The 144,179-nt window shown below is 43.8% G+C and overlaps 1 protein-coding gene across 1 annotated transcript; it reads right to left on the bottom strand.

Moving 5' to 3' along the window:
• Nucleotides 1–31,351: 31,351 nt before the first annotated feature.
• Nucleotides 31,352–130,111, bottom strand: wscd1a (WSC domain containing 1a). Its single transcript, XM_078225940.1, has 8 exons — nucleotides 129,682–130,111; nucleotides 89,564–89,678; nucleotides 88,478–88,662; nucleotides 63,783–63,904; nucleotides 44,618–44,792; nucleotides 38,818–38,982; nucleotides 35,250–35,450; nucleotides 31,352–31,704 (listed from the first exon to the last, which is right to left on the bottom strand). The coding sequence occupies exons 1-8, from the start codon at nucleotides 130,109–130,111 to the stop codon at nucleotides 31,352–31,354; spliced, it is 1,746 nt and encodes a 581-aa protein (XP_078082066.1).
• Nucleotides 130,112–144,179: the final 14,068 nt, after the last annotated feature.

Raw genomic sequence — 144,179 nt, 5'->3', positions numbered from 1 at the left:
TTATGGGGGGAAAGCAGGATTAGGCTATTGAGTTGGACAATCAGCCATGATCATAATGAATGGCACAAGCTTGAAGGGCTGAATTGCCTCCTCCTGCTCCTATCATCTATGCTTCTATGTTTAATAAAAGTCATCGACCTCAAATGCTGGGATGAATGTTCCCATCGCTCCCCCCACGGGAAACGTAATGGGCGGGGTGGAGGGTGATGGGCAGGCCATGCAAATGTCTGTTGACCTCGGGCAGGATTTTCCGGTTTGGGGATGAGCGTGGCTGGAAAATCCTGCCCCGTTAATTCAGTTTCTCTCTCTACACAGTTGCTGCTGAGTTTTTTTTAACAGCCTTTTCTATTTCAGATTTCAAGCTGCCACAATATTCTGCTTTTCGATTTTAACATGTGAATTTCTTTCCATAGTTAATGTGTTAACCATTAAAAAATGGAGAGACGGATTCCTTTAAATTGAAGCAATAATGATAAAAGATTGTTGTGAAATGCTTCACTTGGCACAAATATAAAAGCTCAAACAAATTGATTTTGTCCTCACCTTGAAATCGCACAAATAATAGGACCAGAGCTTCCATATCATTGCAGTAAATGAAATTGTGGCAATTAATTTAACTGATTTGATTCCTATAAAATAAGGTGGCATTAAAAGGATTCTTTCTTGTAATAGAGTTAATCTAATGTCAAGGTCATTGGTTTCTTATGAGAAGTATGTTTCAGACAATTACAATGTTCCAGTTCCAGTGAAGTTGGACCTACAATTGCAGCTCGATCTAATGTCCCTTAACATTTGCCGATTTCTATGTAGGTATTCAAAATTGTGCTTTTTAATATAAAAATGGTGATGAGTGAGAGAGATATTGCAATTTTTTTCCACTCACTGTGAAATTTATAGCCTAACCTCAGCACTTTAGAGAAACATAGATATACCTTTAACTTTTGACAATAAGCTGAATTGTTAAATCGTATAGCTTGAAAGGAGGACCATTCAGCCCATCTTGTCTCTTTTTAAAGAGCTATCCCAATTATTCCTGCTCCTCTGCTCCCGCATTTCCCTAAAATGTGGTTTTCATTCAGTTGAGAATTCTGTATGCACAAATGTGTAACTTCTACTTTCTGCAATCTACCTGATCTATTGGTAAGGGCACATTGCATTCCCTATCAACACAGACATTACACACTCTGGACTGACCAGTTATGCAAAAGACAGTGACAGTCGCATTTCATTTCTACCTGCAGAGACATGCAGATATGAACTGACTGCGATGTCAGATCTCTGCGTTGAACTTTACAGACCCATCTGCGTTCAAAGCAGCTAACGGAGGTCAGTGTAAAATGCAGCACATTGTCCCCCAACTGAAGTGGATATATAACTCCTTAGAGTAACTAGCTGCAATGAGCACAATAATATTTCCTTCACATGATACATTGTTCCACAGCTTTTAGCAGCAGTGCCGATTCCTTGCATCCCTTTGCTACTGAAGAGCATTTAATCATAGAAGCTTACAGCATAGGTGGAGGCCATTTGGCCTGCCATACCTGTGCTGGCTCTTGGAAGGAGCAGTTGTGCTTTGTCTTGCTTCCCTGCTTTTTGTTCTCCAAATCCCTCAACATCAAGTCACTCTTAATTCAATTTTAAAATTACTTATGGGGATGAATTTTCCCGTTCCACCCGCCATGGAATCGGAGCGGGCGAGGGGTGACCATGGAAAGGTCCATTGACCTTGGGCGGGATTTTCCGGTTTCGGGGTGAGCGCGACCGGAAAAACCCACCCATGGAATCAGGACTGCTGCCTTTTCAGATGGAATGTTCAGATCTTGACAACTCTGAGTGAAACAAGTTCCCATCTTCCCTCCAGCTCTTTTGACCATGATTTTAACCCATTCGCCAAGGCAACATATCTGCCTTTCTGAGCACACAAAGTCCATTACAGTTCGCCTATCGCCGCAATAGGTCCATAGCAGACGTCATCTCCCTGGCCCTGCATTCAAAGCTGGAACACCTAGATAACAAAGACACATGTCAGATTCCTATTCATGGACTACATCTCGGCTTTCAACACCATTATTCCCATGAAACCCATCTCCAAACTTCGTGGCCTGGGGCTTGGCTCCTCCCTTTGCAACTGGATCCTAGACTTCCTAACCCACAGACCACAGTCAATAAGGATAGGCAACAACACCTCCTCCACGATCATCTTCAACACCGATGCTCCGCAAGGCTGTGTCCTCAGCCCCTTACTATACTCCTTATACACCTTTGACTGTGTGACCAAATTCCCCTCCAACTCAATATTCAAGTTTGCTGAAGACACGACCGTTGTGGGTCAGATCTCAAACAATGATGAGATGGAGTACAGGAAGGAGATAGAGAATCTGATGAACTGGTGCAATGACAATAATCTCTCCCGCAATGTCAACAAAATGAAGGAGATAGTCATCGATCTAAGGAAGTGTAGTGGAGAACATATCCCTGTTTACAGCAATGGGGACGAAGTAGAAAAGGTTGAGAGTTTCAGGCTTTTAGGTGTCCAGATCACCAACAGCCTGTCCTGGTCCCTCCAGGCCAACACTATAGTTAAGAAAGCCCACCAAAGCCTTTACTTTCTCAGGAGACTAAAGAAATTTGGCATGCCAGCTATGACTCTCACCAACTTCAACAACTGCACCATAGAAAACATCCTTTCCAGTTGTATTACAGCTTGGTATGGCTCCTGCTCTGTCCAAGACTGCAAAAAACTACAAAAGAGTCGTGAACGAAGCCCAATTCATCACTCAAACCAGCCTCTCATCCATTAACACTGTCCACACTTCCTGCTGCCTTGCAAAAGCAGGAGCATAATCAAGGATCCCGGACATACTCTCTTCCACTTTCTTCCATTGTGAATAAGATACAAAAGTCTGAGGTCATGTACCAACCGATTCAAAAACAGCTTCTTCCCTGTTGCCATCAGATTTTTGAATGGACCTACCTCACATTAAGATCTTTCTCTACACCCTAGCTATGACTGTAAAACTACTTTCTGCACTCTCTCCTTTTCTTCTCTATGTACGGTATGCTTTGTCTGTATAGCGCGCAAGAAACAATACTTTTCACTGTATACTAATACATGTGACAATAATAAATCAAATCAAATCAATGCAGTAAACACTGCATTGCTGATTACGTACATTTATTATCAGATCACTACTAACTAATTCAGAGATAACTCAAAGTAGTTGGGACTTCCTACTTTTTCATAGCTGTTACATTTTTGTTTCATTGAGTTTTGGAAGGTAAAACTATCCATGCATTGACAGGATTTCGATAGTTACTGGTTTGATACTGCTAGCCGCTGATACTGATGGGAGATTGGCAGATCGCAGTTACATTGTCATCTCAGGACAGCAGGCAGAATTTTCTAGACCTTCCCGCTAATGGGATCTTCTGGTCCCACCAACGGTGACCACCCCCCCACCACCCCACAGCGAGATCCCTGACTGTGACGCAAAACATCATAGACATCGATAGGGCCGGAAGATCTTCCGGGAGCTAATGGCGAACTGCCTCCAACACCATAAAACATAACACTGGGGGGTTGGGAGGAGGAGGGATGACTTACATTTATACGGCACTCCTAACTAGTAAAATATCTCAAGGCATGTCACAAAATTTGACACTGAGCCTTGGTGAGAAGATATCAAAACAGGTGACCAAAAAGATTGACTAAAAAGAGAGTTTTTGAGGAGTGTCTTAAAGGAGGAGAGGTCGAGAGATTTAAGGAGGGGGGCGGGGGAGTTCTAAAGCTTAAGAATAGGCAACTGAGGCAATGATGGCAAGGTTAAAATCAGGAATGTTCATCTGGCCAGGATTGAAGGAGCACAGAAATCTCAGAGGATGAGAGGACTTGGAAAAGTGGGGCTGCGTGCAGGAACATCAGTTGCATCAGAATGCCAATTCGATTTGAACATTAGCAGAGGCATCAGCATTCAACTAGCAAGTGCAATGATTAAAAATACGATTTTAAAAGTTCCCAAGCTGTTCAGCGGACCACCTAGGGGACATTTTAAACTTTGCTGCATGCTGCCTGCAGTTATGAAACCAAAGTGTTGCGAGAATAACTCTTGAATTCATTTTGCATTCAAATCCCACTCTGCGGTGATGAGAAATCAAAACTGTGTAATATAATTGGCTTGTTATTAACCGTCCGCAATACTTTCATCCCAGGGAACTGGTTTTTTTGAAGTGAGAAAGATATGGGAAAAATACAACCGTTATTTTGATATTTTTAAAAACTGAAATAAAAACTATTATGGAACTATTAATGAGTTATTTACAAAGTTATCCCTCGTGTGATATCCAACCTTAGGCTACTTCATCTGTGTAGTATTTTTATTAAATTGACGATTCATTAAGTTGATTGCCCTAACCTTGTGAGAGACAGAATTCTCAGCAACCATATGGCTGCAGATTTTATGTTTCATTATTTGGATAAAAAAATACTAAAAGAAAAGGTATTTCCGGCGCCTGTTCAAAATGGATGCTGGCAAAAGATCCTTCGCCTAAAAGTCTTTATGGTTGATAGGCCTTTTTGATATTTAAAGGCAAGGACTCCTGGGGAGATAGTGGTGCACTGGAATGTCACTGGACTACTTAGCCAGAGACCCAGGCTGATGCCCTTGGTTCATGTGTTCAAATCCCTCATAGAGCCATAGAATCCTGCAATGCAGAAGGAGGCCATTCGGCCCATCGCGTCTACACCGACCACAATCCCACCCAGGCCCTATCCCCATAATCCTATGCATTTACCCTAGCTAGTCCCCCAACACCAAGGGGCAATTTTGCATGACCAATCCACTTAACCCGCACATCTTTGGACTGTGGGAGGAAACTGGAGCACCCGGAGGAAACCCACACAGACACGGGGAGAATGTGCAAACTCCAAACAGACAGTGACCCAAACCAGGAATCAAACCCGGGACCCTGGCGCTGTGAGGCAGCAGTGTTACCCACTGTGCCACTGTGCCGCCCAGCAACTGGTGGAATTTCAATTCAATTAATAAAATCTGCAATTGAAAAGCTGTTGATTGTCTTAAAAACCCATCTGGTTCACCAACGTCCTTTAAGGAAGGAAATCTGCCACACTGGGCTGGGCTGGCCTACATGTGACTCCAGACCCACAGCAATGTGGTTGTCTCTTAACTGCCCTCTGAAATGGCCTAGTGACCACACAGTTCCAGGGTAAAGAAGGATGGGCCACACCCACTTCCTATGAAACAATAAAACTTTAAACAAATGTAACACAAATAATTTGCTTATAGGAAAAGGTCTTTGAAAACCCAATTTTCTATTTCTTACACTAGTAGAAGAAACATTTTTAATATCAATTTTTCCCCATCTGCTTGCCTCCTTCATTCTTGATGCAAGATTGCATGTTTTTGATGCCATCAGTAACTCACTCAAGAGGTCAGTATTAATTTACAATGACTTTATGAAAGACTGACATTTAGATAGCATCTTTCACTACCTCAGGACATCCCTTTAAAACCAATTAAGCACTTTTGAGATTTAGTCACTACGATAACGTAGGAAACCAGAAGGAAATAAGAATACTGGTCTGAACTATTTTTTTTCTCCTTCAGTTTATTTATTAGTGTCACAAGTAGGCTTACATTAACACTGCAATGAAGTTACTGTGAAAATCCCCCAGTCGCCACACTCCGGCGCCTGTTCGGGTACACTGAGGGAGAATTGAGCATGGCCAATGCACCTAACCAGCACGTCTTTCAGACTGTAGGAGGAAAGCCCCCGGAGGAAACCCACGCAGAGACGGGGAAGTGTGACAGCCATTTTGCACACATGTTCTTACAGCCATCAGTGGAAACAAGTGGCCAGAGGTTGTCAGTTTTTAAGGTGTTTGTTAATTGATAAATGTCAGCCAAATCAGGGAGAGGACTCAACTGGGAGTTATCTGGGATCCTTTACATCCACCCAAGAGGGCAGACAGAACTTTGGTTTAATTTATCAACCAAGTTACAGCATTTCTGACAGTGCAACATTCCTTCAGTACTGCTTTGATGTTTCAGCCTGGGTTATATGCTGGCCCTAATTCAGAGGTGAAAGTGCTATCGCAACCGTTAACACTTAAGGGAAATAATTCTTGAAGCAGACAGTTTATTACCAGGATGGAGGACATGCACACTCTAACAGAGAACAAAGGTCAAACAAACAGAACCAGATCAAGTGGTTATATGAACAATAAATTAGCTTACTTAACTGAATTTATTTAATCCCCAAGGCTCCATAATCTGTTATGAACTTTTATAATTTTTGATATAGGGCGGCACAGTGGCAAAGTGGTTAGCACTGCTGCCTCACAGCTCCAGGGACCCGGGTTTGATTCCTGCCTTGGCTCACTGTGCAGAGTCTGCACATTCTCTCTGTGTCTGCATGGGTTTCCTCCCACAGTCCAAAAGTCCCACAAGTGAGACTTCTTACTGTGCCCACCCCAGTTCAACGCCGGCATCTCCGCATCATGTACCCAAACAGGCACCAGAATGTGGTGACTAGGGGATTTTCACAGTAACCTCATTGCAGTGTTAGTGTAAGCCTACTTGTGACATTAATGTTTAAAGTTAAAGTTTATTTATTAATGTACTATGGATGTACAAGGTGAACAATTCTTTCAAATTGTGTTTAGGGTGTCTGTTTTATACATACCTCATACCTGGATAAAATGACATAAGCTCTGCAGACCCAACCAAACCTTCTTTTATTATTTTATGGAATGTGGGCATTACTGGGAAAGCCAGTATCTGTTGCCCTTGAGCTGAATGGCTCGCTAGGCCATTTCAGAGGGATCTGGGATTGCACGTAATGCAGGCTAGGTAGGGATAGCAGATTTCCTCCTCATTAGTGAACCCGTGTAGGCTTTTATGACAGCCCAAAATAGTTTAATGGTCACCACTACGGAGACTAGCTTTTCAATTCCAGATTTTATTAACAATTTAAATTCCATGATGGGATTTGAACTCGAGTCCCCAGAGCATTAGCCTGGGTCTCTGGATTACTCGTCCAGTGACAATACCGCTATGACACCATCTCCCCCCTGTTGACTGTGCTTTGCTTTCTGGACAGAGAAAGGGAAGTTCCATTTACAGTATACAAAATGAAAAAAAAAATCCAAAATGAAACTGTCATCCCTCCACTAACGTCACAAGTATTAGAAGTGAAGTTTAAGGTCCCTTCGAGCTTGTTAAACTCAGCTTGATGTGAGTTCTCACGTCAGAGTCAGCAAGAAGTCACGTTGCTTTCAAATCACTACCATAAGGTGGTGATGCTTCAAATATTTGGGCAATTTCACAGTTAAGTAGGTTATTCAAGACCAAATCCACTTTGTATCAAGGCAAAATGTCAGGTATAATTGACCCGTTACTCCACAAAACTGGGGGAAACCAGCACTCATGCAAATATAAAAAAGACAGGATTATAGAAAGACAAACAAACTTTTTGGTATTTGCAAAATGTTTATTTCTACATTATCGTACATGATTGAAAGCTGCTATACAAAAGTGCTTTGTACAAAAATAAATTCTGTTGATACAAAAGGATAAATGCAATGTTCATCATCTTCTTGCAGGAACTGTAACCTTCAGTGTGTTAAACTTATTAAAATACCAATGTTCAAACCATTCACATAATCAGATATTTCTTCATTTCATATAAGCAGTAACCTATTTCTGACCATTTTTCACATAAAAATATACAGTAACAATCCAAAATATTTCTGTCCTCGTGGGCCACAAAAAGTTGGTCTTCTATTTATCTAATTACTGTGAATGCACAAGAGTTCAAAGCAATGTTTTCTCTCATGATGAGAGTTATACATTTAACAGAAACTTGAGCACATTGAGTGTGGTATTGAGAGAGTTTTAAGAAGCATACCCCGTTCCCAATATCCTCCCGTTCTCTCCTGAAGCTGGTGGTCTTGTCAGGTACAGCTTCAAGGCCCCATCTGGCCTCCAGTACCATATCCAAGAGGCCCTACCCATGAGTGAGCAATTGACAGGAGACATCAGAACTGAGCCCCGCCATCCCATTCCCAGCTCATGTGACACTAACACTGGGGAGGGGGGGGCACGAATTTTCCCGTTCTGCCCACCATTGGAATCGTAGCGAGCGAGTAGCGGATCATGGAAAGGTCCGTTGACCTCTTGCGGGATTTTCAGGGTGAACGCAGCCGGAAAATCCCATCCTTGGTGTCAGCAATCAGGCTTGATGGCCATTGTCCCCATTTCCTACAAGTACTGGGATCAGTTCTAACACACCTTCTGTTGCTCCGACTGAACTCAGGTAGCTAAGCACAGATTTAAATTAGTAAGTTAGAGTTGGGATGAAATTGTATTGGGATAGATCTTTGTGCAGTAGTGCAAAGCAAGTGAGTCAGGAACTCATTTTACGTATTTCCATTGACTACCCAGTTACGACAGCCCCTGTTTTACACTGCATCACAAAGTCAATATCTACCCCCATCATAAGATATGAACCTACAAGATGGAAGTGAGAATGTGGCATTGAGATAGAGGATCAGCCATGATAACATAGAATGGTGGAGCAGGCTCGAAGGGCTAAATGGCCTACTCCTGCTCCTAGCTTTTATGTCTCTGTGTGAACCTGAACTGATTTTTTTCTGTAAGAAGGAAAATGCTGGGAATCTGAAATGAAAGCCATAAATGCACAGATCAGACAAGATCTCTCCAAAGAAACATCTCTATTTTGACATCTTCCTAGCATTTTCTGTTTTTATTTATGAGCCTGCTGTTTTTTGTAAATCCGAATCGTTACCCTGTTTAAAATGAGAGGTGGTGGGCGGGTCGCCAAAATTTAATATAATTACATTAACGTCTGTTAAAACAGCAGACAAAGATGGGGACATGTTAACTATTTGTGTACTAATATCACACTGTACACTAAAATCCCAATTGCCATTGGGGAATGAATTTTGAATTTATAAATTGTGAAACAAGACCTCGCAATATCACCATTTATTTTTGACTGTTTCTGTTACGTACGCTTTATGACTTTGGCCCCAAAAAGATAGTCCTTGGCGACATATCCAGACAAGAAACAGACATGAGAATGTAATGAAATGGAACCTCCTCTGTACCGCTCTAATTTTTTTTGGGGGGGGAGTGTGTGGATAATTTATTTAAATGCGTGACCCCTTTTACATTTTGCTGTGCATGCACAGTAATTGAAAGGGTTTGACTCGTGCATAGCCTGGTCAGGGACTTCTGGGTGCCTGCATTGCCATACAGTTTACAGGGAACACTGCTCTGTCCCCTTATATAATATCTCAATCTCACACTGGATTGAATCAGAGAGTTTGTGTGTGGTGGAGACCATAAGCAATTAAAGAGAAATGCTCCAAAAGTTGGAGTTGAAATTGGAATTTTATAGCTGTCTAACGTAAACAGAGACGAAGAATAATGGCTAGGATTTTCTGACCCCCTGCCTTGATGGGACCCATTGTGAGGGACGTGGTGGACCAGCCAAAAATCCATCTACTTTCCACAGAGCAGGAATTTATTCTCCCTGTGTCTGTGTGGGTTTCCCCCGAGTGCTCCGGTTTTCTCCCACACTCCAAAGGTGTGCGGATTAGGTGGATTGACAATGCTAAATTGCCCCTTGGTGTCAGGGGGACTAGCTGGGGTAAATATTGCGGGGATAGGGCCTGGATGGAATTGTGGTTGGTGCAGACTTGATGGGCCAAAATGGCCTCCTTCTGCACTGTAGGGATTCTATGGACAATCCTGACAGCAGGCAGGGCCAGAAAATCCCACCCGATGCATATTGTCCGGTCAAATTCTGGAAGAGACTCAATGACTGGGCGCAATTTTACCTGCTGTTCATGCCACGCTCCTGCTGCAGTGAGGTTGGAGAATTTGGCGACCAGCCAAATCTCCGTTCTCTGCGACGGGATGAGAAAATCTCACTGGCGCGAACGGGGGTAAGATTCTGGCCTCTGTCTTTGGTCTTGGTTTTCAGTTTTCCATCATTTCCCAAATTTCCAAAATTATATCATGTCAAAGCCCTGATATGCAGTAATTGTCACAAAGCTAATCAAAGCTGTCTGCCACATTACCAAATATGGTTTGCAGAACCTTGTACAACTTCAGAGGTAGTTGTAATGGTTACGACAAACTAAAATGGTGACAGCGATACCGAAAATGGGAATGGGTCAGTGAGTAAGTGGTGGACTGGCATTTTCAACTCACTAGTAACCTGCTACAATCGCATGGAGTCCTTAGGCTTCGCATTGATGTGAAACCACTTCTTACCTTAAAGTGTAAATTGGACACCGAGGCCTGTCTGAGATGACTCCCAGGAAAATGAAGGGAAACTCCCTTTTCAGGAAATGTTGGGTCAGGTAAGTCCGCTCTGCATTGAGTACACCTTGAAATGGGTAAAAAATCTATCCCCATAGAATCTTGATGGCAGAAGGAGGCCATTCAGCGCTTTGAGGCAGCAGTACTAAGCATCGTGCCACCCGCAATATCCTGCCAGCAATATGAAAATCCTGCGGCTCTTATACAATTGGACCCACACTTCACATCGGCAACTCAACATTGAGGGGCTATCTACAGCTTACAGACACACTCACCCAATAACGTCATCATTGTGCTCTGCATTCAAGAAACACATCTCCCATCAGATGAAACCAGGAGGTACAAGATAGATGGTTTTGACCTGATTTGTCACATGGCACACCACACACACGGCCATGTCACATCTTTCCAAACAACCACTGCCAATGCAGCCCATCTGTTCTCTACTGAATAGTCAAGGTTGGTGTCTCCTTTGTAACAAAACTTTGTAGCACAATCTGGGATTGACAGGTCCTACCAATCCTACCACACCCACCCGTCCATACTGCCAACATTAAAAGTTTCCACATGGACTGGGGTTACCAAGAGGTTAATGCAGAAGGTGAAACACTTGCCAACTGAACCTGACACTGTGAACTTGTCCTCATCCTGCGATCACAAACACAGTCTGGAACTATCAACTCTGTAGTTGGAAACATGACTATTCTCCTGATTTGTGTTGGGTCAGTACAGTATGCAGTAATCCATTTCCTGCATCATGCCAAATCCTGTCCAACTTTCCACACAGCCAGCCCAGTCCATCTCTGATCCATATTGGATCAACTACCGATCGTCACCGGCCCAAATAAGAAAGCAGTGGAACTGGCAAAAAGTCAATTGGTAGGAATGCAACAAGGTATTGGAACACGGTGTAATGATGGCACCCTCCCAAAATACCCTACAGAGCTTCTGCAGAGCTATCAACAAAGCAGCCACCATACCACGGGGATACCACCTTTATGTATATACCTTGCCTGGAAAGTCCATCCCTGCTTCTCTGCTTCAACAATACAAGTCCACCAGTGATGCAGATGTGGCAGACCATCTGTTTGAATTCCTGGACTGCGCTCGCTGGGCCAGATGGGAAGAGACAATCAAGAATCTGGACTTCACCTTCTCAAGTCGGAAATGTTGGCGAGTGTTATGCCATCTCAGAGCAGCCCAGCAACCATTAATGTCAAGCCATCCATCTGCAAATGCCAATCAGGTAGTTAGCCAGCTCTTTCACATGGGAAAGTCACCAATGGTACAAAAAGCAAGTGGAGATCCTTCCATAGGCAGCACACTTCCAGATCTGAACCCTTCACCACTCTGGAGTTGGACAAAGTACTACATGCCATCAAGCTGGGCACTGCTGCTGGTTAAGACAACATCCTCTCAGAGTTCCTAAAATAGTGTGGCCCATGGGCCTGCTCTTGCTTGGCCCAATCCTTTACGACAGTCAGATGTGAGGAAAACTGTCAAAACCCTGGCTCATATCTAAAGTCATCAGCCTCCCAATACGTAGCAAAAACTCAGAATTACCACCCAATTCCAGGGCAATACTCCTGCTATCAGTATCCTTCTAGGTGGTAGAGTGCCTAATCTTTCAGCAGATCAGACTAGAAGTGGAGAACATCCTTCAGATCAAGCAGGATTTCAACAAGGAAGAAGCAGCATGTGATCTGATCCTTGCATTAACTCCTTTCACTGAAAACATTTAAAGGAGTCTTAAATGGGTCAATTTCCCTTGACCTCACTGCAGTGTACAACACAATCTGGCACATTGGCTTATTCACAAAAATACCAAGCATTTCTCCCTCCTTTGGTTACTCACAGCATTGAACTGCTACTCCAGGACGGATCGTCCAGGGTGACTAAACTGGGCTTAAAAAAACTTCATCTAGCCATTGACAAGACTAGCAAGAGCCTAGAGGAACCAGACAAATTGCCTACACTTGGGGATCTGTTTTACCTCCAACTCTATTCAATTTGTACACCAACAACCTACCCCAACCCAGTCCCGGACATTTATCTATGTAGGTTTTTTTTTTATTCATTCGTGGGATATGAGCGTCACTGGCTGGCCAGCATTTATTGCCCATCCCTAGTTGCCCTTGTTCAGAGGGCAGTTGAGAGTCAACCATGTTGCTGTGGCTTTGGAGCCACATATCGGCCAGACCAGGTAAGGACGGCAGATTCCCTAAAGGATATTAGTGAACCAGATGGGTTTTTCCAACAATCGACAATGGTTTCATGGTCATTAGTAGATTCTTAATTCCAGGTTTTTAAAAAATTGAATTCCAATTCCACCATCTGCCGTGGTGGGATTCAAGCCCAGGTCCCGAGAATATTAGCTGAGTTTCAGGATAAATAGTCTAGCAATAATACCACTAGGCCATCACCTCCCCTCTGCTTTGGCAAACAATCTCTGGTGCATTGCATCTTCACAACAGCAGCAGGGGGAACTGAACAAAAAAGTAGATGGAAATTATCAACAGGTCAAGCAGCATTTGTGGAGAGAGATCATTAATATTTCAGGTGGCGATGACTTTTCATCAGAACTGAAGATAGGTTAAAAATAAAACTCTAAAGGTGGGATTTTCCAGCCCTTCATGCTGGTGGGATCTTCCAGACCCTCCGAAGGTGATCCCTCCCTCCCCCACACAGTGGGTTCCCCAGTGGTGAACCATACAAAGGAAGGTCCTGCCAACAGCCAATGGTGAGCCACCTCTGCCACTGGGAAAAAAACGGCACGGGGTGCCCGGAACATTCCGGCCTTCAGTTCTGATGAAAGGACTAAACTGAATATTTCCATCTTATTGTTTTGTTTGTTTTTATTTCTTAAAATTAAAGTCACTTTTACTCGTACCTCTGAAGTGAATCCGAGGTTGACTTTATCTTGGCAAAAACCAACACTGTCTTTTACTCAAAAAAGGACAACCATCTCTCCTTGTGGTTTCTTTTCCATCAATTATCTCCCATAAACTCTTCCTGAGATTCACTCTTACCAGGGTACACATCAATAGACACCATAGCACTTGGGTATTTTGTGCTTACATTTGTGCCCTGAAACATAGAACAGTACAGCATAGGAAGAGGCCGTTCGGCCCACAATGCTTTGCCGGACGTGACACCAAATTAAACAAATTCCTTTTGCCTACCCTTGGTCCATATCCCTCCATTCCTTGCATATTCATATTCATATTCATCTATAAGCCCCTTAAACGTCCCTATCGTATCTGCCTCCATCACTACCCCTGGCAACCTGTTCCAGATACCTACCACTCTCTGTGTAAAAAACATACTCTTCACATCTTCTTTGAACTTTCCCCCTCTCACTTTAAGTGCATGCGCCCGAGTATTAGATTTCAACTCTGGGAAAAAGATTCTGACTGTCAACGCTATCTATGCCTCTCATAATTTTATTAGAAGATGCTCTTAGTCTGCGTTTCCTCCTTTGGTATTCTACCATTCCAAAGCCAGCAAGATGGCAAGAGACTCTACATTTACCAGTTCTGAACTAGCCACAATAATCCCGATGAATTGGTCCCCATTTGCTGGATTAATATGAAAAACATGCAATCTTCTTGAAACAATATATTAAAGGTGTCACTTTCCCAATGCAAAAGTGCAAGGAGGGATTGTGTGTGGGGCAACCACCAATCAACATTAGAAAGTCATAGGCAAAGGCCTCAGGACACGCACACCTTGAATGTGTAAAAAAAAGGAAGCCATGCTAAATCTTTACAAAAATCTCTAGTTAGGGCTTATCTGGAATATTGTGTAGAATTCTGGGCATCAGACCTTAGGAAGGATGTCAAACCCTTGAAGTTGGTACATAGGAGCTTTACCAGGATGAAAAGGGAGATGAAGAATTTCAGTCAAATGGAGAGATGAAGAAGATGGGATTCTTCTCCTTCGATCAGATAAGATCTCATAGAGATATTCAAAATTATGAGGAGTTTTGATATAGAAAGGAAAGAGTAAGGAAAACTGTTTCCTAGGAAAATGGCTTGTAACCAAAGGGCGCAAATTTAAAATGTTTGGCAAACGAACCAGGGGGAAATGAGGAGAATTTTATTCACACAGAGTTCTGTTAAGGACTGGAAGGCACTGTCAGAAAGAGTAGTGGACTCAGATTCCATAGGAACTCTCAAAAGGCATCTACCTGAAGAGGTCTAATTTTCAGGGTTATTGTCATGGGATTACATTGGGCAGCTCATTCAAAGAGGCCAGCACAGGTGTGATGGTCCAAATGACCTCCTTCTGTGTTATAAGCTTTTATGAGTCAATGATTCTATAATTCTGGATTATATGAAAAATACTGCGTCATCTCTTAAATAAGCACAATATAAATAACATGGTCTGATTGACGTAGGTAGTAACCACACAATCACTTCAAAAGACCGGATAATGCCAATGCTAATATGACACCACCAGCAAATTGCAAAATATCTTAAATCTCACACCATAGAGGGGACAAAATTGTGCTTATGGAAATTTTACTCAGCCCCTCCGCAGAATGGCACAAGGGAACCATATGAGCTATGATGGTCTTGAATGTACTTGGTGCGATACTAATGCATTCATGTTCAACGTGTTTACAGGAGATTCTAGCGTCTGTTATTTTAGAAGGGCGAGATTAATTTATTTGCATTTAATTAAAGCTCTCATTAAAATATTGGACATGGAGTTTCATACAAATATAAAAATAGGCACATGCCAGCCAAGCACATATCAAGGTTCACAGTTAATTAGGTTGCTAATGCTCTTATTTTCAGACTGAGTCCATTTCATCCCCAGAGAATACTTCATAGGAAATGTTTCTGCTTTTTGGCATTATAAGCAACAAAGAAGATAGTGAGAGCTCACCATTGTGGTTCTATTTGTTCCTATGTTTGAGCTGGATAACAAGTAAGGAAAACATATTCTGTTTTTGTTTTTGGTTTGTTACTGAGATAGAGAAAGATGTCCAGGCACAGTGACATGCATCTTAGTCACAGGGCTATACAGTTCTGTCAAATGATATTTAACTCACAACATGTTATTGAGATAGCTGGAGCAGAGACTGTGAATTACTAAATTAATCATTGAAAACCAATGGGATGACAATTGTGCTGGTCCTTTTGATGGGCTGACCAGTTTTTCGCCTAAAGAGCGAGGAGGACAATTATCTCCTTCCCAATGGTGAGATGAGATGGGAACATCATACTGCTTCTCTGCTCTACTCAGACACAATATGATAGGTATTGACTGCTGACTGCTTCCCTGTAGGATGCAGCTCTGATTAACGGCTGTCACCTACCAGGCTGGTGCACGGCTTGATTCAATCTGTGAGACCTTCCAAAGCCACTTCGGGGTAGCAGCATCTTGCTTTGGAGAAGAAAGATGGGTTCCACAGCAGATTGGAGCGGAGAGTGTCAGATTCCAATGCAATAAATTGATCTACCGTAACTAATGATTCTGCAATATCTGAGGTGGGATACCAATATCACATACTAAAATGCTGGAAAATCTCAGCAGGTCTGGCAGCATCTGTAAGGAGAGAAAAGAGCTGATGTTTCAAGTCCAGATGACCCTTTGTCAAAGCGCTCTTTTCACTTCTTGCAGATGCTGCCAGACCTGCTGAGATTTTCCAGCATTTTCTGTTTCGGTTTTAGATTCCAGCATCCGCAGTGATTTGCTTTTATCCACATATTATTCACCCTAGCTCAAGGAGGGGAAAATCAATGACATTTGCCTTACTTAAACCAACACTTTAACTGTTTATACTGTGTGATGGGGAGGGGGAACTTTTGTTGAATCATCTTTACTTTGTTCCCTTTGTAGTCCAGAACTAGGGGACATAGTTTGATAATAAGGGGTAAACCTTTTAAAACTGAGGTGAGGAGAAATTTCTTCACCCAGAGAGTGGTGAACGTATGGAACACGCTACCACAGAAAGAAGCTGAGGTCAAAATGTTGTCTGATTTCAAGAAGAAATTAGATATAACTCTAGGGGCTAAAGGGATCAAGGGATATGGGGGGGGGGGGGGGGGGGGTGGTAATCAGGATATTGAATTCGATGATCAGTCACGATCAAAATGAATGGTGGAGCAGGCTCGAAGGGCCGAATGGCCTACTCCTGCTTCTAGTTTCTATGTTTCTAGTCAGCCATTTCTATTTTTTTTTAAACTCAGCTTTCTGTGTTGTTTCACCTGTGGTAGGGTAACGTGTTCCTTCAGGCCAAGTATTGTGAGAAACATCATTAACTTGGCAATCAACCTGCTCCTCTAATTGTTTTTCCTGTTGCAATCACTTTGATAATTGTCTCTCAACAGCCTCCCATGTTCTTCTAGATCGTGTTCATTTTCACCTGTGCTTGCTCTCTGCGGTTTTATCAATGTACCGCAGTTAATCAGAAGAAATCTATAATTTTAAAAGATTAACTGCTAAACAACAAGTATGACGTTACTTTATAACGCCTGAGCTCTGCTAATATCATATTTGCACACAGATAATTTTCCTACATGCATCTCATTAGCTCTGGTGCAAAGTTAATCTGCTATTCAGATGTGAATGATGTAATCTTGCCATATAAATTCTGTCACAACACACTTAAGTAACCATTACAACAGCAGAGCAGAATTGTGTGGGAATTAAGCTCCTTGACTGAAACAGCACAATAATTTAAATGAAGATAATTATTCCCCTCTGATAATAGTGGCGTAAATGCAATGTTGTAACTGCTGCAGCATTGCTTACTCCATGTGAGCTCTCTTATCTGCTTGTTTAGCTCAAATTATTTCAAGAGATGTTGGTGCTATAAGTACTCGCTTAAGAAAAAAAGAGGCATTTCTTTTTTTGTAGTCCAGACCTTTAGTTGACCAGGTTCAGTCCTCATAGAATAGAATCATAGAATTCCTACAGTGCAGGAGAGGCCATTTGACCCATCAAGTCTGTACCGAATCTCTGACAGAATATCTTACACAGGCCTTCTCCCCTACCCTATCCCTGTAACACCAAATATTTACCATGGCTAATCCATCCAACCTACACATCTTGGGACCATAAGGGGTAATTTAGCATGGCCAATCCACCTAAACTGCACAGCTTTGGACTGTGGGAGGAAACTGGAGTACCCAGAGGGGACTCACGCAGACTTGGAAGAATGCCACACAGATAATTACCCAAGGCTGGAATTGAACCTGTGCCCCTGGTGCTGTGAGGCAGCAGCGCTAACCACTGTGCCACCGTGCTGCCCTATTTGGAGCAACTCTTCAGAAAGTCATATATGCCCAGGTCTTGATGAAAAGTCAGTATAGTTGTTTGATGTACTGTATAAAGGGAAGTTGCCTGGTAATACGGCACTGTATCTATAAGAGAGTGTGGATATTGTTATTGTTGTGAAGGATCCACAGTCTACTCTTTCTTTTAGTATCTACCACAGATTGATGTGGAGATGCCGGTGTTGGACTTGGGTAGGCACAGTAAGAAGTTTCACAACACCTGATGTGAGTCACCTGATGAAGGAGCAGCACTCCGAAAGCTCGTGGTACCAAATAAACCTGTTGGACTTTAACCTGGTGTTGTGAGACTTCTTACTGTGCCTACCACAGATCGTTACAACTCAGCAAAGCAAGTGAATAATTGGTTTCCAGGCTTTCACTGATGATGCCAGACGAACTGGTTAAAAGCAATTCAAGGGCAACTCTGTACAAAGCATCAGGGACACTCAAACAACAGCTCGCTGCTAGAATGGAGGAGCTCCACTGAGAAAGGGATGAATTTCCGTGGGCTGCATTGACTTTTCTCATCTTTGGCTTCTGTTACATGTTCCTGAATTTTCTTTCTAACAGCTAAGGAACTCAACAAAGTGCAAGCCTTGAACAACTGCCTGCCCTTCTCCAGCCCCATACCACAGAAGGTATTAAAAATTGCCAAAATGAGATTATAAGATCTCACTTCAAAGTAATCAAATAGCAATCATGGGTAATCAGTGTATGGAGCAGGTTAAGATAAGATTTGAAACTGTTTTCTTTCAAAGAATTGCCTGGATTTCTTCCCTATTCACACAGGATTTGTTTTTAAATATTTAGCAATGTATTTTAAAAACATTAAACCCTGTTATCAAATTGCTACAAAAACTTAACACACTGTTTCTTCGCTGCTATTCTAACAGAGCATTATTCAATCAAACAAGTTAATACTAGACCGAGGAATCTAATATTACTGCAGTAATTGTTCAAACAACAACATTGCTGACTGGTTTCATGTCAAAATGATACAAAAGCAACAGATGAAAAGATAAGTGGCAATCACTTTTATGCATATTTGTATTTTTAACATGTTACTGGACTTGTTGAATGGGAACATAAGCTTGGAGGCAGGCAGGAAGCACTGAGGGATCAGAGGGGATGGGCGGCTTTGAAGGCGATGCTATTTTGAGATGTTCCCACAACTCCCTCTGGGGCAGCACGGTGGCACAGTGGTTAGCACTGCTGCCTCACAGCACCAGGGACCCAGGTTCGATTCCCAGCTTGGGTCTCTGTCTGTGCGGAGTCTGCACGTTCTCCCAGTGTCTGCATGGGTTTCCTCTGGGTGCTCTGGTTTCCTCCCACAGTCCAAAAGACGTGCTGGTTAGGTGCATTGGCTATGCTAAATTCTCCTTCAGTGTACCCGAACAGGCGCCGGAGTGTGGCAACTCGGGGATTTTCACAGTAACTTCACTGCAGTGTTAATGTACACCTACTTGTGACACCAATAAATAAACTTTTTTATAAAACTTCAAATTATCCTTGGGTTTCCTGCCACAGTCGGCCTGACGAACAGTGTCAGGTTGGAGGCCTGTCAGGCAAGACCTCGTACAGCACAGGACTCTCCAGTGCTACAGGACCCTGTTGCAGTCAACGCTGGGAAGGAATCCTCTCTCTCTCTCTCTCTCTCTCTCTCTCTCTCTCTCTCGAGGCAACCAAAATTCCCACCATGGTAGATTCACATGTACACTTACTTGATGTTAGCATTGAGCTAATGTTTAGTAACCAGGAACATGAAAGGAAGGCTCAGAAGAATGATAATTGCAATGATATGCATATAATAGTGAGAGAACGAGAAAGGCTACGATAGGGAGATTAGTTTTGGAGGCTTCTAGGAGAGGATCATGTGCCAAACACAGTAAATAGCAGGCATGGAGCATATTACAGTACAGAAGTGACAACTTGCTTCTCCCACATTAATGCAGACCATCAACACAATTCGTTATTTAAGACTCCGAATCAACTAGCCTAATTTCACCCCTTTGCTCAGAAAACATGGTAGCAAGTCTCACGGCACCAGGTTAAAGTCCAGCAGGTTTATTTGGTATCACGAGCTTTTGGAGCGCTGCTCCTTCATCGGGTGAGTATTGGCCTAGTATTTTAACAGCGGCATTAACTTGTTTGATTGATTAATGCTCCTGTTAGAATAGCAGCAAAGAAACAGTGTGTTGAGTTTTTGTAGCATCCACTCACCCTCGATGAGGGTACATCGCTCCAAAAGCTCGTGATACCAAATAAACCTGTTGGCTTTTAACCTGCTGTTGTGAGAGTTCTTACTGAGCCTACCCCAGTCCAACGCCAGCATCGCCACATCTCAGAAAACACGCAATTTCATTTTTCCTCGCTGAGATTTTTATGGCCCTATTTCATCAGACAACTGCAGTTAGAACTGATTGTGTGCTTCCCTCATGAATATTTAGGATAAATTGGCTCATATATATTTAAACTGTTTAGTTTTAGTGACCCAGCAACTATGATGTCCGAGTGATGAACCTCCGGCCAGGAAGCCTGACTGAAACCTCTTGATAGGCAGCTTTTTTAGAAATCTGTTAAGCTGCCATTATACAGTATGCCCTCAGGTGATACCTGTGCTGTAGTAAATGAAGTTCATATTTGATTAAACCCGATAAATAATGAAACTAATCCAACAATTAAAAATTCATCATGCGTAAATATACGGCAAGAGCACTAAAATGTATTGCAAATGAACAGGATCGCAGGGACAAAAGAATCAGCTTCACCTTTACCATTATTCTAACTTTTCTATTTTCTTTTGGGTACATTCTGGTCAGCTTGGCTTGTCCCCGTGTGCCACCCATAGCCAAGGCAGTGGTTAATTTGTTTGTGGGCATTTGTCAGTGCTTGGCAGAAGCTGTGTAATGAGGGGATGTGAGTGGGTGGTGGGGAAGCATAGAAACTAGAAGCAGGAGTGGGCCATTCGACCCTTCGAGCCTGCTCTGCCATTCATTTTGATCATGGCTGATCGTTAAATTCAATATCCTGATCTCGCCTTCCCACTACATCCCTTGATCGCTTTAGCCCCAAGAGCTATATCTAATTTATTCTTGAAATCACACAACGTTTTGGCATCAACTACTTTCTGTGGTAGTGAATTCCACACATTCACCACTCTCTGGGTGAAAGAATTTCTCCTCACCTCAGTTCTAAAAGGTTTGCCCCTTATCCTCAAACTATAACCCTAGTTCTGGACTCCCCCACCATCAGGAACATTCTTTCTGAATCTACCCTGTCTAATCCTGTTGGAATTTTATAAGTTTCTATGAGATCCCCTCTCACTCTTCTAAACTCCAATGAATATAATCCTAACCAATTTAGTCTCTCCTCATAAGTCAGACTTACCATCCCAGGAATCAGCCTGGTAAATCTTCCTGCACTCCCTCTAATGCAAGGACATCCTTCCTCAGACCAAAACTGCACACAATACGCCAGGTGTGGCCTCACCAATGCCCTATACAATTGCATTAAAACATTCCTATACTCAAATCCTCTCAATATGAAGGCCAACATAACATTTGCCTTCTTTACTGCCTGCTACACCTGCGCGCTTACTTTAGCGACTGATGCACAAAGACACCAAGGTCTCACTGAGTATCCACCTCTCATTTTACACCATTCAAGTAGTAATCTGCACATAAGCTCTGGCCTCTGAGTTTCCTTTCACTCACTTGGGAGATGCCTGGCTTTTTTCCCCACATACTAGTGCAGCCAAGAAAGAAAACCTGACACAGCCCAACTAGTTCTGCTACATCAACCACACATTTTTCATCAGCCAGGAACAGAGCTAGTCTAAAGTGGCAGTAGGTCTTTCCTCCTGGCAGAAGGGATCTCATTGTGAAATGAGGAGAAGGGGAACTACTTTGCAATTGCATGTTGCCAACTTGCCACATACATTCTCATAGGTCTTCCATGGAATTGGTCAGGGAGTCAGAGGATACAAAGGCAGAATGTTGTTGTACTCCATACTGCCAACAACACAGGAAGAGTAATGTGCCATTCAGCCCTTTGAGCTTGTTCAATTAAATCATGGCTGATTTCCATATAAACTCCATCTATCCAACATCCCCCTTGTCTGGCAATCAATCTTGTTTTGCAATTTTCAGTTGACCCAGCTTCAATACCTTTGGAGAAAGTTCCTTATTGCCACTATTTCTGGTGTAAAACCTAACCACCCTTGAATGGCTAGCTCTGATTTTAAAGGTTATGCCCCTTTCTCCACAAGAGAAAATAGTTTCCATTTACCTCATCAACTCCTTTAACCATCATAAGCAGCTCTTTAACCTTCTGTATTCAAGGGAATCAATGCTTAAGTTATGGTGGTTAGCACTGCTGCCTCACAGTGTCAAGGACTCAAGTTCAATTCTGGCCTTGGGTGACTGACTGTTTGGAGTTTGTACATTCTTCCTGTGTCTGCATGGGTTTCCTTCGGGTGCTCTGGTTTCCTCCCACAGTCCAACAATATGTGGGTTAGGTCAATTGGCCATAGTAAATTGCCCTCATTTTCCCAAATAGGTAGGTTAAATGGATTAACCATGGAATAGGGTGTGGTGGTGGTCTGGGGTAAGGTACTCTTGATGTGGAGATGCCGGCGTTGGACTGGGGTAAACACAGTAAGAAGTCTCACAACACCAGGTTAAAGTCCAAAAGGATATTTGGTAGCAAAAGCCACGAGCTTTCGGAGCGCTGCTCCTTCTTCAGGTAAGACTTTAAGACTTGGTTACCTGTAAAGACTCGCATTCCAACCATTATTTTGTAAATTGAGTTGTGTCTTTATATGCCCTGTTTGTGAACAGAACTCCCGCTTACCTGATGAAGGAGCAGCACTCCGAAAGCTAGTGGCTTTTGCTACCAAATAAACCTGTTGGACTTTAACCTGGTGTTGTGAGACTTCTTACTGTACGGTACTCTGCCAGAGAGGCCAAGAAGATTGGTACTCTGTCAGAGAGTTGGTGCTAACTTGATGGGCTGAATGGCCTCCTTCTGCACGGTAAGAATTCTATGATTCAAGTATCAGTTTGTTGAATCTGTGTTGCACCCCCTCCAAGGATATTGTTTCCTTTTTCAGATGTGGTGTCAAGAAATTAATGCAATATTTTAAATGTAGTCTGCTCAGAGCTTTACAGAGCAGTAGTATCATTTACAGAGCTTCAATGTGGGTCTTTGCCATTAAGCTCAAAGAAGAAAGCTGCCTGCTGTTATGATGAAAATTAACTTGCCCTGTTGACCTTTGAGGCCACAAAGTGGGAAAGTGTTCCAAATAAGCACATCAAATGGTCAATTAGTGAATAGCTGCAGTTAATAAACTGAGATTGTTTAATTCAGGGTTGGAGATCAGATGGGGGGGCGGTGGTGTGTTGCTGAGAGCGCAATACAACAGGGGGTGACATCTGTAACTGAGGAAAAGGATTCACAATGGGAAGGAAATAGCTGAGCTACGATAAACAGAATTTTCCCACCTATTCATGTCTAATAATTATAATAATTCTGTTTAAATCTTTACAGAAAAACTTAAATTTTCCAAGGAGTCTCACTTTCCAATCTGGGTGCTTTACACATTTGCCTGGAGTCCCCTTCTATATTATTTCAGGTCAATGTGGTGCATAGAATCCCTACAATACAGAAGGAGACCATTCAGCCCATCAAGTCAGCACCTGCCACAATCCCACGCAGGCCCTATGCTTGTAACCCCACATATTTACCTTGCTAATCCCCGAACACTAAGGGGCAATTTAGCATGGCCAATCAACATAACCCATACATCTTTGGGCTGTGGGAGGAAACCGGAGCACCCGGAGGAAACCCACACAGACACGGGGAGAATGTGCAAACTCCACACAGACAGAGACCTGAGGCCGGAACTGAACCCGGATCCCGGACGCTGTGAGGCAGTAGTGCTAACCCACTGTGCCACCGTGCCATCCCATTGTGGTTAATATCTTTATATCAGATATCAGTATCCTAAAGCATAATTTCAGTGCATTCATGTGAAAAATGGAAGATATTAAATGCACATATTAGTGTTATTTAAATTCTAATCAAAAAATGCCAATTCAAATTAAGTCCAATTATGGTAGAATAGAATAGATACTACACTTGATCTTAACCAAAGGGCCATGTACCTTGTTCCAAATATACTCACTTTTAGGTTCCAAGTACCTGTGGCCTCCTGGTTTGTAGTTCATTATTGTGAAATTATGATATATTTTGGTTTGTAATTAGATGAATTGTTTTAAATAAAAACATTGACGACTGCAAAAAAAAAGCTACCTGCTGCCGCTGCGTGTTGTTTGGTCAGTTTGGAACAGAGGTTTATTTTACTACAGTCATCATCAGTGAAACTGCATACTGAGACAATGCACTCCACCAAGTCATCTGACCAATAACTGAGAAGCCACAGAAAGTTAGAAGGGTTCAAATCCGTAACTGAAGCTGAACTTGAGCCCTTTGTTCAACATGCCCCAAAAAGTATTGGGCTGACAGATTTCTAACTCAAAGAAGTAGCTTCTTGTTGGAAGGAGTCTCACTCTCTCAAAATTGTGCAATTTTGGTGATCAGTGTTGATCTAATGTTGCACTAATGCTTTTAATCCTACCGAAATCGCTGGAATTATGAGCAAAATTCTTTAAGCGTCGGCCACTCATTGGACTTGCTCATTACTTTGCTTTCAATAATCCCTGATGGAATGGATGTTATGATGCTATAAAATAGTATTATCTTTTAATTCTTGTGTTGACATTTCAGTTGGTTTCCCCTGACCTCAATCCTGATTATGAGAATAATGTTTGCATTTTAAAAAGAAACACATTATAATCTGTACTTAATATTTATCTGGCAAACCCGGAATTTGCAACCATTGGTTTTTCTTTCGTTGCAGTTATGAAAATGTACACAAAATTACATGTGTATAAGAATGACAGCAAAACTGTCAAAACAAGAATATTTAATCATGTACAACTAATGCAGTGTAGGTGGTATAATACTATGTGGCCCTTGATGTTCATACCCAACATGGCTTTGATGCTGTATAAGTGTGGGGAGATGATGGCTGAGTGGTATTATCACTAGACTATTAATCCAGAAATTTAGCTGCTGTTCTGGGGACCCGAGTTCGAATCCCGCCACGGTAGATAGTTGAATTTGAATTCAATTCAAAAAAATCTGGAATTAAGAATCTACTGATGACTGTGAAACCATTGTCAATTGTTATAAAAACCCATCTGGCTCACTAATGTCCTTTAGGAAATCTGCTGTCCTTATCTGGTCTGGCCTACGTGTGACTCCAATGCCACAGCAATGTGGTTGACTCTCAACTGCCCTCTGAACAAGAGCAGCGAGAGATGGGCAATAAATGCTGGCCAGTGATGCCCATGTCCCACCAATGAATAAAAGAAAGGTGATCCATTTATATTAATACAGGATTTTTTTCTGCAAATAAATATTTGGCACTGAAAGCAAAATAGTGCGGATGCTGGATTCTGAAACAAAAACAGAAAATGCTGGAAAATCTCAGCAGGTTTGACAGTATCTGTGGAGAGAAAATAGACCCAACATTTCGAGTCTGGATGGCCCTTCATCAGAGCTAAGGGCAAAGGGAATCTAAAAAGATTTATACTTATGCGGGGTGAGGTTGTAAAAAGACAAAGCGAATATAAATGAAGATAAAGAAGGCCGAGAGAGGTGCTAAAAGTGTCCATTAAGAGGTCAGAATGTGTGAATCCATTTTTATCATCCTTCTTTCTCTCTTCCATTTTTTCCACTTCTCAATTGCCTTCACCATCTGTACCTCTGTTCTGCCATCCACACATTCTGATTTCTTAATGGACACTTTCAGCACCTCTCTCAGCCGTCTTTATCCTCATTTACATTCCCTTTGTCCTATTACAGAATCTTCCCCCACCCTCATAGCATAAATCTCTGCTGATTCTCTTTGCCCTTAGCTCTGACGAAGGCTCATCCAGACTTGGAACATTGGCTTTATTCTCTCTCCACAGACGCTGTCAGACCTGCTGAGATTTTCCAGCATTTTCTGTTTCCGTCTCAATTATTTGAGACTACTGACATAAGGAGTTTCTAAAGTATGTCACTTGGCAGTATTCCCCGAGCCTTTTTCTTTAAATGAAAATATATCCTGGTGGATGCAAAATACTCATTTTATTATTAATGGGTGAGGGTAATGTATTGTCGGAATAAAATCAATTGATTTCTAAACCATGATACTATTCCAGTAAGTGTTGCCATATTTCGAATTTTTAAAAAACTCTTTTTTAAATTTAATTTTTTGCTGTCATGACGGCAGTTAATCATAGAAAAACAAGGAAACCTTTCAATTAAAAGAAAAATGTGGAAGATCGCGTATTACATAGAAACCTTGGGGGGTGATATTCAATTTCAACATTGAAGCAAAGCGGGCCATTATGAATTGGCATCCTGCTTCACTGTCCTCCTGATGTTATTTTCTATGAACTGCTAATTTGCTGCCTGCCATTCCGCATTACTGCTTCTGCATTTCAACCACCTCATTTCTAATTTGAGTACTAGCTCACTTTGCTACTATCTGACTTGTATTAAAATAACTGACCTCAATAGCCTTTGCTGTTCAAGTAGATGATTGAATACATTTTTTTGTTGTAATTCATTCTCAGGCTGTGGGCATCGCTAGTAAAGTTAGCATTTATTGCTCATCCCTACTTGCCCTTTAGAAGGTTATAGTTGGTCTCTTACTTGAATCGCTGCAGTCCATGTGGGGAAGGTACCCCCATGGCGCTCTTGCGCAGGGATTCTGACTCGCTGACAAGGAAGGAACAGCAATACAAGTTAAGGTAATGTGTTCAGAAAGAATTATATTGGACTTGAAATGTTCACACTGTTTCTATCTCCACAGATGCTGCCAGACCTGCTGAGTTTCTCCAGAACTTTTTGTTTTTGTTTCAAGATAATTTGCAACTTGGAGAGGAACAAACCAGCCTCCCATCCATTGACTCTGTCTATATCGCCCGCTGCCTCAAAAAAGGAGCCAGCATAATTAAGGACCCCATGCATCCCGGACATTCTCTCTTCCACCTTCTTCCGTCAGAAAAAAGTCTGAGGTCACGTACCGACCGAGTCAAGAACAGCTTCTTCCCTGCTGCCATCAGACTTTTGAATGGACCTACCTTGCATTAAGTTGATCTTTCTCTACACCCTAGCTATGACTGTAACACTACATTTTGCACTTCCTCATTTCCTTCTCTATGTACGGTATACTTTGTCTGTATAGCGCGCAAGAAACAATACTTTTCACTGTATGCTAATACCTGACAATAATAAATCAAATCAAATCAAATAAAAAAAAAGGAACAAGGAAGTGGTGATGTTCCCATTCACTTCATGCATGGTGGCACAGTGGTTAGCACTGCTGCCTCACAGCACCAGGGAGCCAGGTTCAATTCCGGAATCATAGAATCCCTACAGTACAGAAGGCCCATCAAGTCTTCACCAACCACAATCCCACCCAGGCCCCATTCCTGTAACCCCACATATTTACCCTGCTAATCCCCCGACACTCGGGTTAATTTAGCTTGGCCAATCAACCTAACCCGCACATCTTTAGACTGTGGGAGGAAACCGGAGCACCTGGAGGAAACCCATGCAGAGACAGGGAAAATGTGCACGTTCCCCCTGTCTGCGTGGGTTTCCTCCGGGTGTTCCAGTTTCTTCCCACACTTCAAAAATGTGAGGGTTAGGTTGATTAGCCATGCTAAATTGTCCCTTAGTGTCGGGGGATTAGCGGGGTAAATACATGGGGTTATGGGGATAGGGCCTGGGTGGGATTGTTATCAGGCCAGGGTTGAATGGCCGAATGGCCTCCTTCTGCACTGTAGGGATTCTATTCAATGACCTGCTCAGCTTATTCTTCTAGATGAAAGAAGCTTTGGTTTGTCGGAGGATCCTTGGTGAGTTACTGCAGTGCATCTTATCGATGGTATGCTCTTCAGATTGCCAATGACGGATGTGGAGGGAGTGGATATTGAAAGTAAGGACTGGGCTGCTAATCATGTCATCCACACTGATGGTTATGTACATAAAATTTAAAAAACTGATATCGGGATCAGAAACTATGCTTATTTCACAAACCAAAACCTTCCGCTTGTGCTGTGTGGAACTAATTTAATATTTTTCACAGAATTTAATAGTGTTTATTTTGATGAGAAAAGAAACCTGAGCTTTTGTGTTACTCATAGAATCATAGAGTCCCTACAGTGCAAAAGGAGGCCATTCGGTCCATCAAGTCTGCATGACCACAATCCTACCTAGGCCAAATCTCCATAACCCTACATATTTACCCCGCTAATCCCTCTAACCTACGTATCCCAGGACACTAAGGGGAAATTTGGCATGGCCAATGCACCTATACCGCACATCTTTGGACAGTGGGAGGAAACTGGAGCACCCAGAGGAAACCCACGCAGACATGAGGAGAATGTGCAAAACTCCACACAGACAGTGACCCAAGCTGCGAATTGAACCCAGGTCCCTGGAGCTGGGAGGCAGCAGTGCTAACCACTGTGCCACCGTGCTGCCCAATGGGCCGAATTTCACCGTGCTCGGTAAAATCTTGAACTGGATGGGAACTTGTCCTCAACCTTCGTAAACCGCTTAGAACCACAATCAGCAAAGAGATGGCTCAAGGATGCTGGAGGGAAGAGCGATTCAACTATCTTTGGGATTATGATCTAGGCGGCCCTTTGCACTCTCCTGAAGTAATTGCTTATTTGAAGCAAATAAACTCAGAACCAGGATGGATGCCATGGGATGGATTTTTAACTTCCCAGGGGAAATTAAATGCATCCAATCTCACCATGTTGGTTTTCATCCTCGATGGCAAATTGAAAACCTATCCTTTCCTCAGAATGCAGGAGAATATGCGCTTTTCAGAAAGACCAGAGCTATATGGTTTCACCAGAATGTTTGTTTTGCAATTCCACTGTAGTGACTGTTTGGGCAATTGGGTTAACAAGTGTGAAGATTAATATTATTTACATTTATAATCATAAAATTCTATGACCATCAATATTATAATGACTCACTCACAATTTGGAATTTATGAAAGCAGAGTATATTAAAATATGCCTGGCCAGTTTCCACACATCATAAATGGTGTCACACTAATAGCCCCAGACAGCTAAACAAGAGTCCAGGCAATGCCAGCACAAGAAACTGTTTGCACCAATTCAACATGAGACCCATCCAACCACAATAACCAACCACTGCAATGCACTGTTACTCTTGGGTAGTCTTTTAAAGATTTTGAAAAACTTTCCCCTAATAGCTCAGTGAGTTAGCATCAAGTGAGTTTGTGACCAATATGGATGAAGGTCCTAAAGGTAAGTTAATCTTTTCAAAGTTTGCAGGTGATTTCATTGTTTTAATGTGAGTAAAGTGCCAACAGGATTGTCAACATCAGTAATGACAGCAACGTCCATTTATCCATCAACTTAGAATCATGGAGTTCCTATAATGCAGAAAGAGGCCATTTGGCCCATTGAGCCTACACTGACAACAATCCCATCCTACCCCTGTAATCCCACATATTTTTCTTGTTAATCCCCCTTGACACTAAGGGGCAATTGAGCATGGCCAGTCAACCTAACCAGCACAGCTTTTGACTGTGGGAGGAAACCAGAGGAAACCTAGTCGCCACACTCTGGTGCCTGTTCGGGTACACTGAGGGAGAATTTAGCTTGGCCATGCATCTAACCAGCATGTCTTTTGAACTGTGGAAGAAAACTGGAGCACCTGGAGGAAACCCATGCAGACACAATTGGACACCCAAGGCCAGAATTGAACCCGGGTCCCTGGCGCTGTGAGGCAGCAGTGCTAACCACTGTGCCACCGAAGAAAGCTAGTCATACGTCTAAAGGAGGCTTGTGCAGATGGAGACGAATGTAGAAAGGTGGAGAGATTTAAAGAGCGACCGTTTCAGAGTGTGGGCTTGAGAGGACTGAAGGATTTCCCATTGGTGGTAGGGTGGATCTAGTGGGGGACATACAGCAGATAAGATTTGGAAGAATAGGGAGCTGAATTAGAATGACGGGAACATTTCAATATTAACTTAAGAGTTTTGAGATCTTAGTGCTGAAGAATGGGAAGTGAAGAGAGAGCTGCAAGTAACAGAGGAGATGGGTGAATGGGGTCTTCAGACAGTAGAAGTCTGGGGGAGTTGGAGTCTATGGAGGATAAAACTTGAGATGTCAGTAAGGAGGATGCTGGAAAAAGCCAGTGCACATTTTTCTAATTTTTAAAAATATCATAGTATCTGTTAACAGTGAACAGAACATGTACAGAGCTCCATTTTGCCAATTGGAATCAGTTGCGCATTCAATGCCTTTGTAATTCCAGAGACTGGTGCCAGTCTGGTAAATTAAGTTTGGAGCCAACATCAGACGGGTACCAGCAAAGAAAAATACTGCTGCCTATATTTTCCACCAACTACTCAATTTAAGTACTTGCACCTAACCCATTAACTGTTGAAACATCGGAGTAAATCACTGGGATTATGACCACTTTAAGTCAGATAATGACGAGGAGTTCTACTTGACGCAATCCTGATAATAGCACTAAATCCAGGCATGCAGTGTTGGGGTCAACTTATTTATTCTCTTCAGAATGGTCACATGTTTGAATTATGCACTGAAACTGAAGAGGGAAATATACTAAAATGCTCAAATTGTTTTTCAATCGAAGGCCAAATATTTTTGAAAGGTCATTTATATGTTTGTTTTTAAGGCAAATGGTTGGGTTGGCGATGTGTGTGCAGATCCAGCTTAGGAGATGGATGGGGAAAGGGTGCAAAGAAAAATATGCTTAATATTAAAACAAATTTGGATTTTTAAAATATTACAGCCTAGAAATTAATCTTTGATATTAGTGTCCAAATGTTTAACATAATTGCATGATATTCGTCTGTCCACTACCTTAAATTAAAAGGTTTTATACCTCCATTAAAATAGCAAACAGAAGAACAACAGACAGATGCACTCTCATGGAAAACAGCTTGAAGGATTCACCCAGTGATTCTTATTTTGCTGGGATTTGTTAGTATTTTCACAGTAGAGCTTTTCAGTTAAAGCTTTTCAAGCAAATCTCCACTATTAACAGTCCTTAAAATACATAAATTAAACCGCAAACGAGAGGAGAAATGTTGATCTGATGCATTAGTAATGCAACGGTCAACGTTAGCACAATCACCTTCTGGGGATGTCTGAATGAATGGCTGAAACACGTTTCCACATTCCTCAGATAAAAATTAATTGTATGCTACTGTAAACAGGCCACAAATTCTTCCTGATTCCTGTCTCATTTTGTGGGGAAACATCCTGGAATGGAAAGAGTTAAAGGACATCTAACTGTGCTATAAAAATTCCAGAGGCGAATGGCAACAAGACTTGGGTCAGTGTACTTTGTGTCACGCAATCCAATTAAATAAGACACACTTTATCCTTCCCTCAGCATCCCTGTCCTCTGCAGCATGTGACTATTGATCTATCCTTGTTACGACGCCCTAATCTTTACCCTCTTTTTCTAATCTTCTGATGCTGTTCTCATCTTGACACTACCTCAGGAGCGCAGGCTTGAAGTGGTGATACACTGTTTACCTCTTTAGCTACATCATCTGGGCAAGTACTCCTCGGGTAGCCTGGTGAGATTTTTCATTTTGAGAGCCTCATCCACCATCCCTATATAGCTATTAATTACACTTTTCATTTCGAGTGTGAACGGATCAAAATCTTTCTGCCTTAGGCCAGATCGTTTGAAGTTTCCGTCTTTTTGAGTCTCGACACACAGCAGCCTGTCGTCTGACACAGTGATGTTCAGGAACTCCACCATACGCTTCAGCTGGGGTAAGAGATCCCTCTTCAAGTCTTCATAGTGCACCACCAGCACTCGGCTGCAGTATTTCAACCAATCCAAAGTGTGGGAGGCCCACCAGGAGGCATAGGTGTTTACAAATTCTGGCCATTCTGTAGAGAAAATGTTTGAACCTTGTTCAGTAATTTTGCATATCAGAACATAGAACCGCAGTTACTCCTCTATGGGTTTACTTAACCTTACACTGCAAAGCTATCATGATCTTCTGCTCATGGGCGAGTCTAGGACCAGAGGGCATAGTCTCAGAATAAAGAGATGCTAATTTAAAATCATAGAATCCCTACAGTGGTGTAGGAGTCCATTCAGCCCATCTAGTCTGCACCAACCACAATCCCATCCAGGCCTCTCCCCATAACCTCATGCATTTACCCTAGTTAGTCCCCCTGACAATTTAGCATGGGCAATCCACTTAACCCACACATCTTTGGACTGTGGGAGGAAACCAGAGCACCCGCAGGAAACCCACGCACACACGGAGAGAATGTGCAAACTCTGGGAATCGAACCCAGGTCCCCTAGCGCTGTGAGGCTAACCACTGTGCCGCCCCACTGAGATGAATAGGAATTTCTTCTCTCAGAGGGTTGTGAACCTTTGGAACTCCTTGCCATAGAGAGCTGTGGGGGCAATATTAAGCAATATATTTAAGGTTTAGATAGATAGATTTTTGATCAGGAAAGGAATCAAGGGTTACGCGGAAAGGATAGGAAAGTGGGCGTGAGGACTGTTGGATTAGCCATGATCTTATTGAAAGGCACTGCAGGCTTGAGGGGCCGAAATACCTACTCTTGTTTCTATTTCTTATGGTCTTAAAGTTTATTTATTAGTGTCACAAGTGGGCTTACATTAACCTTGCAATGAAGTTACGATGAAAATCCCCCAGTCACCACACTCCGGTGCCTGTTCGGGTTCACTGAGGGAGAATTTAGCAGGGCCAATCCACCTAACCAACATGCCTTTTGGATTGTGGGAGGAAACTGGAGCACCAAAGGAAACCCACGCAGACATGGGGAGAACGTGCAGACTCCGCACAGACAGTGACCCAAGTCGGGAATCGAACCTGCGTCCCTGGAGCTGTGAGGCAGCAGTGCTAACCACTTGAGGGAGTTGGTGCTGCTGATTCTGAACTGACAGGCAGGCAAGATTCAGTGGACAACACCACAACAAATGCTGAACTATAGCCTCAGTCGGGGTGGTTTTAAGCTTACTACAGCTGGCCTTGGCTCCCTGTTGCTAAGGAATGGGAAATTTCACCTGAGTTTCTGCCTGAGATATCAGCCATATCCCTGACAAATGCTAAGGTTCCACCCACTGTCTTATCTGCCAGCGAAAGATGCTTACTTTCATCTTTGCAGCATTGCCTTGCTATGTGCAATACCCCTTAATTCCTGGGGCTAGACTCCACAGGAGGACATAGCTTCCAGCTATCATTCTGCCTTCCTCTCTGGCCCCGAGTGTCAGGATCACTAGCACAGAAGGCTGGGGTCCTGTGTGAGTTCACGTATTCCCAAGATGTCCAGGATATCAAGAATATGGGGTGGCATACTGGTTAGCACTGCTGCCTCACAATGCCAGGGACCTGGGTTCAATTCCCGGCTTGGATCACTGCAGTGTCTGCACATTCTCCCTGTGTCTGTCTGGGTTTCTTCCGGGTGCTTCGGTTTCCTCCCACAGTCCGCAAGACATGCTGGTTTAGTGCATTGACCATGCTAAATTCTCCCTCAGTGTTCCTGAACAGGCGCCAGAATATGGCGACTAGGAGATTTTCACAGTAACTTCATTGCAGTGTTAATGTAATCCTACTTGTGACACTGATAAATAAACTAAACTAATACCTCAGCATTTTCCCTTTATCTCTGTGTGGGAGTTGGACATTACAGCTGAGGCAGGTCAGGAATTTGAAGTGGAAGTTTTGGATTTAAATTGGCCACTTTTCCAATGGAACAGTGGATCATCCCACACTCTCCTTCTGCCTTTCCAAAACTGGAACTTGCAGCTTGTAGTTTCTGTCCCAGTTCCACCAGGAACTGATTCATACACACAATATCCTTGCATTTTGCAGGTGTGCTTTACCTGGAGAAACAGAAGTCAAAGTGTGGTGGACATTGTCACCCCGGCTGTATTGATGATATCTGCATGGAAGAGGTGGGAGCAAGAAGCAGAATTTCCCAACATAAAGGAAAAAAGGGATGGAGACCGAAATTCCCTCTTAAAGGCATGGTTGCACAGCAATCTGCAATGCAAGGTGCAGTGAAGCAAACAGGATTCAGACGACCAGCACTGCCTTTAACAAATGTGGCCATGCAGCAATCTTAAAGGGATAAGCAGCACTGTGGAGAGGCTGCACGCAGCAAGTAAAACTGAACAGGAGGATTTATGGAGATCCATTGGAGAAGGTTCCAGCCCCACATTCTGGCCTGAAGGTTTGGGACGATGATTATCATTGTCCCACTGGCCAATATTTTTGACCTCCACAAGCTGCAGCTTGTCCAAAGCTCTGTCATTTGCACTGAGTCTCTACGCTGGCTCCTTTATTCCACACCCAAGCCCCCAACAACATCCTCCGTGTATCACATATCTCAAGAACAGCTTCTTCCCTGCTGCCATCAGACTTTTGAATGGACCGACCTCGCATTAAGTTGATCTTTCTCTACACCCTAGCTATGACTGTAACACTACATTTTGCACTCTCTCCTTTCCTTCCCTATGTATGGTATGCTCTGTCTGTATAGTGCGCAAGTAACAATACTTTTCACTGTATACTAATACATGTGACAATAATAAATCAAATCAAATCAAATATGAGAATCCTGTCTCCATCCATAAATCTCTCTATTTCCTTCCTACCTTATTTCTGCAATCATCTTCCATCTTGTGTCTCCTCATTCTCTCTGGTCATTTAACCCTGACTTCCTGTGTATCTGGAAGATACACTTCCTTCCTTTCACAATCAAAGGCACAATTTTCAGCCCACTCGATCTCCCTTACTACACCCGACAGAACTCTTTTTCATCTCTGCATCTTTTTTTAAGGTTTAAAGTTTTAAAGTTAAAGTTTATTTATTAGTCACAAGTAGACTTACATTAACACTGCAATGAAGTTACTGTGAAAATCCCTTCGTCGCCACACTCCGGCGCCTGTTTGGGTACACTGAGGGAGAATTTAGCATGGCCAATGCACCTAACCAGCATGTCCTTTGGACTCTTTTAAGACTCTGCATGAAAGGGGAGCCTGAAAATTAATTTATCTGGTTCTGACAGTCACTTTGTACCCATTCCCCTCTTCCTCTGTGAAGCACCTGACATCTTGGTTCCCGCATTAAAGGCGATATACAAATGCAAGTTATTGTCAGGACGGTCAGATTGACACCCCTCAGAATTTCCTTCACTCATTTCAGAAATTTCTTGGTTTTCACTCGATGCTTGAGAAGTCACCAAGTAGCAAGTCACGCGCAGAAACTGACCTGGAACCACTGCAAAGCACAGGACATCGTGAATGCTATCACAACACAAAGAAAACCCTCAAAACGACTTGGTGATCACTGACATAACAAGCACCAGGTCTGTAATGTTTAACAGCGCTGGATGTCATCTTCTATGCTCTTTTACGAAAATTGTTAGAACTGGACCTGCCATTTTACCTTTGCTCTTCCAGTGGCGTTCCGATGCATATCCCAGGTGACCAGCACGCTTTCTATTAAACTCTGCCATCAAAGCCTTGTAAGGGTTTCTGATTAACAAGATGGCTGCATCAAAAGTTTCTATTTCTCTTTTCCCACTCTCGTGAGTTTTTATACAGATAGTCCGGCCACTTTTCCAGTAGTCCTTTTCCCCTTTGAAACCTAACAATGATAAAGAAGTTAACAATTCCAATTGGGCATTGGACAGCATCATGACATACTCCTAAAATCTTATGCACAGTTTATTCAAATTGAAGCTAAAATTGTAATTTCTTTGGGAGACAGTGACATAGTGGTAATGTCACTGGCCTAGTAATCCAGAGGCCCAGGCTAATGTTCTGGGGAAAATGGCTTAAATCCTACTTGCGGCTGTTGAATTCAAGTAATAATGGGGAATTGAAAAGCTAGTTTCTGTTATGGTGACTGTGAAACCATTGTCCATTGTCACAGGATATAGATAGATTGCAGACTTGGGCAGATAAATGGCAGGTGGAGTTTAATCCAGACAAATGCAAGATGATGCATTTTGGAAGATCAAATTCAGGTGCGACTTATACAGTGATTGGCAGAACCCTTAGGAGCATTGACATACAGAGGGATCTAGGCATACAGATCCATGGGTCTCTTAAAGTAGCAACACAGATGGATAAGGTGGCATCTTATTTGGTCCAGACTAAAATGTGACTCCAGACCAACAGCAACGTGGTTGACTCTTAACTGCTCTCTGGAATAGCATGGTAAGTCACTCAGTTCAAGGGATGCTGGTCTTGCCAGTGACACCTAAATCCCATGAAAGAATTTTTAAAAATTGGTTCAGGGTTAATGCCACCATAACAGCTTCTTATATGTGACAGGTTACAAATATCTTTATGAATGAGATAATTTCAGTACTAAATCAATTTTGATTGCTAGGTAAGATCAATCCTGACTGGAATGCCGGAAACTTCCGACCTCAGCCGGGGCTGGGACTCTCCAGTCTCGCTGATTTGAATGGAGTGTTGGCTGAGCACCAAATTTTCCGTTCTCGCTGGCAGCCATGATGGGGTGAATGAGATCGGAGAATTCCACCCAATGTTCCACCCATGTGAAATGCCACATGCATCTAGATTCCACACATTTAAAAACAGAGCGGCAAGAAATAATTGTACCAAAGATAGTTAAAATCCCATTTCAAAAGAAGAAGAGATACTTAGCTTAAAAGGCATAAACACGTAATCTAGCTAATGAGTTCACATTGTTTTATTGGTACCTGAGTTAGATTCAATTTAAAATCGTATAGACATCTTTCCTGTAAATGATAAATAAGATGCCAAACATGTCTTATTGAACTGATGTGCTCAGGGATTGATTAAAACCTGTGTAGTCAGGTGAAACTACAAATAAAAGTGTTACATCTCCAATATTGAGGTTTCAGTTATCCAGGGTATACCTAAAACCCATAAAGCATTATTAAAGGAATATGAAGAAATAGGAGCAGAAGTTGGCCTTTCAGTCCTTTGAGCCTACTCTGTCTTTCAGTAAACCCATAGTTCATCTTCTGTTTCAATTCCACTTTCCCACACTATTCCTATATCCCATCATTCCCTTGGTAGCCAAAACCTATCAACCTCTGCTTTGAATATTATCAGTGACTGAGCATCCACACTCTTCCGGCATAGAGAATTCCAAGGACTTGCAACCCTGTGAGTGAAGAAATTTCTCTTCATCTCAGTCCTAATGGCTGATTCTTTATTGTAGGACCGCAACCAATCATCCCCCCACCCCAACCCCTTCCCCCCACCCCTGTCCCGGATGCCTGAACAGGGGAAAATACCTTCCCAACATCTATCCTTCTAAGCCACTTTAAGAAGTTTATATGTTTCAATTAGATTGCCTCTCATTCTTCGAAGCTTCAGGGAGCAGACCCATCCTGCTCAATTTCTCTTAAGAGGACAATTCCCACATTCCATAAAGTGAACCTTTACTGTTGTCCCTTTAAGGGAAGTATATCCTTTCTTGGATAAGGAGACCAACATTGTGAACAGCACTCCAGATATGTTCTCACCAAGGCCCTATAGGATTGTGAAAGATTCATTTAATCTTACACTCCAATCCCTTTGTAATAAAGGCTGGAATATCATTTGCTTTCCCAATTGCTGTGTCTGCACATTAACTTGCTGTAATTCATGTGCAAGAAGACTCAAGCCTCTGTGAATATTTCCCAGTCTCTCCACATTTAAAAATATATTCTGCTTTTTTATTTTCCTACCAAAATGGTAACTTCACACTTTTCCACAATTATATTCCATCTGCCATGTACTTCCCCACTCATTTAACCTGTCTACCCCTTTTCAGCCTCTTTGCATCCTCCTCATAGCTTACTATCCCAACTAGCTTGCCATTGATATAGATTGTAGGCAGCTAAGGCTCAAGCACTGATCTTAGTGCCACCCCACCAGTTACAATTTGCCAATATGAATATGACTTGATTATTCTTGTCCTTTAACCAATTCTTGATGCATGCTAATACGTTACTCCCCAATCCATTTAGCCCTGATTATGTGCAATAACCTCATGCATGGCATCTCATCAAATGTTTCTTTTTGGAAGGCCATTCATACTGCGTCCACTGGCTCTCCCTTATCTACTCAGCCAGCAATAAACTCAAAAAAGCTCCCAACAAATTGTGAAATACTTCCTTTTCAGAAATGCATGTTAACTCAATCCAATCAGAGGATACATTTTGAGTGCACCTTAATCCATGTAGATTTGTAAAAATATTTTCTAAGTGGGGTAAACGCAACCTTTTATCAGAGCCATTGGTGGGGCAATTCTCCCAGCCTACTGCGCTGCTCTAAATTCTCCCACAATGTACTCAAACAGGTGCTGGAGTGTGACGACAAGGAGATTTTCACAGTAACTTCATTGCATTATTAATGTAAGCCTACTTGTGACAATAATTAATAAACTTAAACTACTGTGCAAATCCCCTAGGCGCCACACTTCAATGCCTGTTCGGAGAATTTAGCATGGCCAATGCACCTAACCAGCACGTCTTTCAGACTGGGGGAGGAAACTGGAGCACGCGAAGGAAACCCACACAGATACGGGGAGAATGCGCAGACTCCGCACAGACAGTGAACAAAGTTGGGAATCAAACTCAGGTCCCTGGCTTGTGAGGTAACAGTGCTAACCACTGTGCCACCGTGCCACCCCAGAAAGGGCAGAGTAGCCAGAAAGTTCCACCCTAAAGTTCTCTAAAGCTACAAATTTACTATGTGGTCCATACAGATAGTTGTCTGAATAACAAGACAAAGAATGTTAATTGCATAATAATTGTGTTGAATTGCATGCAAATGGTAAGCATTAACTGAGCATTCTGTTGGGCCACCTACAAATAGTCACAAACTAAAATTATGAGTTTTTGGATTAGGAGGTGTATACTTGCAATGTGTAACTCTGTAAATAAATATAACACTGTGTAAAGATTGGCTCCAATTCTAACTTTTGATAACTGGCTTTCTGGAGTAGAACAAAGAATAACACATACCCTTATTATAAAGGGTCCCATCAAAATAATAGCTTCCAGTGTAGAATCCGGTGGCATGTTCTATCAAATGCCGTGCCCACGTATTCCCAGCTCCCGGAAAGCTGGAGAGAGCAACCATTACCTTCGTTTTCGTAGGCAGAAACTTCCTATCTGTACATCTGGTATCTAGAAAAGAAGCGGACTTATATTAAATACACTATAATTCCTGATTTTTTATTTCTGATATAGTTTCTTCTCGACAAGACCAGAAATCAATTGGATTGTACATTTTAGGTTTGAGAGAAAGAAAAAAAAACATTTAAGTTGAGTGCAACCTGAATGATTTGGTGGAAGATAAGCTTGAAAGAAAATTGTTCGGCAAATGGGCAGTGGAATAATTTGGTTCTATTTATTCCTATAAAAAATGCAATCCCATTCAAACATATTGCGCAGTTTCATATCCTGTCGATCTTGAGTGAAAAGGAAATGACAATATTATTCGTAGTTTTCTCTTTTGGTTAAAGATGTTTATTTTTAGTCTCTCAGGCAGTCCTTTGATGTTATTCCACTGTGGTATGCAATTGTAATGGATGGATTGATCAATGAAAACTTATTTCTCTTTGGGTCGAGCAAGGTTTTCTCTTGTGGAGCTTCCTGCAGTTTGTTTTTTGGAGTTTTCTCTCTGAACCTGGTTTGCAATTTGGATTTTCAGTTCTCAATCCTGCCACTTTGGGATTCAGGATGTAGGGTCAAAAGTAAAGTTACTGTTCATTCCTAGTGCTTTTTTTCCCTTTTGCTACCCTCTCCGATGATAAAATAATCAGCGTCCATCTCAGGCTAAACAAACAGCTCATTGTAAAAAGCAGATAATGTTCCCTCCTTATTCTCATCTATTTTTTCTATTTCTTTTTGCATTTCTGTAAATAGTATATTTTTGCTAATTATAATGAAGAACTAATTTGAGTGGAAACGTGATAGGGGGGCGATTCTAGTGCAGTGGGCCGGGCGGTGTCAGTGGAGGCCGTTTCGTGAGCTTCCCGCTGGGCGCCATGGCAAAGCTTCCCGGAAATCAGAAATCAGCATGGAGCTGAGTTCAATATTATAATCCGCATTTGCATATCATTAGCGAGCCTGGGATTGAAGTCTCCGGGCCTCCGTCTTCTGCCCTCTCACCCAGGGATGGTTCACCCAAGTGGGGCTTACAACTGCTCCCCACTCATGGGGAACAGGCAGCCCGATCTTGCTGGAGTGAAGAGAGGCCACGGAGGCCCCCCCCCCCCCCGCCCGCCCAGGACGTCAGGATGAAGGAATGGTGCCCCCAGGTAGTGCCAGCCTGGACCCCGGCACTCCCCAAGGGGCAAACTGGGGCCAGAAGGGGGAGGGCCTATTGGGTTTGGGGCCTATTGAGGGCAATCGGTAGGGGTGGGAGTGCTGCCCCCAGTGCTGCCGCTCTGCACAGGTATCAGTGGCAGAGAGCGGGAGTACGGCATGTGGGGCTAGCCATCCTGGTGGGGAAGGCAGGGGGTGGAGAGATTGGAGCTGCCGGGGGTGGGGTGGGGGGTAGGGGAGTTGGGGGGGGGGGGGGTGAGGGGGCATCAGGACTGCTGGGGAGGAAGGTCGGGGCTGGTGGTGGGGGGGAGGATTGAGAGATCAGAGCTGGCCAGGGAACGGGGACATAGGGGCTTGCCCGGGGTGGCCAGCGATCAGGCGGTGGGGGCATTGGAAGGCCAGTGATTGGCAATTGCAGGGTTGGTCAACAATCGAGAGGTCAGCAGTGTGGGGCCAATGCACATACGCTGATCTCTGCACAGACAGATCGGCACTTGCACAGTGGCCCGCTCAGCGCTATGCCAGCCTCTCAGATGGAAATAGGCCCTATCCCCTGATTTTCAGAGAGAATACCGCTAGGCACTCTGTAGTGCTCAGACTGTCAGAGATTCAATCTGAAAATCCCATTAAAAAAACCAGCGGGAGTTACTCCCATTTTCATGCGAATTAGGGACTTAGAATTTTTTGGGGAGAATCCTGGCCATAATCTTTACGGATCATGAATCACAGAATAGAATCCCTATCATGCAGAAGAGGCCATTCGACCCATCAAGTCTGCACCCACTCTCTAGCAGAGCATCTTTACCCAGACCCTCTCTCCCACTCTATCCCTGCACATTTCCCATGGCTAATCCATCTAACCGACACATCTTGGGGCAATTTAATATGGCCAATCCACCTAACCTGCACATCTTTGTACTGTGGGAGGAAACCCACACAGACACGGGTAGAATGTGCATACTCCACACAGACAGTTCCCCATGGCTGGAATCGAACTCAGGTCCATGGCGCTGCGAGGCAGCAATGTGCCACCATGCTGCCCCACTGTATTTGAATTGTTTAATTTGAGTCACTTGGCAGGTGAGTGTTCGAATTTTAAAAAATTGACATTTTAATCTGATCAGAACTGAGATTTCTAAGTTTAGCAAAGAGAAAGATTTGTAAGTATCACCACAGGAGGTGATATTATATATATATATATTATGTGTGTGTAATATTGTTGAACTTAGTTGAGAAATTATGAAGTCCTGTATTGGGAATTGAGGATAGACAGCTCATTTGGAAGAATGAGATTGTCAGGTCATGTCCTTCGATCAAACTGATGTTCCGCAATTTCCTGCTACACTCCACACAACCCGTTCATTTCTGTTATTTTACCAGCCTTTAGATTCTGATGGAAAGTCTTATTCCCTCTTTGCTTTCTTGGCTGCTTAATTTCCATCATTGCTTCCATCTGTCAATGGCATCAGGCACTACGCACTCAATCACTGCCGCAGTAGGAACTTGTCATGCAAGAGCACCCGTAATTGTGCCAAAGTATCCTCTTATCACATTCAGAACTGTGGTGCCCAGACAATCAGAACAGTGCATTTGGCAGGGATATGATTGAATATGCAATACCTTCATCCAAAGATTAAAATGCAATAGATTGGATTAAAAGCAACATCTTGTGAGGAAGAATGGGGTTTTAATTAATTCCCACTAGTCTGCTTTTTGGGACATTTTATTCCTCTGCACACCCATGTTGCTTAGAAAATAAAGAAACATGTAGAATACTTAAATTCGCCAAGAACTCAAGAAATAACAGCAGGAGTAAGCCACCAGGCCCTTCAAACCTGCCCCACCATTCAATATGATCTTGGCTGATCTATGCCGGTCTCAACTCCTTTCTTGTGCCTCTTCCCTATAGCCCTCCATTCCTCGATCAAATATTTATCCACCTCCACTTTAAATACTTTTAATTCATAGAATGAATGATCCAGCTTCCACTACCCTTTGGGGCAGAGAATTCCAGAGATTTACCACCCTCTGTGAGAAGAAACCTCTATGCACTTCAGTTTTAAATGACCTGTCCTTTATCTTGTAGCTATGTCCCCTTGTTTGAAATTCTCCCACTAGTAAAACATCTCACCATCTCACCCTATCAAACCCCCTCAGGATATTATTTGTTTGAATAATGTCGCCCCTCACCCTTCTAAACTCCAAGGAATACAGACTCAGACTATTTAGTCTCTCTTCATAGGATAATCCTTTCGTCCCAAGAATTAGCCTGGTGAACCTTCTTTGGACTGCCTTCAATAGTACTACATCCTTTTTTAAGAAAGGGGGCATAACTGTATGCAGTATTCTAGGGGAGACCTCAACAACACCCTGTACAATTGCGACAAAACGTAATTTTAAACTTCAACCCCTTTGCAATAAAGCCAAGATGTTGTTTGCCTTCTTGACTACTTGTCGGACCTGCCTGCTAACACTTGATGATTTATGCACTAGAACACCTAGATCCCTCTGTACATCACTCACCTGCAGTCTCTCTCCATTTAGATAATAATCTACCTTTTGATTCCTCCTGCCAAAGTGCATGAGCTTTCCAACATTAAACTCCATTTGCTAGGTTTTCACCCAGTTACCCAATCTATCTATATCCTGTTGCAGAATCACAATATCCTCAGAATCGCTGTCCAAAATGATTTGAATCAGCCCAATTAGATTTAATAGCATTAGGGTTGCTGCTTGTTCTGACCACAATGGCAATGTGTTGTCTTTCATGCAATCCCTGGAGAACCATGTCACATGACCTCTTCAAATCCCAACTGCACAGATGTCTGATGCGTGAACTACGCTTAATGTGTTTTAAGATGAATTTTCTAAGTATGACATGTACATATCAGTATGTCATTGTTCAATCCCTAAAATGAATAAGGCAATGTCACGCAGTATGACTTGTAATTATAGTAATTGTGAATAACATCACAAACTGCACCTGAAATGGGAATAAAAGGTGAGCTAATAGTAATTCTATTAAGTAATAGTACTCCTTTGTTCTTTTGGTCCCCGGAAGGGTAGGGGTTTTTAGTTCAGTCGGGCAGCATGGTCGGTGCAGGCTTGGAGGGCCAAAGGGCCTGTTCCTGTGCTGTAATTTTCTTTGTTCTTTGTAATTCCACCTCACTCCCGACGCTGCCCCCCATTTTCTCAATTTGCTGATTTTCTCCTGAAGTCAGCTGAGGTATTAAACATTATCAGGAAATCCATATCCCATTCAGGGGCCACACTTTTTAAATGGTCTCAGGCAATAAGTTAGGGATCGAATGCCAGCTTGATCTCACCCTCACAGATAAGCCCTTTCCAACAGGGGTCGCCAAGCAGCAAGGAATGCTGGTGCTTTATCTCCCATTCACCTTGGTTAAAGAAGGATGATGCCAACTGAAGAAGTGCCGTTGCCTTACTCTGGTTGAGACAGGAACATGAGGAGGCCATTAGGACTTCTTCCCTCTATTTAGCCCCTTTACTTGAGGTTTATATTCTGTAGATGTACTAACTCAGCACAGATCAAAGTTTGGAACCAAGCTCCTCCTCAATGTGATTATGTATTCTAGTTTTTCAAACAACACAGAGCGAGTCACAGGGCAAGATTTTTTAACTCACTCAAAATGAATTAACTTCAAGAGAGTTAAACTTGGACCCACAATGGCCTGTCTGTTAATCGGTTTCTAAGTCCAGTACTGACATTTTAAAATGACAGCATTTTCTGTTGTTTGAATTTACTTAAAATGTGTTCAATTGCAGCATATTAATATGTGCTGTATTAATCCTGTATGAATTCTTCCTTTAAGTTTTCCTTTCACTCTCCGTTTTTCATCTATAGCTAATTCATAGATGGACATGTGTATGAAGCATTAACAGTGTGTGATTGGTATTTAGGATTAAATCACTTTCAGTTTCCTGACTTGGGTTCAACTGCAGCTTAAACTATTAAGCGAAAGGCTCCTCTGCCTTCTGCCTGTGAAGGTGTTGTATGAAATGAGCTTAAGCAGTTTTGATCTAAAAACTGGTGAGCATCACTCGCTAATTTGACGTCAAACATTTAACCCTAATTTGAAGTGTCAAAAGATGGCTGCCGTGTGACGTAGAAACATGTCCCACTGGCGCTCAGTAAGTGGGTGCTGTTTTGAAGTTAGGTCTGAGGAACATTACTGATGGCGTACAAATCTGTACCTCAAAGCACCTCTGCTCTCAAATGACAACACTTAGTACTCATATCGGATAATGTTCCATTTCCTTGTATTAATATTGCTTGAAAATTCACATGCATAAACAGGAAAAAAATGATGAAAGAAATGTTTAAATAAGACTTAGTGGGTACATGCAAATATTCTGATGATATGCAGTTGCATTTGAATTCAAGAATCTGAGTAGACCAAACAGATATTGTACTTAGGCTTCAAATGAACAAGTCAATGTTAAGCCACAGAATGTGATGTTACAGTTTTACCTTGAACAGGAGTCTGATAGATAACACAATAATTTTCATCTCCTAAGAACTCTATTGTAGTGTCACTTGACAGCTTTCCACAGAGTTGGTCCTTCGCAATGTCATGAAGCGTGAAGTCAGTTGTGGCAAATCCACAGTAACATTCTGTCCTCCTGATGACAACGAGGGGAAACTCCTGTCAAGGAAAATTGCACCAAATTGTGACATGAGCCCCTGAATCTCTTTTAAAGCTCGTACCTTGTGTTGATGCGTCTGCACTGTCAACTGAGGATGAATGCTCATCCTCCTTTTGCTAACTGCACACTGCAGAGCAGGTCAATTCCACTGCACTCAACAAATTTCCTTAGTCATCAAGGACTTGTGCCTTGTGCTATTTTCAGACCTTGGTTTTCAAAGTGGATAAGATTGTTTACTCTCAATACAGGTTTATTTTACTTCAGGAGATCTGTATACATTATTACAAGCACGTGCTTTTTAAATATACATCGAATCATAGAATCCTACAGTGCAGAAGGAGGCCATTCAGCCCATCGAGTCTGCACCAACCACAATCCCACCCAGGCCCTATACCCATAGCCCCATGTATTTACCCTGGCTAGTCCCCCTGACAAGGGGCAATTTAGCATGGCCAATCCACCTAACCCACACATCTTTGGGCTGTGGGAGGAAACCGGAGCACCCGGAGGAAACCCACCCAGACACAGGGAGAATGTACAAACTCCACACAGACAATGACCCAAGTCGGGAATCGAACCCGGGTCCCTTGTGCTGTGAGGCAGCAGTGCTAACCACTGTGCCACCACTTAATTTCTATTTTTTTTTCCTCATTTTTTTGATTTAAAAGAAAACCGGAACCCTCGCGAGGCAATAACAAAACTTCCTAGCCTGCTGCAATGCACATTGTCACATTCCACTAAGTAAGATATTTTTATAAACCCGAAACTCAATCCCCTGGGGAACGTGAAAAACTCCATCCCCTGTTGGTTCCACTTCCTCCTGAGACTTTTAAAATGTTTCTGAAATGAAATCTCAAAATGCAATTATATGTTCTGAAACAATAACTGTAGCAGATATGAAGTAATAGAATTGCTCTGGAATACATGTCGAGCACGGTACTTTCAGGAGACTTACCAAGCAGGAGAGAGAGAGAGAACAACAGACATTGCCGTGCTGAACAAAAGCGTATGAAGCTGTTTGCCCTCTTTGCCTATCTTTCGCTCTCGGATGAGGTTTCGCATAGTAATCATCCTGAAGAGGGAAATCTACTGCGAACTAAGACCTTTCGGGAATAAAATGTGGATGTTTGTTCTGTGAAACGACACCCTTGTGTGTGTGTTGCGGTATGTGCGTGTCGCCACACATGACATATGGATGGTGCTTGTGACTTATCTTGTTTCAATGAACTTATCCTGTTCTTTGTGTAACCTATGAAAACCTGTTTATAACTCTTTCCAATCTGAACGTGCAAACAATTGGCAAAGCGCATCCTCTCTAAATTAATTTTTAAAAACCCTGTCGTAGCTAAGCCTGGAGTGGCAGATTACAGCAGGAATTTCATCCCTCCTCAGCTGGTTATATTAACATCTACATGCTGACTGAAGTCTGAAGAAATCTTTTGCCAGACCTCTAAAAAAAAATTAATTTCATTAAACAGCGCATTTTCCTTAAAGCAAAATATCTTAATACATGAAACATAAACTAAAAATAACAGTCGGTGATATTGGTGGGTCATTTCTTAACATTTTTGCATGATGTTTCTCTGTCCATGAGATTACGCTGCCATGATACATTATGTTAAGTAATGGCTTAAATAAATGGCTTAAGCAAATGTCAGTCCTGCATCAGTTGGCACACTACAGTTCGAGATTTCCTATTAGTATTGGATTGGTTAGATTCAGGTGGAGACTATAGTGCAGTGATAACATCACTAGACTCGTGATCCAGAGGTCCAGAGTACTGCTCTGTCAAATCCCATCACAGCAGATGGTGGAATTTAAAATCAATTAATATGATCTGGAACTGAAAGCTGGCCTCAATAATGGTGACCATGAAATCTTCATCAAACAAACCATCTGGTTCACTAATGTCCTCTGTCGCTCCTACCAGGAGATCTGTTGTCATGGTGTATCATGCACTATCCTTAAACATCCATTGTAGTTCAGCTACACTCTTTGATGCTTGTCTTCCGACTACACCTCGGTGACTCCTCATTCTGCTACCCTCCATTTTGACCTCTTGAAGAAATCTTTTCAGCTCTGATCAAATGGTTGAAATACCAGCATTTGTTTTTCTCAATGTCACTTTTTATGGTTCTTTTTGTTCTTGCAATTTCAAGCACCTGTTCATAGGATGCGATTTTACAACCTTGTTCCGTCTGACATTTAGCGAAGCGAGGTGGTATGATCGGGTGAGAGGCCTTAAAATCCCTTTCTATGATACTGAAATGATTGCACTCCATTCCTTCAGGTTTCTTAAGTAACTTAATGAGTACTGAATGTCTCAAGTCACTTGGTATATATTTCACCACAAATTTTTGTTATCACTTCTTATTCTGTTTCTGTACTCACTTCTAATTCTGTTTCTCCTCAGGCTTTTTTGATTTGATTTGATTTGATTTATTTTTGTCACATGTATTAACATACAGTGAAAAGTACTGTTACTTGTGCGCTACACAGACAAAGCAAACTGTTCATAGAGAAGGAAACGAGAGAGTGCAGAATGTAGCGTTACAGTCATAGCTAGGGTGGAGCGAAAGATCAACTTAATGGAAGGTAAGTCCATTCAAAAGTCCGACAGCAGCAGGGAAGAAGCTGTGCTTGAGTCAGTTGGTACTTGACCTCAGACTTTTGTATCTTTTTCCCGACGGAAGAAGGTGGAAGAAAGAATATCTGGAGTGCGTGGGGTCCTTAATTATGCTAGCTGCTTTGCCGAGGCAGCAGGAAGTGTAGACAGAGTCATTGGATGGGAGGCTGGTTTGCGTGATGGATTGGGCTACATTCACAACTTTTTGTAGTTCCTTGCGGTCTTGGGCAGAGCAGGAGCCATACCAAGCTGTGATACATCCAGAAAGAATGCTTTCTATGGTGCATCTGTAAAAGTTGGTGAGAGTCATAGCTGACATGCCAAATTTCCTTAGTCTTCTGAGAAAGTAGAGGCATTATGGGCTTTCATAACTATAGTGTTGGCTTGGGGGGACCAGGACAGGTTGTTGGTGATCTGGACACCTGAAAACTTGAAGCTCTCGACCCTTGTTACTTCGTCCCCGTTGATGTAGACAGCGGCATATTCTCCTTTACACTTCCTGACAATCTCCTTCGTTTTGTTGACATTGTGGAGAGATTATTGTTTCCGCACCAGTTCACCAGATTCTCTATCTCATTCCTGTACTCTGTCTCGTCATTGTTTGAGATCTGATCCACTACGGTGGTGTCGTCTGCAAACTTGAAAATCAAATTGGAGGGGAATTTGGCCACACAGTCATAGGTGTATAAGAGCATAGTAGGGGCTGAGAACACAGCCTTGTGGGGCACCGGTGTTGAGGATGACCATGGAGGAGGTGTTGTTGCCTATTCTTACTGATTGTGGTCTGTGAGTTAGGAAGTTCAGGATTCAGTCGCAGAGGGTCAGTTGTAACTTCATCTATGCCTGGAGGTTTTTCTGTACTCATCAATTTCAAAGCATTCTTTTCATCTAATGTCACAATGTTTGGCCTTTCATTTGCCCATATATCTCCTCAATTTGGATCATCACTTATATATTCTATTTCATCATCAAATGACTGTTTGGTTTCTATACACAACACTTGGGCTCCTCCAAGTGTAAAATCATCTTTTCTGTTGTTTGAAGAGGTCTTTGCCACCATGAGATCATTTTTTTTGAATCGTAGAATCTCTACAGTGTAGAGGAGGCCATTCTGCCCATTGAGCCTGCGCTGACCACAATCCCACCAGGTCCTATCCCCGTAACCCCACGTATTTACCCTGCAAATCCCCTGACACTCAGGATCAATTTAATATGGCCAATCAACCTAACCCGCACATCTTTGGACTGTGGGAGGAAACCGGAGCACCCAAAAGAAACCCACGCAGACACGGGGAGAATGTGCAAACTCCACACAGATAGTCACCCAAGGCTGCAATTGGGTGCAATGTTTAGACGGGTTATCATGCAAGTGAAGGCCGTGCCGTGCTTCTCGATGATCCCTGGCACTGTGAGGCAGCAGTATTAACTACTGTGCAACCGTGCTGCCCCTTTACTTGACAAAATTGTACAAGTCTCTCTCCTCTTTATATTATCGATCCAAGGCCATAATGACCAAAATGCATTTCCGATGTTCCTTCACTGACTTTTAAGTCACCCATTACAATTAGCACATCAGATGATCTAACTTGATCATAACACTTGGGGAGGTCACCAAAAATACCTCAATTCCCTGCTCACCGTGATCTTGTGTCAGGGCGTGAACTTGTATGACAACCAGGTTCAAGGCTTTGGGGAAGGAAATCTTTCATCCTTACCTGGTCTGGCCGACATATGACTCTTAACTCACAGCAATGTGGTTGACTCTTAACTACCCTCTGAAATGGCCCAGTAAGCTCTTCAGTTCAAGGGCAATTTGGGATGGGCAAATGCTGGCCTTCTCAGCAAAGCACACATCCCATAAAATAATAAAACAAAGGTCAAGGTTTGCCATACGATTCTTATCATATCAAATGGTCATCTCCCTTTACTTAAAGAATATATGGCACAGCCTTTCCCAGGCTCTCAAGGACTTTGTTCAATAAATGACGACCAGCAGAAAGTTGGATTGCTTGCCATGTAAGACTTTGATAGAATCATAGAATCCTACTGTGCAGAAGGAGGCCATTGGGCCCATCGAGTCTGCACCGACCACAATCCCACCCATGCCCAATCGCCATAACCCCTTGCATTTAACTTAGCTAGTCCCTCTGGCACTAAGGGGCAATTTAGCATGGCCAATCCACCTAACCCGCACATCTTTGAACTGTGGGAGGAAACCGGAGCACATGAAGGAAATGCACACAGACACAGGGAGAACGTGTAAACTCCACATAGCCAGTGGCCCAAGCTGGGAATTGAACCCAGGCCCCTGGTGAGGCAGCACTGCTAACCACTGTGTCACCGTGCCTACTACGCGGGCTGAAAATCCGAACATTATCGGGAAACGCTCTCTCTGGAGAGATTGCATTCCACAATTTTCCCCACCCCTCGCTGGTGAAGTCGCAAGGTTCACGCCAATAAAGAGTGAGAACTTCATTTTAGTGTATTTGCATAAATTTATCTTTAATTATCAGGCACCCGCCATATGTTCCCCTTTGCTGTATTTTCATGTCAGTAGAGTTTACAACAGGTTCACCCAAACGTGAACCTGTTGAGGGGATCCCTCTGGGAGCGTGAAGCCCCTGGGGGAGAGGGACATGCCCAGACACTTCCCCCCTGGCATTGCCCTCTTGCACTGCCAGGTTAGCAGTGCCTACCTGTGCCAGGGAGCAGTGTTGGGACGGACCTTAGTAGGAGCCTCATGGCGGGGGTGGGGGGGGGGGGGGGGGGGTGGTGAGGTGGAAGGGGTCATATGTGTATTGTGGGGGAGGGGGGGGAGAGAGCATGCACTGAAGGGAAGAGGGAGAGAGGGAGATACTGGTGATGATCGGGGTGGGGCGGGGGTGGTTGAGGGAGATGCTGGTGATGATTTAGGGAAGGGGATTGGCGCAACGGAGCTGGCAGCGATGACAGTTTTGGGGGGGTAGAGGAAGCTGCCAATTGTGAGGTGGGGAGCAGGTGAGAGGGAGTCGCCAATGATGACTGTTTTGAGGGGTGGGATGGGGGGATAGGGAGATGTCAGTGGTGACTGTTTTCGGGGGTGGGGGTTGCCTTTAAGAATGATGATCCAATCTCTGTGGAGCCAGCTTTGCCGGCATCTTTTGGCCCAGCCCCTCCATATGATGACGTGAAACATGACCCGCATGCAGAGAAACATGCCAGTTTTCCGTCAGATCCTGATCTTAATTGGTACAGTGATACCAGATGGCTTCTGGAGTCTTGAGAGATGAGAAACGTCACTGCTCTCTTCACTGTTTGGGGTTAAGTACATGTTAAATCTCGCTAAATAAACCCTACTTCATTCATAAATTCTAGTGATTCAAACTAGTGTTAGAAATTAATAAGTTGGACCTGAGAATTTGTTTGAATTGGAAGGGTTTAGTACTTCAACCCAAATGCACACAGCTCCCTCATTCCAGCACAAACCAGCCATAGAATCATACAGCACAGTTGGAAGCCAATCGGTCTAGCATGCCTATGCTGACTCGTTGTAAATTCTACCAATTAGTCCTACTCTCGCACTCTTTCACCGTAGCTCTGCGCGTCTTTTCCTTTTTCCAATTCTCTTTTAAAAGCTGCGATTGAATTCGCGCTTATACCATAATTTCAGGCCCCAAAATCCAGATCAATCGAGTCCTTTATCTAACAGCAAGTATCTTCAGTAGTCACACTAAATACGCCACATGTTTAATGCTTAAGAAGCTGTTAATAACGCTAGCAACACTTCAAAGATTAAAATACTACAGCGGTGACAGCCATTAAATGTACATGAACTGAATTCACTAGCAGAGACTCCAAACACTTTGGCAGGCTCCTGAATTTATTGTGTAAACGTTCTGAACGGTTATCACTGAAACAAAAAAAAGGAATAAATTACTTTTGCAATTCACACTTTCATCGACAAATTGTTTCTGTGGGCGGAATTTAATATGGCGAGCCCTTTTTCGCCCCTACCTCGGAGATGAGTTCCTAGGTAGGAATGACGGGTGCGGGGAGGGATGTGTGGAGGTGCAGAGTGGGAAGGCTTGTATGCGACCTTTTTCACCTGGATGCTCACTGAAGTCTTTAAATGAGACGGAAGGGACGCTGACCATGTTGGGAGACCAACAGCAAACCTGGGAGGTGGTGGGAGATTCCCTTCTTCAGAGGCACAATGCCTGATCCAGGGACCCGGCATCGGGAAGTGGAAAGCCCACGAAGCGCCACTTTCCTGACCTTCCATGCCTCCCGCCCCCGCCGAGTTGGCAATGCCCTCCCTGTGACCCTTTACCTTTCTTCAGTAACCCCACGATGAATCCTAGTGAAGGCTCAAGTGTATTAGTGGCAGGTGGCACTGTCGCTAAGGCAGAAGTGCTGGCACATGGTGGGTTGGCAGCTCTCGAGGGCAGGATTTCTGTCTTACTCGGGGAAGTTCCAAATTTAAATATTCCCTATGGAGTTGGGAGCCTGGATGGCACGGCTCCGAGAGATCAAGTTGGCGGGAAATTGCTTATTTTGGAGGCATCGCCCCTGTCCCTTCCCACCAACCATCCTCATTAAATTCTGCCCTTATATGCCTAATATTGGAATTAAGCAGTATGAGAAATGTTCCCAACCATGCAGTACTTGTTTCATTCAATGCCTTGATGACTTGGTTCCTGCTCTGCCCAAGACCGCAAGGAACTACAAAAAGTCGTGAATGTAGCCCAATCCATCACTCAAACCAGCCTCCCATCCATTGACTCTGTCTACACTTCCCACTGCCTCGGCAAAGCAGCCAGCATAATTAAGGACCTCACGCACCCCGGACATACTCTCCTCCACTTTCTTCCGTCGGGAAAAAGATACAAAAGTCTGAGGTCACGTACCAACCGACTCAAGAACAGCTTCTTCCCTGCTGCCATCGGGATTTTGGATGGACTTACCTTGCATTAAGTTGATCTTTCTCTACACCCTAGCTACGACCGTAACACTACATTCTGCACTCTCTCGTTTCCGTCTCTATGAACGGTATGCTTTGTCTGTATAGCGCGCAAGAAACAATAATTTTCATTGTATGCTAATACATGTGACAATAATAAATCAAATCAAATGGATTCCATTCCCACTGGACACCAGTAGGGGAAGCTTCTTCAATCCTCTAGTATCAAGGAACATGGGTGTACAACACAATCTTGAACATGTGCAGAGATATTGAAATGGAGATCACAGGAGCACTTGGGAGCAGGAGTAAGCCATTTGGCCCTTGAAGGTTGTTCTACCATTCAATAAGATCATGGCTGATGTGGTTGTGATGTCTTCCACTTTCCTGTCTGCGTCCATAACCCTTGACTTTCTTGTCTATTAAAAATCTCTCTAACTCGGCCTTGAATAAATTTAAAGACCCATCCTCCACTGCCTACTGGGGAAGAGAATGCCACACTCTAATGAACCTCTGTAAGAAAAAACTCATATCTGTCTTAAATGTGGAGATGTCTTATACTTAAATTATGTCCCTGAATCCCACAAGAGGAAACATCCTCCCAGTAACTACTTTATCCAGTCCCCTCAAGATCCTGTACGTTTCAATAAGATCACCTCTCTTTCTTCAAAACTCCAGTAGGTATAGGCCTAACCTGTTCAACCTTCCTTCATACGATAAAGCCTTCATCCTAGGAATGAGTGAAGTGAACCTTCTCTGAACAGCATTTTCTGTTTTTGTTTCAGATTCCAGTTTCCACAGTAATTAGCTTTCATTCCCCACTTTTAAATTCCAGTCCTTTAGCGATATAAGCCAACATTCCATTTTCCTTCCCAATCACTACTAACTTGATGTGACTCATGCACCAGGACACCCAGATCCCTCTGTACCAGTGAGTTCTGCAGTCCCTTCCCTTTTAAATAGTATACCGCTTTTCTATTCTTCCTGCCAAAATGGACAAATTTACCTTTCCCCTGTGACCCAATAGGCATAAGAAGCCAGTACAAAATGTGTTGGTATCCAAGTCACATTTGATACCACGTGATGATCACATTTTCCAGTGATCATTGGATAGCAATGAAGTTAAAAAAAGCTTATCTATTTGACACAAGTAGGCTTACATTAACGCTGCAATAAGAGCAAAGAACAAAGAAAATTACAGCACAGGAACAGGCCCTTCGGCCCTCCAAGCCTGCACTGACCATGTTGCCTGACTGAACTAAAACCCTCCACCCTTCCAGGGACCATATCCCTCTATTCCCATCCTATTCATGTATTTGTCCAGACGTCCCTTAAAATTCACTATTGTATCTGCTTCCACTACCTCCCCCGGCAGTGAGTTCCAGGCACTCACCACCCTCTGTGTAAATAACTTGCCCCATACATCTCCTTTAAACCTTGCCCCTCGCACCTTAAACCTGTGCCCCCTAGTAATTGACTCTCCCACCCTGGGAAAAAGCTTCTGACTATCCACTCTGTCCATGCTCCTCATAATCTTGTAGACTTCTACCTCAACCTTCATCGTTCAAGTGAGAACAAACCAAGTTTCTCCAACTTTTCTCATAGCTAATGCCTTCCATACCAGGCAACACCCTGGTAAATCTTTTCCGTACCCTCTCCAAAGCCTCCACATCTTTCTGGTAGTGTGGCGACCAGAATTGAACATTACATTCCAAGTGCAGCCTAACTAAGGTTCTATATAGCTGCAACATGACTTGCCAATTTTAAAACTCAATGCCCCGGCCGATGAAGGCAAGCATGGCGTATGCCTTCTTGACTACCTTCTCCACCTGCGTAACCACTTTCAGTGACCTGTGTACCTATACACCCAGATCCCTCTGCCTATCAATGCTCTTAAGGGTTCTGCCATTTAGTGTATATTTCCTATTTGTATTAGACCTTCCAAAATGCATTACCTCACATTAGTCCGGATTAAACTCCATCTGCCATCTCTCTGCCCAAGCCTCCAACCAATCTATATCCTGCTGTATCCTCTGATGGTCCTCATCGCTATCCGCAAATCCACCAACCTTTGTGTCATCCGCAAACTTACTAATCAAACCAGTTACATTTTCCCCCACATCATTTATATATATCACAAACAGCAAAGGTCCCAGCACAGATCCCTGAGGAACGCCACTTGTCACAGCCCTCCATTCAGAAATTCACCCTTCCACTGCTATCCTCTGTCTTCTATGACCGAGCCAGTTCTGTATCCAACTTGCCAGCTCATCTCTGATCCCATGCGACTTCACCTTCTGCGCCAGTCTGCTATGAGGGACCTTGTCAAAGGCCTTGCTGAAGTCCATGTAGGCAACAGCTACTGCCCTACCTTCATCAATCATCTTCGTCACTTCCTCGAAAAACTTGATCAAGTTAGTGAGACACGATCTCCCCTTCACAAAACCAAATGAAATGAAGTTACTGTGAAAATCCCCTAGTCGCCACACTCTGGCGCTTGTTCGGGTATACTGAGGAAGAATTTAGCATGGCCAATGCACTTAACCAGCACGTCTTTGGGAGGGAACCGGAGCACCCGGTGGAAACCCACACAGACACGTGGAGAACGTGCAGACTCCACACAGACAGTTACCTGAGGCCGGATTTGAACCCAGGTCCCTAGCACTATGAAGCAGTAGTGCTAACCACTGTGCCACGGTGCCTGCCCCAGAATGTGAAAGAGGAACCTTGAGTGACTTACCTTTCTTTATCTCAGTAGCACTGAGACATCTCAATGTAGCGTCCTATCCCACTGCCAACTTAGCCAAGATAAAAAGCTTTGCATTTGCATAGCACCTTTCAGTGGTTGAGGAAATCCCAAAGTGCTTTACAGCCAATGACCTACTTTTGAAATGTAATCGTTGTGTAAGAAACGTGGCAGCAACGCGATAACGACCAGCTAACTTGCTCTTTTCAATAATATTGGGTGACAAGTAAATATTGTTCAGCACACCGGGGATCACCACCTTCCTTGTCTTTGGATCAATGTCATGGGACTTTTAACGTCTAGCTGAGAGGGCGGATAGGGGCTCCTGTTGAATATCTCATCCAAAATATGGCACCAGTGACAGTGCACTATCACTGGAAAGTCAGCCAAAGTCTGGTGCCCAATGCTTTGCTGTGAAGTTGATCCCATTTGAGGCAGGACTTCCTCTGAGCCAAAGCTGACACTTGATAAGCGATCAGTTGCCATGTATGATGTAGATCTTATGATCAAAGTTGTAAAGGGAGCGCATAAGGTTCACTATTTAATACTTTTATGTGCGTTCTGCAGAACTGCCAGCAATCGTATTTGCAAATAAGAAAAAACAAGGTCGAAAGCATTCATCCAAAGAAATTCAACTGACCTCGGGGGTCACAATTGCAATCAAACCTCTACTTTGGCCCTTGTGCCAACAGATAAGAAATTACTGAGGCGGGACCAATGTATCTCACAGTAATAGGCTGGAATCTTTAAAATATCAATGTCTCATCCCAGACTAATTGCAAAAGAAATCCCCGGCACAGAACGGAATGAGTTACCTTCGCTCTTCACTTGATTAATTTTTCACTACAAATTATTTTGCAGGTTTTACAACACATTTCAAATGTGCAAAACCCAAACTCATGCAACCCTTATTCAAGGTGTCCTTTGAAAAGTAAGTAAGAAATAGAATTGGCCTTGTGAGATCCAAGACTGGGTTAAAGCAGGTAAGACTGGATTTCATTTTCCCAGCACCTTTGCTTACATTTTATATCAATCTCCAGACCGATGACCCCTTTGCTTTGAAGAAAGTGGGAACATAGGCATAACCTGTAAACTGGCATCTAAAGCACTGCTGATGGAATTTTGATTCCTCCCTTAATTCCACAGCTCAAACGTGTTACAAGTAGAATCAGAATGCACAAAATCCTGTTGACCCCAATGCAACAGAAGTTCAACAGTGCCTTCTTATCCCACTTTTGACCCAATCTTCATTCTCACAGCATGGATGGGATTATAGTCATTCATCTGACATTTAGTCAGCGTCTTCTGGAAGCTTCCAATATGAGAGTTGAATGAGAAAAGTATTTTCCCACTTGTGTTTGGTGTGTCATCAAGTAGAACCACCAATTGCCAAGGTTGTTTGATAAATGTTAATAATCAACTTCAGGTTTCAAGCAGTTGACCACCCCTCCCCCCCCCCCCCCCCACACCGCCCCCCACCCCCCACCGTCCCACCGCCCCCTACCTCCCACCCCCACCCGCCCCCCACCCCCCTCCCAGACTAATATATGGTAGGTCCATTCAAAAGTCTGATGGCAGCAGGGAAGAAGCTGTAATTGAGTTGATTGGTACATGATCTCAGAGTTTTGTATCTTTTTCCCGACAGAAGGAGGTGTAAGAGAGTATGTCCAGTGGGGTCCTTGATTATGCTGGCTGCTTTACTGAGGAAGTGTAGTCAGAGTCAATAGATGAGAGGGTGGAGGATAGACTGGGCTACGTTCACGACCCTTTATAGTTTCTTGCGGTCTTGGTCAGAGCAGGAGCCATACCAAGCAGTGGTGCATCCGGAAAGGATGCTTTCTATGGTGCCTCTGTAAAAACTGGTGAGATTCGTTGCGGACATGCTGAATTTCCTTAGCCTCCTGAGAAAGTAGAGGCCTTGGTGGACTTTCTTATACTATAGCATCAGCGTGGAGGGACCAGAACAGGTTATTGGTGATCTGGACACCCAGAAATTTGAAGCTCTCGACCACTTCCACTTCATCACCATTGATATAGACAGGGGCATGTCCTCCACCTTTCTCACCTTTGCCTATGTTAAACTTCACTTACTGGTTGGTTTAGCTCAGTTGGCTGGACAGCTGGTTAGTGATGCAGAGCAATGCCAACAATGTGGATTCAACCATACCGTACTGGCTGAAGTTATTGAAAAAGGCCTGCCTTCTCAACCTTGCCCCTCGCCTGAAGTGTGGTGATCCTCAGGTTAAATCGCTACCTGTCATCTCTATCCCTCAAAGGGGAAAACAGCCTATGGTCATCTGGAACTATGGTGACTTTACCTTTATCTGCCCTTTTACTTAATTCGATTCCCGGCTTGGGTCACTGTCTATGCGGAGTCTGCACCTTCTCCCCATGTCTGCTTGGGTTTCCTCCGGGTGCTCTGGTTTCCTCCCACAGTCCAAAAGATGTGTTGGTTAGGTGCATTGGCCATGCTAAGTTCTCCTTCAGTGTACCATAACAGGTGCCGGAGTGTGGCGACTAGGGGATTTTCACAGTAACCTCACTGCAGTGTTAATGTAGTTTTAAGTTTATTTATTAGTGTCACAAGTAGGCTGACATTAACACTGCAATGAAGTTACTGTGAAAATCGTGGGGGAGGCACTGCAGCACAGTGGTTAACACTGCTGCCTCACAATGCCAGGGACCTGGGTTCAATTCTAGCCTCGGGTCACTGTCTGTGTGGAATTTGCACGTTCTCCCCATGTCTGCGTGGGTTTCCTCTGAGTGCTCTGGTTTCCTCCCACAGTCTGAAAGATGTGTGTGGTGGACCTCAGTTGTGCCTTTGTCCTATATGGACCACCGTTGTGTGTGTTGTCATACCTGGACACATCCCCTTCCAGTTTGGTTCCTCCCCTCAGCACCTAGTATAAAGGTGGCTGTCTCCTCCCCCTTGTTCAGTCCAGGTCGGTTAATTGTTGGGATCTGCTCCTGATTCTGTTGTGAATAAAAGCCTACACTTATATTGGCATATCGGTAGTCTTTCGCCTTATTGATAGCGCATCAATGTGCAAGTAAGTTAATCAACCATGTTAAATTACCCCTTAGTATTAGGGGGTTAGCAGGGTAAATAAGTGGGGTTATCGGGTCTGGGTGGGATTGTGGTCAGTGTAGACTTGATGGGCCAAGTGGCCTCCTTCTGCACTGTAGGGATTCTATGATTTCCCTAGTCGCCACACTCTGGCACCCACCTGTGATAAAAATAAACTTAATCTCTGTTATTCCAAAATGCTTCAAATACTGCCCAACTACTTTTGGTACCTGGCACAAAGCGGGTGAAGGGTAAGGAATGAGGCAGTGATGGTGTACAGATAAAGAAGTGAAAGTTGTGACTGAGTCTTTGCTGGCAGTAATTCCAGTAACATTTGTGAAGCCACGTACCTCCAGAGAATATCAATATTCATTCTGAGCTTCCTGGACCCAAATGAATGTGTATTTGACTAAAGCACAGGTTATCATTGCCAACTCTAATGGCAAAAGAAAAATCCTCGCCAGTAAACGGCAATTCATTTCTACAAGGAAAGGATTATTATTTTTTAAACTGCTTTGCCATTTCCACTGCATAAAATGTCCTCAGAGAGAAACTGTCCTGATCTGTGTAGGATAACAACTGAAGTTCGATTTCCACTACTGTAGACAAGCTTGCAAATACTTCAGAGGAAGTAATGATCGTTGCAATCATTAATAATGTGTTTGCCTGTGGCCTCCAATAAAGGAACGTGACATTAATATTCATCAGTTTACAGGGGTATGAGGCTGGATTACGGTCTCCGCAGCTATCCAGTTGCAACAACTGCAACTGCCAGGAGCACCCCTTCTACAGCTTTAACGATAGACGCAATTATGTCAGTACGGGGTCACCAAATGCAGAGTAAAATATGTGTCCAGCTGCAATTTCTTTAATAACTGCATATTCTTCTCATGTTTTCCCCACTTCTTACAGAATATCACATTTAGGGAGATAACCATTGGAGCCAGCAGTCCTCTGACTCTGCACCAATAGGGCAGCACAGTGGCACAGTGCTTAGCACTGCTGTCTCACCACGCCAGGGACCCCTGTTCGATTCTGGCCTCGGGCGACTGTCTGTGTGGAGTTTGCACCTTCTTCCCGTGTCTATGTTGGTTTCCTCCGGATGCTCCTGTTTCCTCCCACAGTCCAAAGGTGTGCAGGTTAGGTTGAATGGCCATGCTAAATTGGCCCTTAGTGCCGGGGGACTAGCAGGGTAAATATGTGGGGTGACGGGGATAGGGCCTGGATGGCATTGTGGTCGGTGCAGACTCGATGGGCCAAATGGCCTCCTTCTGCACTGTAGGGATTCTATGAAACTCTTCAATGTGTGGAGTTATGGGGACAGGATGGGGGGGCGTGGAGGGATGGGGGGGGCGGGGAGTGGGAGGTGAGCCTGGGTAGGATGTTGTCGGAGAGTCGGTGCAGACCCAATGGGCCAAATGGTCTCTTTCTGCACCCTAGGAATTCTATGTTTCGAAGAATTTATGTGCGACTGCTGGCTAGTCTGCTATGGAATACAGTCCGGTCCTTTTATAATGGCTGCACAAGTGGCTGGATTTTGTGGCTATAATTCAGGTGTGTTGCCCCTGTCTCCTCTACGATTAAGTTAATTATGGCATTTGGGTCAGCAAACTAATATCATCTCGCCAGTCACCGATACTCTGGAAGGCAAATGGATGCCAAAATTGGGAGCCTGCCCACCAACTTGGAAAACAAACAATTAGTAAGCCCGTTATAAAGCCAATTGACTACTATTTTTCACTGCTCACTCCATTTTTCTTCAGTCACACGGGAAAAACATTGGGAGTGAATTACGTAGGGTACTTGAAGATTACAAGTGTGTGCACCTGACAGGAGCATCATGGCATTAGAGACATTCCATGATTTTGGTAGTACAATGTGGATAACTGACCACTCTGCAGTTTAGCCTCAACCAACTAGCACATTTTAGTCATAGGTGTCTCTACTGAGCTTGAGTCTCACTGCTGTCCCATCAAACCCACATTGATGTCTCTGCACAGTCAATCTGCACAGTCAAACAGGACTATGGCTGTATTTAGTAACAGGGTCTGCTGCTGAAGGTGGCAGCAACTGGCTGTTCATGGTCTTCATTGGCTCAGTTTTGATAGACTAAAATAACAATTCAGGAGAGAGTGAAGGGAAAGAGCGGAGGGATGGGGGGGGGTGGGGTGGGGGGTGGGAGGTGAGCATGGGTAGGATGTTGTCGGAGAATCGGTGCAGACTCGATGGGCCAAATGGTCTCTTTCTGCAGCCTAGGGATTCTATGTTTCCATTATATTAATGGCTAGAACCAACTTCTGGATCCCAGTCTATCCTCTCTCCTAAAGGGCATCCCGCCTTCGAGACTAGACCCATTAATAAACATCACAGAAGCAGATTATCTGGCCATTATCACATTGCCATTTGTGGGAGCTCGCCTTGTGCATCATGGCTAATGGATTTCCCATATTACACCCATGACTATGCTTCGAAAGAACTTCACTGATTGTAAGTCACTTTGAGATGGCTGTTGGTCATGGAAAGAATTGCCCAAATGCAGGTCTTTCTTCTTCAGCATGCAAACTGAAAAGGAAATGTTGCTTCGGGAGAAATTCAGGGCATATAAAAGTTACCCAACATAATATTTTTACTCCTGCATCTCGCCCAAGTAAGAATTCTCGGCCCAGTTCACTTGGTATAACTTTCACTCCAGTCGATTGTATTTGTTATGATTCAGGTCAGAAAATCCAAAGTGTTTTATGGAGTCTGCCTGGATCATAAGTTTTGCACTTTGAATTTGGCTAGGGCGAGCATGAGATACTTCACTTCAGGTATGATTCAAATGACCCACTAGGGAGCTTTTATCAAACAAAGTTTATTTAAGTATACAGTTAACATGTATAATTTAAAAATTAGCAATAGCTTTTACCAATTACAGACACGAAAAAAACAATCATGATATAGTATAACCCTGATTGAATATAGGAAATGTTGCAATCAAACAAATTCCATCAACAAAATCCTTTTTACAGGTTTAACACAGCAAATGCAAATGTTCACTTGATGCTGGAACTTAGTTCTTTGGACGAAGAATTGAAACTCTGACTCCCGAGTCATGTAATTTCTGGCAGCCCTCTTGATTTACACCCAGAAGGCAGAACAGCTTCCCCAAAACACCAGGGAGAGAGAGACTACAGGCAAGCCAACCACCAACAGCAGATTTTCCACTCCAGGAATGCCAGAAACCTTGCTTCCAGCTAACAGTAGAATTTCCAAAACCATTCCCTTCTAAACCCAAAACTGAAAATGAATCCTCAGATTTTTTTTTTCTGGGGAGGAACCACCTGACTTTGACTTGTCAATCAATCTTCCTTCTCACAATGCAAAGTCATAAAAAATCCCAGAAAGTACTTGAGGCCCCAGAATAAAAATAAACAAAACCCCATTTAGGCCATTGATGGAGCAATAAAAGGATTTCTCCAGATAGCCCGGCAACAATGAAAAAAATGAAGCTGTTATAGCTGCAGAGAACATGATTTAAAAAAAGAATTCTTAAAGGTGCACTAACACCACATATCGCTGAGGTCCACACTTAAGGTTTAGATTCATAATCCATAGCGGAACTCCAGCACAGAACTCAGAGAGCACCTCATCATCTTTCGATGTGCTGTCATCTGGGTAAGATGCTAAACCAACGGCCCTGTCTCCTTATTCTGGTATGATTCACATAAATATTAAAAATCTCGTGGCATAATTTGTAGAAAAACGAATCTTGGCATTGTGGTTAGGATTCATTCTGTAGCCAATAGTATCAAAAACACATTGACTAGATATTCTTTCCTTGTTTTTGCTGGCTTGTTAATAGTATATTCTACCCATGTCTGCGTGGGTTTTCTCCAGGTGCTTCGGTTTCCTCCCATGGACCAAAGATGTGCGGGTTAGGTGGATTGGCCATGCAAAATTGTCCCTTATTGTCTGGGGGACTTGCAAGGTCAATGCATGGAGTTATGGGGATAGGGTCTGGGTGGGATTGTGGTCGATGCAGACTTGATGGGCTGAATGGCCCCCTTCTGCACTGTAGGATTCTATGAGTACAAATGATAACCACCTTAAAAGAAAGTCAATCCCACAGGATAACATGGCAAAAGGTCAGAAATGATTTGATCTAAGCAGGTAAGCCAATGAGTCTTTTTATTGTTTGTTCATTTGCTCTCTGTGGATGTGCAGTTATCGCTCATGGTTTCAAATGATTTAATGGAAGGTACAGATAAAAATAAACAGACAACTTGTATGTGTACCTGACAGGAGCATCATGGCATTAGAGACATTCCATGATTTCGGTAGTACAATGTGGATAACTGACCACTCTGCAGTTTAGCCTCAACCAACTAGCACATTTTAGTCATAGGTGTCCCGACTAAGCTTGAGTCTCACTGCTGTCCCATCAAACCCACATTGATGTCTCTGCACAGTCAATCTGCTTCCCAGGGGCACGGTGGCACAGTGGGTAGCATTGCTGCCTCACAGCGCCAGGGACCTGGCTCAATTACGGCCTCGGGTCACTGTCCGTGTGGAGTTTGCATGTTCTCCCTGTGTCTCCGGTTTCCATCCACAGTCCAAAAATGTGTGGACTAGGTGGCCATGCTAAATTGCCCCTTAGTGTCAGGGAGATTACGTGGGGTTATGGCGATAGGGCCTCGGTGAGATGGTTGTCGGTGCAAGCTGAATGAGCCAAATGGCCTCCTCCTGCACTATCGGTATTCTATGATTCTATGGTGTAGGTTAGTCCTCTGAATCAAACACTCTCATTCCCTCACGCACTCCTGATATTGCAACACTAAGGAGCAGCTGGTTATTAGTGGTACACCCATGCTGTGATCTGGAAAGTTTCTTTCTATCATTGACTCCTGTTGGATATTAAATCTAAAAGAAAACCATCTTCCGCCTTTAATTAAAGTAGCTTTCACAATCATTATACAAATGTCGCATCCATTATGTGATTTTCAGCTTTTAAATTTAATGAGCAGATAATCCCTGTCCTTCTAGACTATAGCTCCCTATTCTGCACCATATCTGATAAGACAGCTTTACACTTGTTTCAGTTCTTTGATTGTAAGTGATGTCAATTCTGCGTTTATCGGGACTTTATATTCAGTAGGATTCATGTCTGGGTCATCGCTTCATTAAGACAAAGAATTCTCACAATCCAAAAAAAGGGTTGTAGGAAACAAAAAAATACTGGAAATGTGCAGTCGGTGTGTTAGTGTCTTTAAAGAGGGAAGGTGCTCGAGAATGCAAAATGAATGGGCCAGCCGGTGAAATCAATCCATCCCCATGCAATGAAGGCCAGGGTATCAGGACTTCCTCAGCCTTGCTGATGTGAAGACCACACTGCCAGGATTAACTCTGCTTGGAATTTTCACCAAGCACCTTTCTGGGAATTCAGACAATCCCTGTCATGCCTACAATGTTAATGTTCAAGCCAACCTGCAAGGCAATTTAAACTTTCATTCACCTCTGAAATTCAGGAGTTTTCCCACATACCTTTCACATTCAAAACAATGATCCAACCATGACATGCAATTACATTTTTTTTGTTCTCCAGAAGAGTTCTCTAAAAGACTAGACCTACCTTTTTAGTGCAGAATTCAGTGCATTTAGCAACGGTCATGTTAGACAGGATCGAATAGACGGGGAAAGTTGCGGTTAGATTCCTGGGTATCTTGAAACATCCTCGATAGAGAACATTCCTATCTGAAGCAACATAAAGTGCATGTTACTTTAAATCGACAACAATGGACTAGCGCAATTATTGGAGAATAAAACCCCTGTGGTCTGCACCCATCTGAACTAATTTAGTTATCAAGTTTATTTATTAGTGTCACAAGTAGGCTTACATTAACACTGCAATGAAGTTACTGTGCAAATCCCCTAGTCACCACATTCCGGTGCCTGTTCGAGTACACCGAAGGGGAATTTAGCATGACCAATGCGCCTAACCAGCATGTCTTTTAGACTATGGGAGGAAACCCATGCAGACACGGGGAGAACGTGCAGACTGCACAGACAGTGACTCAAGGCCTGAATTGAACCCGGGTCTCTGGCGCTGTGGGGCAGCAGTGCTACCCACTGTGCCACCCTGCTGCCCTTAAACTAAGGGTATGAGAATGGGGCTATGATGCTGCAAATGATGTCAAAGGGCTGCTTACCCAACAGGCAAATCACTCAACCATCCTGTCAGGTCTTTGGTGGGAAACAAGGGTTTCTTCCTTGATTATCTCAGGTGTTAATGCACACTCAGTGCATCAGGCAGACAACAACTTGCATTTAAATAGCACCTTTGATTTAGGAAAATATCCCAAGGCACTTTGTAGCAGTGTCATCAGAACAAGAAATTGAGAACAACCAAAAGGGGGAAAGGTGACAAAAGGCTCGATCAAAGAGCGTCTGGAATTTAAAAAAATAATAATCTGAAAAATATCTTTGATAGGTCTTATTTTTAAACCAATAATTGATGTCCCATTCTAACTACATGGCACTAAACTTTGCAAAATTTCCTGACAAGTTTAAGAGGGCAATAAAGGTGGGCTTGATTGTTGACACAATGGAGGACAACGCACAGTGTCAGAAATCAATGAAAATATATGAGTGGAACTGTGAGCTGCAGAACAACCTGCCAGTGCTGCAATAACAGAATACTTACAGTTGGTTATTTGTTCAGGAAGGGAGTTCTCAAATAATGTTCGTTGCTGTTGATGATCCCACAAATCACATTTTGATTAAATGGAAATTAAATTATAGAACAAAATGCAATGGTAGTGTTTTCTGGAAATTATGGAAGGAATTTTATGGGTCCCGCTGACAGGTTTACAGGTGAGAGGCCTGTGAATTTCCTCAGGAGGCCTTCCCTCCATCCTCCCATATTGCCCCCTCCACCCCCGATCTGTCTGCAATTTTACAGGGGTAGGCAAGCCCTAGAATGGCCCACACAGCCTCACTCCAGTTGAAGCCGTTACGTGGATAATCAATGGCCAACAGGTGAGGTGATGTTCAGGAATGGTGGGGGGAAGCCCAGCAGATTATCCTGATCAGGCCTCGGGCAGGGCACTGGTGGAATTTTGGTGGTGTTGCCGGGGGTGGAATTTAACCCTGAAGATGTGGGTCCCTTAGGCGCTCCCTCCCTCATGCTCTTCAAATCACCATCCCCTCCCCTCAACCTTCCCCCCTCGCCCACTCCTCCTCTGGGTGTCCACTCCCCATGTCATCGCAAGGCCTCGGATTTCCTTGTGTCCTGTGGGCTGTGGCAACTTTGACTTTAGGGGCCTGCTCGCTGTCCCAGCAGTAGCGCTCAGTGACATGATTGGCCAGTAGCTCTCTGAGGCAGGAATTCCACATGAGGGTGAAGGAAACCATTTCATGTGACCCAGCTTTTGGTTACTCCTCCTAAATCTCCTTGTTTGGCGCCCATTTTTTACATACACTTCTGAGAGGCAGATTGGAGTAGGTTTTACAGTAAAGCTGCCATATGAATTCAAGTTCTGATTGTTGTAACTGAGTCAAACAACACAATCCTCTTTCAAAACAAAATACCTGTGCCGATTCTGGTGCCTGAATTCATCTGCTGGGATTACTTTTTAAAGCGTATGGAATGACCTACGTGTAATGCTCAGTGCGGTACAGTACATAGTACAACAGGTACTGAAACAGCCCATGTCCAAATGCAGCAAGATCTGGACAACATTCAGGTTTGGGCCGATAAGTAGCAAGTTACATTCAAACCACAAAAGGCCCAGGCAACGATCAGCTCCAACAGGGGAGGATCCAGAATCACAGAATCATAGAATCCCTACAGTACAGAAGGAGGCCATTCGGCCCATTGAGTCTATACCGACTGCAATCCCACCCACGCCCTATCCCCGTAACCCCACACATTTACTCTGCTAATCCCCCTGACACCAGGGTCAATTCAGCATGGCCAATCCACCTAACCCGTACATCTAACCCGCTCCCCCTGACATTCAATGGCATTATCATCGCTAAACCCTGCCCCCTTCCCCCTTAGCCAGCGATGCCCACTTCCTGTGAATGAATATTTTAAAAATAAGATGCGCAATTCTATTTCATTGAAAAACAAGCTGCGTTTCTTTTCACCAAAATAAAAGCAAAATGCTACAGAAGCTGGAAAGCTGGAAAAAAACCTGAAAATGCTGGAAAAACTCAGCAGGCCTGGCAACATCTGTGGAGAATGAAACAGAGTTAACGCTTCGAGTCTGTATGACTTCTTCAGATATATTTTTTTCCTTTGATCGGAATTCTCCGACCTCGCCCACGATTCTCCAGTCCCGCTGCTGTGAATGAAGATTTGGCTGAGCGCCAAATTCTCCATTCTTGCCGGCTGTAGTGGCGGGGCATAGGAGACCGGATAATTCTGGCCTTTACCTCAGTCAGTGTACTATTTAATGTTAAATTATCAGTAGTTTAGGCTTTTTCTGTTTGATCTAATATGCAGCACATACCATTGAGTTGGAAGCACTAGACATGCCACCAGCAACCACCCACCCAGGCAAGCAGCCTTTCTTCTCTATTACCAATACTCCAACTCATAAACAATTGTCTTAAAAGCAGATGAAAAAACCCACACAATTTCTTTCAGGCTCTTATGATTTTTTTTCCCACCCACAGCAGCGTCTAGGAAATCAATTTTTAATTTCTGGAGACTCAGACAATAGTGGAAGGTTGCCAACCCTGTGTACTGAGGATGATTGGAAAGTTCACTGGCATCTGGTACGGTGTGTATTTCTGAACTCTCTCGCACTATACCGCAGCAACAAAAGTAATCGCATTTACAGGGGGCCTTGTCATGTTGACACATCTCAAAGAACCTGGCACAGTGAAGCACTTTGAAGTGTAGATATTCTGTACCAGCAATGTCCCACAAACAGCAACAAGCTCAATCGTCGGTTAATCCTTTGGATGGTGAAAAATTGATGGGGGATTCCGAGGCTAGATATTCATCTGCAAATATTGCTTGGAACCCGTAGTGTTTACCTGGGCCACTGGAATAAGCACACAGGCATAGCCTCTCATGTTTAAAGTTTATTTATTAGTATCGCAAGTAGGCTTACATTAACACTGCAGTGAAGCTACTGTGAAAATCCCCTAGTCGACACACTCCGGCACCTGTTTGGGTACACCGAAGGAGAATTTAAGCATGGCAAATGCACCTAACCCACACATCGTTTAGACTGTGGGAGGAAATCGGAGCACCCGGAGGAAACCCACGCAGGCACGGGGAGAACATGCAGACTCCGCACAGACAGTGACCCAAACTGGGAATTGAACCCATGTCCCTGGCGTTGTGAGGCAGCAGTGCTAACCACTGTGCCACCGCGCCACCCAGAATGAGCGTTGAACATAGGAGTGCAGCTAATCTGGGAGAGATCATTCTACTCTGTTAGTGCTAACCACTGCATGTGATAGGAAAAGAGATTTTCCTCTTCCTGAGACTGCTTAGGCCTAGCTAAGAGGAAAGAGGCGGAGATGCATTGCATCTGGTGCCACTGTACTATGCTATCCCAAGACTGCTATGACTTCCCAATGGCAGGGCTAAGGCCTGAAATTGGAAATGGTGCAGGCCCAGTACAACAACGTAAATAAGGAGGAGAAATTGTTTCAACTTCCTGCCTCATCTATAATTCCTCATGTGCTTGCTGGATACACTGGTGGAGCCCTATATGAAAAAATAAACCGTTGTTGGGGCCAGTGCTTGTATTGTCAAACACTAGACAGTCTCCGCTGGGAAGAAAGCCCAAAGGTTTGTTCAGATTGGAGAAGCGGGTGGCAGAGTGGTAATGTCACTGGACTAGCAATCCAGAAACCCAGGTTAATGCTCTGGGTACGTGGGTTCAAATCCCACCAGAGTGACTGGTCGAATTTAAATTCAATACATATTTGGAATTGAAAGCTCGTCTCAATAATAGTGACCATGAACTTTTCATCGATTGTTGTTTAAAAAACCATCACTAATGTCCTTTTGGGAAGGAGGAATCTCCACCCTTCCCTGGCCTGGCCTGGCCTGCAAGTGGCTCCAGACCAACAGCAACGTGATAGGGTAGCCTGATAGTATTGCTGCCTCGCAGCACCAGGGACCCAGGTTCAATTCCGGCCTTGGGTGACTGTCTGTGTGGAGTTTGCACGTTCTGCCCCGCATCTGTGTGGGTTTTCCTCCCACAGTCCAAAGATTTGCAGGTTAGGTTGATTGGTCATGGTAAATTTCCCCTTAGTGTCCCAGGTTAGGGGGATTAACAGGGTAAATGTGTGGGTTACAGGATTTGAGTGTGGGTGAAATGCTCTGTTGGAGAGTCAGTGCAGACTCGATGGGCCAAATGGCCTGCTTCTGCTGGATTCAATGATTAACATTTGTCTGAAATGGCCTAGCATGTCACTCAGTTCAAGGACAATTAGGGATTGGTAACAAATGCTGGCTCAGCCAGCGGCACCCTCTCACACCAAGGAATAATAAAAAGTTCCTTTCTTAACTTCAACCCCCACCAACCTACCAAAGACAATTTTTGTGTTTGGGGCCATGTGACTGCTGCTCTTGGGTCTGTTAACTGTGCCCCTGACTTGGCCTCTCTACCTGTTCCCTGCTTAAGACTTTGCCAACTGTTGGGTACACAATTGGGCAATGGCCTTGTGGTATTATCGCTGGACTATTAATCTGGAAACTCAGCTAATGTTCTGGGGACCTGGGTTCAAATCCCACCGTGGCAGTTAGTGCAATTTGAATTCAATAAAAGGAAAATATCTGGAATTAAGAATCTACTGATGACTGTGAAACCATTGTCAATTGGTATAAAAACCCATCTGGTTCACTAATGTCCTTTAGGGAAGGAAATCTGCTGTCCTTACCTGCTCTGGCCAACATGTGACTCCAGAGCCACAGCAATGTGGTTGACTCTCAACTGCTCTTGGGCAACTAGGGATGGGCAATAAATGCTGGCCAGCCGGTGATGCCCATGTCCCACAAATGACTAAAAGAAAAGTTATCCGTTTATATTTATGCAAGATTTTTTTCTGTAAATAAGTATTTGAGACTAAAAGCAAAATACTGCTTTGTCGGAAAAACCCATCTGGTTCACTTAATGTCTTTTTAGGGAAGGAAATCTGCTGTCTTACTGGTTTGGCCTACATGTGACTCCAGAGCCACAGCAATGTGTTTGACTCTCAACTGCTCTCGGGCAACTAGGGATGGGCAATAAATGCTGGCCAGCCAGCAGTGCCCATGTCCCATGAATGAATAAAAAATAACAGGGTATCTGAAGACTCTTCTCTCCTTACAGACACAGCACGTCTGATTCTATGAGAACAGCACTGCCTTCAATGTGCTGTAAGGTGTAGAAATAAAACACTGTCACTCATAAGTTGATAACATGCGACAACAGCAATAAGTAACAAGCTCTGTAATTTGACATTACATCTTTACAGAGAACATGACTGCATGTCACTGGGGCAATTTGCCAGAGAAATTAAACAAGTGAATGTGAGGTAAGAGGCCTTAAAACAAATTAAGTATTCAGAATAGCAGGGGAAGGAGGTGTCCATGTATAATTCTTGTTCTGTTGTTAGGATAATTGATAGGTGAGTCATGCTGTGATATATTTGCTGCCGCGATATTACATAATGTAATTACTAACCCCATGCATTTTTTTCCCCATCTCTGATATTCCAGCCCTCATCCCCCACCCCGGCCCCCTCCCTCTGGGAAATTCTGAGTCAGCCACCACGTTATAATTGCTCTTAATAGCAAGGACAAAGTTTATCATTGTAGCTGAATAAAAAATAAGAGCTGAATTGGAAAGGGTCAAGTTGACCTCCATTTCAAAAGATACGCAGCAAAATTACTGAGCGTCGATCAGTAAAATGAAGCAATAATGTTTGAATGCGAGATCGTATAATGTGGCGTCTATTAGACTCTACCGTTTAAAACCAGTTACAGGGAATTATATTGTCGGGAATCAGGTATAATCAGATATCATTGCATTGTATGGAAAGTATATTATTTGGGGGTCAGTTTAGCTCAGTCAGCTGGACGGCTGGTTCACGACGTAGAGCAATGCCAACAGTGTGGGTTCAATTCCCGTACCCAGCTGAGGTTATACATGAAGGCCCCGCCTTCTCAACCTTGCCCTTGCCTGAGGTGTGGTGATCCTCAGGTTAAATCACCACCAGTCAGCTCTCCCCCTCAAAGAAGGAAAACAGCCTATGGATCATCTGGAACTATAGGAACATAGGAATTAGGAACAGAAGTAGGCAAATTCAGCACTTCGAGCCTGCTCCGCCATACAATCCAATCATGGCTGATCGCTCCCTGGTCTCAAATCCACTTCCCCACCTGTTCCCTTTATCCCTTTTTTTAATTAGCAATATTTTATTAACTGTGGCAACTTTACTTTTATTATATTATTTAATTTGTGATGCACAACCTCAACATTCCATAGCTAACAAATAAAACCTCTTACACAATCAAATCACGATCGGAAATAACTTTTCCCTATCATCGACCCCCCCCAACCCTGACACCAAGTTGGTATTCATTAGCATTCCTGCATTATCTTTCCCTTGCCCTGCAGTCTACATTATACAGAACATATCAGACAGTGGAGGACTTCTTTCTGGAAGGGTGCTTGAGGTGTTTTGTTTTAGATATTTTCTTGCCCCTTTAAACTCAAAATGAATTTGCACCATAATTTGCCAGAAGCATGAGGTGATGACAGCATTCCATTGGCCTCGGGAAATCTGCAACCTTCGTCTTTATCCACTGGGATGGAAGCATTGGAGAAGAAAATGGATTGATGGAGAAGTTGAATGAGTCAGAGTGGGTGAATTCACCGTGAAATCAGGCAGAGTAAGAGAAATAAAGGGAGGGAAATCAATATTTGTTTAAGAGAAAAGATATAGAAAGTGCTCCGGTTTCCTCCCACAGCCCAAAGATGTGCGGGTTAGGTGGATTGGCCATGCTAAATTCCCCATTAGAGTCGGGGGACTAGCCAGGGTAAATGCATGGGGTTATGGGGATAGGGCCTGGGTGGGATTGTGGTCGGTGCAGACTCAATGGGCTGAATGGCCTCCTTCTGTACTGTAGGATTCTATAATTCTATGAAATCCTTTTATGAAAAATATACCAGTTGATATTGACTGACGTTGCTTCAACAGTTATCATGAAATTGAAAGGGAATTTCTGCTCTTAATCACCAGCCCTAACTTTATGCAGTAAGTTTAATGGGCACTTTGTATCAAAATTCAGAAAGTCCTTAAAAACAGGAAGGGCAAAAAATGCCATTTGTATGAATCAAAAGATGGAGTGAATTAACCAACTAGCTCTGGAGTTCTGCAACTCAAAGAGTATCTCGTGGATTTGCTGGTCGATTTGCGCATTGATAATGGGTTTGTGTCATTAACACGCTGTTATTCTTCAAGCACGATTTGGTCCATTAAGTCACAGTGATGAGTCATTTTGTGAATAATGTCTTTCAGCCAAAGACATGATGAACAATGACATTCCTACATTATTTAATTGCATAACTGAAGTGATGAATGTCATGCTGCTCATATGTTAAAGCAACGTTTTCTGGTTTGGTGTGATTTTTCCCTGCCACTGTGTCAAGTAGAGAGCTTTCTGAATAGCATGCCACATGGAAAGAGGCAAACTGGCCCATTGTGCCTGTGACTATTGTCATTTCCATTTTCATAATCACATGAAGCTTTCCTTTACATATATATTACCAACTTCCTTTTTGAAAGTTACTATTGAATTTGCTTCCTCCACCCTTTAGGCAGTGCAATCCAGATCATAAAAACTCATTCCAAATTAATATGCTCTGGATTGCAATGTTTTGCAAAATACTTTGCAATGTTTAAGGGGTGCCACTCCAAATTATGCATGGCTGACCCGGAGTCTCTCCCGCTCTTACCGCCTGCCATTGGCGTGCGATGGAAGGATTTTGCAGGTTGGCACTCAAGCCTGTTTGCCTGCATTACAAACGCACTTTCCTTAGCCATCAAGGGCTGGGGTGGGACTCAAACCCGGAGCTTCTGGCTCAGGGGCAGGGACGCTACCCACTGCACCACATGTCCTCTTGCCATCAAAGAAGCAAGAAATGGACAAAACTTAACTCTCAGTGGATGAGTTTAGTTTGTACCTACCATGAAAATGGAGAATGCCAATGCCTTTCAAAGATAAACCAGAAAACAAGGGGCTGTTATCACAAAGTTAATGATGGAGCGGTCCAAACATGCATCCGTTCCTCTCCTGAAGTTGCTGCTGACAGCAAGTTCCAGCTCAATATCAAAGGGTCGCCCCTTTACGACTGAAGCAAATGCTCAAAACATGACCAATATCATCTGACTCAGCTAAAGATATTCCTCACAATGTCTAGAACATGAAAAGAGTGGCTAAGAAGACAGGTCATACAACTAAATTTTGGAAGAAAGAAAACTGAGAAGAAATATAAACTATATGGCTAGCACAGGTGTAACTAGTTCATTTAACTTTAACTACATTTGCTCAGTTATAAGATGTGGTATAAAACATTCATTAATTTCAAAAAAGCATTCTGTTCCCACAGTGGAAGATATGTGAAGAGTTATCCCATTGAACGCAATTATTCAAAGCTACTCCTTTAAAACCGACCGTACATCTTTTAAAACTCAGAAAGGTGAAAGATCAGGATCGGAGGTGCAGGATGCCATTAGCGTTTGCAAAGGCAAAACAAATGAGGCAATGGCATTAAAAATTTGAAAATTGTAAAATGAAAGGTAGGTGGAGGGAGATAAGATATTCATTAAAGAAGTTTATTTATTAGTCACAAATAGGTTTACATTAATGTTGCAATGAAGTTACGGTGAAAATCCCCTCGTTGCCACACTCCGGCGCCTGTTTGAGTACACTGTGGGAGAATTTAGCATGGCCAATGCACCTAATCAGCACGTCTTTCGGACTGTGGGAGAAACCTTTGCAATCCTATGAAAGTAGGAGATAGATTAGTCGATATGGCTTGGGTTTTCCAAAAGTTTAGTGATGCAAAATCGATAAAATGAAAAGAGGTGTCTTTAATAAAATAATTAGATCCTTCATAGAATCCCTACAGTGCAGAAGGAGGCCATCCAGCCCATCGAGTCTGCACTGATCCACAATCCCATCCAGGCCCTATTCCTATAACCCCTCATATTTACCCTGCTAATCCCCTTGACATTAGGGTTGATTCAGCATGGCCAATCAACCTAACCCACATATCTTTGGACTGTGGGAGGAAACCGGCGCACCCGGAGGAAACCCACACAGACACGGGGAGAATGTGCAAACTCCACACAGACAGTGACCCGAGGACCGAATTGAACCCAGGTCCCTGGTGCTGTGAGGCAGCAGTGCTAACCACTGTGCCACCTTGCCACCCATATGAGCTGCCAGCATGTCCCTTTGGATATGGGAACAATTCAAGTTTTGAATGTCATCGGCTCGAAAGAAAGCTAAGAATTTTTGAAAGGAGAACAAATATTTGACACAAAAGTGAAACTTCTTGATTTTTTTATGGTGGGGAACGAAAGTGAAATGTTGGGTCTATAACTGGGCATGCCACCAATGTTTGAATTGATAAAAGAAAATAGAAAAATCAACCAAGTTGGGCTTTAAAAGTCTGAAGATTGAGAAAGGAAGTCTTCTTGGGATTCAGATTGAATTCAATAAGATACAGAGGCTAACAAGGAGAAGAAAGGCCCTAATCGAAACTGTCAAAATAAGTGAAAATAAATATTGGTTAAGAAGTCAAGAGATAGAGAATATGAACTGTACAACGGGGAAAAAAATATTGACAATCTCTTTGAAAAAGAGATCAGAGGCTCCCTTTTGAACTTCATCTTCAGAGTACCCAGCCCACACATATCAGATTGGAAAGCCCCAAGTTCAATCCTCAAGTTTGTTCTTAGTTACCAGCCATCCATTCAGTTATTGGTAAGCTGCTACAATTCTCCATTGTGAATTAGAGAGAAAGAAATCAATCTGGCCTCTCATTCCTGATCATTATTCAACAACCACTGCTGGATGTGGGTCTACAATGAATGTTGGGACAGGATTGATTTTGGCTGTCACATACTGTGCCAACACTCATTTATTTAATACTCATATATGAAATATGGTCACTTGAGTGCGATATCAAAGATCAGTTGGCATTAAAAGCTATATTCCAGAAGGAGCTGATATCTTCGGGAGGAGTAAGGGTAAAACTGGTGTAAGAAATTAACAAGAAAGAGGCTGACCAGTGTCCAAATAAGTGGGGATACATGGCTGCATTCCCAAACCTGCGCTCCAGCAGCCCCTAGCAGAACATTGCTCAGAATTTTCTATCCACTGATTTCAATGTACACAAAATCATCAGACAGAAACCTCCAATTTTCTGATTCAACGAAGACCAAGAAGATTTATGCTGGTTATAGCACAGTACAGAAAATGGTGAATCATTTTAATTTATTTATCTCCCAAGACCAATTCTATGATGCTGCCTTCTTAACCTCTCCTCTCATGCTCCAGGCGTTTCAGAAATTCTTATCATTTGAATATATCTCAAGAATAAGTTTGAGGTTTAAGTTTATTCGTGTCACAAGTAGGCTTACATTAACACTGCAATGGAGTTACAGTGAAAATCCCCTAGTCGCCACACTCTGGCGTCTATCTGGGTACACCGAGGGAGAATTTAACCTGGCCAATGCACCTAATCAGTGCGTCTTTTGGACTGAGGGAGGAAACCGGAGCACCCGGAGGAAACTCATGCAGACACAGGGAGAACGTGCAGACTCCGCACAGTGACCCAAGCCGGGAATCAAACCCAGATCCCTGGTGCTGTGAGGCAGCAGTGCTAACCACTGTGCTACTGTGATTCTATATCCAGTTCTTTCTGAAAATGTTTTGAGTGAGGAATGGACATCAGTCCTTTCCTGGAGGGAAAATTGAATAAATTATCCAGAAACTTTCCCTATGGGAGGTTTAATGTGGCCTCTGGTATAGAGCAACAACTTTGGGCAGAATCTTCCAGTCCCACCTGCAGGCAGGATTAACCAGTGTCGCCGAAGTCAGTGGACATTTGGTTGGCTCACCACATCCGCCATGGCTGGTCTGGAAAATCCTAGTCAAAGGCCTGAATTTTACAGTGGTGTGTAACAGTGCAACTTTCAGAGGTGGCCCTCATTACTCCACTGAAACTGGCAGCAAGGTCAGGAGTCCACACATGCACAAAATAAGGAGGAAATCCAGAGGTTGCTGACAGGCATTTATAACGGTTTGACAAAGTGCACTATTGAGACTCCCCTCTATGTTCAGTCCGTAAGCAATCAGTGAGAGAGCTGATGAATAATTCCATGTCCATGTTGTTCATCTCACTGTAACAACCCTTGAATAAGTTACCTGGCTGAATGAGGTTGAACTGAATTTTTAACGTAGCACTAAATTCATTTTTAAGTTTAAGTTTTAAGTTTTTAAGTTTTTTTAAGTTAAGTTTAAGTTTTAAGTTTTTAAAGTTACTTTGAAGTTTTAAGTTTAATTTTTTTAAGTGTAAGTTTTTTTTAAGTTAAAGCTTTGCTTGTTCGCATGACTGTAAAAATTTATTTTAATTGTATCTTTGCGCACACACACTTTTTCCAATGGGAATAGCAGGGAGGTGATCAAAGGATTCTCAGACTGCTATCAGCCTGTTGGACCGCTTCCATGGCCAACAGATCTTGGCATGGGAAGCAAGCCCAGAACTTCTGCCGCAGAGGTAGGGATGCTACCACTATGCCACAATACCTTCTGGACTGCAATGCTGAATGAATGCAGAGTTCTTTTTGATTGGCTTATGTTCACTTGGAATTAAACATGACTGATCCAGGTTATTAAGTTCCAAGAGTGCATTAGAAAAATGCCTATGAAGGTCTAACCTCAAACGTACGTCTTGTCCCATTCTGGCTTTCTGCTGACAATTGTTCTGACAATTGGCATCCTGGCTACAGTCAGCAGCACCCTCCTGTACCCATACAATATGGTTTCGTATATGAGCATGTGGGATCTGACCCAGCTAAAAAAGACCCCACACACTGCCTGGAGCATGAGAGGAGTGGTTAAGAAGACAGCATCATAGAATTGGACTTTGGAGGTAAATAAATCAGGGTGGCATGGTGGCACAGTGGTTGGCACTGCTGCCTCACAGCACCAGGGACCCAGGTTTGATGCCCGGCTTGGGTCAATGTGCGGAGTCTGCACGTTCTCCACGTGTCTGCGTGAGTCTGCACGTTCTCCACGTGTCTGCGTGGGTTTCCTCCGGGTGCTCCGGTTTCCTCCCACAGTCTGAAAGATGTGCTGGTTCGGTGCATTGGCCAGGCTAAATTCTTCCTCAGTGTACCTGAGCGGGTGCTGGAGTGTGGCGACTAGGGGATTTTCACAGTAACTTCATTGCAGTGTCAATGTAAGCCTATTTGCGACACTAATAAATAAACTCAAACTTAAATTGAGAAGGAATAAAACCCTGTTTCCATTTGTCACTACTCAGTGCCTCAAGGGCCAGGTCCAGAACTTGTGACTCCATTTTGAATCTGCTCTCCCAGCTATGCACTCAATGCGACTCTGCAGATTTTCGACTCTTGGCCTGGTAAGTCTCTCTTTACAAATGCTCATTATCAAACTTAGCGGAGGAATGGATCTATCGCTAAAGAAACTGGGAGGCTCAGTTTCCTTTCTTTCAATTTCTTTCGGTTTCTTTTCTCAGTTAGCATCTGCCTCAAAAAACTGAACCACTGAAGTTTCCTTCTGCCAACCCATTCCCAATCCGACCGGAGCTGCTTTTGCAACCCGCACTTTCCTCGTCTGACTTTTCGGCCTCCTCACTCACACACTTATTTGAGGTAATTTTAGCTCGGACACAAGAAAAGTTCATGTTGAACCAAAAACAAAACCCACAAGATGTCCTGCAGTTGACTAGTGACTGCAGTTTAAAGAACTTGGCAGAGCATTAAACAAAATTCATACAGTACCAACCATCAATGGAGTTTGGGGAGCTAAACAAGTGGCAAGACAAGTGAAAATGAGAGATTGCAGTTGGTTTTAAATATGCTCAATACAATATTTCACGGTAAAGTACTATAAAATGTGAAAGATATTGTGCCTGAGTGGTCACCACATGCCAGAGTAGAAGCAATAGTTAGTATACCAATGCCAACTATTGGTATGCCAACTATTGGTAGAGGTTGGTAGAGGTTCCGCTGTGGGCACTATCATTGATCTGGGTGCGGCACGGTGGCACAGTGGTTAGCACTGCTGCCTCACAGCGCCAGGGACCCGGGTTCAATTCCTGGCTTGGCTCGCTATGTGTGTGGAGTTTGCACATTCTCCCCGTATCTGCGTGGGTTTCCTCCCACACTCCAAAGGTGTGCGGATTAGGTGGATTGGCCATGCAAAATTGCCCCTTAGTGTCAGGGGGATTAGTGGGTAAAATACTTGGGGTTACGGGGATAGGGCCTGGGGTTATGGGGATTGTTGTCGGTGCAGGTTCGATGGGCCGAATGGCCTCCTCCTGCACTGTAGGGATTCTGTGATTCTAGGTGGATTTGTTCTTTTTTGAATTTCTGGTCAAGGCTGATTTGCACATTGCTGAAAGTAAAGGTCAGAATTCTCCAGTCTTGCACTGGTATTTAATATTTACTGTTGTTTGACTCTTGTATAGTAAAAATTCTTCACAGCAACAGGACCAGATGATCTTAGCCATGGGTGAGCTCAGAGAATTCCAGCCAAAATCTGCCACAAGACAGTGCCATCAGTGTTTTATAAGATTTTTTTTTAAAAGTGTGATATTGGTGGTAACCAGAAGCAGTTTAATTATCAGAACTGAAAATTGGTTAATCTAAAAAAAAGCTGTTAATCAGTGTCAATCCTCCATCCTACAATCTAGTTAGAGACAATTAACCATTTCTTTAAAAGTAAGGCGCTCAGCCAAATCTCCATTCACAGCAAAGGGATCGGAGAATTCCAGCCATGAGCGAGGTCAGATAACTCTGGCCAAAATCTGAAATCCCAACTATTCACAAAAAGAATAATGGCACAAGACACCACAGTTTAAAGCAGAATAATTTTTACTATACAAGAGTCAAACAAAGCAAACATTAAACAGGACAAAGAACAAAGAAAAGTCTAGCACAGGAACAGGCCCTTCAAGCCCGTACCGATCATGATGCCCTCACTAAACTACAAAAAAAACTTTCTGCCCTTACTCAGTCTGTATCCCTCTATTCCCTCCCTATTCATGTACCCATCCAGATGCCTCTTAAATGTTGCTAATGTGTGTGCTTCCATCACCTCCTCTGGCAGCACGTTCCAGGCACCCACCGCTCTCTGCGTGAAAAACGTTCCCCGCACATTTCCCTTAAACTTTCCCCCTCTCACCTTGAACCTGTGCCCCCTTATAATTGACACTTCCACCTTGGGAAACAGCCTCTGACTATCCACCCTGTCTGTGCCTCTCATAATTTTGGAGACCTCTATCAGGTCTCCCCTCAGCCTCAGTCTTTCCAGTGAAAACGACCCTAGTTTATTCAACCACTCCACATAGTCAATATCCTCGAGACCAGGCAACATCCTGGTGAACTTTCTTTGCACTCTCTCCAAAGCTTCCACATTCTTCTGGTAGTGTGGTAACCAGAACTGCACACAGTACTCCAAATACTAGGCAACCTCCTTTAGCCTACTATCCCGAATCAATAAAAGTTTGAACGTGAATCATCAGACAAATTGTGGTTGATGATAAATTATAAATTACACTTTAAGTGGCAGATACAACTAAGATACAACAATCCTATTAATTAGCTCGGTAGTACTGAAAGTTGATAAGTCCCCTGGGCCTGATGAAATATACCCTAGGATTCTTTCGGAGGCAAGGGATGAGATTCCAGAGCCTTTGGCATTGATCTTTGGGTCCTCACTGTCCACGGGGATGGTGCCAGAGGACTGGAGAGTGGCGAATGTTGTTCCTCTGTTTAAGAAAGGGAATAGAAATGACCCTGGTAATTATAGGCCGGTTAGTCTTACTTCGGTGGTCGGTAAGTTGATGGAAAAGGTCCTTAGGGATAGGATTTACGACCATTTAGAAAGATGCAGCTTAATCCGGGATAGTCAGCACGGATTTGTGAAGGGCAAGTCTTGCCTCACAAATTTGATAGAATTTTTTGAGGAGGTAACTAAGTGTGTAGATGAAGGTAGTGCAGTTGATGTCATACACATGGATTTTAGTAAGGCGTTTGATAAAGTCCCCCACGGTCGGCTTATGAAGAAAGTAAGGATGTGTGGGATAGAGGGAAGTTTGGCCGATTGGATAGGTAACTGGCTATCTAACAGAAGACAGAGGGTGGTGGTGGATGGAAAATTTTCGGACTGGAAACCGGTTACCAGCGGAGTGCCACAGGGATCAGTGCTTGGTCCTCTGCTATTTGTAATTTTTATAAATGACTTGGAGGAGGGGGCTGAAGGGTGGATCAGTAGATTTGCTGATGACACCAAGATTGGTGGAGTAGTGGATGAGGTGGAGGGCTGTTGTAGGTTGTAAAGAGATATATATAGGATGCAGAGCTGGGCTGAAAAATGGCAAATGGAGTTTAACCCTGACAAATGCGAGGTGATTCATTTTGGTAGGACAAATTTAAATGTGGATTACAGGGTCAAAGGTAGGGTTCTGAAGAATGTGGAGGAACAGAGAGATCTTGGGGTTCATATCCATAGATCTCTGAAGGTTGCCACTCAAGTGGATAGAGCCGTGAAGAAGGCCTATAGTGTGTTGGCATTCATTAACAGGGGGTTTGAGTTTAAGAGCCGTGGGGTTATGCTGCAACTGTACAGGACATTGGTGAGACCACATTTGGAATATTGTGTGCAGTTCTGGTCACCTCACTACAAGAAGGATGTGGAGACACTGGAAAGAGTGCAAAGGAGATTTACCAGGATGCTGCCTGGTTTGGAGGGTAGGTCTTATGAGGAAAGGTTGAGGGAATTTGGGCTTTTCTCTTTGGAGTGGAGGAGGTTGAGAGGAGACTTGATTGAGGTTTATAAGATGATGAGGGGGATAGATAGAGTGAACGTTCAAAGACTATTTCCTCGGGTGAATGGAGCGGTAACTAGGGGGTATAACTATAGGGTTCATGGTGGGAGATACAGGAAGGATGTCCGAGGTAGGTTTTTTACTCAGAGAGTGGTTGGGGTGTGGAATGGACTGCCTGCAGGGATAGTGGAGTCAGAAACTTTAGGAATATTTAAGAAGCTATTGGATAGGCACATGGAGTACTTCGGGATGACAGGGAGGAAATAGCTTGATCTGGGTTTCAGACAAAGCTCGGCACAACATCGTGGGCCGAAGGGCCTGTTCTGTGCTGTACTGTTCTATGTTCTATGTACACACCACATATATGTCATGAAGCTCAATCAAAAAGCCCTTCAAAATTCTGCCTATCACGAAGAGTTTTAGCCCCCCTCCATCTTGGAGCTTGTCTGATCCCGAGCCGACAACAGGGTACAACCACCCCAAGTTCCATTGGCACGGTCTTCACCACACATGGCACACAACTGCAGAAGCTCCCTAACTCAATCAGTATGGCATAGATCCATCAATGGCATCCTCCTGTAATAGAGACAACTACAGCAGCTTATTCTCAACTTCTGGATCTGGACTCTGTCGTCCTCAGCTTGCCTATACGGCGCCACTCAACTCATAACTGCTACTACCCAGCTTGGGTGGCACTGCACCCCTTCATATAATTCAATCAGTTTCAATCTACCCAGGAGTTCCAGTCTCCAAATCTCAATTGCAGTCTTTGTTTCCTTAGAAACCCGTAAATCTTGGGAAATGTATGGTTCTGGTCTGGACTGGTTTTGTGTATCTTAAAATGGAACTCCAGTTAGGACTAGTCATGTCCCAAGTTTTACGGTTTGTTTTTCCTTCTGGCTGGGAGGGTCAATTTGCTTTCTTCTGTTTTCTTTTTCATATTCCCTTTTCTGTTAGGGATTGCCTCAAAAAAGGAATCTTGGCAACCACAGTTTCCATGACAACCACCTCTCTAGTACCTTAAAAATTACAGAAAATGACTTAAAAGCCATGCAAATCTATGTATTAGTTATATTTGGATACAGAAGTTACTTGACCCGTGGTGGGGCAGAGTGTTCCATAATGTGGAGGCTGATGGGAAAACACGCCATATCTTGCGGTTGCAACCTCATCAATTATGCAATTGTGTGTTTTGTGGCATTTCCCATGTTGGGGCAGGCCTGATGGCATGTAGTCCATCGTCGTGTCCAGGTACCATATTGGAAAGGTGCCCATCATCACTGACCCACTACTGGAGAAAGAATATGGTCCACCTAAAAATGAAAATGGATCTCAGGGAGCACTCTGATGCTGGATGACGAACCTGCTGTGAAAAAAGGGTGGGTCTCCAGGAAAATTTTGAGGCCGGAAGATGATCACTGAATCTGGAATGTCCACCTGTAGATGTTGCCCCCTCACCCACCACTGTGGTATTCCAGAGTCCAGAGATAGAGTTAGCCTCAACCCCTAACTCCAGAGGCAGCCCCAGGCATTGTTTAGGTGAGCCCCAACATCTGCACGCCACATTGTTCCAGATGTGATGCGGAGAATCGGGCGTGGGTAGTCAAACGCCCAGCTGCATCCCATTAGCGGGATGCAAATCAGTTAGAATCTGGCCTCCTGTGGATCTGTGAAGGCGGGCATCAACAGAAGACCCCACTGGATATCCACCCCAGCGTGAAAGCGAACTTTGAATCCCCCACCGAATTCTTCCACCCACCCCCCAAACCACCTGATCCTGCCGGTGGGAGCATGAGCGGAATGAGAGGAAAGTCCAAAGATGTGTGGGTTAGGTTGATTGGCCATCTAAATTGCCCCTTGTGTCAGGGGGATTAGCAGGGTAAATATGTGGGGTTACGGGAATAGGCCTGGGTGGGATTGTGGTTGGTACAGATGTGATGGGCTGAATGGCCTCCTTCTGTACTGCAGGGATTCTATGATGATTCTATGAATAATGCCAAATGTCCTAGTAAATCAAAAAAATACATCCAACAATTCTTAAAATGTTTCCATGAGTCTTCTAGTTCCCAGCATAAGCAACTTAATTTTCGAAGTGTTTCCAATGGCCTGCAAACAACTGTAATTACGGGAAACCCACCACAGTGATCAATTCAATCCAGTTTTGTGGAGAGAACTGGCTTCCAACTTGAAGCATTTTTTAATTAGCGCAGCAGATTGTGGAAACTCAATTTTGTACCAAATGTAAATTTGTGTTTCAAACTCGATGATCTTTAGGTTGGTTATGCAGATGTTCAGACTGGGATAAAAAAAAACAATGCAAATGAGTGGAAAAAAACAAGCCTTGGTTTTCTGAAATGGAAAGGTGTTTTGTGACAGTAATCTAATGATCAGCGATGATTTGCAAATCATTCATCTCCATGTATTTCCCCAACTAAACTGGACTCAGAGCTTCTGCAAATATGATTAAGGAGCTAAATCAATAGTGATCCATAATCTCCATGTAATTTGCACATTGCTTATTCAACATCATTTCGGTAAATTGTGGAATGTACGGGGATTAAGGAACAGCATTAAGGAGCAAGAATTGGAAGATGGTGTTACCTGATATCACCAACGGGTATTAGAATGTGAAACATTTGTTTCAAAACGGGAGGGTAAGATAGAGTTTATAAATTTGTGGGCAGGATTTTTCTCCCACTCTGCGATGTGTTTTGAGGTGACGGGTGGCGGTGCACCACTCACTGGCGGAGGGATCTTGGGATGGCACGGTGGCACAGTGGTTAGCACTGCTGCCTCACAGCACCAGAGACCCTGAGTTCAATTTCAGCCTGGGGGGGTCACTGTCTGTGTGGAGTTTGCACGTTCTCCCCGTGTCTGCGTGGGTTTCCGGTTTTCTCCCGCAGTCCAAAGATGTGCAAATTAAGTGGATTGGCCATGCTAAATTGCCCCTTAATATCCCAAGATATGTACATTTGGGGGATTATTGAGGTAAATGTGTGGGGATACGGGGAGAGGGCCTGGGTAAGATGCTCTGTTGGAGGGTTGGCACAGATTCGATGGGCTGAATGGCCTCCTTCTGCACTATAGGGATTCTATGGTCTTACGGTCCTGCTTTTGCCAACGTGGTTTTCCATTGAACGCATCGCTGGGAAACCCCCGGCACGTGTGCAGCTTTGGCGGCATCGTAAGATCCCACCGGTTTGAAGATTTTAGACAGAATTTCTGGTGCAGAGCCTTTCACACGACAGGGAATTCAGACGTGTAGCGACTAACAGTCTTCAGAGGTTAGAATCATAGAATGGTAGAGTCTTGTGTAAAACACGCTTATCTCGTTGCCCAGTTTTTAGATTCTCACACTCCCCAAATCTCTGTAAGACTGGGTCTACTTCATCAAATTTGGAGACAGTGGGGAAAGCTAAGAAAGGAAAATGGGGAAAACTCAGCAGGAGACAAATTCTCAAGTGCACGCTAAATCTGTGCCGATATGTGCAGTTGGAGTATCATCAGGTGGAATTTTACTGCCCTGTCATGGCGAGGGTGTATCCATAAAAGGCAGCGGCAAATCATTCAAAAGTCCATTGACATTGGCAGGACTATAAAAATCTACTGGCATAAAATTCTGCCCAGTGAGTACTTGTATGAGCCTGACTTTGTACTCCATGTCACTGCTTCTGTGTTAATCATGTACTAACTGTGGGTAACAATGGGTGGGATTTTCCTTCTCCTCCGCGGTGTGGTTCACGGCGGCGGGAGACGGTGCGCCACTCACTGGTGGCGTTTCTAATGGTCCCACCATTGTCAACGGAGTTTCCCATTAAATGCACCCTTCGTTGCCAGGAAACCCGCAACAGGGGTGTGTGTAAGATCCCGCCAGTGTAAACGCCAGTGAGGTTTTACACTAATTTTTGCCATTTTCTGTCTGCGGACTGAAATGGATAAAGCCTCTCGCACATTCTGGGCCAACTTAACAGGAGGATTCAGCATTAAACCCTCTAAATGTGCCTCTGCTAACCTACTACTGATGAAGGTGATGGCTTGTTAGGGAATTTTGGATTCTCCAGGGCTCACGGCGATATCGAGTTGTTTGAATGCTTTGACTGTTTCCTGGACCAGCTCCAGAGAGGACAGCCAGATCAACCAGTAACCTAGGCAATGCCCATGTATAATCACAGCGAGACATTTACTAATGACTTAGTTTGAAGAAACTGATACTGATTACGCTTGTCCAACACTTAGAAACATAAAAACTTTCTATTTTCCGATAAGTATTAACAAATTTTAAGGTTTGAGGTCCACATTAACACAGCGACCATGGCAAACTCACCCTTTTTTTTTGGAAAAATACAGTTTTCATAGACTCAGGTTAGATCCTTTAGGAAGAGGACAAGCACAAAGCAGTGGAGACAAACCAAAAACTACAATATTTCTCTTGAAAGGGTTTCTCACAAGATGGATAGCTTCTGCTGGGACTAATGCCAATGGCAGATAAAAAAGAACTGAAACTGATTCATCAAAGGGACCTTCTAGACACAATGAGGACAGATCATTTGGGTTTTGGTTGTAAAATCCCTTGAAGAAACAATCATTCCTCTGATTTTCCTGGCTGTGTTATCTTCCCTTAAGCTCCATACTTGTGGCACACAGAGCGCGCATGTGTAAATGAATGCAAATAATTTTCCAATGAAAGCTGTTCAAGAAAAAAATCAACTGAAATATAAACCATCGGAATGTGTCACAAGCAATCAGTTCATCGCGTGTGTGTGGGGGGGAATTGGAGGAGGTTCGATAGTGGGTACTGAGGTCAGTTACCCCCCCCTGCTTGCACTCAGTGGAACCAGCAACATTGTGAAAGAAGAACAGAAAATGCTGGAAAATCTCAGCAGGTCTGATAGCATCTGTGGGGAGAGAATAAGGCAAATGTTTCGAGTTTAGATGACCCTTCATCAGAGCTGGGGGGGGGGGGGGGGGGTTGTTCTTTTGAAAGTACTTTCAGGATGCAAACTTTCTGCTGCCTATATCTCCATGGTCATGGTGAATTTACTGATATCAGAGTTGACCATGCACAACCTGACCTGAAAGGGAATTGTGTTGGTTGCTGTGTCCCTTCCACCTTCTCAGTGGGTCACTGTCTAGCTAGTGACAAGGGATGTACTTGCCAGTGGAGAGTCAATGATCAGTCAGGTTGATCTCCCACCGCTTCTTGGCCTTTTGGCTAAGATCAAGTGTCAGCATCCAAGGTAGCCAATGAGGTTAACCTGAGGCTTCGCCTGATGCAGCTTTTTAAAGCCATCTGGGCCTTTTGGCTAAGATGAAGGTCAGATCAAACCGGGGACAGGGGGGGTGCAATGCCTCCTCCTGTCAGCTTGGGTCTTCTTTGATCGAGCCAAAGATGGGATGTATATCCTTGTCTTGTCAACTTGGATCTAGTTTGTCCCTCATGTAGAGACTCTGATTGAACTTAATTGGCTTTTTGATAAGGAATAAAGTACCAAAAGGTACCAAAAAAATGATCATGGTGTGCTGATGAGTGGTTGCCTCCTCACTAGGGGCCCAGATTCATGTGAGGTTTGCGCCAACTAAAGGTAGCCTGCACCCCTTGAAGGGGAGTTGCAATCTAGTTGCCGCAAGTGGCTGGGAAAGACCTTCTAAGGGGGAAGAAGCCAGAAAACAGTGCAGCAGGCCAGAGAGAGAATACTCCTCGGTTCTCCAATGCAGTGCTGGAGGCCCTGGTGCAAGGTGCGCAAATAAACCAAGAGGTCATTTTTCCACTGGGGGCCCTCAAGATAGACACTGCAAAGGCAGTGGGAGCAGATAGCCACAGAGGTCAATGCCAGCATGCTGACCACAAGGACCTGGATACAACATTGGGAGTAGGTTCAATATCTGCATGAGTGCGAATGGTTAATGAATGACTCTTCAAATGCCATCTCCTACCAACCGCATCAACAACCTCACATTGCTCAATGCAACCCATCCCCATTGACAACCTCTGGCAGTCAGGAGTCATACTTAATATTTATCTGCACTAGTTCACCCTCTTACACATCCCATTACTGCAAGCTTCACATCCATATCCCATCTCACAGCTTTCAAAAGCTGTCAGCTATTCAGCAATAACAGGGAGATCGCCCAAACACTGAGGAAGATGGTGGCAGAGCAGTCATATCACTGGCCCAGTAATCTAGAGGCCTAGGTTAATGCTTCTGGGACATGGGTTCAAATCCTACCTTGGCAGCTGGTGGAATTGAAATTCAGTTAATAAAATTTGAAATATAAACCTAATCTCAGTAATGGTTACACAAATCTATCATTGATTGATTAGATGGTTCACTAATGCCCTTTACGGAAGGAAATCTGTCATCCTTACCTTGTCTGGTCTATGTTAGGTTGATTAGCCATGCTAAATTGCTCCTTAATGTCAGGGGGACTAACTAGGTAAATAAATGGGGTTATGGGGATAGGGCCTGGGTGGGATTGTGCTCAGTGCAGACTCGATGGGCCAAATGGCCTCCTTCTGCACTGTAGGATTCTATGATTCTATGTGTGACTCCAGACCGCAGTGTGGTTGACACCTAGCAAGCCATTCAGTTCAAGGGCAAGGAAATTAGGAACGGGGTACAAATGCTGGCCTTGCCAGCGATGCCCGTAGCCCATTAAAAGAAAAATTGCCACATTTCTCCACACTGACAGACACTTTCCCATTTCTCTTGCAGGACAAGGACGGACGAAAAGAAACAGGGGGTGGGGTGGGGATGGAGTGAGGGGGCACATGACCACATGCCCTCAGTTGCTTGGAAGAAACTGTGTTTGGAATTATTGATGTGGCTAAGACTTTAGACTGAAATAACTTCTGCCAAATCCTCCACCAGCACAGATTTTCCACTAATATCGAAGTCAGAGGCATCAAAGATGAAAATGGCATGCTGATGCATTTAAACAATGTTGATTTTGGGGGAAGGGTGTCTCTTTCGTGCATTGGGATACAATTTCAGCTCTGTATATCTAAGAGAGTAAGAAGTTTAACAACACCAGGTTAAAGTCCAACAGGTTTATTTGGTAGCAAAAGCCACACAACTTTCGGAGCTCCAAGTCTTTAAGATACAAACAACGTGAATGGAGAGAGCATCAAGACAGGAGGCTGAGGGAGTTCTTCCACAAACCCCAAGAGGCCAACAGCGAACACAATGAGACAGCCAATGAACCGGAACAGCCGACAGAGAATGTCTTGATGCTCTCTCCATTCACGTTGTTTGTATCTTAAAGACTTGATTAGCTGTAAGTATTCGCATTCCAACCATTATTCTGTAAATTGAGTTTGTGTCTTTATATGCCCTGTTTGTGAACAGAATTCCCACTCACCTGAAGAAGGGGCTTGGAGCTCCGAAAGCTTGTGTGGCTTTTGCTACCAAATAAACCTGTTGGACTTTAACCTGGTGTTGTTAAACTTCTTACTGTGTTTACCCCAGTCCAATGCCGGCATCTCCACATCATATTTAAGAGAGGGCATTGACAGGTTCGGTGAGGAAGAAGGCCGTTTGGGTGACAAATCAGTGTAAAGTTCAGAAGATCATCACAATCTGCGTAATTTGCTTGCTCCCGGCATACTGGATTCTGCATTGTGGCCCTTCACAACATGCATTTGGTGTAGGGCACGCCGGAGGTCTTTGGGATGGCACCCCCCTCCCCCCCATTGTTTTCATCACCCCCAACCCCCAGCAATGCTACAGAGCTAAAATTTGCACCCCATGGTCCTTACTGAACTTGGATAAATTGGTTGAAGTAAATGTTATATTGTTTAAAGTTTTTTTATTCGTGTCACAAGTAGGCTTACATTGACACTGCAGTGAAGTTACTGTGAAAATCCCCTAGTCTCCACACTCCGGCGCCTGTTTGGGTACACTGAGGGAGAATTTAGCATGGCCAATGCACCTAACTAGCACGTCTTGTCAGACTGTGGGAGGAAAATGGAGGACCCAAAGGAAACCCATGCAGACACAGAGAAAACGTGCAGACTCCGCACAGACAGTGACCCAAGCCGGGAATCAAACCCGGGTCCCTAGCACTGTGAGGCAGCAGTGCTAACCACTGTGCCACCATGCCGCCAACATTGTGTGCAGAGGAATCTTTACTGTGGTTATCACATATGTTTGGTGCACAATTAATGAAAAGTTACAAACACTGTTGTATGAGTCTTTTAAATATTTCCAAGAAAGAGACATACATCGCTTGTTGCTTGGTCGGAGATCTTCTACTTTGTACACTGACAGTCTGTTCACTCCACCACAGACTGTGTGCTTCTCCCCTTTACACTCCATGTTGCAATCCTCTTGCCTTGCATTGGTTGAAGTGACCCGATTTCCACAGTAACACTCTGCACCATATTCCAGACCAGCATACAGGTAACCTCTGTGGAAACAATTCTGCTGTCAGGTCACAAAACAAGAAACAGGATTTAAAACAAAAAGACTTGGATCATATCAGCCATGGTCTTATCGATTGGCAGAGCAAGCTTGAGGGGCTGAATGGCCTACTGTATCTCATTTTTCGTGTTCTTTCAGCAAGTAAATTTTCTAATCATTCGGCTCTTTACATAAAATCCAACAAATTTGATGTCTCCAAGTGCTTAATTCCCAAGGTGAGAAGGGAGAGATACAAAAGGGTCCAGAGGGGCAATATTTTTTCACTCAGAGGGCGGTGAGTGTCTGGGACAAGTTGCCAGAGGCTGTAGTAGAGGCTGGTACAATTTTGTCTTTTGAAAAGCAATTGGACATTTAGATGGGTAAGATGGGTATAGAGGGATATGGGCCAAACACGGGCAATTGGAGTAGCTTAGTGGTAAAAACTGGGTGGCACGGACAATTTGGGCCAAAGGGCCTGTTTCTATGCTGTAAACCTCTATGACAATGACTTCTTGTAACTTAAAATCCTTGCCATGGTTCTCAAAGTTCTCACCTCTGAATTTTGAGAGGAACGAAGGGGATCTAAAAATCTTTTAAGAAAACTTGATTCTCCAACAAATGCAAAATCACCTGAATGGGGCTCAAATTATATTCACAGGGAAATCGGAACAAGGAAGAAATGTTGTACATTGAGTGTCTTTAAGACAGAGATTGATAGGTTCTTGATTAATAAGGGGATCAGGCGTTATGGGGAAAAGGCAGGAGAATGAGATAAATATCAGCCATGATTGAATGGCGGAGGGCCAATTCTGCTCCTATGTCTTATGGTCTTATGGTCTAGAAGTGCCAGATAAGGCTGTAAAATGGATATAAAGTTCAGATGGGACACTGTTGAGATTTTCCCTTACCTTTCAGCACAACTGTCTTGACACTGTGAAACGGTCATTTTTCGAAAGTCATAAAACACTGCTCCCTTCAAAGCCTTCTCCTTAGATTCATCTCTGAAACATCCTATGTGCGTGGCTGTAAAACATAACAATGCAATCATAAGTTCTACATCTCACGATACACAGTGTGGTGTCACTGCTTGAGAATTCTATGGGTTATCAGTTCCAAGCAACAGCTCATATTTTACAATAAAAATGTAATCTTGAAACAAAATTCTGATTGGTAGAAGCTTGGCAGTTAACTGTTCCCTGATGCATTCTCCATGGCAATGCCTCTACCAACCAGATTTATTTTGCCAAACAATTAACATTCTCGTCTCATGTCATACACATTGTTGTTCCCTTTACAATTGCATCTGTCCTGATGAGTGGAAGATTAAAGCTTTGACAGCATGTGTCTTTTCTCAGCAATATTTAAAAACTGTTCAATTTTCAGCCAGATTTCAGTGGCTCAGTTAATGCTGTCAATTGCTTTGAATTGTTCAAAAATATTGTTTATTTCTGGTGAATATGGAAGTTGTTGTGCTGTGACTATATCGAACTATACATATTGCCTTTCATTGTCAATAGCTTGGATTTTGTTCACAGTGCAAACAACTGGTTTCATTACACACACACTTGCTCCGCAGATGAAGCATTTGCATTGGAACTTGCAATATCTTGAGCATTACTTTGGAGCAGCAGTTTCTGCAGGGGATTTGGGTCCTACTTGTCTTCTTCACCAATCAGATTGAGAAATTATTAATGAGGAGCAAAGTAGCTTAGCCAGGAAGTTTACATTAGATCATAGAATCCCAAGAGTGCAGAGGAGGCCATTTGGCCCATCTAGTCTGCACCGACTCTCTGACAGAGCATCTTACCCAGCTCACCCCCGCCCTATCCCCATAACCCCATATATTTACCTCGCTAACCTCCCCTAACCTACACATCTTGCGATATTAAGGGACAATCCACCTAACTTGCACATCTTTGATGTGTGGGAGGAAACCGGAGCACCCAGAGGAAACCCACACAGATATGGGGAGAACGTGCAAACTCCACACAGACAGTGACCCAAGGCCGGAATTGGACCTGGGTCCGCAGCACTGTGAGACACTTTCCAAAAACACTGTGCCACCGTGCACAAAGAATTTTTAATACAATGTCAAAGCAAAATAATGAGCTGGGGGGAAAAAAATGGGGTGAAGAGGTACAAAAGGAAAAAGTTAAAAAAAGAGTACATTTTTACTTTTGAAAAACTCCAGCAATAACTGAAACCTGAAAGGATAAGACTCCACACCTGTGAAAAAAAAGTATCAGGGAAGTTGTTCAGCAGTCATTAACACCAATTACACCATCTAAAGGTGTAGAGGCTAGCCCTAATATTTTGTGGCAAGTTCTATCTTTAATTATAAGTACAGCAATTTCATAGCATTCATTGCGTTAACACGGTGAATCAGATGGCAAGATGTTGTTTTTGGAAGACCTTTAGAGCAGCAAGACAACTCAGACAGAAACTTCCTGACTGTGTGTTTAACTGTGTTTGCGTGACTGCCAAAGGTTATTGGCTGACTTACACTTTAATAAAGGTAGGTGCTGTTGGCCTTACTGTCACTTTCACAGCAAGCTTCAGCCCATTTCCACTAATTAAAGATTCCTTTATTAATATTAGCTACAACTGAATCTCGCCTTTAGCTTTGGGTTTCCGAATCTAAAATTGATTCCCCAATAACTGTATAAAGTACATCCACATTGTTCCATTTTGACAAATTTCTCAAAAGTGTCGGGTGATTTTAACAATATTTGTATTATTGAATATTAAAAATAAGGTATGGACTTAATTGGGTTTAATTGAGTAGTTCTGTGTAAGAAGGGTAAAACTCCAGTTAGACTTGTGTGATACAAAGGTGCTTGTATGTGTGGGGGTTTAGTCAGTTCATACTGTGCTTCTATCGTGCTTAGAAAAGGCTATGGTATAAAAAGTAAACAAGCTGGAAGTAATTTAAAAACGGTTGCTTAGCAACCAGAAGCACTTTGAGGGTAGTAAGGCCTATCATGGTTGTGCTTTTAATGAATATAGCAATTGGTTATTGGAGGCTAGAAAGGGAACATTTCTCTCAGCTTTGCGAGAAGAAAAAACATACCATAGAGTAGTGGTTAAGAAAACCAGTGCTGGAAACTTAAAGTACAGCTAGTTAAGGAAACTAGCGAAATTAAGAGAAGTTTACAGTAAGTCTGAAGTAAAGGAACAGAGGAAACTGAAACAAGAGTAGGGTACTGTTTAGTAAAGCCACAGATTAAGCTGAATAGATGTTGGCTCATGAGAGGCCAGGAAGATATCTGAAGTAGTTCTAAGGTTTGTGAACTTTTGCTACAGTTTATGAGGCATTATTTGCAATAATTGTGGAAATTGGTGGTTGGATCTCAGAGTTTGTATCAAGGCATTTAAGATAAAGGAAGCCTGAAAGGGGGGATGGAAAACCTGGAGCAGCATTCCTTGTTAAAACAATAGAGATAGAGTTTTGTTTGACTAGATAGTTCAAAAACCTGGAGCGGATTCCAAACACAAACAGCTGATGGAAAGCATTGTTTAAAAGAAGATTTTAAAGCATGTCTTCTTGGGAATGGAGTTTGGAAACACCCATGTGGCTATCATCTGGGGGGATTGTGGGAAGAAATCCACAGAAGATCGGTTGAGTGGCATCAGTCATTTGGTTTCAGAGAGAGGTGTTATCTTTGAAAACTGTGTACATTTGTGAAGCTAAGGGAGGAGTAAAAGAGTATTGTATTATAATCAAACAACTTCACAATAAGCACTCCTGTCTGAGTACTGCTGGGGGGACAGCCCACCTGGGGGAAGCAGCAGTGGCCGTGTCTCTGGAGCAGAGTCCGGCCCTGTAACTCAGAGGGCTAAGGAAAGGAGGAGGAAGGCAGTATTAATCGGGGACTCAACAGTAAGAGGGTCAGACAGGCGTTTTTGCGGAGGCAGACGGGAGTCTCGGATGGTGGTCTGCCTCCCTGGTGCCGGGATGCGGGATGTCTCTGATCGCGTCCTAGATATCCTGAGGTGGGAGGAAGAGGAGCCAGAGGTCATGGTACATATTGGTACCACTGACATAGGTAGGAAGATGGAAGGGGTCATGAAAAGAGAATATAGGGAGTTAGGTAGACAGTTGGGAAGGAGGAATGCAAAGGTAATAATCTCAGAATTGCTGCCTGTGCCACGAGAAAGTGAGAGCAGGAATGGAGTGAGGTGGAGGATGAATGCGTGGCTGAGGGACTGGAGTGGGGGGCAGGGATTCAGGTTCCTGGATCGTTGGGACCTCTTTAGGGGCAGGTGTGACCTGTACAAAAAAGATGGGTGGCACTTGAATCCCAGCAGGACCAATATCCTGGCAGGAAGGTTGGCTAAGGCTACTGGGGAGACTTTAAACTAGAAAGGTTGGGGGGAGGGAATCGTGATGAGGGAACTAAGAGCGAGGAGGTTAGCCCACAAATAGAGAAGGATTGCAGACAGTGTAAGAGGGAGAATAGATGGGTGATGGAGAAGGGGAGAGTTCAGACCAAGGGGTTTGAGATGTGTCTACTTTAACGCCAGGAGTGTAGTGAATAAAGTGGATGAGCTTAGAGTGTGGATCGATGCTTGAAAGTGTGATGTGGTGGCCATTACGGAGACTCAGGGACAGGACTGGATACTTAAGGTGCCGGGTTTCAGATGTTTCAGAAAGGACAGAGAGGGAGGCAAAAGAGGGGGGGTGGGGGTGGGGGGGGGGGGCAATGGCACTGCTGATCAGGGATAGCGTCACAGCTGTAGAGAAGGTGGAAGCCGTGGAGGGACTATCTACGGAGTCTCTGTGGGTGCAAGTTTGGAGCGGGAAGGGGTCGATAACTTTGCTGGGTGTTTTCTACAGGCCACCCAATAGTAACAGGGATGTTGAGGAGCAGGTAGGGAAACATATCCTGGAGAGATGTAGGAATAACAGGATTGTCGTGATGGGAGACTTTAATTTCCCAAACATCGATTGGAATATCCCGAGGGTAAGGGGTTTGGATGGGGAGGAGTTTGTTAGGTGTGTTCAGAAGGGTTTCCTGACACAGCATGTGGATAAGCCTACAAGAGGAACAAAGAACAATACAGCACAGGAACAGGCCCTTCGGCCCTCCAAACCCACGCCGCTCCCTGGTCCAAACTAGACCATTCTTTTGTATCCCTCCATTCCTACTCCGTTCATGTGGCTATCTAGATAAGTCTTAAACGCCTCCACCACCTTGCCCGGCAGCGCATTCCAGGCCCCCACCACCCTCTGTGTAAAATACGTCCTTCTGATATCTGTGTTAAACCTCCCCCCCCTCACCTTGAACCTATGACCCCTCGTGAACGTCACCACCGACCTGGGAAAAAGCTTCCCACCGTTCACCCTATCTATGCCTTTCATAATTTTATACACCTCTATTAGGTCACCCCTCATCCTCCGTCTTTCCAGTGAGAACAACCCCAGTTTACCCAATCTCTCCTCATAACTAAGCTCTTCCATACCAGGCAACATTCTGGTAAACCTCCTCTGCACTCTCTCTAAAGCCTCCACGTCCTTCTGGTAATGTGGCGACCAGAACTGGGCGCAGTATTCCAAATGCGGCCAAACCAACGTTCTATACAACTGCAACATCAGACCCCAACTTTTATACTCTATGCCCCGTCCTAGAAAGGCAAGCATGCCATATGTCTTATTTACTACCTTCTCCACCTGTGACGTCACCTTCAACGATCTGTGGACTTGCACACCCAGGTCCCTCTGCGTATCTACACCCTTTATGGTTCTGCCATTTATCGTATCGCTCCCCCATACGTTAGTTCTACCAAAATGCATCACTTCGCATTTATCTGGATTGAACTTCTTTGCCCAAATTTCCAGCCTATCTATATCCTTCTGTAGCCTCTGACAATGTTCCTCACTATCTGCAAGTCCAGCCATTTTCGTGTCGTCCACAAACTTACTGATCACCCCAGTTACACCTTCTTCCAGATCATTTATATAAATCACAAACAGCAGAGGTCCCAATACAGAGCCCTGCGGAACACCACTAGTCACAGGCATCCAGCCGGAAAAAGACCCTTCCACTACCACCCTCTGTCTTCTGTGACCAAGCCAGTTCTCCACCCATCTAGCCACCTCCCCCTTTATCACATGAGATCCAACCTTTTGCACCAACCTACCATGAGGGACTTTGTCAAACGCTTTACTAAAGTCCATATAAACGACATCCATGGCCCTTCCCTCATCAACCATTCTAGTCACTTCTTCAAAAAACTCCACCAGGTTAGTGAGGCATGACCTCCCTCTCACAAAACAATGCTGACTATCGTGAATGAGTTTATTCCTTTCTAAATGCGCATACATCCTATCGCTAAGAATCCTCTCCAACAACTTCCCTACCACGGATGTCAAGCTCACCGGCCTATAATTTCCCAGGTTATCCTTCCTACCCTTCTTAAATAACGGGACCACATTAGCTATCCTCCAATCCTCTGGGACCTCACCTGTGTCTAGTGACGAGACAAAGATTTGCGTCAGCGGCCCAGCGATTTCATCTCTCATCTCCCTGAGCAGCCTTGGATAGATTCCATCAGGCCCTGGGGATTTGTCATCCTTTATATTCCCTAAAAAACCTAACACTTCCTCCCTTGTAATGGAGATTTTCTCTAACGGGTCAACACTTCGCTCCGAGACACTCCCAGTCAACACATCCCTCTCCTTTGTGAATACCGACGCAAAGTATTCATTTAGGATCTCCCCTTCTTCTTTGGGCTCTAAGCATAATTCCCCACTTTTGTCCCTGAGAGGTCCGATTTTTTCCCTGACAACCCTTTTGTTCCTAACGTATGAATAAAATGCCTTGGGATTCTCCTTAATCCTGTCTGCCAAGGACATTTCATGACCCCTTTTTGCCCTTCTAATTCCTCGTTTGAGTTCTTTCCTACTTTCTTTGTATTCCTCCAGAGCTCCCTCAGTTTTTAGCTGCCTGGACCTAACGTACACCTCTCTTTTCTTTTTGACCAATCCTTCAATTTCCCTGGTTATCCCCGGTTCTCGAATCCTACCCTTCCTATCCTTCTTTTTTACAGGCACATGCCTATCCTGCAGCCCTAACAACTGTTCCTTAAAAGACTCCCACATGCCAGATGTGGATTTACCCTCAAACAGCCTCTCCCAATCAACAGCTGCCAATTTCTGCCTAATCCCACTAAAGTTAGCCTTCCCCCAATCCAACACCTTACCTTGGGACACCACTCATCCTTTTCCATCACTATCCTAAAGCTAACAGAATTGTGGTCACTATTTGCCACATGTTCCCCTACCGAAACTTTGAAGACCTGACCGGGCTCATTCCCCAGTACTAGGTCCAGTATAGCCCCCTCTCTAGTCGGGCTATCTATATATTGTTCCAAAGAACCTTTCTGTACGCATTTGACAAATTCCTCCCCATTCAGGTTCCCAGCCCTATGCGATTTCCAGTCTATACCAGGGAAATTGAAGTCTCCCACTACAACAACCCTATTTTTCCTGCACCTATTCATTATCTCCTGACATATCCATTCTTCCACTTCCCTTGGGCTCTTGGGGGGCCTGTAGTATACCCCTAACATAGTGACTGCGCCCTTCCTGTTTCTGAGCTCCACCCACAGTGACTTGTTACACGACCCCTCTGAATTGTCCTCCCTCTGCACCGCTGTAATATGCTCTCTAACTAATACTGCTACTCCCCCACCTCTTTTGGCCCCTCGTCTGTCTTGCCTAAAACACTTGTACCCCAGAATATTCAGTTGCCAGTCCTGTCCCTCTTTCAACCAAGTCTCTGTCACCACAACCACATCCAAATTCCTCGTAAGCATTAAGCAGAGGCTGTACTCGATCTGGTACTGACAAATGAGCCTGGACAGGTGTCAGATCTCTCAGTGGGGGAGCATCTTGGGGATAGTGATCATAACTCTATCTCATCTACGCTAGCATTGGAAAGAGATAGGATCAGGCAAGCGAGGAAAGTGTTTATCTGGAGTAAGGGGAAATATGAGGCCATCAGGCAGGAGATTAGAGGCGTAAATTGGAAGGAGGCATTCTCGAGGAAAAGTACTGAAGTAAGGTGGCAGATTTTCAAGGAATGTTTGTCTGGAGTTCTGCATGACAACGTTCCGATGAGACAGGGAGGTGTTGGTAGGTTACGGCAACCATGGTGCATGAAACCCGAGTCAAAAACCTAGTCAAAAAGAAAAGGAAAGCGTACAAAAGGTTCAGAGAGCTAGGCGATGATAGGGATCTTGATGAGTATACGGCTTGAAGGAAGGGACTTAAGAAAGAAATTAGGAGAGCCAGAAGGGGTCACGAGAAGGCCTTGGCAGGTAAGATTAAGGAGAACCCTAAGGCATTCTATAAATATGTGAAGAGTAAAAGGATGAGATGTGAAGGAATAGGACCTATAAAAGGTGAAGGTGAGAAAGTCTGTACAGAACCGGAAGAAATAGCAGAGGTGCTTAATGAATATTTTACCTCGGTATTCACGGTAGAAAAAGACCTGGATGATTGTACTACAGGATTGAGGCGGACTGAAAAGATTGAGTATGTGGACATTAAGAAAGAGGATGTGTTGGAAATTTTGAATAGCATCAAGATAGATAAGCCACTAGAACCAGATGGGATGTACCCCAGGTTACTGTGGGAGGCGAGGGAAGAGATTGCAGAGCCTCTGGCGATGATCTTTGTGTCGTCGATGGAGACGGGAGAGGTTCCGGAGGATTGGAGGATTGCGGATGTGGTTCCTATTTTCAAGAAAGGGAATAGGGATAGCCCAGGAAATTACCGACCGGTGAGTCTAACCTCAGTGGTTGGTAAGTTGATGGAGAAGATCCTGAGGGACAGGATTTATGAACATTTAGAGAAGTTTAGTACGCTCAAAAGTAGTCAGCACGGCTTTGTCAAAGGCAAATCGTGCCTTACGAGCCTGGTGGAGTTCTTTGAAAATGTGACTAAACACATTGACGAAGGAAAAGCAGTAGATGTGGTTTACATGGACTTCAGCAAGGCGTTCGATAAGGTCCCCCATGCAAGACTTCTCGAGAAAGTGAGAGGGCATGGGATCCAAGGGGCTGTTGCCTTGTAGATTCAGAACTGGCTTGCCTGCAGAAGGCAGAGAGTGGTTGTAGATGGGTCTTTTTCTGAATGGAGGTCAGTCACCAGTGGTGTGCCCCAGGGATCTGTTCTGGGACCCTTGCTGTTTGTCATTTTCATAAATGACCTGGATGAGGAAGTGGAGAGATGGGTTGGTAAGTTTGCCAACGACACGAAGGTTGGTGGTGTTGTGGATAAGTTGGAGGGATGTCAGAAGCTGCAGCGTGACATAGATAGGATGCAAGACTGGGCGGGGAAGTGGCAGACGGACTTTAGCCCGGATAAATGTGTAGTGGTCCATTTTGGCAGGTCAAATGGGATGAAAGAGTATAATATCAAGGGTAAGACTCTTAGCAGTGTAGAGGATCAGAAGGACCTTGGGGTCCGGGTCCATAGGACTCTTAAATCGGCCCCGCAGGTAGAGGAGGTGGTTAAGAAGGCATATGGTGTGCTGGCCTTCATCAATCGAGGGATTGAGTTTCGGAGTTGGGAGATAATGATGCAGCTTTATAAAACCCTCATCAGACCCCACTTGGAGTACTGTGCTCAGTTCTGGTCGCCTCATTACAGGAGGGATGTGGAAATGATTGAAAGGGTGCAGAGAAGATTTACAAGGATGTTGCCTGGATTGGTTGGCATGCCTTATGAGCTCGGTCTTTTCTCCTTGGAGAGACGAAGGATGAGAGGTGACCTGATAGAGGTGTACAAGATGTTGAGAGGTATAGATCGGGTGGATTCTCGGAGGCTTTTTCCCAGGGCTGAAATGGCTGCTACGAGAGGACACAGGTTTAAGGTGCTGGGGAGTAGGTACAGAGGAGATGTCAGGGGTAAGTTTTTCACCCAGAGGGTGGTGGGTGAGTGGAATTGGCTGCCGTCAGTGGTGGTGGAGGCAAACTCGATAGGGTCTTTTAAGAGACTTCTGGATGAGTACATGGGACTTAATAGGATTGAGGGTTATAGGTAAGCCTAAAAATAAGCCTAGATAGGTAGGGACATGACTGGCGCAACTTGTGGGCCGAAGGGCCTGTTTGTGCTGTATTTTTTCTATGTTCTATGTTCTATTTCATGTTCAATAAAATGTTTTTTTCTTGTTGTTAAAAATTATAAATAATTAGAATTGTAAATAATTAGCAATCCTGTGATTCTTATTCCTCCATGTTTTCTTAAAGAAGTAAAATGTTACCGTCTTCTGAGGAAGGGTTCTATTCTGGAACCTGCCTTCACAGTTGTAAGATGACCTAATCTAAATTACTGAGTTATTTGATTAGCCATGATCATAATGAATAGCCCGCTCCTGCTCCTATTTTCAGTGTTTATATGTAATCTGGAAGTTTGTACCATTTCAATTATATTTTCAATTGATTTGCACGAAGCTTCATCACCTAAATGCGAATGAACAACTTTATGAAAATATTGCTGTTTCTTAATAATGATCTAGATTTACTGCAAGAATAAGGATGTCATTTATATCTTCTTTTCTGAAGTTGGCACCTTGAGAAATGTCCCCAAAGACAGAAAACAGTAATTATCTAAAAGCTGCAATTACAATACTGACTATGCTCGAGTATAGCAGAAATATTTAGAATACGTCCTGAACATGTTCATCGACCATTGTTTTGAAAATTAGTGCAAAGTGGGGATATGAGAGAAGACAGCCAGAATGTGTACCGAGACACAGATTCAAACAATCATACTTTAGAATTCCGAGTGCTGACTGGAAATGAAGTTTATTCCCTACAGGAGGCCCTTACAAAGGAACATGAGTCATGAAATACTGCATTTTGATTCTCGTAACAAATGCATTCATGGATGTTAAAATAACTGAAAAATAACTTGGATTTATATAGTGCAATATATTGTGCAATTTTATGAGTACACCATTCACCACTCCTCAGGTACTGAACCAGTCTGTCTACAAATGCCGCAAGACTTGGACAATATCCAGACTTGGGCTGCTAAGTTGCAAATAACATTCATGCCACTCAAGTGCTAGGCAATGACCATATCCAACAAGAGAGGATTTAACCAACTTCATAGTCACAACATTACCATTGTGGAATCACCCATCATCAACATCCTGGGCATTACCATTGACCAGAGACAGAAATAGTCTGGAATATAAATACTGTGGCTACAAGAGTGGGTCAGATGCTGAGAATTTTACACAGTAAGAAGTTTAACAACACCAGGTTAAAGAATTTTACAGTGAGTAATGCAGCTCCTGACTCCACAAAACTCATTCACCATCTACAAGGCACTTGTCAGGAGTGTGATGGAACATTCTCCACTTGCCTGGATGAGTGCAGCTCCAACAACACTCAAGAATCTGGACACTACTCAGGGAACAGCAACTTATTTGATTGGCAACCCATCCACCATCTTCACCGTTCATTCCTTCTAGCACCAACACACAGTGGCAGCAGTGTGCACCATCCACAGAATGCACTACGAACACTTACCAAAGCTCCTATCGCATCCCATTCCAAAACCCCCGACCTCCATCACCCAGGAGGACATGGGATGCATGGGAACACTACCACCTTGAAGTTCCCCTCCAAGCCACACACCATCCTGACTTGGAACTATATTGATGTTCCTTCACTATCACTGGGTCAAGTTCCTGGAATTATCTCTCTAACAGCACTGTGGGTGTACCTACAACACAGGGACTGCAGTGGTTCAAGAAGGCTCACCACCATTTTTTCAAGAGCAATTAGGGATGGACAATTAATCTTGGTCGGTCCAGCAATGTCTACATCCCATGATAAATAATAAAAATTAATATTGTGCAACACAGGACAAATGAACAAAATATCAAAGTATTCACCAACTTCAAAGTGTTTTAATAATATTCTGTTCAATTCTGACTCTATTCTCTCCACCTCCCCCCCCCCCCTCCCCATAAAGAGCAAGTTACATTAATGCACAAGTTATTGGCCTTAATAGCATTATGGCCAGAAGCAGGCATGCCTTGGATTGACCTATATTTGAATATGTTCTATGTGAGGCAATCTAGCTCACAACATCCCTCAATGCTTTTCCATTAATTTTGATTGATGAATGACCTCCCTGATCATAATCAAACATTGAACTGCAAATAATGATTACTCTCCACACAGCAATAACAAAACCTAAAATCATTTTTGCCTTTGAAATGGGATTGTTCGGATAATAAGTATGTTAGTGTTTCACCCAAAATAGTCAGCATTAAAAGTCAGTCAAGTTTTATTTCCACTGTCAACATTGATATTATAACAATGAAACACGTATTTCTTTTTGGCTCTCGCATTATTATTTGAAGAGCAATTCTGAATGAAAGAACCAGCTACTACAAAGGCTCAGTTTCTTCCCTGCCGGGTTTCCCTTCAGACTATGGTGACAAAAGGCATTGGCAATGTTAATTTGTGGGCAGAAGAGTGGATTCCTCTCCAAAGGAGGTTAATGCTGTGCAGTTGCTCTCTTGAAGTGCACCTTTCATCTGAACCTAATTTGTACGATGCGTTTTAAATGTCAACAGGGCAAAATGACAAATTGTTATACCATTTACCAAATTAGTATGAGTTAAAGGCTTATTAAAGATAATTAAAAAGCAATCAAGAAGCTTTTAATTTGCAGCAGTGAATGTCAATTAGTCCAGTAAATCTATCATCAATGAATGTGTCTACCATTCTAGCTGTTGAGTGCAGCAGTCAGCATTTTGTGCAAATATTTCAATGGTAGGGTGCAATTCTGTTGCACAGTTTTTGGAAATAAAATAACGTGGTCTGAGCCAACAGTCCAGGTGATTTAGGGATGATACCACAATGGTCTAAAACATAAGTTGGAACATGAAAAACACCATAGAAACAATACACGTCCAGATAGTCATAATAGTGGTATCCACTGTTTGGAATTAACAATTGCATATAGACAATGGGATAAGGTCACCATTGCATGATGGAGTAATACATCTTTCCCTCTTGTTACAATGCCGCTGTAATGATGCACTTTTCAGGGAATTCAGTAGTGAACAAAAATGTATTGATTTGCAGTGTTCTTCAGCAGCAGCGTGTTTGCAGCTAATTCTAAAATACCTCACCCGGGGAGAACTCCCACCCCGGGGTGATTCCCCACTCTGAGTCCCGATTGGTCACCCAGGCCAGCTGACCCTTACTCTGCTGTGTTTCCCTTAAAGGGACAATCATCACAGATGCAAAGCACCTTGGGGTGTTCTTTTCCTATGTTAAAGGTGACATGGTTCCTATATTAAAGGTGACATGTATCAGTTGTTGTTTCAAAATATAACTCTAACCCCAAGACTGAGCTTCGGCTGGTTGAATTTTTTGATGGTAAATTACATTGATAACAAAACCCAATAGAAATCATTAGCCACCCTGTTTAAAATCGGGTTTGCTCGGTACAAAAGCTCCGCCTTTGCCCACCATCCTCACCAACCTCCTATCTTGAAGAACCCAAGACATTAATCCACTATAGCAGAGAATGGGAGATTCAGCTAGAAAGCACAACTCGCCCTTGCTTTTATACATGGTCTGCCCTAGTTGGCAAATCACTGACAGGAGTGTAAGCAGCAAATATCAAGTTGTGCATATACAAATGCTACCATCATGTTACACATTCCGATTATTCCTTAAGATATCCTGTCCTCCGAACCCATCCCTCTATGAATGTTAAATTTCACTTTAAATAGTTGTGCCCTCTGGTTCATTTCAGAATACTTTCCACAGTTACATGCAAAACACATTAGTCGGAGCCAATTTATGTGAGGCCAGAGACTCCAGTTCTAGCATATGGTAAGAGACATTTTGAGTAGCTGAATCAAATACGATTTCTTTCATCAATTAGCATAGGCAGGCTGAACTGATGTGTGGAATTAAAATTTATTTTTAAGCTCCATGGCCCTTGGACAGTGATCCCGGCTGTCGTGCCAGGATTGTGCGTGCCAGTCTCCTCAGCACTGTCACCACTGCAGAATGCGGAGTCATCTGCGGCAAGACTGAAAGGTCTGTAGAAGTTTAAAATCTAGGGCAGGTATCATCCGCAGTGTCGGTAGAACACAAAGGCATATGATTTTTCTAAAGGTGTCGTTGAAGTCATCTACAATGCATGGAATCCCCTCTTTTTTGGGTTCAACTGCAGAAGTCCTGCTAAAGGAGGTCAGCTGGAGGATGGAAATCGCCTTTGAATTGAAGAAATTGCCAACTCCATTAGCTCATGAATGGGCACTCCATGCCAGATATTAGCAGACCAATGTAAGCAGAACTAGTTTCTTTTTATTAATTCAGGAGATGTGGGTGTCGCTGGCTGGGCCAGCATTTATTGCCCATCCCTAATTGCCCTTGAACGGAATGGCTTGTTAGACCATTTCATAGGAGAGGCGATGGCCTCATGGTATTATCGCTAGAATATTAATCCAGAAACTCAACTAATGTTTTTGGGTCCCGGGTTTAAATCCCACCACAGCAGATGGTGGAATTTGAATTCAATAAAAAAATATCTGGAAGAAGGAATCTACTGATGACCATGAAACCATTGTCGATTGTCGGAAAAGCCCACCTGGTTCACTATGTCCTTTAGGGAAGGAAATCTGCCATCCTTACCTGGTCTGACCTACGTGTGACTCCAGAATCATAGCAATGTGGTTGACTCTCAACTGCTCTCGGGCAACTAGGGATGGGCAATAAATGCTGGCCAGCCAGCGACGCCCATGTCCCATGAATGAATTTTAAAAATGTACATGCGAATTAGGAGCTGGAACAGACCACTCGGCCCCTCGAGCCTGTTCGGCCATTCAATAAGACCCTTCTACAGCTTCAACCCCGCATTCCTGCCTGCATCAATGAATGCTGCACAGTCTTAGGAAAATGGAATTGGCATCTTCTTGATATTGTTGGCTTTGTTTTAAAACACAACGGAGAAAAAAAAAGCACTTAGAGGAAGGCAGTTGGAAAGTCAAGAGTTAAGATTTTTGAAGAAGGAGAAAGATGCAATAAATATTAATAATTGAGGTGAATAAGGACAGACAGGAAGTCAATCTTGGCACCAGTTAAAGGGAAATACTAAAGGGAGAAGCTGTAAGTCAGAAACCATAAAACAGAGCAGAGTGAAGACTGAAGTGAGAGAATTTAGCATTCAGGAAGAGTGACTTTGAGAAGGCATGAGAAATCGAATGGCAAAGAGAAAAAAAACTATAAAAGAGAAATGATTGGGTGATAGCCGCGTTTTAAAAGAAAGAAACATTTTGTAGCCTCATCAGAACATTAATAATTACAAATGGGGCTTGCCAAGAGAATGCATTTGATATAATTTCTCTGTTAACAGAGGGACATTTTAATAATTGAAGCAATTGACATATCTAATATAGAGCAGTTAGCTTACAGATGAGGCATATGAAATGTGATATGAAATTCATTTCACAGAAACTGGCAAAAAATCTTAGACATAGCTACTTCTTTAAAACTGCCAGCAAGTCAGAGACAGCACCAAAATTTGTGCTGTTGAGCATGTCAAGTCCCCAGAATTAATCTTGAACTTGACCTTCATCCCACAACCACGGCATATACTTTAGGTGAGCGAGGAAAGTTCAAAGGAGATGCAAGGGGCAATTTTCTTTGCACAGAGAGTGGTAGGTGTATGGAACATGCTGCCAGGGGTGGTGGTGCAGGCAGATACAATAGGGGCTTTTAGATAAGTACATGAATATGCAAGGATATGGATTAAGGACAGACAGAACGGATTAGTTTAGCTTGACGTCATATTCGGCACAACACTGTGGGCTGAAGGGCCTGTTCCTGTATTAAAAATAAACGCTTGTTACAGGATGCTACAGTCCCAGCCAAACATTCAGTGGCGAGCCAACCCTCCAGAATGCCGGCTGCCCCTCAGCCATTTAATATTGGGATCAGAATCGATTGCTTTTCTGCAAGATTTCTGTCCTTATCTCATGAGGAATTCCCATCTTGAGCTACATGCCAATCAAACATCCTGCAGCTCTGCAGTCTCTCAGCAGAGCCAGGAAGGAGTGGTGGCCGCTGCTGGGACTACAGGCATATTGTTGCGGAAGCCAGACAATGTTAGTGGGGGGAGGGGATTTCACCAGGGTCAGACTAGCCGCACCCCTCTTTAAGGGATTAAGCTGGAAGGGGTGGGGGAGGTGCTTGGCAGGCTTGAAAATTTGGGTGGTGGAGGATAAAGGAGGGAGGATATGAATCTAATGGTGGGGTTTCCTCCAATGGGCACAAGGGACTTGCATAAGGGGGACCCCACCCTTGCCCATCACCAGTCCTCGTAGCTAAAGTTGCCGGGCTACCAGCTTGGTGTGGGGCGCCCCCTGCTGTGGGGAAAATAGCAGCATGTGTTTGATAAGGCTCTTAATTGGTCATTAATTGGCCACTTGAGGATTTCAGTAGGGTAAAGGGCCTAATGCCTTCACTACCCCCACAGAATTTCAGACAGGATGTGAGGGTGGGTCGGTGGTTAGGGGGCAGGCAGACAATCTGCTGGAATATATGAGATCCCTCCCCCCCCCGCCCCCGCCTTCAAACCCACCAGACGAAAAGCATAAAACCCAGCCCATTGTCTTAATATTGGTTATGTCACAGCAGCCCTTTTATCTCAAGAAATAAGACTCCCATATCAAACCAAAATTTGTCAGACATGTGGATAAAGGGGAATCTGTGGATGTGCTGTCTTTAGATTTCCAATAGACATTTGGCACGATGCCACATCAAAGGTTGCTGTGCAAAATAAGAGCTCATGGTTTAGGGGCTAACACATTGGCCTGGATAGAGGGTTGGTTAGCTAACAGGGTGGCATGGTGGCTAGCACTGCTGTCTCACAGCGCCAGGGACCTGGGTTTGATTCCCGGCTTGGGTGACTGTGTGGAGTTTGAACGTTTTCCCAATGTCTGCGTGGGTTTCCTCCGGGTGCTCCGGATTCCTCCCATATTCCAAAGATGTGTGGGTTAGGTGGATTGTCCATGCTAAATTGCCCCTTAGTGACAGGGGACTAGCATGGGGTTATGGGGATAGGGTCTGTGTGGGATTGTGGTTGGCGCAGACTCGATGGGTCGAATGGCCTCCATCTACACCATAGGATTCTATGATTCTATGAAACAGAGTAGCCACAAATTGATCATTTTCAGTTTGGCAAGATGTGAGGTGTGGCGTGCCACAGGGGTCAGTTTTGGGGCACTATTTACAAAGTAAAACATTGACTTGGATGGACAGACCAAATGTATGTTTACTAAATTTGCTGATGATACAAAGCGAGGTAAGAAAGTAAGTTGTGAGGAGGACATTAGGAGGCAGGAAAGGGGCATAGATAGATTAAGTTAACAGGCAAAAGTTTGGCAGATGGCATGTAATGCCGGAAAATATGAACTTGTTCACTTGGGCAGGAAGAATTTAAAAAGCAGCATATTATTTAAATAGACCATGATCGCAAAACTCTGTGGTACAGAGAGATTGGGTTTCTTGGTGCATGAATCACAAAAAGTTAATATTTAAGTTCAGCAAGTTATAGGACGTCAAGTGGAATATTGTCATTTATTGCAAGGAGAACAGAATATAAAAATAAGGATGTTTTGCTACACCTCTATAGGGCATTGGTTGGACCACATCGGATATAATATGTACAGTTTTGGGTTCCTTATTTAAGAATAGATATAATTGAGTTAGAAGCAGTTCAGAGAAGGTTCACTCAACTGATTTGAAAGTACATACGAACAAATGTATTAGGAGCAGGAGTAGGTTATTCGGCCCCTCAAGCTTGCTCTGTTATTTAATAAGGTCAAGACTGATCTGATTGTAACCTCAGATTTGATAGTCTGACCTAGGCTCAAAGACCTTTCACCCCTTTGCCTATCAAGAATCTATCTAACTCTACTTCCATTGCATTTTGAGGAAGAGAGTTCCAAAGACTCACGAGCCTCAGAGAAAAAATATTCTCCTCATCCTTTGATTTGATTTGATTTATTATTGTCACATGTATCAGCATACGCTGAAAAGTATTGTTTCTTGCGCGCTATACAGACATCCTTGTCTTAAATAAATTATCTCTTATTTTTAAACTGTGAACCCTAGTTCTAGTTTCTCTGACAAGAGAGGAAACGTCCTCTCCACATCCACCCTGTCAACACTCTTCAGAATCTTAAAGGTTTCAATCAAGTTGCCCTTTATTCTTCTAAACTAAACTCCATTGGATACAAGCCAAGCCTGTCAGCCCTTTCCTCATTAGACAGCCTGCCCATTCCAGATATTAGTCTAGAAAACCTTCTCTGAACTGCGTCCAACACATTTACATCTTAGTTAAATAAGGAGACCAATACTGTACAGAGTACTCGAGATGTGGTCACATTAGTGCACTGTTTAACTGAAGCATAACCTCCTTACTTTTGCATTCAATTCCCCTCATAATAAATTATAGCATTCTATTAGCTTTCCTAATTATTTGCTTTACCTGCATACGAATGTTTGCAATTCATGCACTAGGACACCCTGATCCCTTCGTGTAGTAATTCAGCCAACTGCCAGTTTCAACACCTTTTATTGCGCACCAAAGGAAATGGTTGTGCCTGTGGTTTACAGTCAGGTGGTCTTCATCTTGGGACCTACAACAATAGTCCGGGTAGAATGACAGGTTTAAAAACCCCCATTGACCACTTCCCATTGGGCCAGCCTCCGCTCGTTCAATAAGGCAGCTCATACTCCACACATTCTATGGGGAGATCTATTGATGAACCCCCATGGTCATCTTAACAGTGGGCATCTCAGAGCTCTGAAGTCTCCCAACATTTAGACAACATTTAGACAATACCATTTAGAAAGATGCGGATTAATCCGGGATAGTCAGCACGGATTCGTGAAGGGCAAGTCGTGACTCACAAATTTGATTGAATTTTTTGAGGAGGTAACTAAGTGTGTTGATGAAGGTAGGGCAGTTGATGTCATATACATGGATTTTAGTAAGGCGTTTGATAAGGTCCCCCATGGTCGGCTTATGATGAAAGTAAGGAGGTGTGGGATAGAGGGAAAGTTGGCAGATTGGATAGGTAACTGGCTATCTGATCGAAGACAGAGGGTGCTGGTGGATGGAAAATTTTCGGACTGGAGGCAGGTTGCCAGCGGAGTGCCACAGGGATCAGTGCTTTGTCCTCTGCTCTTTGTGATTTTTATTAATGACTTAGAGGAGGGGGCTGAAGGGTGGATCAGTAAATTTGCTGTTGACACCAAGATTGGTGGAGTAGTGGATGAGGTGGAGGGCTGTTGTAGGCTGCAAAGAGACATAGATAGGATGCAAAGCTGGGCTGAAAAATGGCAAATGGAGTTTAACCCTGATAAATGTGAGGTGATTCATTTTGGTAGGACTAATTTAAATGTGGATTACAGGGTCAAAGGTAGGGTTCTGAAGACTGTGGAGGAACAGAGAGATCTTGGGGTCCATATCCACAGATCTCTAAAGGCTGCCACTCAAGTGGATAGAGCTGTGAAGAAGGCCTATAGTGTGTTAGCTTTTATTAACAGGGGGTTGGAGTTTAAGAGCCGTGGGGTTATGCTGCAACTGTACAGGACCTTGGTGAGACTGCACTTGGAATATTGTGTGCAGTTCTGGTCACCTCACTATAAGAAGGATGTGGAAGCGCTGGAAAGAGTGCAGAGGAGATTTACCAGGATGCTGCCTGGTTTGGAGGGAAGGTCTTATGAGGAAAGGTTGAGGGAGCTAGGGCTGTTCTCTCTGGAGTGGAGGAGGCTGAGGGGAGACTTAATAGAGGTTTATAAAATGATGAAGGGGATAGATAGAGTGAACGTTCAAAGACTATTTCCTCGGGTGGATGGAGCTATTACAAGGGGGCATAACTATAGGCTTCATGGTGGGAGATATAGGAAGGATATCAGAGGTAGGTTCTTTACGCAGAGAGTGGTTGGGGTGTGGAATGGACTGCCTGCAGTGATAGTGGAGTCAGACACTTTAGGAACATTTAAGCGGTTATTGGATAGGTACATGGAGCACACCAGGATGATAGGGAGTGGGATAGCTTGACCTTGGTTTCAGATAAAGCTCGGCACAACATCGTGGGCCGAAGGGCCTGTTCTGTGCTGTACTGTTCTATGTTCTATGCTGCTTTTCAAGTCTTCCTTCTTGTGGTGAACCATCGTTGGTTCACCACTGGGGTTTGTTACTATGTCACTGTTGGGCTAGGGTGTTGTTACTGTGGGGTTGTACTATGTTGTTGGGTTAGGGTGTTTACCTGTTATAAGAGTTATCATGGCACATTCCAGTGGGGTCCCGCCTCCGGTGGCAAGGTATAAGACCCCCTGCTCCGGCAGGACCCCTTCAGTCTGAACTGGTGTATTCGTGTTAGTAGTTCCCTTGTTACTTTATTAAAGCCTTCAATACCGAAGCCTTGGTTCCTTGTGCTTATTGACGCGCATCACTTCTGCAATGGACAATCTCATATTGATGCACACCATGCTCCATTTGCCAGATTTTTGCCCACTCACTTAGCCGATATATATCCCTTTGTAGCCTCCTTACGTCCCCTTCACAACTTAAGATGGAGATTAGAAGAAATGTTTGCTCTCAGAGGGTCATGAGTCTTTGGAACTATCTTCCCTGGAGAGTGGTGGAGGCAGAGTCATTGAATATTTTTAAGGCGGAGGGTAGATTGGCTCTTGTATTAGTCAAGAATGTATGCTTATCAAAGGGAGGCAAAATGGGGAGTTGAGGTTACGATCAGATCACACTTGATCTTGTTGAGCGGAGCAGGTTTGAGGGGCCGAATGGCCTACTCCTGCTCCTAATTTGTATGTTGGAATGTAACTTCACCAATAAAAGGTAAATCTGATTAACTTTAACAAAGGAATATGAAACTGGAACTCAGACACACACATAAGGAGATGCTGGAGCCTTTACAATTCACTTGTAATTATATTGTCTCGGACAGTGTGATGTCCTTTAAATTACTGTTCAATAACTCTGTACGCACTGTCCTCTCATCAGTCATGACAGGTTTTAATAAGGATGTCTGACTTAATTAAATTTTAGGAAGCAATATTAGCTGCACATCACTGGTGGTTTGTAAGTGGTCCAAAATGGCACATAAAATATACACATTGTAAACAATAATAAACAGCAGCGAGTAACGTCAAGATTGCAATCTCATCTTAAAGGTCAGAGATTGGTCTCTGTGGTGAAGAATTTAAATCATGGAGTTGAAAATAATAGGTAGCTGAGCGTAAGAATCACACTGAGCTTTGGAATAGTAACCAGGGAGATTGTTGTATGAACAGGTCCAAAGTCAATTGCAAGTGTACCTGGAAAGAGAAGGAATTGAAAAGTACAATGGCAAGGGTTAGACCTATATTCATTTCTTGTTTTTTTAAAAAAATCTTAACTTTTTATGCTGACCATTATAAGCTTACGTTTTACTAAAGGTTCTCAACTGAATCAACACTGGGACAATTGGAGAAAGTGAATCTCCAGATACAGAACAGCCTCAGGTTTGTGTAAGAGGAACTGGGAAGATCAGATTAGTACTTTATTCTATACAGTAGGAGCCATAGCAGACAATGTTATTGCAAGACATGACAATGATGAAGTTTCATGCTCATATATGGAAGTCCTTCAATTTGATATTCATTGTTCAAAAGAATGTGATCATTGAACAAGGGGAATTTAATAAGGAGGCAAAAACTGGGCGAATCAATACACTCATTAATAAATAACCTATACAGAATCGTAGAGAATTGGGACTGTGAGATTCTCAGAGATGAATTACTACATAATCATATAGCTGTTGGTGTCTTAGATGAAAACCCTATCAGGTCTTTTCCAAACGAGGGAAGAGTTAACTCTCAGATAGTGTAACAGACCGAGCTTAGGAAGATAAACAGAACGGTTGTCCGGGCGACTGAAAAGATGTCCCTTGGGGAAAAAATGAGGAAAGCCAATCAATATGTCGGACACAAGAAGAGAAAGCGCAGTAAAGCAAGAACCTGTGAAAATTTGGAAAGTGTGCACAAACGGCCATCTTGCGATGCTCTCAATGTGGCGGGAAAACCCTGCACAAGTGCCCAGCAGGAGGAGCCAAGTACCACAACTGTGGGAAGTTAAGATATTTCAAAATAGTCTGCAGATCCAATGTTCCTACAGTTCGTAAGAAGGAAAGAGGTAACAACAAAGCAAAATGTAATTCAAGAAATGGACAGAAAGAACAAAGTTAATAAAATAGAAAATAATTACTGAAGCATTGAATGAATTCTATAAAACACCTGTGCCAGTATATAGTTTGAATACTGTGGGGTGGACATCAATTTCTAATTCAAGAGAAGAAGACTGCAGATCTGAAAGATCTACAAATCCTTGGACAAAGGACTGGAAGGAAAAGGATTGACGACTCACCTGAGAATGGAGAATTCTGGGTGCTGCAGATGCCAGCAAACACGCAAAGCTGGACTCCAGGCAACAATGAATACAGATCACAATCTACCAGAATGTCTGCCCACCACCAAGGGGAGGGTCACAGGGAATCTGCACATTGTTCCTAAAGGGTGACATGGTTTAGGATTGGTGATGATATTCCTGATGAGACCAGAGTACTAGGTTGTACAACGGCAGAAGTGAGCCTAAACTGGGGGACCAGGTCAGAATCCTGACACGGAACCCCATAGAAATCTTTGCAGTTTTGTTTTATTGTTTTCAAAATGTAAGGGAGCCTTGGACTTCTGTACAGGAGTTGGACCCAGCACCCTCCTGAAGCTGCTACTTGAGCTGGTTTATGCAGCTTATTACTAACTCTTACATTATTTCTTGTCCTCAGTAAAGGCGTATGATAAGCCTTACGTCTTTCGATTAACTCTGACTCTTTGCTGAATCCTGTTCCGTCTTTCCTGCTTCACCTTGTCAAACACTTTCTCATCATCTGCGAAGCACGGATACTCTTTCTCCTCATTCTTATGCTGCTCACAGATCATTCAGAAGTTAAGTATTCCTCCGTGAGTCCCAATTCCCACTTCTAAAGAACTGTCCCTCTTAACTCTTCATCCAATTTCCTTCTCATTATTTCTGATACGATTTTTAGGACGAAGACGCAGCATGTGTCAGGAGACTGATGGCGCTCTGTTATTTAAATTCTGTGCCCTTTGAATTTTTCCTTTGCGGGGGTGGGTGGATGTGCCTGGAATATAGATCTGGTAAAGTCCATAGGTAGGATTCCCGAGTGTAGATTGTGCAGGGCCATTTTCTGTAAAAGATATCTTCCTTACTGAGTCTGCCTTGCTTCCCTTTCCTACTTCTGTAACCTCCATAGCATGCTCAACCTGTGTTGCTGCTTTGTCACAGAAACCAGCAGAGCAGTGGAACAGCGGGACCACATCTCCTGCGCACATTCCTTGTTATCGCTGCCGAGGTAACAGTATTTCTATTCACATTGGACCTTCAATACGTTAAATAAAAATACCAAACCAAAATGGAGTTGTTGATATCAGCTCAGTTTTAAAGACACAAGACTAAAGCTGTGAAAATGCTGGGTTAAAAAAAAAGGGGCGAAATTTGTCAGGGACAGAAGCACAAACAGGCACAAAAGTTTAAGTTTATTTTATGAGTGTCACAAGTAGGCTTACTTTAACACTGCAGTGAAGTTGCTGTGAAAATCCCCTAGTCGCCACACTCCGGCACCTGTTAGGGTACACTGCGGGAGAGTTCAGCATGACCAATGCACCTAACCTGCACATCTTTCACACGGTGAGAGGAAATCGGAGCACCCGGAGGAAACCCACGTAGACACAGGGAGAACGTGCAGACTCCGCACAGACAGTGACCCGAGCCAGAAATCAAACCTGAATCCGTGGCGCTGTGAGGCAGCAGTGCTAACCAATAGCCCATTATGCACCGCACCTATATTACCTCTTCAAATTCATTAGGCAGAGCGCAGAACCAGATGTTGATTCATTATTGCTCATTTTGCATTACAGCTCAAGAAACGTTTCTGCTCCACAGTGACAGTGACACGAGGAATATACGCACGTCAGTTTCAGTAAAAGGAGAGAAATACATAACTTCAAGGCTGCAATCTCATTTTGGACGCAATCTAAATAAACGTTGGACATGAAACTCACTGAACCTCTCTCTGCCTTGAAAGAGCCAATATTATCTCTTTTATTTATTCTTTCAGATGTTTCCATCAAAGATGTGTTGCATGGGGTTTTAAGGACCCCAGTAACTCAAATTTGGCAATTTTAAAATAAAATTGTACAGTGCGCGTTTTGGGTTTAAAATGATCAAATCAACTGATAACTACAAATTAAGGGCAGAACCTGTAAAAATGCCTTTAAACACAGCATTGCCCAGGATAACTCCAAGTAGGCAACCTGTTACAAGTCCTCTTGTACATTATGACCAGTTGCTAGGTGATGCGAAGGCGCTAAGAGCAATTCATCCACTAATCTTCCCTCTCGTTCATGTTTTAATCAGGAAACACGCAAAATTTTGTTTGCGACTCTGTCCGAGTGGCACAGTCAGGCTGGAAATGTATTCTGGGTGCAAACACCCCAGCACACTGCCCCCACTGCATTGTAATTGAAATTCTACAAAGCAGAGCACTTTTTTTGCACTGCTCAAAGTGACACATAGGTAAGGACACTGTTAAACTAAAAAAAAGCCCAGCAATTTCTGCAGGAGTTCTTCTGACTTCCTGGGCAGCGCAGTGGTTAGCACTGCTTCCTCACAGCGTCAGGAGTGGCAGAAAATCAGCAACGGACAAGAGGCTAGAATTGGAGGGTCATGGAAATCTCAAAGAGATGGTGGGGTGACTAAGGAATGGAGGGATTGAAAACAAGCTTAGGGATTGACTCAACTTCAGATAATCGCCAGGGATAGGGAAGGATTTGGTGGCCATGGAACAGCGATGTGTGGTGGGATCCAAAGGCAATGACTTTGGTCTCCCCAGTATTCACTTGGAGGTATTTTCTGCTCATTCAATATTGGATACTGGACAGGCAGGGTTCGACTCCTGGCTTGGGTCACTGTCTGTGCGGAGTCTGCACATTCTCCCTGTGTCTGCATGGATTTCCTCCGGGTGATCCGGTTTCCTTCCAAAAGACGTGCTGGTTAGATGCATTGGCCATGCTAAATTCGCCCTCAGTGTACCTGAATGGGCGCTGGATTGGGATTTTCACAGTAACTTCATTGCAGTGTTAATGTAAGCCCACTTGCGACATTAATAAATAAACGAAACGTTGATGGGAAATTAGGAAAAGCTTGGGGAAATAATACAAACAACAGAATATATGGTTCCTCGGTGGTGGTGAGGGTGAAAGGTTTGTGCTGATTTTCCACCATAAGTTAAACAACAACAATTTGCATTTATGTAACACGTCAGCAAAGGACTCACAAGGAGCTTAACAAAAGTTTGAATATAAACATGTGTGACACTGAGCCACAGGAGGAAATATCAGCACAGGTGACCAGAGTCCTAAGCCGGATTTCTCTGGCTGTGCATGCCAGCCGATTCTTCTGGTCCCGCCAACGGTGCACCTCCCCTCGCCCCCCCCCCCCCCCCCCCCCCCCCGCCCTCCACCCTCCCCACTCCCCAACTGTGGGTTTCCCAATGGCATGGGGTGCAGTCAATAGAAAATCCCATCGACAGCGATGGTACCAAAAGATCCCGCAACCGATGAACAGCATACCGCCTTCCGCCACAGAAAACATGCTGCGGAGAGGACAGGGAACACCCCCCTCACCCTGTTTCGGCAGAGCGATGGGTTTTATATCTTCAAGCAGTTGAGAGTTAGAGGGGTTTAGGGCAGGAATTCCAGAACATTGGATTTTGACAGCTGTAAACAAGGCCAGCAGTGGTGGAGTGGCAGAAAATCAGCACCGGACAAGAGGCTAGAATTGGAGGGTCATGGAAATCTCAAAGAGATGGTGGGGTGACTAAGGAATGGAGGGATTGAAAACAAGCTTAGGGATTGACTCAACTTCAGATAATCGCCAGGGATAGGGAAGGATTTGGTGGCCGTGGAACAGCGATGTGTGGTGGGATCCAAAGGCAATGACTTTGGTCTCCCCAATATTCGCTTGGAGGTATTTTCTGCCCATTCAATATTGGATACTGGGCAGGCAGTGTGAGACAGCAAGGGGTCAAGAGGGATGCTGATAAGATAGAGACAAGGCGGGATTTTATGACCTCGATCGGGCGAGGCTCTTAAAATCCCGACCGAGGCCAAAAGGGAATTCCGTTCTGCAAGCCTCGCCCGCCCCGATTCCAGGGCGAGCAGGCTAGTAAAATTCCGGCCATAGTGTACAACTGGAAACTGATGCTTATGGATTTTTTTACCAAGGGGTAGCCTGTAAATGGGTACATTCCATTTCTCTTCCCACACCGAGTGATGCACTAAGGCAGATTTGTCTGTTTCCATAGCTACTGATTCCTGGAACACATCACTAGACTTTTGCCAGGGGCTTATAGCTTGAGGGGCATCACTCCACATCAAGCATGGCTGACCAGGAGTCTCTCCCGCTCTTACTGCCAGCCACAGGTATGTTTGGCAGGATTTGCAGGCTGACATACACACTGTTTGACCCCGTTATACAGTCAACCTTCCTTGGCCAAATCCTGGGGTGAGACTCGAACCATGAGCTTCTGGCTCAGAGGCAAGGACGCTACACACTGTGCCACAGGACCTCCTAATTGAGAACATGGGAGAAGGTTAATCCTTGGGAAACTCCAGACGTAACAATAATGAATGAGAAGAGAGGCCAGCACAGGTGATTCTCTGCTAGAAATTGATAGATAAGAATAAATCAAGGAAAGTGCAGCTCTACCCAACCGGCTGACAGAAGAGAGGCTTGGAGGAGGATGATGTGGTCAGGTATGTTGAAGGCTAGAAATAGTTTGAGAAGATACGTGGAAGTATAGTTCGGCATGCTCCCAGTCACATAGAATGTTACTAGTTACTTTGCTAAGAGCCATTTCAATACAGAGATCTGTTGTTTGTATTGAATACAGGAGTTGGGACATCTTGTTGAAGTTTTACAAGACATTGATAAGGTCACCCTTGGAATACTGTGTACAGTTCTGGTCACCCTATTATAGAAAGGATATAATTAAACTAGAAAGAGTGCAGAAATGATTTACCAGGATGCTACCGGAACTTGGTGGTTTGAGTTATAAGGAGAGGCTGGACAGACTGGGACTTTTTTCTCTGGAGTGTAGAAGGCTGAGTGGTGATCTTATAGAGGTCTATAAAATAATGAGAGGCATAGGTCAGCTAGATAGTCAATATCTTTTCCCAAAGAGAGGGGAGTCTAAAAGTAGAGGGCATACGTTTAATACTGCAATGAAGTTACTGTGAAAATCCCCTAGTCCAGAGGGGCAAATGTTTCACACAGAGAGTGGTAAGTGTCTGGAACAAGCTGCCAGAGGTAGTAGCAGAGGCGGGTACAATTTTGTCTTTTAAAAAGCATTTAGACAGTTACATGGATAAGATGGGTACAGAGGGAAATTGGCCAAATGCGGGCAATTGGGACTAGCTTAGGGGTTTAAAAAAAGAGGGCGGCATGGACAAGTTGGGCTGAAGGGCCTGTTTCCATGCTGTAAACCTCTATGACACCAGCTTTCAACTTGGATCTTAGAAGCAGTACTCAATTTTGAAGCAACTTCTCCCATCTCTTGGTCTCCCCCACTTTCCCAAGCAACGCCTGCCCTCAACTAAGAATTGAAGTCATAGAAACATAGAATCCCAATAGTGCAGAAGGAGGCCATTCAGCCCATCAAACCAGCACCAACAACAATCCCTATCCCCATAACCCGACATATTTACCTTGCTGATCCCTCTGATACTAAGGGGCAATTTATCATGGCCAATCCACTTAACCTACACATCTTTGGACTGTGGGAGGAAACCGGAGCACCCGGAGGAAACCCATGCAGACACAGGGAGAATGTGCAAACTCCACACAGACAGTAATCCGAGGCCAGAATTGAACACGGATCTCTGGTGCTGTGAGGCAGCAGTGCTAACCACTGCGCCACCGTGCTGCCCTAACAAATAAAGTTTATTTATTAGTGTCACAAGTAGGTATACATTAACACTGCAATGAAGTTACTGTGAAAATCCCATAGTCGCCACACTCCAGCGCCTGTTCGAGTACACTGAGGGAGAATTTAGCATGGCCAATGCACCTAATCTGCATGTCTTTCAGAGTGTGGGAAAAAACTGGAGCACCTGGAGGAAACCCACGCAGACACGGGGAGAACGAACAGACTCCACACAGACAGTGACCCAAGCCAGGAATCGAACCGGGGTCCCTGGTGCTGTGAGGAAGCAGTGCTAACCACTGTGCCACCGTGCCACACTATCTGTGTTTGGTATGAAGAGAAAGGAACTGAAGCATGTGATTCATCAATCACATCTATCCCGATTGCCGTGAACTGGATCCCACCCGATTACCTCAAAATAATAATCCTCACTCCTGAAGTCCTGTATTTGACAAGGATGAAAGAGACTGATGTTATTCCATGTCTGTTTTGAGGTAGGCCCCGTTTCTGTTGCCTACCTGACAAACAACTTGGTTTTTCATTTCTACTTTAGATATGCAATGAAACATTTCTTTGAAAGGAACACCAGAAGAGGAATTCACCAATTCCCCACTCGCAATGTGGGACTGCACTCAAGAGAGCGTAGGCTGCAAAATCAGCCACTAACCTCGCAGCCCAACTCCAATCCACATTTCCTTCACACTGAGCTCCCTGCACAGGGCATGGGTCTGTTAACTTTACCCTTACACTGGAAATCTGCTTTTGGAACGTCACGAGAGTTAGGACCTTTCTACAGAATTAAACATTGATTCGCGACTTTAACTCTGACAGTCATCTGGCTCGTGAACTTCCTCCAAAATTATCTTCAAGCTGTGAATTAATTAATCAACGAATGAATTATGAATGTTTCATTCGAAATATTTAGTTTTATGCCGTTGGTGGTGTACAATTATTTGACTCAATGGGCAGCATCGTCTCAGTGTTGTGGAGCAGTTTAGGTGTTGAGGGAACTTGAGAGTTTTAAAGTTTATTTATTCGTGTCACAAGTAGGCTTATATTATCACTGCAATGAAGTTACTGTGAAAATCCCCTAGTCGCCACACTCCGGTGCCTGTTCGGATACACTGAGGGAGAATTTATCATGGCCAATGCACCAAAGCACGTCTTTCAGAATGTGGAAGGAAACCGGAGCACCCGAAGGAAACCCACGCAGTCACAGGGATATCGTGCAGACTCCACGCAGACAGTGACCCAAACCGGGAATCGAACCCAGGTCCCTAGCGTTGTGAGTCAGCAATGCTGACCACTGTGCCACCATTGGTGCACTGGATCTTCTACCTGACACTTACCTGGCTCCAAGCCTGGCAGCAGAGACCAGCTAATTATAAGAAACTAAGTGCCCACTTAGAGGCAAATTGTTCAATCTCCACGATCTTACTGGCAGCAAATGGGCCTCCAGTGATGCCATTGCACAACAGGAGCCTAGAAGCAGCCTCTCAGTGACAGGCTTGGGGAGGGGTGCGGGAAATCCTCCATTCATTCGCACCTCACACTGAGAAGGTGCCAGAGGGTTACAACCCAAAGCCACAAGACATCCGGTGGGCCCTCTACCATGATGACCTGGCAGCTGTGGCCATATTCTCTTGAAAATGCCCATCTTGAGGCACCATCACAGTCTCCCTCCATCTTGACAGCATCCACTTTTCCCTGTGGGGCTGTTGGCTGCCCAGAACCTCAGGTGTTCCCATTGGTCCACCTGCCTGCATAACCCGCCCTCCAGTAAGATTTTGCAGGTAAGGTGGCTCTCGAAAATGAACCCAAAAATGGTTCCGACCTCGATTTTAAAAATTCAGGTGATAAGATTTCCACCCAATCTTGTTGTTGGGCTATCAGCAAGAACTAATGCTCAGAATGTGCAATTTTAAAACAATTTCTGTTTCGGCTGTGAGGGGAAAAAAAGCATCCAGCAGCAGGTTTTGTCCTTAGCATCACAGAATCCCTACAGTGCAGAAGGAGGCCATTTGGCCCATTGAGCCTGCACTGACCACAATCCCACCCAGGCTCGATCTCCGTAACCCATATATTTACCCTGTTAATCCCCCTGACACTCACCTTAACATGGTCAATCAATCTAACCTACACACCATTGGACTCTGGGAGAAAACCAGAGCACTCGGAGGAAACCCACGCAGACACGGGGAGAATGTGCAAACGCCACATAGACAATCACCCGAGGCCGGAATTGAACCCTGGTCCCTGGCACTGTGAGGCAGCAGTGCTAACCACTGTGCCACCACGCTGCCCTTCCAAACAACTGGCTTCGTGAGAGTGCTGTAAGCTGTTACATAGATGTCACTGGTGGCATTGCATGGAAGGAAGAACCAGTGCACTGGAATACACCAGCCTAATAATAAACATTGGTGCGTGATCAAATTCTGTTTGGGGGTACATGGTGAATTATTGATGGGTTACTTTACCAAACTTGCATAAATCAAGTTACATAGTAGCAGTTGAAAGGAATAAAGGGAGGCAGTGGACTTAAGCGACCACAATGGGGCCAGGAGCAGGGGGTGGGGGGGAGCAGCTGAAGCAGGCTTGGGGGAGGAGCAGATCTCCTAGTGCAGCCTTAGCAGGAGCAGGCTTGGGTAAGAGCAGTTGGAGTGGAATCAAGTCGGAGAAATTGAAGTGCATCAGGGAGACAAATCATTTAACCGTGTCAATCATTACTGAAGCATGGACTAGAAGATTGGATGGCTTCCAACTAAGATCAAATTGGGTTCAGTCCAAGAGCTGGAGTAGAGGCTTCGCAAGGGCCTGCAGGCTCCATCATATTGCACATGTTGCATCCAATACACAGAGTAAAACTCTGTAACTAAGGCAAAAGGAGGTATCACTCTTCAGATATCCTTGCATTAGAATGCATTCAGTAGTTTTAAAGAAGGGCTAAAAATGTTCAGACTGCTGTAACTAATAGCCATTTACTCATGTAAAAGTCCCATTTTTGAGACCAAATTTTCTCGGTCAACTTTTACATGAATAATGTCTTTCAGACATTGTGTGCTTGATTTGGGCTCAAAAGGACCCATCGCAATAGAATAAGCAGAAAAATGAATAACACTAAAGAATTCATATTAATGCACCAACATTTAAAGAACAAAGAACAAAGAAAATTACAGCAGAGGAACAGGCCCTTTGGCCCTCCAAGCCTGCACCGACCAGGCTGCCCGACTGATCTAAAACCCCCTACCCTTCCGGGAACCATATCTCTCTGTTCCCATCCAATTCATGTATTTGTCCAGGCGCCCCTTAAAAGTCACTATCGTATCTGCTTCCACTATCTCCCCCAGCAGCAAATTCCAGACACCCACTACCCTCTGTGTAAAAAACTTGCCTTGTACATCTCCTTTAAACCTTGCCCCTCACACCTTAAACCTACCCCCCCATAGTAATTGACTCTTCCACCCTGGAAAAAAGCTTCTGACTATCCACTCTGCCCATGCCCCTCATCATCTTGTAGACTTCTATCAGGTCACCCCTCAACCTCCGTCGCTCCAGTGAGAACAAATCAAGTTTCTCCAACCTCTCCTCATAGTTAATGCCCTCCATACCAGGCAACATCCTGGTAAACTTTTCTCTACCCTCTGCCAAGCCTCCACATCCTTCTGGTAGTGTGGCGACCAGAATTGAACACTATATTCCAATTGCGGCCTAACTAAGGTTCTATATAACTGCAACATGACTTGCCTACTTTTAAACTCAATGCCCCAGCCAAAAAAGACAAGCATGCCGTATGCCTTCTTGACTACCTTCTCCACCTACATTGCCACTTTCAGTCACCTTTGTACCTGTACACCCAGATCCCTCTGCCTATCAATACTTTTAAGGGTTCTGCCATTTACTTATATTTCCTATCTGTATTAGACCTTCCAAAATGCATTACCTCACATTTGTCCAGATTAAACTCCATCTGTCATCTCTCCGCCCAAGTCTCCAACTGATCTATATCCTGCTGTATCCTCTGATGGTCCTTGTCACTATCCGCAAATCCACCAACCTTTGGGTCGTCCGCAATCTTTGTTTTACAACATGCAAAACTGTATTCGTGTCATCCAATTCCATAGAAATATATACCAGAATGAATTAATGATAGCACTTCACTTTGAAATCCTTCAGAGAAAAAAACTTTGATCTAAACTTGAATAATTTGTCCCAATGACCTGGTTTTATAACATCTGTGCCAATCATTACTGAAGCATCGGCTAGAAGGTTCTTCATCTTTAATCAGCAGTTGTACCAGTAACTTCAGCATCATCTTTCTACAAATAATCATCCTCTATGTCATCATGCACATTCGATATTCCACCTTTTAGAAATGATGTTTTGGCAATACTGGGATCAACTATCTGTTACCCATTGGCACATTGTTGTTCATGAGGGTGTTTGCATCTTTCCACCTTTAGTGAATCTCTTTTCACCTTACTACATCCAATTGTTCCACATCTTTCAGATACTGCCCCTGAAAAATTTATTTATGCACACATCCATGGGCTGAACAACCCTCAAGACCACCCGGAATAACTACCACATCATAGAATCCCTATAGTGCAGAAAGAGGCCATTCAGCTCATCGAGTCTGCACCCACCACAATCCCACCAAAGCTCTATTCCCGTAACCCCACATATTTTCCGTGTTAATGTCCTGACACTAGGGTCAATTTAGTATGACCAATCAACCTAATCTGCACATCTTTGGACTGGGGAGGAAACCGGAGCACCCGGAGGAAACCCATGCAGACACAGGGAGAACGTGCAGACTCCACACAGACAGTGACCCAAGGCCAGAATTGAACCTGGGTCCCTGGTGCTGTGAGGCAGCAGTGCTAACCACTGTGCCACCATGCTGTCCCACATCAGTGCTGGTAGATCTCACATCAGGGATTTATATCATCGACAAAGTGGGGTTTGAACATGTTCCAGATGAACAAACTTTTTTCCTTGTGTAGTCTCAAATTCCACAATTCTTTGATCCACTTCTTGCACCCACCTACATCCATGCAGCCTGTTCTCTGAACATGGATGACAATGCCTCTCTGAAATTTCTCTTTGAGGAGAGCTTTGTGCTTGAATATCATCATCAGTTTTAGTTCGGTGCCACTCACCATACAAGATGGAAGCAGCTGTGAACCACGCCATCTCATGGTCAGTCCTCTTTACAAGGATGGTTTCCTCACCAGTCTTGGTAATGGTCTTGTTTGCTGACATCTTGGAGTTCATCAGTGTTTCATCCATTTTTTCAATCGATCCGCACTCTTCTCTCAATGTCGCAATGATGATAGAGTGAATTTAATGAGTTTAATGTTGAGTTTGGATGGTGGATGCTGTGAAACTTTTATTTTCTGATAGAGTACTAAATCTCCCCTTTTCATGAATCGTGTGTATCACCAGGTACTGCCTTGAATTCTGGGGCAAAATCTTTCTTCACTTCTGTGAGGGCAGAGAATCAGATGGCCCTGTGGGTGATAATATGACCATTTTGCTGATGCTCATTAACCCATTCTTCCACTTCTTTCCACCAGCTAAAATTGAACTGCAATTATTCTGCCTACAAGGTGTCATGATCGATCATTTGGTACACACTTGTCTTGTCAATTGGCTGGAGGACTGCCACTAGGATTGGCGGAGTGAAAACCTAAAGGCTCCCACATGTGTTGTTAGATTAATGAACCATAGCGATTACTGGTAAGTAATTATCATCACAATGTGGTTTGATCCCTGAAAAAACTAAGGATGATTTTTCCACAAGCTACATGAAAGTCTACTTTTTTTTTGTTAAAAGTCATGGGGTTGAATTTTACGCAAGATCAATCTTTACAGAATTACCATCAGTCATTCAAAAATAGAGAAAATTAAATGTTTGCCTCCTGTCCCAATTTTAAATGATAATTCACCAGTATAAGAAAATTTACAAAACTTCTAATTTTGTTACTTGGTATGATGATATTAGTGCAATTGATATAGATACTTTCTTTTTATGTTTAAGGGAAATGTTTAAAAATTCAGCTTTATTCTACAGGCAATCGGTAAGTCTGACAAGAATGCAACTCAGATGCTGGGAGAGCAGGATAATTATTAGTTTTAGCCATGGATTGTTTACTTTTAATTGAGCGAATGGATTTTTGTTTAGAAACGGAGATTTCTCGTGAGGTTTTTGATTAGGTTGGTTGAAAGGGTCATGAGTTATCTATCAGGTGCTGAAGTGGTAATGGGAGGAACTAGGTATGTAGCAGGGGGAAAAAAACTTGGCAGTTGCAATTCTAGCTGAGATCTGGCTGAAGTCAGAGGCATTTGCAAGCTTTCCTGAGAACTCTCTCCCTCTCCACAAAATCGCTCTGAAAGCTTCAAGACTGTTAACACAATTTATAGCAAGTATGTTTGAGTTTGCCGTCTCTATTTATTTGGAAGTGTTTTTGATCTATGAATGAATGGGGCTTATTTAGAACTGGAACAGTCATGAACTAGAAACTAAAGTTATTTTCTTTCATTTTTAAATATTGTTCAACTGTTAATGGTTAAGTTGATTCATTTGTTGGAGCTATATTTAAACAGTGTTATTAAATAAAAATTGTTTTGCTATAAAAAATCCATACTTAGTGGAATTAATCCTGGAGAAAAACATCTTTTTCTCACATTTATGGCAAAATAGAAAATTTGATGGCCTCTAGTCTGGCTTCATACTATACCTTGGGGTTCTGGTCCACTTAGTACCCTAACACTTAGAATGAGAAAAAAACAACAGCTCATTGAATTTGAAAGTTCACATGCCAAATGTACTTCATGCTTCATGGCACAAAGGTATGAGAGACCTTTGGTTGACGCTGTGTGATTTTGAGGAAATCCATCAGTTAAGCTCCTGATTGTTGCCATTCTTTCCCAGGCCACTTATTCAGGAGTACTAGGACATTCCAAATTAGGAGCGAGAAAAATTGACATCATTTGTCAAATCCTCGCAGCAATTCTGTCAACCAGCAATGCAGCCCAATCAGAATCATTCATGGAGAAATGTAGTTCAGGTTACTGTATTCCTCCAGCTGACAGCTGCAACATCTTCCTTGTGGGGGAAAGACATCATGTACAGCAGGACAAAAAGCCCTGGGAAACAAGATACCAGTTTAACTCACATAAATGTGTAATCATCAGCAATGAAGGCAAACCAAGCAGGACAAGAGCAAGCTGAAAACTATTTTTTTCCTCCTGTTGTATAAATTCAGGATCATCAAAGAATTTCCTTTAGGGTGGAGTGGGGAAGTAGATTAACAATTCTTCTCTTCCTTTTTCCAGATCTCAGGGACGGCACAGTGGCACAGTGGTTATCACTGCTGCCTCACAGGGCCAGGGACCCGGGTTCGATTCCAGCCTTGGGTAACTGTCCATGTGAATTTGCATGTTCTCCCCATGTCTGTGTGGGTTTCCTCCGAGTGCTCCGGTTTCCTCCCACAGTCCGAAAAACGTGCTGGTTAGGTGCATTGGCCATGCTAAATTCTCCCTCAGTATACCCAACAGGTGCCAGAGTGTGGTGACTAGGGGATTTTCACAGCAACTTCATTGCAGTGTTAATTTAAGCCTACTTGTGACACTAACAAATAAACTGTAAACTTTAGCTGCATTATGATATAATCAGAAGTCAGAACTTTCTCAACATATGCAAGCAAATGGGTAGTTTTTTTATCTGATTAGCATCAGACAGAGGGGGTTCCAACACTGATCAGAAATTTTGGCCCAATGTTTGTGTGAAACATACCCCAACTTCAGGCAGAACAGACTTTGCCAAGCAGTAGTCAAGGAATTATTGCACATACAATGATGAAAAAAATATTGGCAAATTCATCTGACCATTTTCGTAACAAATGCACAAAAAGATTAAAGTACACATGGGTATCCTTTACAAATGTGTGTTGTAATCACATACACAATGACAGTGACCATTGCTTACTTTTTATTCACTAACGAATAATACAATTTGCCACTTCTGAATTCCTAGCTAACATAATGAACAACATGTCCCTATATCCTACAGGCCAACATGCCAAGGAATCTTTAAAGGATAGACTTGCAGGCCACGAAGATACAAACAAACAAAAGTTTTATTGGTCAAAAATTTGGGAAAATATTTCAAAATATATATCCCCCATCCATATTTTGAAATATTTTCCCAAATCTTTGACTGTCAGGTTTTTAGTTCCTGCGATTATAATTTTGGCATTATCTTCCAAAGGAAATTCCTCTAATTCTGTGCAATGTTCAGATGAAAACAGGATGAAAGAAAGGATCCAAGGCTGCTCCAGAGGCAGAGTAGCTGCACCCAACATTGCCCATGCAAATCACATTCATAAGTAGGGGCACATCTGCCATGGAATGTGAGAGAAGAGTTGCCAATACAAACTTCTTTTCACTATGGTTGATTTCCCAGATGTAGTAATCTCCTTGAATCTTATTTCCAACCATGTTCCACCACGGGGACAATTCTTCCAAGTTCACCACAGGACTCTGAACATTTGAGCATCAACAATCCAGTTACAGATCACAAATGTATTATACAGGTCACTAATTGCTCACTAGGACATTGTAGTTTAATTACCTTTCCCATAGATAATTAGGCAGCACAAAGAAGATGCTACATTATTTTCAGTTTGCAAGATTCTCCCAAGTCCATCCTCCCCCCCCCAACCAGAGATCCATCTGAGCCCGCCCCCTTCCTCCAGCGGATGCCAGCAGAAGGCCAGGAAGCTGCTGCAGGCTCTCGAAGGACTGCAGGTCGGAAGGATGGTGGAGGGAGACCAGCGATCGAGGTAGGTTGGGGGTGTGCTCTGCCGAGGGAGGCCTGCCTCCCAGGGGGGTCCGATCCCGGGGGGGGGGTCTGCCGCGGGGGCCTGCCTCCCAGGGGGGTCCGATCCCGGGGGGGTGGGGATCTGCCGGGGTGGTTAGCAGGGGGGTCTGCGAAGGATGATCGAGGAGGATGGTGACATCACAAGGGCAGAGAGGGCTTCGGAGGTTCGCCTGCAGAGTAGAAATCCGATTCGGACTTTTATTCGGCAGGTCGCTAAAAGCATGGATGCGGAACGGGCCAGAAGACGGTAAAGTGGGATTTGGTGGTAGAGTTGGGCGTGCGGTTCATTGAGTCAATTTAATGCATTTAAATCGTCGGGCCGCCCGATTCAGGTGCGGGCCGGACCCGCGCCCGAATCGGGTGTCGGCGAAGCCGCAATCTGCTTGGAATCAGGTACAGATCGCGGTATAGGCCCGATGCCCAACTTTACTGCAATTTCGCACCCGAAAACGGGCGCGAAGTTTTGGTAAAATCGGGCCCTTAGTGACCTTGTTTCAACGAGGAACAAACATGGATACACAACACTTTCCTCCCCCTCTACATCAGAGGCTCCAGAAACATGATATACACAAATCAAATATAACATTACCAAACAAAATTCTGAATATGAATAATTAATAAACAGAAGTCAATAAGTTAAGACATTTTGGAAGATGTCAATTCCTGTGTGGTTGTCAATGAATCTCGTGTTGACTGCAACCTCTGGTGTTTTTGTTTGAGTTTGGATGTTTTCCGTGGTTGTCTCAACCGGAGTCAATGTAGGATTTGGGGGTTTACTCGGTGTTGAAGTGTCCTCAGCTGAGGTACTGTCTTCCACAGTTGTTTCTGGTATTGTCAGGTTCTCAGGAATGTCTGGCTCTTCACCTAGCAGTTTGTCGCAGACTCTCGATTGATTGTGTCTCTGGAAAATTAGTTCTAGTTGCTAAAAGTTGATCAATATGTCTTATCCAAATTACATCAACCTGAGTATGTACGGTGTAGGAGATCAGTCCTGTCTGTGCTAAGACAATGATGGTTTAATTCCTTCCCAATACTCCCTGACCTTTCTGAAAAACATAGCATTTAACCCTGTTCTCCTGTTCTATAACCTGACCTTGCTGTTTCCTCTCAACAGTTTCTCTTGTCTTGGGTGGCTTCAGCAAACCAAACGCTGTGTGTAACTAACACTTTATCATGAGTAATGCCGATGAACTTCAGGTTGTTGAATATATTGTATTTCTGTATGTCATGGCTCAGTCATTTAGGTAATAATCCTTGCTCACGAGTTACATTCAGTGAAAATGCTTCATTGTCTGAATAAACCTTTTAGCCAGTCTTTTTGTGGCAGGTTAATAAGGAGCAGATTGGATGTGTTGGGTAATGTTCTCCTTTCGATAATTTGTGAATCTTGCAAAATGAACCATGGCCCATTGTCACAGACAAGTTGTTCAGGATATTCAAATTTCACCCAGTCTTTCTATTGTTCTCTCCGAGGATGTTGTCTTCATAATGGCGACTTCAGGCCATTTCAAGTGTGTGTCCACCAAAATGAAAAACTTTTGTCCTTCAAATGCTCCAGCATAATTCATGTGAACTCTTTGCCATTGTCCTTCTGATCATTCCCATGGGTGCAATGACACTAGTTAGGAACCTCTAATGTAGAGGGGGAGGCAAGTGTTATGTATCCATGTTTGTTCCTAGTTGGAACAAGGTCACTTTAAGAATCTGATCACATGGCGTATTGATGATGTCATCAGGTTTCAAACTTTTGCACAAGCCAAACACATACCCGCCTTCTCCTCAATTTTGCTACCTAGACCTGGCCACCCACAAATAGCTTCTGGCTATCTCCTTCATCCTCACTATCCCACAATGACCTTCATAATGTTGGTTTAGGACATATTTCCTCACAATGGTGGAATGATGGCCCCAAAAGAGACAAACAGCCTGTACAGATAGTTTGAGTCTTCGGTAACAAATAGCTTCAACTCTAGGTTTGTTCTCAGTCTTGCCAAAAAGTACAGTGTCCATAACTTGTGACAGTAGTGGATCATTTCTGGCACACTTTTCAATGATTGAAGTAGAAGTGGTCGAGAGCTTCAAGTTTTTGGGTGTCCAGGTCACCAACAACCTGTCCTGGTCCCTCCATGCGGACGCTATAGTTAAGAAAGCCCACCAATGCCTTTACTTTCTCAGAAGACAAAGGAAATTTGGCATGTCAGCTACAACTCTCATCAACTTTTACAGATACACCATAGAAAACATTCTTTCTGGTTATATCAAAGTTTGGTATGGCTCGTGCTCTGTCCAAGACTGCAAGAAACTACAAAAGGGTCGTGAATGAAGCCCAGTCCATCACACAAACCCGCCTCCCACCCATTGACTGTGTCTACATTTCCCACTGCCTCAGAAAAGCAGCCAGCATAATTAAGACATACTGTCTTCCACCTTCTTCCGTCGGGAAAAAGATACAAAAGTCTGAGGTCACGAACCAACCGATTCAAGGACAGCTTTTTCCCTGCTGACATCAGACTTTTGAATGGACCTACCTCGCACTAAGTTGATCTTTCTCTACACCCTAGCTATGAGTTTGGTAGCGATGATGTGGAGATGCTGGCGTTGGACTGGAGTAGGCACAGTAAGAAGTCTCACAACACCAAGTTAAAGTCCAACTGGTTTATTTGGTATCACGAGCTTTTGGAGCACTGCTCCTTCATCAGGCGACTCACCTGATGAATGAGCAGTGCTCTGAAAGCTCGTGCGACCAAATAAACCTGTTGGACTTTAACCTGGTATTGTGAGACTTCTTAGTGTGCCTAGCTATGACTGTAATGTTACATTCTGCACCCTCTCCTTTCCTTCTCGATGAATGGTATGCTTTGTCTGTATAGCATGCAAGAAATAATACTTTTCACTGTATACTAATACATAGGGCAATAAATCAAATCAAATCGACTTGTGCTGCAGTTACAGGAGTTTATTGACTTCTTTGAAATGGGAAATATTACCATTTGAACTATTCATTGATGACTTGTTAGGTAAATGTAATCCGGAAAGTCCATGGAGATTTGATTGATGATATTTTATTGAGTATGCATGTGCTGACAACAGCAATGCACATATCTGCATCCGACTCGCTGACAGAGATGGAATACCGGTATGCAGCCCGAATATCGTTGTCAGCGATCCATGATCTGTTAGTAAATTTCCTTCCGTCTAGGTATTGGTAAAATGTTTGATCCGGAAAATGATACCTGGAGCTTCTTTTTCTATCTGTGCACAGTTGTTTTCTGTTTTGTTCAAGGATCTTGATGCAAATGCTATTGCCTTTTCTTCACCAGCACTGGCACAGTGGCACAGTGGCACAATGGTTAGCACTGCTACCTCACAGCGCCGGGGACCCGGGTTCGATTCCCAGCTTGGGTCACTGCACGGAGTCTGCATGTTCTGTTCGTGATGCGGAGATACCGGCGTTGGACTGGGGTAAACACAGTAAGAAGTCTAACAACACCAGGTTAAAGTCCAACAGGTTTTGTGGCTTTTGCTACCAAGTAAACCTGTTGGACTTTAACCTGATGTTGTTAGACTTCTTACTGTGTTCTCTTTGTGTCAGCGTGGATTTCCTCTGGGCACTCCGGTTTCCTCCCACAGTCCGAAAGACGTGCTGGTTAGGTGCATTGGCCATGCTAAATTTTCCCTCAGTATACCCGAACAGGCGACTTTGGGATTTTCACAGTAACTTCATCGCAGTGTTAATGTAAGCCTACTTCTAACACAAATAAATAAACTTAAACACGTCACATGAATGGACTCTTAAAGTGACCTTGCTCCAACGAAGAACAAACATGAATACACAACACACATCATCAACACCACTCAAAGCTCACCTTAATTCAGTTATGATTTTCCTCACTCAAAGAAAGGAATTTTTCTCAATTTGTAGGCTGATGAAGATGCAACACATACAAAAGTCAATGAGCTAGTTAGAACAAGAATAAGAAGAAAACACAAAATGAATTAGCGTTTGAATGATCAATACCTTTGCTTCCAATTGTCCTCTTCACTGTTCCAATCTCCAGCCTTTGCCTCGGTTCTTGTTCCTTCACAAAGCTGTTAAACCATCTCCGTCTCAAATGGCCAATTTCGGGATGTCCTGATATCAGCCAACGCGGTCCAAATTTCCTGTTCAGGGCTGGCTCTTCCCACACCCGCATGCTGACTGGCATTTTGGACTTGTACTTCATGCTGTAAATTGTTTCAGGACCGGGGAGAGCTTGGTCCAGGACGGTCGTGGCGGAAGCTGGCACTGCCTGGCTGCTGGACACACCGCGTGGGCCCAGTTGTATGGAAAAGCCTGACCGCTGCAGTAGCAGCAGGCTGCCAGCCATCAGGTAGGCCACAATGAGGAAAACGAACAGTATGGGTGTCCGCCGGAGGAATCTCTGTAGTCTAACAAAGGGTTTGGCCATGCCCTTCGCCCCTAGCTTCCACCTCAGGTGCTGTGAGTCTTTGAGGCTGCGGCAATCATTCCATCCTGCTGAAATTTTCACAAAACCGCATTTTGTTCAACTTGCACTTCCTTCTCTTTGGCAGGCATCAGGTAGCAGCACACATCACCATGTATAGAGGTGTGACTTTTCCAAACACTGAACAAACACTGCTTCTGTATTATAATCCTCTCTTTTCAGATAAGTGTTTAGCCAGTGCATGATGAGGCCTGAACGAAGGATGAATTGGATCCAAAAGCACTTATGAAACCTAACGAGAAAAAAGAAACATTTGAATTTGACCTTATTTCTGTTTTGTTATTCATTTCTCAACAATAATTTAATTTGCAATTAGTTTACATCTTTTATGCATAGCAAAGGGGATGTGGTGGCACAGTTGAATTGTCACTGGACTAGTAATTCAGGGACACTGTATAATGCTCTGGGGACCCTGGTTCGAATCCCATCATGGCAAATGGTGGAATTTGAATTCATAGGATCATTGAATCCCTACAGTGCAGAAAGAGGCCATTAAGCCCACAAAGCTTACAGCGACAACAATCCTACCCAGGCTCTATCCCTGTAACCCCACACATTTACCCTGCTAGTTGCCCTGACACTGAGGGGCAACTTAGCATGGCCAATCAACCTAACCCCTCACATCTTTGGAGTCCAGGGGGGAAACTGGAGCACCTAGATGAAGCCCATGCAGACATGGGGAGAACATGCAGACTCCACACTGACTGTCACTGGAGGTCAGATTTGAACCTGGGTCATTGGCGCTGTGAGGCAGCAGCGCTAACCAGTGTGCCACCGGGCACCATTCGTAATTTACAAAAGGAAATCCTGGAGTTGTGAAAATGGGCAAGGATATCCAATCCCATTCACTTACTCCCAATTGACTTAGTAATCAAATGACAGAAAATTCCAGCTAAAAATTCCAAACAGTCACCTAAGGCCGGAATTAGACTTGGGTCTAATTGGAGTTTCCTTGGTTTAGAATTTTTATTTCCAAATATGAATCAGGTCATATTCAAGGCAGCTTTAAAATGATAGAAACCATTGGAAATACAATCTAAAAGTTCCTACCTCCCCCCATTCCAAATACTTAGGGTTTTATTGGAACAGGGAAATATTCCAATCACGTTTTGTTTAAGTGGTGTTAAGCTGGAATGGCTGTAAAGAATTATGCTACATCTTTTATTAAATGATGAGAGTTAAAAAAGATGTTATCTTCACCGTCCTAAATTTCAAAATGGAGGCAGTTTATGGAAAAGCAGTCATGTGCCAGAATTTTGCCGCCTCACACGTCCTGGAATCGGGGCGGGTGAGGCTTGCAAAAATCTCCGTTGGCCTCAGGCAGAGTTTTACGAGCCTTGCCCGAGCAAGGTCGTAAAGTCCCACCCATAATGTCTCTCTGTTCAGAAACCAATTAAATCAAGGAATAGCTGGGCTCGCCACGTGAAATATTAATATATGTGCCTTGACAGAAAGTGGAAACGATCATGTTATTCTGTCTCAGCAGTTAGGAGAGTCAGAACATTAGCTCTGGTCCTCTCTCCACAGATGCAGAGCTTTTGTTCCACTAAGCAATTGGGAGAAACCAGTTCAGAAGGAAAGCTCCACTGAGGAAAACGCAATCTTTAAAGAAAGCCCTTTAATTATACATTGCCTTTCATAATCTCAGGATATCCCAACCTGTTTTATAGCCAATGGCCAAAATTTTACCGGCACGTCCACCCCGGAATCAGGACGGGCGAGGCTCGCAGAATGGAATTCTCCGTTGGCCTCGGGCGGGATTATATGAGCCTCGCCCGAGCGAGGTCATAAAATAACGGTCCCTGAAGCACTTTTGAATTGTTGTGCAGAAAACACAGGGGTTAATCCGTCAGGAGCAAGCACTGTGATAATCTGTTTTTATCGATTTTAGCCAGATATTGGCCATGATATCAGGAATAACTTCTCTGCTCTATTTCAAATTGGTGCCATGGGATCTTTTACAATCACCTGAGAGAAAGCAGACAGGGCCTCAACTTATTTTAAAGACAATGGGAGGATTTTTTGGTCTCCCCGTGGCATGTTTCTCACTGCAATATGTGGCGCGCCACTTACTGGCAATGGGATCATCTGGTCCTGCCTCTGTCAATAGGATTTCTCATTGATTGCACCCCACGCCACTGGGAAAACCGCAATGGAGATGCGCCATCAGCGGGACCAGAAGATCCCGCCGGTATGAACAGCTGGAAATTTTTGGCTATTGTCTGCAAAAGTAAAGCATTCCCTCAGCACTGTACCGGCCTGCCCAGTCTCTGGAGTAGGACTTGAAGCCCCAACCTTCTGACACAGGAGCAAGAGCGATACCACTGAGCCATGACTGTCATTCATTTGGTATCATATTTATACAATATATATGTATGAATACTATTCAAATGAAAGGTAATTGACTTGAAATGTTGGCCAGAATTTTCCGGCCTGCTGTGGGAGGATGGGGTGGGCCAGTCAATGGTTAATCAATTTTTGGAGGGAGCGGATGATCCCGGCAGCAGATGGGGTCGAAAAATCCTGGCCAGCTGCTGGGATTTTCCGGTCCCGCTGCAGCGAATGGAGATTTGGCTGAGCACCAAATTCTCCATTGTTGCTGGCAGCGATGGCAGGGTGTGAATGGCCAGAGAATTCAGGCCGCTGTTTCTCTATCCTCACATGTCACCTGACTTGTTGAGTGCTTCCAGCATTAAATTCAGACATCCAGCCTCCATACTATTTAGCTTTTTTCAAACTTTGATACATCAGATCACAAGATTTGAAATTTGTTAAGCTTTTCAATAGCCTTGTTCATTTGAACAGAAATAAGAGTCTCGTTGATTGAGTCACAGCTGTGGTTCCTGAGCTTTAGTTCTGCACAAGTTCTATATGTGAATTCAAATTTATGCTATTACATCTTACCTAGAGATCTGCCAAGAGATTACCTTGATGGCAACACTGAAAACTTCTATTACTCATCAGGCCTTCATCTCCACTTGCTTGTATCCATGTGAGGATCTAAACATGCATCTCGTTATGGCTGTGAGTCAAATATTCTCAACATTCTGGGGTAGTTCATCTCTGGGCAGCATGGTGGCTCAGCTGTTAGCACTGCTGCCTCACAGCACCAGGGACCCAAGTCTAATTCTGGCCTTAGGTGACTGTTTAGAGTTTGCATGTTCTCCCCGTGTATCTGCATGGGTTTCCTCCCACAATCCAAAGATGTGCAGGTGGATTGGCCGTGCTAAATTGCCCCTTATTGTCTAAAGATGTGTAGGTTTGATAGATCGCCAATGTGTGCGGTTACAGGGATAGGGCGGGGGAGAAGGCTTAGGTAAGATACGCTGTCAGAGGGTTGGTACAGACTTGATGGGCTGAATGGTCTCTTCTGCACTGTAGGAATTCGATGATTCTATGATCCCAGCTGCACTTCTGCTTCTTCTATCACAACCTGGAGACAGATTTTCGTAATGAGAGCAGGGTTAGAACCAAGGGTGACCGCAAATGTCACAAAGATCCCTACAGACAAACTGAAAAGGTGACTTATTCTCTCCCTTTCAAATGTTGTATATTCAGACATCCAGCCTCCATACTATTTAGCTTTTGTTCAAACTTCAATACATCAGATCACAGGATTTGAAATTTGTTAAACATTTCAGTAGCCTTGTTCATTTGAACAGAAATAAGAGTCTTGTTGATTGAGTCACAGCTCCGGTTCCTGAGCTTTAGTTCTGCAACAAGTTCTATATGTGAATTCAAATTTATGCTGTCTATTACGTCTTACCTAAAGATCTGCCAAGAGATTACCTTGATAACACTGAAAACTTCTATTATTTATCTCCACTTGTACATTTTGTACCTTGGATTTTGAATTTTTGGCCTGACAATTCACTTTTTATTGGCATAGGTTCTTGCAGTTTGATGAGTGGGAGCACTTGACAACAGAGGAGTGTAGCTTCAGGTCCCATTTAAGAGACTTGAATGCATAATCTAAGCTGACACATGCTGTCCAATATTGAGGGGGTGCTGTGTTGTCTTGGATGAGATGCATATCAAGGTCATGGGTGAGAAATTGGACTCATTAGTGATAGTATCTTCGGGCCCTACATCTGCCTTCAGTGTCCCCAAAATGTCATTCAAATGTCATTTGGTGGTAGCATGTGTGACAGACTGTGGCACAATCTTATTTATTTATTTTTGTATTTATTTATTTGTGTCACAAGTAGACTTACATTAACACTGCAATTAAGTTACTGTGAAAATCCCCTTGTTGCCACACTCTGGCATCTGTTAGGGTACACTGAGGGAGAATTTAGCGTGGCCAATGCATCTAACCAGCACGTCTTTCAGACTGTAGGAGAAAACCAGAGCAACTGGAGGAAACCCATGTAGGCATGGGAAGAATGTGCAGACTCCTCACAGAAGTTGCTTGGCGGGAATCGAACCTGGGTCCCCGGCGCTGTGAGGCAGCAGTGCTAACCACTGTGTCACGGCCTTCTGGCCTCACAGATACACATCTCCTCCATTTTCCACCTCCTCCGCCAAGGCCTTCAGAGCAGCGTTCCTGAACCTTGGAACCTGTTCTCTCCCACGTTATGCATCCGTCACTGTTTCCGGGTTCAGAGGCACTTCCTATGTGATTGGCAGCACCTGCTCTATGGCCACAACGCACTCTCTCTTTAAATGATGTAGGTTAGTTTTAAATGGTGCTAGCGTCTTATGATTTTGAACCTTCTGTTGAGGCATGCAATGAATGAATAGCACAGTTAACACTGACTGCATGCAGCAATCATTAAAAGAAGCATGCAGTGTAATATTCTCATGCTGCCTGCATCACTTTGAATGGATACAGGTTAATCACTTAATCCCAGTGTCTGTTTGATGATCTCCACTTTAATTCTCCAGACCACTTGGTCAGGTGGACATAAAAATGAAAATACTTGCAGAAGAGGGAAGTCTCCTGTGTGCTGGCCAACACATATATTTCAATTAAAACCAAAAAAATAGATTCACTGATGATTCGTGTTTATAGAACCATACAATGTTATCCCGCTTACTTTCTTAACAACTGGTCATGGTACATGTTGTACCAACATGGTCTTGCATTAAGAATTCATTCAGGTAGGCAGTACATTGAAAAGCAGGATCTCAATCCTGTTGTAATCCCGGAATTATCCCAGAGCCACGTGCTAGCGAATATAGAAATAGGAGAATAGGACAGATGAATGTATGGATCAAGAGTTGGTGCAGGAGGGAGGGTTTTAGATTCCTGGATCACTGGGACCATTTCTGGGCAATGTGGGAGGTGGATAAATGGAACGATCTGCAACTGAACCATGTTGGGGCCAACATCCCTGCGGATAGGTTTGCTAGTGTTATTGAGAGGAGTTTAAACTAGTCTGGCAGGTGGAGAGGACACAGAACATTAATAAGATAGAGACACATCATGCTATAGCAAGGGAAGCAAGTCAGAGTAAGTTCAGCTATGTTGAGTGTCAAGAGAGCTAGACAAGGCTGGATGGTCTTTAATGCTAGGAGTGTAATAGGTAAGACTGATGAGTTGAAGGCGTGGATTGACACATGGAAGTGTGATATTGTCGCCATCACAGAAACACAGTTGAGGGAAGGGCAGGACTGGCAACTCAACATTCCGGGGTGTTGAATCTTAGGTGAGACAGGGGAGGGTGTAAAAGGGGAAGTGGTGCAGAACTGTTAATTACAGTATCAATTACCACAATAAGGAGAGATGATGTCCAGCATTCTCCCCGGGGCTAGGGGTTGGGGTGGGGCGGGGGGTAAATCAGGGCTGGCCTGGGTAGGGGGGGATCAGGGCTGGGCCTGGGTGGGGGGGAGCACTTTGGGATCGGGAAGGCCAGCGGTGGGAGGGGCCAGTGCGCATGCGCTGACCTCCGCACTGACAGATCAGTGCATGCGCAGTGGCCCGCTCAACACTATGCTGCCAGCCTCCCGGGATGGAATAGGCCCCACCCCTACTTTTCAGAGGGAACCAGGCTGAGGCACTTCGCATTGCACAGAGTGTCAGAGATTTGACCTGATAAGTACTCCCAAAACACGGGTGGGAAATAATACAATTTTCCCGCCTGGTGGGCATTTAGTTTTGTTTTGGGAGAATCCCGGCCGATATCTTGGAAGGGTCTTCAAACAAGGCTCTGTGGGTAGAATGTATGAACGTTAAGGAAGCAGCCATGTTACAAGGAGTGTATTATAGGCCCCCCCAAGGAGGCAGCAGGAAATAGAGAAGCAGGTATGTAGACAATTCACTGAGGTGTGTAAGAGTAATAATCGGGTAATTATACTGGGGGATTTCAACTTCCTCAACATAAATTGGGATAGTCAGAGTGTTAAGGGTTTAGAGGAGGTGGATTTCTTGTAATGTATTCAGGGCAGTTTTTTGTATCAAAATGTAGAAGGCCCAACAAGGGAAGGAGGACAAAGCTGGACAAGTGTTCAATGTGGCAGCAGGGGAGCATTTTAGCGATAGCAACCACAACATGATACAGTTATGGACAAGGAGAAAAATGGCCTGCAAAAGACTTTGGATTGGGGATGGCGGACTTTATTGAAACAAGACAGGATTCGCCCAAGGTTGACTGGGAACAGCTCTTTGTGGGAAAGTCTACAGTGGAGCAGTGTGGGGGCATTCATAGAACATAGAAGAGTACAGCACAGAACAGGCCCTTCGGCCCATGATGTTGTGCCGAGCTTTATCTGAAACCAAGATCAAGCTATCCCACTCCCTATCATCCTGATGTGCTCCCTGTGCCTATCCAATAACCGCTTAAATGTTCCTAAAGTGTCTGACTCCACTATCACTGCAGGCAGTCCATTCCACACCCCAACCACTCTCTGCATAAAGAACCTACCTCTGATATCCTTCCTATATCTCCCACCATGAACCCTATAGTTATGCCCCCTTGTAATAGCTCCATCCACCCGAGGAAATAGTCTTTGAACGTTCACTCTATCTATCCCCTTCATCATTTTATAAACCTCTATTAAGTCTCCCCTCAGCCTCCTCCGCTCCAGAGAGAACAGCCCTAGCTCCCTCAACCTTTCCTCATAAGACCTACCCTCCAAACCAGGCAGCACCCTGGTAAATCTCTTCTGCACTCTTTCCAGCGCTCCCACATCCTTCTTATAGTGAGGTGACCAGAACTGCACACAATATTCCAAGTGCGGTCTCACCAAGGTCCTGTACAGTTGCAGCATAACCCCACGGCTCTTAAACTCCAACCCCCTGTTAATAAAAGCTAACACACTATAGGCCTTCTTCACAGCTCTATCCACTTGAGTGGCAACCCTTAGAGATCTGTGGATATGGACCCCAAGATCTCTTTGTTCCTCCACAGTCTTCAGAACCCTACCTTTGACCCTGTAATCCACATTTAAATTAGTCCTACCAAAATGAATCACCTCACATTTATCAGGGTTAAACTCCATTTGCCATTTTTCAGCCCAGCTTTGCATCCTATCTATGTCTCTTTGCAGCCTACAACAGCCCTCCACCTCATCCACTACTCCACCAATCTTGGTGTCATCAGCAAATTACTGATCCACCCTTCAGCCCCCTCCTCTAAGTCATTAATAAAAATCACAAAGAGCAGAGGACAAAGCACTGATCCCTGTGGCACTCCGCTGGCAACCTGCCTCCAGTCCGAAAATTTTCCATCCACCACCACCCTCTGTCTTCGATCAGATAGCCAGTTACCTATCCAATCGGCCAACTTTCCCTCTATCCCACACCTCCTCAGTTTCATCATAAGCCGACCATGGGGGACCTTATCAAACGCCTTACTAAAATCCATGTATATGACATCAACTGCCCTACCTTCATCAACACACTTAGTTACCTCCTCAAAAAATTCAATCAAATTTGTGAGGCACGACTTGCCCTTCACGAATCCGTGCTGACTATCCCGGATTAATCCGCATCTTTCTAAATGGACGTAAATCCCATCCCTAAGGACCTTTTCCATCAATTTACCAAACACCGAAGTAAGACTAACCGGTCTATAATTACCAGGGTCATTTCTATTCCCTTTCTTAAACAGAGGAACAACATTCGCCATTCTCCAGTCTTCTGGCACCATCCCCGTGGACAGCGAGGACCCAAAGATCAAAGCCAAAGGCTCTGCAATCTCATTCCTTGCCTCCCAAAGAATCCTAGGATACATTTCATCAGGCCCAGGGGACTTATCGACCTTCAGTTTATTCAAAACTGCCAGGACATCCTCCCTCCAAACATCTATTTCCTCCAGCCTATTAGCCTGTAACACCTTCTCTTCCTCAAAAACATGGCCCCTCGCCTTGGTGAACACTGAAGAAAAGTATTCATTCATCACCTCGCCTATCTCTACTGACTCCATACACAAGTTCCCACTACTGTCCTTGACCGGCCCTAACCTCATCCTGGTCACTCTTTTATTCCTCACATAAGAGTAAAAAGCCTTGGGGTTTTCCTTGATCCGACCCGCCAAGGACTTCTCGTGTCCCCTCCTAGCTCTCCTAAGCCCCTTTTTCAGCTCATTCCTTGCTAACTTGTAACCCTCAATCGAGCCATCTGAACCTTGTTTCCTCATCCCTACATAAGCTTCCCTTTTCCTTTTCACAAGACATTCCACCCCTTTCGTGAACCATGGTTCCCTCACTCGGCCATTTCCTCCCTGCCTGACAGGGACATACCTATCAAGGACACCCAGTATTTGTTCCTTGAAAAAGTTCCACTTTTCATTAGTGCCTTTCCCTGCCAGTTTCTGTTCCCATCTTATGCCCCCTAATTCTTGCCTAATCGCATCATAATTACCTCTCCCCCAATTGTAAACCTTGCCCTGCCGTACGGCCCTATCCCTCTCCATTGCAATAACAAAAGACACCGAATTGTGGTCACTATCTCCAAAGTGCTCTCCCACAACCAAATCTAACACTTGGCCCCGGTTCATTTCCCAGTACCAAATCCAATGTGGCCTCACCTCTTGTCAGCCTATCCACATATTGTGTCAGGAAACCCTCCTGCACACACTGCACAAAAACTGCCCCATCCGAACTGTACCCCCCCTATTCGAAAAGGAAATGGGGAGGGTACAGGTCCAACATGTTCCACATTGGGGGAAATGAAGAAGCTATCAGTTCAGGGAATCCTGGATGTCTAGGACAATACAGTACTGGATAAGGAAAAAGAAAAAGTCTTTTAGCAAGTCCAAAGGGAGCAATTCATCTGTGGCCCTAGAAGAATGTAGGAAGTGCAAGAGGGAACTTAAGAAAGCAATTAGAAGAGCAAAAAGGGGCCATGAAAGAGAACTTGTGAACAAGAATAGGGATAATCCCAAGATATTCTTTGAATACATTAAGGGGAAGAGGTTAACCAGGGAAACGGTAGGACCCATTAGAGACCAAGGGGGCAATCTGTGTGCGAAGCCTCAGGATATTGGAAGGGTGTTAAATGAATGCTTCCAATCAGTCTTCACTCAGAAAAAGGAGAATGTAGGTATAGAATTCAGGAAAAGGGACTATGAGGAACTTGAACAGTTTAACATAGGAAATGTGGAGGTATTGGAGACTTTGACAGGCTTAAAAATGGACAAATCCCCAGGCCCGGATGAACTGCACCCCAGGCCCGGATGAACTGCATCCCAGGCCCGGATGAATTGCACCCCAGGCCCGGATGAACTGCATCCCAGGCCCGGATGAATTGCACCCCAGGCCCGGATGAACTGCACCCCAGGCCCGGATGAACTGCATCCCAGGCCCGGATGAACTGCATCCCAGGCCCGGATGAATTGCATCCCAGGCTGCTGTGGGAGTTGAGGTAGGAAATTGCAGGGGCTCTGATACAAATTTTTAATTCCTCGCTGGCCATGGGGGAAGTGCTAGAGGACTGGAGGACGCCAAAAGTCGTTTCACTTTTCAAGAAGGGTGGTCAGGTTCAACCAGGAAATTATAGACTGGTTAGGCTCACATAAGTGGTAGGGAAACTACTGGAGAAAATTCTAAAGGTGAGAAGCAATATCCTCTTGGAAAGGCATAGGTTAATTAGGGATTGTCAGCATGGCTTTGACAAAGGGAGGTCATGCTTGACAAATCTGAAAGAATTTTTTGAAAATGTGAACGTGTGTGGGGATGAGGGAAGTTCAGTTGATGTAGTTTATATGAATTTTAGCAAATCCTTTGACAAGGTCCCACATGGGAGATTGATTGAGAACGTTAAAGCAAATGGAATTCAGGGAAACTTGGTGAGATGGACACAAAAGTGCTTTAGTAATAGGACACAAAGGGTGGCACTGGAAGGCTGTTTGAGTGACTGGAGGCTGGGATCCAGTGGCGTACCATATGTTCAATGTTGGGTCACTTATTGCTTGCTATGTACATAAATGATATAGATGCTAATGTGGGGGGAATGATAAGTAAGTTTTCAGATGACACCAAGATTGGTAGGGTCGCTAATAGTGAAGAAGGTCATAGTTTACATGAAGGTATGGATGGGCAGAGCAGTGACAGATGGTATTTAATCCGGATAAATGCAAGGTGATGCATTTTGGAAGAAATAACAAGACAAGAGACTACTTAATGAATGGCAAGACACTAAGAAGTTCAGAGGAACAGATGGATCTTGGGGTGCTTATTCACAGATCCCTGAAGATGGCAGAGCATGTGAATAGGAAGGTTAAGAAGGCTTTTATCAGTTATGGCATAGAGTATAAGAGCAAGGAAGTAGTGTTGGAACTGTATAGAATGTTGGTTAGGCCACAGCTGGAGTGCTGTGTGCAGTTCTGGTCACACCACTACAGGAAAGGTGTGATTGCACTGGAGGGGTATAGAGGAGATTCACCAGGATGTTACCTGGGATGGAGCATTTGAGCTACAAGGAGAAACTAGATAGGCTTGCATTGTTTTCTTTACAGCAGAGAAGGCTGAAGGGGAACATGATTAAGGTGTATAAGGTTATGAGGGGTATGGACAGGGTAAATGGGAAGCACCTGTTACCCTTGGCTGAAGGATCAATCATGAGGGGGCATAGTTTTAGAGCAAGGACAGGACATTCAGAGGGGGTTTGAGACATTAAAAAAAAATCACTCCGAGAATGATGGGAATCTGGAATGCGCTGCCTGGGAAGGTAGTGGAGGCTGGAAACCCTACCACCTTAGGGCAGCACGGTGGCACAGTGGTTAGCATTGCTGCTTCACAGTACCAGGGACCCAGGTTCAATTCTGGCCTCGGGTCACTGTCTGTGTGGAGTTTGCACATTCTCCCCGTGTCTGTGTGGGTTTCCTCCGGGTGCTCTGGTTTCCTCCTACAGTCCCAAGATGTGTGGGCTAGGTTGATTGGCCTTGCAAAATTGATCCTAGTATGTGGGGGATTAGTAGGGTAAATGTGTGGGGTTACAGGAATAGGGCCTGGGTTGGATTGTGGTCGGTGCAAACAAAATGGGCTGAAAATGGCCTCCTTCTTTACTGTAGGGATTTTAAATTCTAAGACGCGATGTGGTTGCACTTCAAAAGCAAATCATTGTCTGTGAAATGCTGTGGGGACATTCTGAGGATGTGAAAGGTGAGCTCCAAATGCCAGTTCATTATATTCTTCGAAATTGTTGATGTGTTTCTGGGCGTACACCCTCTTGAGTTTAAAGTTTAAGGTTCTGTCGTGTTTTTATGTCTCAATCTTTCAATGTTATGGTGTATGTTTCATTGTTGCTGAGTCATTGATGGAGAGGTAGTTGCCATTGCTTACTTTTTCTCACAGCTTTCAAGATATTCAGTACATTCGGCCTTACTTTGTCCAGGCAGGCTTTGAGCTATCCATTAGTTGCCATGGTTCCTCATCATTCTGAGTTGATTTGAGAGGACCATTTTATACTTCAAGGATGCACAAAACACTATTTATACTGATGTGTCATTCCCGGGATTTAACTAGTGCCAGCAGGTAAAATAATAGTTTTTCAAATGAGAAAACATTTCCCATATCTCAAGATGATGCCCCAAGTGGTAACTGGCCAATGAAATGACCAGCGATTCCCTAATCATTGTGGCGGAAAGCCACATTAAAATTCAGCTGATAGGCTGAGAGTGAAAAACGATGCACCCCTCGGGGAGCCTCCACAATATTGGTTAGCCTATCCTTGGTGCAGGCTTAATCTTGGGATTTGGTGGGTTTGGGTGCCATGAATAATGGCAGACAAAAGGGGGAGTATTCCACAGGGAAAAAATGAACACCAGCTCCATTCCGGTTAGATCACTGGCTGATAGTGGGCACGGTGGCACAGTGGTTAGCGCTACTGCCTCACAGCGCCAGGGACCCGAGTTCGATTCCCGGCTTGGGTCACTGTCTGTGCGGAGTCTGCATGTTCTCCCCGTGTCTGCGTGGGTTTTCTCCAGGTGCTCTAGTTTCCTCCCACAGTCTGAAAGACGTGCTTGTTAGGAGCATTGGCCATGTTAAATTCTCCCTCCGTGTACCTGAACAGACGCCGGAGTGTGGCAACTATGGGAGTTTCACAGTAACTTCATTGCAGTGTTAATGTAAGCCTACTTGTGACACTAATAAGTAAACTTAAACTTGATATTGGGCAGAGCATGCACAGTGAGAATTCTACTTACAAATGCAAAAAGAGCCCTTTGTGTACATTGGAAGACTCCAATTTTCATTTTCGTGGGCATTCTGGCTGCTCAATAACAGACCCAGGCAAACGTTTGGTCATCTGCCCTATTACCTCCTTTTGTGTTTGCTGTCACATTTTGTTTGCTAAAGCTTCTTTGAAGCGAAGTGGGCTTGTTTACTCTGTTAATGGGCATTACAAAAATGCAAGTTGTTGTTGTTGTTTGATGTGCAGCTAAAAGAGGTGACAGAGATGAGGATGAATGAGGCCATGAAAGCAAGTAAGCACAAGGATGGGAATTTTAAACGGGAGAAGTTAGGGATTACAAACCGGCTGAGATGAGCAAAGACAGGAAGACTGACGGGTGGTGTGGGAGAGGATACAGGCAGCAAGGCCATGATCTGATCAGCCGTGATCTAAATGAATGGCAGACCGGACTCGATGAGCCGAATGGTATGTTCCTGCTTCTATTTTCTATGTTTTTGGAATGCTGAGGGTCACAGAGGTTGGAGAGTAGGAAGTCTGTCAAGAGACCACAGGAATCAGCAAGTCGAGAGATAACCAAGGGTGTGGATGTGGGTTTCGACGGACTTCACATCTCTCTGAATTAAATTCCAACTACCATTTGTGCTTTTCCAATTCACCCATGTCCTATTCCCCTCATTGTAGAATTTTTCCATGTGCTGTCTAAAAATAGACTGGAAGGGAAAATGATAGCCTCATTCTCCACTATTTTACACGTGAACTGTGCTTTTTGGTAAATATCACCGAACTCAATGGAATTTTCCTGTCCTGGTTATCGAATACCCATGGGCGATCATCAAAGCTCCAAAATATTGGTATTACTCCATTATCTGTTCAAAACCCCCATCTGCTCCATCTGATTTTTTTCAATATTCAATCACACATTTGAAAGTGAGCTGGAACCGTTCAAATTTGTAAAGACCACAGAAGACTTTGAACAGGAGTATTTCATAGAATCCCTACAGTGCGGAAGGAGGCCATTCGGCCCATTGTGCCTGCACCCACAACAATGCCACCCAAGCCCTATCCCCGTAACCCCATATATTTATCCTGATAATTCCCCTGACACTAATGGTCAATTTAGCATGGCCAATCCACCTAACCTGCACATCTTTGGACTGTGGGAGGAAACCGGAGCACCCGAAGGAAACCCACGCAGACACGCGGAGAATGTGGAAATTCCACACAGACAGTGACCCAAGCCGGGAATCGAACCCGGGTCTCTGGCGCCATGAGGCAACAGTGTGCCACCATGCCACCCTTAAATTATTTCTTTGGCTCTCACAGGAAGGTCATGTTCGTTGAGTTGTGTTGTAAATATTATGATCAGGCAGGAGCAGAATTCCAAGTTACAGTTGAGCATCAGGAAGATAGCAAGCTTTTTTTTGCCTGACTTTC

Source organism: Mustelus asterias, chromosome 12 (genome assembly GCF_964213995.1).
Source record: "Mustelus asterias chromosome 12, sMusAst1.hap1.1, whole genome shotgun sequence".
NCBI classification, from domain to species: domain Eukaryota; kingdom Metazoa; phylum Chordata; class Chondrichthyes; order Carcharhiniformes; family Triakidae; genus Mustelus; species Mustelus asterias.
The sequence above is the reverse complement of the archived record's forward strand: the minus strand, read 5'-3'. Positions and strand labels throughout refer to the sequence as shown.

What these genes read in the sequence shown, in the direction of transcription:
- wscd1a (XM_078225940.1), bottom strand. Translation starts at nt 130,111, where the DNA reads ATGGCCAAACCCTTTGTTAGACTACAGAGATTCCTCCGGCGGACACCC. An exon ending in TGGGACCCTTTATAATAAGG is followed by an intron (nt 35,451 to 38,817) that starts GTATGTGTTATT and finishes TATCATTGTTAG; the next exon opens with GTTTCAAAGGGGAAAAGGAC. An exon ending in ACGCCACTGGAAGAGCAAAG is followed by an intron (nt 31,705 to 35,249) that starts GTAAAATGGCAG and finishes TTTTCTCTACAG; the next exon opens with AATGGCCAGAATTTGTAAAC.